At 38.9% G+C, this 111,898-nt stretch overlaps 5 protein-coding genes across 12 annotated transcripts; 2 read left to right on the top strand and 3 right to left on the bottom strand.

Annotated features, from left to right (window-relative positions):
- Positions 1–4,938: 4,938 nt before the first annotated feature.
- ap4m1 (adaptor related protein complex 4 subunit mu 1) lies at positions 4,939–31,539 on the bottom strand. Of its 5 annotated transcripts, none has more exons than XM_055017190.1 (17): positions 31,189–31,539; positions 30,474–30,535; positions 29,416–29,501; positions 29,191–29,297; positions 27,904–28,000; positions 25,979–26,089; positions 20,878–20,955; positions 20,707–20,769; positions 19,459–19,525; positions 19,326–19,379; positions 16,925–17,031; positions 16,587–16,678; positions 15,663–15,707; positions 14,391–14,441; positions 9,910–10,027; positions 6,576–6,727; positions 4,939–4,963 (listed from the first exon to the last, which is right to left on the bottom strand). In XM_055017190.1, exons 2-17 carry the CDS (start codon positions 30,529–30,531, stop codon positions 4,954–4,956), a joined length of 1,296 nt encoding a protein of 431 aa, XP_054873165.1. In that variant the 5' UTR covers positions 30,532–30,535; positions 31,189–31,539; the 3' UTR covers positions 4,939–4,953. The 5 variants fall into 5 exon arrangements, with proteins under 5 accessions (XP_054873165.1, XP_023135847.2, XP_054873164.1 ...); XM_023280079.3 differs by lacking the exon at positions 4,939–4,963 and adding an exon at positions 5,651–6,452; XM_055017189.1 differs by lacking the exon at positions 4,939–4,963 and adding an exon at positions 5,651–6,449.
- Positions 31,540–31,662: 123 nt separating this feature from the next.
- Positions 31,663–40,272, top strand: rbmx2 (RNA binding motif protein X-linked 2). The gene is made up of 6 exons (XM_023280080.3): positions 31,663–31,810; positions 34,783–34,898; positions 37,868–37,919; positions 37,997–38,126; positions 38,399–38,582; positions 39,611–40,272. Exons 1-6 carry the CDS (start codon positions 31,806–31,808, stop codon positions 39,973–39,975), a joined length of 852 nt encoding a protein of 283 aa, XP_023135848.1. The 5' UTR covers positions 31,663–31,805; the 3' UTR covers positions 39,976–40,272.
- A 208-nt stretch (positions 40,273–40,480) lies between these two features.
- siah2l (seven in absentia homolog 2 (Drosophila)-like) lies at positions 40,481–66,105 on the bottom strand. 3 transcript variants are annotated; one of them, XM_055017193.1, is made up of 4 exons: positions 57,553–59,081; positions 52,671–52,930; positions 44,928–45,107; positions 40,481–43,931 (listed from the first exon to the last, which is right to left on the bottom strand). In XM_055017193.1, exons 2-4 carry the CDS (start codon positions 52,908–52,910, stop codon positions 43,560–43,562), a joined length of 792 nt encoding a protein of 263 aa, XP_054873168.1. In that variant the 5' UTR covers positions 52,911–52,930; positions 57,553–59,081; the 3' UTR covers positions 40,481–43,559. The 3 variants fall into 3 exon arrangements, with proteins under 3 accessions (XP_054873168.1, XP_054873169.1, XP_054873167.1); XM_055017194.1 differs by having other exon boundaries at positions 57,617–59,081; XM_055017192.1 differs by lacking the exons at positions 52,671–52,930; positions 57,553–59,081 and adding an exon at positions 65,590–66,105.
- Positions 66,106–76,190: 10,085 nt separating this feature from the next.
- LOC111586718 (neuronal acetylcholine receptor subunit alpha-10-like) lies at positions 76,191–107,156 on the top strand. The gene is made up of 7 exons (XM_055017552.1): positions 76,191–76,326; positions 94,209–94,354; positions 95,013–95,167; positions 96,262–96,508; positions 96,808–97,093; positions 99,035–99,489; positions 101,624–107,156. The coding sequence occupies exons 1-7, from the start codon at positions 76,272–76,274 to the stop codon at positions 101,876–101,878; spliced, it is 1,599 nt and encodes a 532-aa protein (XP_054873527.1). The 5' UTR covers positions 76,191–76,271; the 3' UTR covers positions 101,879–107,156.
- Positions 107,157–109,355: 2,199 nt separating this feature from the next.
- LOC111586719 (E3 ubiquitin-protein ligase TRIM39-like) lies at positions 109,356–111,005 on the bottom strand. Of its 2 annotated transcripts, XM_055017516.1 has the most exons (2): positions 110,784–111,002; positions 109,356–110,753 (listed from the first exon to the last, which is right to left on the bottom strand). In XM_055017516.1, exons 1-2 carry the CDS (start codon positions 111,000–111,002, stop codon positions 109,377–109,379), a joined length of 1,596 nt encoding a protein of 531 aa, XP_054873491.1. In that variant the 3' UTR covers positions 109,356–109,376. The 2 variants fall into 2 exon arrangements, with proteins under 2 accessions (XP_054873491.1, XP_023152270.2); XM_023296502.3 differs by having other exon boundaries at positions 109,356–111,005.
- Positions 111,006–111,898: the final 893 nt, after the last annotated feature.

The raw sequence follows: 111,898 nt of genomic DNA, 5'->3' as shown, positions 1-111,898 counted from the left end.
ATGATGAACGGATGATGAACGCCACTCAACTCCAGGCACACAGTTTACATTCCACTGGATGCTAATGCTAGCACGGCGCTCTCTCTCCTGCTGAACGCCATAAATGAACAGCAGCGGGCCCACCCCGATGGCATTCACATTATAGCTGGAGACTTTAATAAGGCCAATCTAAAGACTGTACTCCCAAAGTTCCATCAGCATGTCAAATGTCCAACCAGAGGGGAAAACACTCTAGATCATGTTTATTCTAACATCAAGCACGGCTACAGAACGACACTCCTTCCCCACCTCGGACAGTCAGACCATCTCTCCCTGCTGCTCATCCCTGCATACACCCCACTGAGACGCAGATCCAGGCCCACCATAAAGACTGGAACAACTTGGCCTGAGAATGCACTCCTTAATCTACAGGACTGCCTCCAACACACAGACAGGGACCTTTTTGAACACCAGGACCTGGACACATTCACAGGGACAGTACTGGATTACATTAAGTTCTGTATGGGAACTGTGTCTGTGGACAAAGTCATCCGGGTTTTTCCAAACCAGAAACCCTGGATGACCAGCCAGGTCCGCTCACTCCTCAAGGTCCGCGATGCTGCTTTCAGGTCAGGTGACAGAGCTCTCTACAGTGCAGCTCCAGCTGACCTGAAAAAAGGAATCAAAGAAGCCAAAGCGGACTATAAGAGGAGGATAGAGTCCCACTTCACCAGCACCCCCCCACTCACTGTGGAGGAGCACGATGTGAGGCGTGTGCTCCTGGCAGTGAACCCAAGGAAGGCTGCTGATCCAGACGGAGTCCCTGGAAAGGTGCTCAGAGCATGTGCTTACCAGCTGGCTCACATCTTCTGCAGGATTTTCAACCTCTCCCTGGCCCAAGCAGTCATCCCCACCTGCCTGAAATCTGCCACAATCATCCCTATACCAAAAAAGTCACCCACAACCAGCCTCAGTGACTATCGCCCTGTTGCCCTCACACTGGTTATAATGAAGTGCTTTGAGAGACTGGTTCTCCGGCACATGAAAGACTGTCTCCCCCCCACACTCGACTCCCACCAGCTTGCATACTGAGCGAACAGATCCACAGAGGACGCCATCGCCATAGCTCTGCACACTGTGCTGACCCACCTGGAACAACCGCAGAGCTATGCCAGGATGCTCTTTGTGGATTACAGCTCAGCTTTCAACACAATCATACCAGACATCCTGATAAACAAACTGGACTCCCTGGGCCTCCCCCCTCTCACATGCAGCTGGATTAAGGACTTCTTAACCAACAGACCCCAGTCTGTAGGACTTGGTCCCCACCTTTCCTCCACTGGTACACCACAGGGCTGTGTGCTGAGCCCCCTCCTGTACTGTCTCTACACCTATGACTGCAGACCGGTCCACAGAAACAACATCATCGTCAAATATGCTGATGACACCACAGTGGTCGGTCTGATCTCCAAAGGTGACGAGACAGCCTACAGACAGGAGATCCAGAAACTCACAACCTCGTGTTCAGTAAACAACCTGACACTAAACACCTCAAAGACAAAGGAGATCATCATGGACTTCAGGAGGAACAGAACTGACCCGCCCCCCCTCTACATCAATGGCGAGTGTGTGGAGAGAGTCCACACATTCAGGTTCCTGGGAGTCCAGATCTCTGATAACCTCTCCTGGACAGACAACATCACGGCTGTCACAAAGAAGGATCAGCAGCGGCTACACTTCCTGAGAGTCCTCAGAAAAACAACCTGGACAGGAAGCTGCTGCTGACCTTCTACAGCTCATCCATAGAGAACCTGCTGACGTTCTATGTTTCCACCTGGTACAGGAGCTGCACTGAGGCAGACAGAGTGAGGCTTCAGAGGATTGTTGGCTGTCCTCTCCCCTCCTTCATGGACATTTACTCCACCCGGTGCCTCAGCAGAGCTCAGAACATCATCAAGGACAGTTCACATCCCAGTTCTCAGCTTTTTGATCTGTTGCCCTCTGGAAGGCGCTACAGATGCATTAAAGCGAGGACAAACAGACTTAAAAACAGCTTCTTTCTGAGAGCCATCACCACCCTGAACTCTCACAGGTCTCACACAAAGCCAACAACATAGTGCATCTGTGCAATATACACCACTGTCTCATTCACTGCTATTTATATTCACTCCGTTATTTATACTGTATATATGTAAATAGACTGTTTTTGCACTACCTTTAAGATTTCCTTGCACTGTAAATGAGAAGCTCTGCAATCTCATTATACATTGTATAATGACAATAAAGAATATTCTATTCTATTCTATTCTATTTAAGGGAAGTGAGAGGCACCCAAGAGTCACCATCCAGATTATAAGCCGCATCACTGCCAGAATCTAACCACAAAATGACGTAAAACAACCAAGATGCTAAACTACCACAAAGGGATATAAAACAGCAAAAATGAGGCACCAAATAAACTCATAAACATAAAATGACCAAAGTACGGCACAAAACAACCACAAAATGATGTAAAACAACCAAAATGGGATGCCAAATGAACTCATAAAGACATAAAATGACAAAAACTAGTGCTGTTCTCTGATGAAAGTCGATTCAGCAGAACTGACGGCCGCCAACGATGTTGGAGACGTCAAGGAGAGCCACTGTTGTCACCAGATGAGTCTTTGGTGGTGGGGGTGTTACAGTGTGGGCAGGTGTGTCTAGACAGTACAGGACCACCCAACACTTTGTGAATGGTCCGGTGACCAGAACATACTACCTGAATAACATCATTAGTCCAGTCATTGTGGCCCTGCATGAACAACACAGGCCTAGTTTCATCTCCATGGACCAGCTCATCGAGGTTACATCATTAGGGAACGGCTGCTGGAGACTGAGGTACCTCAGATGGAGTGGTCTTCTCCAGACCTGAACCCACAGAAAACCTCTGGGATCAGCTGAGTCCCCATGTAGAGGCTCGTACCTCTAAATCCCAGAACCTGAATGACCTGAGCGCGGCCCTTCAACAAGAGTAGATGCCTCAGCTGACATAAGACTGTTGAACAGCAGGAGACGTCGTTGTCGAGCTGTAGTTGATGCTGAAGGCCACATGACCAACACATGGCCACATATATATATATATATATATGTATATATATATATATACATACATATACACACAGGGCCGTGAAAAAGTATTTGCCCCCTTTTCAAATTCTTATTTTTTTTTGCATTTTCCCCATTTTAATATTTACGATCAAACAAATGTAAATATCAGACACAGATAATTACCAAAGTAAACACAAAATGCAGATTTTAAATGATGATTTTATTTATCCTAAGCTCCCTGGCCCTGTGTGAAAAAGTAATTACCCCTTAAACCTAATAGCTGGTTGGACCCTCAGCAGTGTTTTGTAAAACTGGCAGAGTCTTTCTCATCTCTGTGGAGATATTCTGGTCCACTCTCCTTTTCAGAATAGTTTTAATTCAGCAACACTGGAGGGTTTTTCAGCATCAACTTCCTTTTTAAGATCCTGCCAGCATTTCAATCAGATTCAGGTCCAGACTTTGACTTGGATGCTCCAGAACCTTCATTTAGTTTCTTAAGCCATTCAGAAGTCGACTTGCTGGAGTGTTTTGGATCGTTGTTCTGCTGCAGAACCCAAGTGAGCTTCAGCTGGAGGTCAGGAACTGATGGCTGAATGTTCTCCTTCAGGACGTTGTGGGAGAGATCAGAATTCATGGTTCCATCAATCACAGCAAGTCGTCCAGGTCCTTAGATCATCACACCTCCATCACCATGCTGGACTGTTGATGATGTTCTGTTTCTGAAATGCAGATGTAACGAGACACACACCTTCCAGAAAGTTCTACTTTGGTCTCATCAATCCGTAGAATATTCTCCCAGAAGTCTTGGGGAATGGGCTGCACGGTGGTGTAGTGGTTAGCACTTTCACCTTGCAGCTAGAAGATCCCCGGTTCACGTCCCGGCTTTCCCGGGATCTTTCTGCATGGAGTTTGCATGTTCTCCCTGTGCATGCGTGGGTTCTCTCCGGGTACTCCGGCTTCCTCCCACAGTCCAAAAATATGCTGAGGTTAATTGATCATTCTAAATTGCCCGTAGGTGTGAATGTGAGAGTGATTGTTTGTCTCTGTATGTAGCCCTGTGACAGACTGGTGACCTGTCTAGGGTGTCCCCTGCCTTCACCTGAGTCGGCTGGGATAGACTCCAGCCCCCCCATGACCCTAGTGAGGATTAAGTGGTGTATAGATAATGGATGGATGGATGGATGGAAGTCTTGGGGATCATTCAGATGTTTGTTTCCTTTATGTTCTTTTTGGTCAACAGTGGTTTTCTCCTTGGAACTCTGTCATGGATCCATTTCTGCCCAGTCTCTTCCTTATTGTTGAGTCATGAACTCTGACCTTAACTGAGGCAGGGAGGCCTGCAGGTCTTTAGATGTTCTCCTGGGTTCCTTTGTGACCTCCTGGATGAGTCGTCGCTGTGCTATTTGGTCATTGGTCCACTCTTGGGAAGGTTCTCCACTGTTTTATGTTCTCTCCATTTGTGGATGATGGTTCTCACCATGGTTCGCTGGAGTCCTAAAACTTTAGAAATGACTTTGTAATCCTTTCCAGACTAATAGATGCCAATTGTTCTGGAATTTCTTTGGATCATTTTGTTGCAGCTTCTTGAGATGTTCTGGCCGACTTCATTTAGTCAGCTGCCGTAAGCTGACTGCTGCGTACATGTGTTGATATCAACACATGTACGCAGCAGTCAGCTTACGGCAGCGCGCATTGATACGACGGGACAGGAAGTAGTGCCAAGTGATTACGTGGTGTGACTTTTTCGTGGAAATGGGTTTTGTGATGCAAATAAATCACTCTTTTGAACACATGCTGTTTTTAGAAGAAATACGTTTTATTTAAGTGACCCTGGAATCCTGCCGGACTACTTTCGCCGCGACCAGAACCGGACCAGAACTCGGCTCACGGGACACTGTCGGGGGTAAGACAGTGAGAGTGTACGTTACTAATGATAGGGATGCCATAGAGATTCATGTCAAAAATCCCGAACTATCCCTTCAAGAGATTTCTGGATTGAACAGGTCTGGAGGTCATCAGGTTTGGGTGTGGTCGGTAAGACTGAACTCGCTTTCCAAAAAATGTCATTAGCTACAGTTAATTCATGATTTAATGAGGGGGGCAATTACTTTTTCACACAGGACCAGGTAGGTTTGGACAGCTTTTTACCCTTAAAAAATTAATTTATCATTAAAAAACTGCATTTTGTGTTTACTTTTATTTAATGGTCTTAAACATTTAAATGGGGGATATATTTTAAAAAATACTAAGAATTTGATAATGTCCAAAATGACCAAAAAATGTCAATATGTTTGACTTGAAACTTGTCCAGAATGACTCAAATGTGTTCAAAATAATAATAAATGTGTTCAAAAGGACAAAAACTGGCCCCAGAGGACTCAGAACCTATCCTAAAGGACTCAAAACTTGTTCAAAATCACCAGACACTAATTGGAAATTATAAAAAATTACTTGAATCAACAAAAAAAGTCCAAAATGACTGGAAAGGTGTCCACGATTATTCAAAATTTGTTCAAAATGACAAAAAAGTCAACATGTTTGACTTGAAACTTGTCCAGAATGACTCACAAATGGTCCAAAATAATAATAAATGTGTCTTTTCAACAAATGTATTTATTAATTCATCTATTCACTGTCATAGCCCTTACATCAAACATGCCAACATATATATTACACATATACTTTTATTATTCCAGGTGTTTATCATTATTCCTTCACCTGTTTGTCTTTAAAATCACAGAATTAAAGGTTAACTTTGGTTCATTCAAATCTCATTTTTTTCATCTTTTCATGAGATTCTATCCTGCAACCAGGAACTCTCACTGATGAACCACATCTGGATTCATCCACCGCAGAAAACAGCCCAACAGAACACCGTTTACCCTGTTTGTTTTAAACTGAATTTATCAGTTTATCTTCATTCATTCATTCATTCATTCATTCATCCATCCATCCATCCATCCATCCATCATCATCATCATCCATCCATCCACCATCCATCCATCATCCATCCATCCATCATCATCATCATCATCCATCCATCCATCCACCATCCATCCATCATCCATCCATCCATCCATCCACCATCCATCCATCCATCATCATCATCATCCATCCATCCATCATCATCATCATCATCCATCCATCCATCCATCTATCCATCATCCAGTCGGTCTGCAGCTCAGAGGAACATCAGGTTTCCTAAACGTTGCAGTAAAAGGGAACTCTAACTTCACTTTTATCTCTTTAAACGTTGAAAACCACAAACCAACCTTCAGAACAGAGAAGTGGAAACGGATCAGTGAGTAAAACATCAAACCTTCTAGTTTCAGGAGAAGCTTCTCTCAGTGAAGATATTTAGATCTGTGATGTTTATGAAGCTGCTGGTGATCAAACACAGACATCACTTTATTTATTTATTTATTATTTCTTATTTATTTACAGCAGTATTTATTTATTTATGGGTTCATATCCGGATGGTGTAGGAGTCGGAGTGGGTGACGTACCGGACCCAGCGCTGAGACGGACCCGGTTGGACCGGAGACAGACGCAGGAAGCGGATCTGCAGCCCGGTGGCCGTTAGCTTGGGCAGCTCAAAGCTCAAACCCACCGGACCCACCTCCAGCAGGGAGGCAGAACTTAGACCAGGAACCTCCAGCTGGAACCACAAACACAACCACAAGTGGTCCAGAACCAGAACCAGAATGAGTCCAGAAAAAAGAGAGACCAGAGATCATCTGGAGATCAGCACTTTAGTGAATGTTGTTTACTGTAATTTACTGTTAGTAAATGTTATTAAATGTTATTAAAATATCATTAAAATATTATCAAATATTATTAAATGTTATCAAAATGTTATTAAGTACAACTAAATGTTATTAAATGTTTTTATATGTTAGGAAATATTATTAAATGATTTTACAAATGTTATTAAATATTAATACATGTTTTTAAAGTTATTAAATATTTTTAAAATTGTATTAAATGTTATTGAATGTCCTTAAATGTTCTTACATATTATTAAATGTTTTTAAATGGTATTAAAATATCAAGTATTAGTAAATGTTATTAAAATGTTATTAACTGTTCTTAAATGTTATGTAGTGCTATTGTACATGTATTAAATGTCATTAAACGTTATTTAAAATGTTATCAAATATCATTTAATGGTATTTAATGTTATTAAAAATTTTGAAATGTTATTAAATGTCAGTAAATATTGTTAAAAATGTTATTAAATATCAGTAAATGTTATTAAATGTTGCTAATATTATTGTTATTACCTTAATTTCCGGACTATAAGCCGCTACTTTTTTCTCATGCTTTGATCCCTGCGGCTTAAACAACGATGCAGCTAATGTATAGATTTTAACGTGTGAGCTTCATGCCATCAATACATTTAGCCTCGTCACATCAGACCAATAAAATCACAGAACAGGTCACAGTGGACCAATGAAACTGTTTGAATTAAACACACTCACAATAAGTTCTTCAAATCAGTCATTTTGCGCTTCATGCACACACCCTCATCATGGAAAACACACAAAGAAATGCATATGAAGCAGCTGTTGCAGGCCGAGTCTGCTCTCCTTTACCCTCGGTGTGTTGGTGTGTGTGTGTGTGTGTGTGTGTGTGTGTGTGTGTGTGTGTGTGTTGCAGAGATGAGTGTGGAAGTGGAGACATAGTGAGATGCACCATGATGATATATCCAGTCATAGAGGACCAGTGTGAGAAGCCAGTGTTCCCTGGATGAACTGTAAGTGTGGACAGTTTGCTGCTGGTTCAATAAAGTGCTTCGTTCTCCCCCTGCAAAGTTTGTCCGGACTTATATCTGGCTGTTACCATTAACGAGCCGTGCTAAGCTAAGCGGGCTAACACTACCTGAGGCTGCCCAGCCGCGGTTCGGCAGCAGAATCGTGTCGGTAACAGCTTTTAAGTTAAAGGCAACCGATCTGCCTGTGGAAGAAGGAAATAGAGCTGCTGTACGTCAGCTTGGTATCAATGAATCCATGGTGAGACGTTGGAGTCGGCAGCGTGAAGAACTGACTCAATATGTTTTACTGCCATGTTACAGGCACTGTTATGAAAAAAAATATGTATTTAATTAAAAGTTAAAAAAAATATCTTTCTGTGTGAATATCTCGTTACGTCTTTTTAAATTTAGTGGGTGCAGCTTATATTCAGGTGCGCTCAATAGTCTGGAAATTATGGTAAATGTTATTAAATGTTTTTCAATGTTATTTAAAATGTTATTAAATATCATCAAATGTTATTAAATGTTGTTAAATATTATTACATTTTATTTAATATTATTAATTGTTTTTAAATGTTGGTAAATGTTACTAAAAGTTATTTTATTGTTTGAAAAATGAAATGATCAGTCAGTTGTGGAAATAATAGTCGATTATTTTAAAAGTCAGTTAATTTAATTCTGACACAAACAACATTCATTATTTTACTTTAACTCTGAACTCTAAACAGAAGTTTTTCTTCACTGTTGATTCATTTTTAATCTAAAGTCCTGCAGCTCTATTCAACAGAACACCATGAAGAAAGAGAGAAAACTCAGAAAACTCAGAATGGCACAAATCAGAAAACAAAGGGGAAAAGTTGCTGTTAATTTTCTGGACTAGTTTCAAGTGAAAAACATCGAGTTTCTTAGTCATTTTAAACACATTTTGAATAACTGTGAACACATTTCAAGTCATTTTAGACTTGAAATGATTTTTGTAATTTCCAGTAAATGTCGGGTGATTTCGAACAAGTTTGAGTCCTTTAGGACAAATTCTGAGTCCTTTGGGTCCAGTTTTGTCCTTTTGAACACATCTGTTAGTATTTCGGACTATTTCTGAGTCATTCTGGACAAGTTTCAAGTCAAAAACTAGGATTTTTTTTAATCATTTTGAACAGATTTTGAGTCACTTTGGACAAGTTTGAAGTAACTCTGGATAATTTCAATGACATTTTTGGATGCATGTTTTAGATCTTAGAAAGGTTTTTATTATTTTGGACCATTTGTGAGTCATTCTGGATTAGTTTCAAGTGAAAAACTTTGTCATTTTTTGGTCATTTTGGGCATGTTTTGAGTAATTTTGACAAATTTCAAGTCATTTTGGACAAAAAAATACTATGGACAAATTTTTGCAACTTGAAAAAACTTGAAGTTCTTTCAGACACTTTTAAAGCCATTTTCAGGGACGTTTTTTGACTTTTTGTACAGCACAGAAGACATCTCTGAGCTCCCTCTCCTTCATGTTGTTCTGGTTCCACAGAGCTGCAGGACTTTAGATTAAAAATGAGACAGAAACAAACAAAAAAAAAAAAAAAAAAAAACACACCCAGAAGCTGCTCATAGAGTTAAAATCCAAGAAGAACTTCCATCACGGGATGATTTGGTTGGTTTATAATCGATATAAACATATTTGGAGCCTGTTTTATTCTGAATATGAGCCTCCAGTGAGGAAAAACCAAACAGGAGGAAATAAATGAACCAGTAGAAGGCTCACTGCTGATAAAGTTTGGAACTCAGGAGACGAATCGGATTAATATTCCATTGTTGCGTTCGTTTTTTGTAACCAAATCTCCCTGCTCAGTGTTTTTCTCTCCTGTTATTTTCTGTCAACACACTCTTAAATTAATGAACCATCAGACTAAATGATGTTCAGACTCCTCTGGTGGGTTAATGTGGAAATTAGAAGCGTTTTTTTATCGAGTCAGAGAATAAAAGGTGTTTGTGTTTATTTTTCTGACTCTGTGTGGAGATGTGAAGCTAACCATCGTCTAACGTGTCCTGATCCCTTCATTCTGCTAATGTGATGTGTTAAGTCGACCGGGAGTCACCTTGAACAGGGCTGAGAGCTGCATTCCTCCCGTGAACCGGGGGATCTTCCAGACCACAGCTCGGCTCTGAGGCTTCAGCTCGGCGCTCTGGTCCGGACTGCTGAGCTCCTGAGACAAACTGAGGAGCAGCAAACACAGAATCAGTTCAGTTCAGTTCAGATCAGATCAGTTCAGATCAGATCAGTTCAGATCAGGGGTCGTCGGGTCGACGGGTTCCTGCCGAGGTCAGAGCTACCGAGGTGGAAACGCTCTGAGAGGTGATTTGATAGATAATCCTGATGGAACCCGTCGCTCTGAACAAACAGCTTCGTGTCGGTAAACAGTGAAGGACTTCAACTCCACAGACTCTTCATTCCCCTGATTCTACGTACTAACCGGAAAGGGAATTCTACGTTCTGATCAGAACCAACAAGTCCCAGATATTCTGGTCCAAGTCTTTGTCTTCTGATCTTTTGTCTCCTGTAGATTCTCTAGTTGATAAAGATTATTTTTAATCTACTTCAGTCTCGTTGTTTTTGTATGTTTCTAATTAATGCTGGTCGACTCCATGACGACGACATCAGGACTCTAAACTAAATCTAAACTCAGGTATCAACTTGGTCTTATAGATGGTTCCAGAGTTTGGGAGGCGTTCTGGGACCTTTTCTGAGCTCACATTGGAGATTTTAGGCTTTTGACTGGTTTGGGACTTGATTTGGGACAGTTCTGGACTGGTTTTTGGTTTGGAATTAGACTTTGTATAGATGACCTGTGGACTTGGTTGGTGACTTGACTTTGGACTGCTTTTACACCAGTACTGGACTTGATTTTCGAGTGCTTTTTAACTTGGTTTAAGACTGATTTGGGCTCGGTGTTACTCTGTGTTTTAGACTGGTTTTGGATGTGACTTTAGAATGCTTCTGAACTGGGTTTAGTCTGGCTTGGACTGGTTTTAGATTGTCGTACTGCTTGGCATTGGTCTTCATTTAAACTGCTTCTAGACCACATCTGGACTTGGTTTTAGACTACTTTTAGACGTGCTTTGGACTGGGTTTAGATAGTCTTAGGACTTGATTTTGGACTGCTTTGGGACTTTAGGTTTTAGTCTGGTTTTTGGTCTTGGTATTGCACTTCACTTTAGACTGTTTTTGGACTGGTTTTAAATAGTCTTAGGACTAGATATTGGACTTTATTGTAGACCGCTTGTGGACTTGCTATTGGATTTCATTTTAGATTGCTTTCAGACCACATCTGGACTTGGTTTTAGTCTGGTATTGGATTGTTTTTGTTGTTAATTTGTTTTTTTACCTGGTTTTGGACTGGGTTTAGACCGTCCTAGGACTTAGTATTGGACTTTATGTTAAATTGCTTCCTGTTTTGGTACTGCACCCTGTTTTGATTTAGGTTTGATCTGGTTTTGGGCTTGGTTTGGACTGGGCTTAGGCTGCCTTAAGGCTCATTATTGGATGTAATAATAGACTGGTTTTGGACTGTTTCTGGGCTTCGTGGTGGGTTGCTTTTACATTGGTTTAGGACTGGATTTAGATAGCCTTAGGGCTTGGTTTTAGACTGGATTCAGACAGGTTTTGGATTGTTTTTGTACTGGATATTGGAATGGAGATAGATTGTCGTAGACCTAAACTTTATCTTAGACTGCTTCATGCTTTGTTTTGGACTACTTCTGGGCTTGGTTTTGGACTGGGTCTAGATTGCCTTACTGCTTTGCATTGGTCTTCATTTTAGACTGCTTTTAGACCACATCTGGACATGGTTTTAGTCTGGTATTGGATTGTTTGTTTGTTGTTTTATTACTTGGTTTTGGACTGGATATAGATTGTTTTTGTACTGGGTTTTGGACTGGGTTAAGATAGTCTTAGGACTTGGGTTTAAACTTTATCTTAGACTGCTTCCTGGCTTGTTATTGCACTTTGCTTTAGGCCATTTCTAGACTTGGTTTTGGACTGGGTTTGATCTAGTTTTGGACTGGTTTTGGGTTTGGTTTTGGACTGGGTTTAGGTTGTCTTAAGGCTTGTTATTGACTGTAGTTACAGAATGATTTTGGATTATTTTTAGACTACTTCTGGACTTGGTTGTGGACTGGTTTTAATTGTTTTAGACTACTTCTGGACTTGGCTCTAGACTGGGTTTGGATTGTTTTTAGACTACTTCTGGACTTGGTTTGGACTGTTTTTAGACTACTTTTGGACTTGGTATTGGACTGGTTTGGACTGTTTTTAGACTATTTTTGGACTTGGTTCTAGACTGAGTTTGGATTGTTTTTAGACTACTTCTGGACTTGGTTCTAGACTGGGTTTGGATTGTTTTTAGACTACTTCTGGTATAGGTTCTGGACTGAGTTTGGATTGTTTTTAGACTATTTCTGGACTTGGTTGTGGACTGGTTTGGACTGTTTTTAGGCTATTTTTGGACTTGGTTTTGGACTGGTTTGGATTGTTTTTAGACTACTTTTGGACTTGGTTCTGGACTGGTTTGGAATGTTTTTAGACTATTTTTGGACTTGGTTCTAGACTGGGTTTGGATTGCTTTTAGACTACTTCTGGACTTGGTTTTGGACTGGTTTGGGCTGTTTTTAGACTACTTCTGGACTTGGTTCTAGACTGGGTTTGGTTTGTTTTTAGACTACTTCTGGACTTGGTTCTAGACTGGGTTTGGATTGTTTTAGACTACTTCTGGACTTGGTTCTGGACTGGTTTGGACTGTTTTTAGACTACTTCTGGACTTGGTTCTAGACTGGGTTTGGATTGTTTTTAGACTACTTCTGGACTTGGTTCTGGACTGGTTTGGACTGTTTTTAGACTACTTCTGGACTTGGTTCTAAACTGGGTTTGGATTGCTTTTAGACTACTTCTGGACTTGGTTCTGGACTGGTTTGGACTGTTTTTAGACTACTTCTGGACTGCTTCTAGACTGGGTTTGGACTGTTTTTAGACTACTTCTGGACTTGGTTCTAGACTGGGTTTGGATTGTTTTTAGACTATTTTTGGACTTGGTTCTAGACTGGGTTTGGATTGTTTTTAGACTACTTCTGGACTTGGTTTTGGACTGGTTTGGACTGTTTTTAGACTACTTCTGGACTTGGTTCCAGACTAGGTTTGCATTGTTTTTAGACTACTTCTGGACTTGGTTCTGGACTGGTTTGGACTGTGTTTAGACTACTTCTGGACTTGGTTCTGGACTGGTTTGGACTGTGTTTAGACTACTTCTGGACTTGGTTCTGGACTGGTTTGGACTGTTTTTAGACTACTTCTGGAGTTGGTTCTAGACTGGGTTTGGTTTGTTTTTAGACTACTTCTGGACTTGGTTCTGGACTGGTTTGGACTGTGTTTAGACTACTTCTGGACTTGGTTCTAAACTGGGTTTGGATTGCTTTTAGACTACTTCTGGACTTGGTTCTGGACTGGTTTGGACTGTTTTTAGACTACTTCTGGACTGCTTCTAGACTGGGTTTGGACTGTTTTTAGACTACTTCTGGACTTGGTTCTAGACTGGGTTTGGATTGTTTTTAGACTATTTTTGGACTTGGTTCTAGACTGGGTTTGGATTGCTTTTAGACTACTTCTGGACTTGGTTCTAGACTGGGTTTGGATTGTTTTTAGACTACTTCTGGACTTGGTTTTGGACTGGTTTGGACTGTTTTTAGACTACTTCTGGACTTGGTTCCAGACTAGGTTTGGATTGTTTTTAGACTACTTCTGGACTTGGTTCTGGACTGGTTTGGACTGTGTTTAGACTACTTCTGGACTTGGTTCTGGACTGGTTTGGACTGTTTTTAGACTACTTCTGGACTTGGTTCTGGACTGGTTTGGACTGTTTTTAGACTACTTCTGGACCTGGTTCTAGACTGGGTTTGGTTTGTTTTTAGACTACTTCTGGACTTGGTTCTAGACTGGGTTTGGATTGTTTTTAGACTACTTCTGGACTTGGTTCTGGACTGGTTTGGACTGTTTTTAGACTACTTCTGGACTTGGTTCTGGACTGGTTTGGACTGTTTTTAGACTACTTCTGGACTTGGTTCTGGACTGGTTTGGACTGTTTTTAGACTACTTCTGGACTTGGTTCTAGACCGGTTTTTACTTCAGGCCTCTGGTAAACAGATTTGTTAAACATGAAGAAGTCAGTCTCTAACCAGACTGAAGTTTTGCTCAGACGGATGTTGGTCTCTCAGCAGTTGACGTTCTCAGAGCAGCACCTGGAGCTCCACCCGCCAACCACTTCACATTTCCATGACTTTACATAACAAATAAGAGTCGCTTCCTTGTGCTCATCAGTCATGCTTCCTGCTTTGCTCGTGTTGTTTTCTATTTAAAACGCAGAGTTTGATTTCCTCACAGAGATGAGGAACTCGTCAGACTTCCTCCGTCTGGGCTGGAGCTTCTGGTTGGACTCCAGAGAATAAAACAACACATTCAAAGTGAAGCTGAGCTGGTTTTACATACTCACCCATTTCCATAACAAGCTGCATTTGAATGGGAGCGTCTCACCTCAGCGAGCCTTTAGGGACAGGGATGGTGGCGGCCACGTTGATGGCGGCGCTGCACAAACAAAACAATGACATCATCACCATCATCATCAACATCAGCATGTACTAATCCTCAGTCTGTTAAACTCCACCATCACACTCCACTTGATGACACAAAACATTTTGACTTGAACACTTTTCATTTTTTCACATTTAGAGTTTCTTCAATAAACACTCTGAACTATTGTTTTTGTCAAAGAATAGTCCGAACTGCAACATTTATCAACCAGAAAACGTAAAAACAGAAAGAATCACCAGATTTTTTTGAATGATTCATGAACTGCTCATCTGGAATGTGCTGTTTGGTTTTGAGACTGGTTTTAGACAGATCTTAGACTGTTTTAGCTTGGTTCTAGACTGGTTTTAGACTGTTTTTTTAACTTGGTTTTAGACTGCTTTTTAAATAGATTTTAGACATGTTTTAGACTTGTTTTAGATTTGTTTTAGTTTTTTGGTAACTGGAAATCACTGCATTTTTTTTAATGATTCTTGAACCGATCCTCTGAAACACATTGTGTCTTCACAAGTTAACAAATGGAAAAACATGATATTTAAAAAAAAATATTTTGTTCTACGTCTCATTTAAAAATGTCCCCAAAAATAAACCTTTAACAAAAACCTCACACAGTAAAAAACTAGAAATTGTCCCTGTCCATCCTAAAGACGACACCATCAGTGATTCAGCTGCAACCAAGAGACACATGACAGAAAACCAGGAAGTTTTGGTTATTTTTTCCACGGAGCAGAGAGGAAACGGGTCAGGAAGTAAATTAAAAATGGAAATAGTAAAACATCTGTACTATGTGGAGATTCAGTTATTTTTCCAGTGTTCAGAACAGTTTTAATTTAGATTTTTATAAAACAAATAGTTAAAGAAATGTTTCTGTTTTCTAATTTCTGCCATTCCATTTTGTTCAATATGGGGGAAAAAATGTCAAAAATGATTAAAAAATTTGTGTAAAATGTCAAAACAATTGTCCAAAATGAAAAACACTAAAGTTAGTCAAGATTTGTTCAAAATGGCAAAAATGACTTGAAATTTGTTCACAATTAATCAAAATTTGATCTAAATCAAAGAATGTGTCCAACATGATTTAGAATTTGTCCAAAATGATTTTAAAAAATCCTCAAAAAAATGTTAAAAAATGGTCCACACAGCTTAAACATCATAGAACATGTAGTTTAGTTCTCAGAATGTGTTGAAGGAACGATGGCAGGTGAAATAAAAACTGACCTCTTTGGTGGCAGATCACAGCGAAGCTTCAGGTACATGAGCAGCCTGCAGAAACAAACACCACAAATCAACCTTTTCTGTTAATATTAAACCAATAATTAATCAATAACACAAAGTCACAACTGAATAACAAAAATGAAACAGTAAACTATGAAAACACGTTAGTTTTACGCTGTCAGTAGCCGTGATTTTTTTATTTGATAAATATTAAAAACTATAAATAAATAAATAAAAAAAATTGTTAAATAAAAATAATAGATGAATAAATATGAATGCTTAAAAATATTTTAAAACTATTTAAAAATCATTTAAAAATAATAATAATAATAATAATAATAATAATAATAATAACAACAATAATAATAATAATTATTAATGCACAAAACAGTTTTAAAAAATAAATAATAATAATAACAATAATAAACATTAATGCAGAAAACTGTTAAAAAATCATTAAATAATAATAAAAACAATAATAATGAATAAACATTAATGCAGAAAACTGTTACAAAACCTTAAATAATAATAATGATAATAAATAAATAAACAAACAAATAAACATTAATCCACAAAAGTGATTAAAGATAATAATAATAATAATAATAATAATAATAATAATAATAATAATAATAATAATAATAATAATAATAATAATAATAAACATTAGGGCACAAAATAGTTTAAAAAAATTTCCATCAATAAATTTTATTTGTAACACACTTTTCATTTAGGCAAAATCTCAAAGTGCTACACTGAAAATAGAACCTGTCATCCATAAATTTGCCAAAACTGTTCACTGAAGGGAAACTTGTACAAATGAAACGGCTGACGAATTCTATTTTTGGTTGTTTAACGCACAAACGTTTACCTCCTCATATATCTGACAGGTTTCTACCATCATGTTGAGATGTTTTATGGGTTTACCTTCCTCCGCTGTCTCTCTCGATGGTTGGAAACAATCTGAACGGAGGAGCTGAAGGAAGGTCGTCGCTCAGCTGATACTGCATCACCATTTGCTGCCAGAACAACCAGATGAAGAGTCAGAAATGATCAAAGCTGCAGCTAGAAATGAAGCTACACGTCCTCCTGAAGACCTACTGGAGCTTTAATCACAGACAGAAAGGTTCTAGGAGACAGTTTCAGAGGTTGAAGACCTACTGGAGCTTTGATTACAGACAGAAAGGTTCTAGGAGATAGTTTCAGAGGTTGAAGCTTCAACTTGTGACCAGCAGAAGTAAAACCAGAATAAAAATCGACTGAACCTCCCCCTGGCTTGGACACAGTCTCAGGATCCGGTGGCTGTCGAACTCGTCCAGTCGAACCATCTGATGGAAGCTGACCTCATCCACACGAACAGCAGCTCCATAACCTGGACAGAAGACCAGAACCAGGAGATCAAAACCTATAGACCAGAACCTGAGGAACCTGAAGGCCAGAACCTAAAGACCAGAACCAGGAGAACCTAAAGACCCGAACCTGAGGACCAGAACCTAAAGACCAGAACCTGAAGATCACAAAATGAAGACCAGAACCTGAAGATCAGAACCTGAAGATCAGAACCTAAAGACCAGAACTTGAAGACCAGAACCTGAAGACCAGAACCTGAAGATCAGAACCTAAAGACCAGAACCTGGAGATCCTCCAAACAAGACGGTTAAATCTGTCAGAGTCCAGGAAACATGGAGCTGCTCAGACTTTGTCCAGAGTTTAACCGTTCATTGTTCTGAGGATTTCCAAATTTGAGATTTATTTCTGTATTTTCACCCAAAACATTTTAAGGTTCTTTTGAGGCTCCAACATCAGCAAAATTTAATGTGTGGCCAGTTTGGTAAGACAAGGTTCTAATTGTTGGTCATTTTGAGTCATTCTGGACAAATTTTGTTTCATTTTGGATCTTTGATAAGTTGTTTTGTAGAATTTTTGACTAATTTTTGAGTCATTCACCAACATCTAGACCTCTATGAACATCTAGACCTCTATGAACATCTAGACCTCTATGAACACCAACATCTAGACCTCTATGAACATCTAGACCTCTATGAACACCGACATCCAAACCTCTATGAACTCCAGGTTCTGGTTCCTACCAATGTCCACATCAACATTTAGTCTAAACATCTAAAAATTTGAACCTTGTCTGGTCAAACTTAAACCCATCAGATTCTACTGATGTTAGAGCCTCAACAGTTGGTGAAATGTCGACCAAACACTGGATTTTAGTAGAAACATGGATCCATCTATATCACCATCACTGGAGAATTTTGCACTTTTTTCCATTTTCTAGAGCCAATAATTAAACTGTGTCATCTGTTGGATCCATTTAATCATTGTGATCTGATGAAACTATTCTGAGTCTTGAGGGAGTTTTATGTCTGGAGATATTGAACACTTAAGGACACTAGATGTCTTTTGAGGGCGCCCAGGTTTACAAAATCTTCTCAGAATAATTTACCAAATTTAGTTTTGGATCCTGGAAAACAAGCATCTGAACTTTGAAGTAAATCTGAACTATTTTACTGATACAAATAAATCTGTTCTATAAGATAATAAAACCATCACAACATCACAAAACAGAATGCATAGATGATGTCAATAAATACCAAAATAAAGACACTGATTTGATAAAACCTCTTAATATTAACCAGCAGCAGATTAAAGCTGAGCTGTTTCTCATGTTTGCCGTTTTTTCTCCTTTTTGTCATCTTGTGTCTCGTTTTTTTCATGTTGCTTCTCATTTTTGTCATGTTGTGTCTCGTTTTTGTCGTTTTGTGTCTCGTTTTATGTTTTGTTTTTGCCACTTTGTGTCTCGTTTCTGTCGTTTTGTGTCTCTTGTCGTTTTGTGTCTCATTTTTGTCGTTTTTGTCTTATTTTTGTTGTTTTCTTTCTCGTTTTTGTAATTTTGTCTTGTTTTTGTCATTTTGTGTCTCGTTTTTTGTCGTTTTGTGTCTCATTTTTGTCGTTTTGTGTCTCATTTTTGTTGTTTTCTTTCTCGTTTTTGGAATTTTATGTCTTGTTTTTGTCATTTTGTGTCTCGTTTTTTGTCGTTTTGTGTCTCATTTTTGTCGTTTTGTGTCTCATTTTTGTTGTTTTCTTTCTCGTTTTTGTAATTTTGTGTCGTTTTTGTCATTTTGTGTCTTTGTTGTTATGTGTCTTATTTTTGTTGTTTTCTTTCTCGTTTTTGTAATTTTGTGTCTTGTTTTTGTCATTTTGTCTCTCGTTTTTTGTCGTTTTGTGTCTCATTTTTGTCGTTTTGTGTCTCATTTTTGTTGTTTTCTTTCTCGTTTTTGTAATTTTGCGTCTTGTTTTTGTCATTTGTGTCTCGTTTTTGTCATTTTGTGTCTCGTTTTTGTTGTTTTGTGTCTTATTTTTGTTTTCTTTCTCGTTTTTGTAATTTTGTGTCTTGTTTTTTGTCATTTTGTGTCTCATTTTTGTCATTAGTGTGTCTTTTGTGTCGTTTTGTGTCTTGTCTCATTTTTGTCATGTTTCTCATTTTTGTCATTCTGTCTCGTTTTTGTCATTTGCGTCTCGTTTTTGTTCTTTCTTGTTTTTGTCATTTTGTGTCTCGTTCTCATTTTCTGATGACTTTCTCAGATTACAGTTGAGCTTTTTCAAATAAAAACAAGTTAAACTAAACTATTTCTCTGTAAATTCGTCCAGTTTTACCTCGGAGCTGCGACTTCCCGATGCTGAACTCCTCGTTCAGACCGATTCTCATCTCTGTGGAGGAAAAACACTGCATTGTTTCAGCTGAACGTCTGGTTTTAATGAGACTTCTATCATCTTGCTGTAAACTCACCTGAGCAGTTGGGCAGGTAACATTTCACTCTGATCTCTCCCTCCACATCGGCCTTCATCAACATTCCCTACAGCGGAGAAACAAACTCATTTCAGCTCTCAGTGTTTTCCTGCTTCGTCGTCTCAGACTCTTCATGAGCAGCTTTTAAACTGAAAACCTACATTACCTACAATGCACCTCCACTTCACCTCAATTCAGACACAATTTAGACAAAATTTTAGAAAAGTTCTCGTCATTTTGGACCACTTTTGGGTAATTGTTGACCAGATTTATGTCATTATGGACACATTTTGGGTCTAGCTTTGTGTATTTGCTGTGATGTGAGCAGCTAGAAGCAGAACAGAACACAAAGACGTTATTTTTGAACCTTCTCTCTTCTATTTGCATGTTTTGGACTAATTTTGGGTCATTCTGGACAGTTTTTTAGGCATTTTGGACAAGTTGTCATCATTTGAGACAGATTTCAACTAATTTTAGGACACATTCTGGACAGATTTTAGGAATTTTAGGTAAGTTTTAGCCATTTTGGACTAGTTTCGGTTATTCTTTTTGATGAAACTTGGATAATTTGGGCATTTTTTAGTAGTTTTGTTTATTTGTAGCGACGTGCACAGCTGAGAGAAGAACAGTAACAGGGAGGAATACCAGCATGATTTATGTGTTATTCTTTTTTGTAAAAGAAAAACAATTATTATAGTCAATTTGTACAAATTGTGAGTCATTGTTGACCAATTTTGAAATTTTAGACATATTTGGCCATTTTGGACTATTTTTACCACTAAAATTTGACAAAAAACAAGTAGAGTTTGGTTCAACTGTTTTTTTAGCCAATGTGGACCATTTTTGAGTCATTTTGGACGACTGTGGAGCCATTTTTGAGAAAGTTTTAGTCATTTTTAACGATTCTGGAGTCATTTTTGAAAAGGTTTTAGTCATTTTTAACGGTTCTGGAGTCATTTTTGAGAAGGTTTTAGTCATTTTTAACGGTTCTGGGGTAATTTCTGAGAAGGTTTTAGTCATTTTGGACAACTGTGGAGTCATTTTCTGACGCAGTCGTCTTGTCGAACTGGATCAAATCCTTACTCTTGAGCATTTTTCCTGCTTCTAACATCAACTTTGAGGACAAAATGTTCCCCTGCTGCCTGATAAGTCCAACCCACTATCAGGAGCCGTGATGAAGAGATAATCTGTGTTCTTCAGTGGTTAGAATGTTCTACCTGGTTTATATTTTCTGTTGATTTTACTCACGTTGGATCCGATGACGACGGACATCCTCTCGATCACGTCCACGAATATCTCACTTTTCCCTCCCTGGAAAAGAAACACACATAGAAACTGTTTCAGGAGGTCTGCAGCAGAGCTGAGATCAGACTATTTACTGGAACACTTGATGGTTCGTGTTCTGGTTCTGATGTTCACCTGCTCTCGGCTGGACTGGATCGGTCTGGTGGCTGCAGAACTCGGAGCCACTTTACTCTGCTGGGTCTCTGCTCCAAACTGTAAACAAATAAACAACAACAACAAAAACAGAGTGAATCCAGACTGACAGCAAACAGCACAAGTCTGCAGAAACACATTTAGATTCTTTATTAACATTAAATCTATGTGAAGACGTTAAATCCCACTAACAGATCCGTCTGTCTGGTTTCATTAAGCCGCCGTCATCCTGATAATTCACTGAGAAACTACAAAAAACTACACAAGTCTGGAAACCAAAATTAAAAATACGCCCGTATTTTTTTTTTTTTTTTTCCTTTTCATGATTTCTGGTAAACCTTAAGTAATTCTGGTCCATTTTTGAGTCATTTTACACAGATTTTGTGTGAACACCAACATCTAGACCTCTATGAACATCTAGACCTCTATGAACATCTAGACCTCTATGAACACCTAGACCTCTATGAACACCTAGACCTCTATGAACACCTAGACCTCTATGAACATCTAGACCTCTATGAACACCTAGACCTCTATGAACATCTAGACCTCTATGAACACCAACATCTAGACCTTTATGAACACCAACATCTAGACCTTTATGAACACCAACATCTAGACCCCTATGAACACCTAGACCTCTATGAACATCTAGACCTCTATGAACACCAACATCTAGACCCTTATGAACACCTAGACCTCTATGAACATCTAGACCTCTATGAACACCTAGACCTCTATGAACATCTAGACCTCTATGAACATCTAGACCTCTATGAACACCTAGACCTCTATGAACATCTAGACCTCTATGAACACCAACATCTAGACCTTTATGAACACCAACATCTCGACCTCTATGTCTGTGGATGTTCTCAGTCATCCAGGTCATGATAAGTCTCAAGCAAGCATAAGTTATGGCAACTGGACTAACCTCGTGTGAGTCGAAAACGTTTCACCTCTCATCCAAGAGGCTTCTTCAGTTCAGTGGCCACTCCCCGAGGCACTGGTTCAGATATGTGGATGACACATGGGTCACCATCAGGAAGGGTGAGGTCGAACCTTTCACAGAACACCTCAACTCGGTGGATAAAAACATCAAGTTCACAAGAGAGGATGTCCAAGACAACTGTCTGGCGTTTCTAGATTGCGTGGTACGCATTGAAACCAATGGGGAACTCAACATTGAGGTCTACAGAAAACCCACTCACACAGACCAGTACCTCCTGTTTGATTCACACCACCCACTAGAACACAAGTTGGGGGTGATCCGTACCTTAAAGCACAGAGCACAGAACATCCCATCAGAAGCGGATGGAAAAAGAAGGGAACACAAACATATTCACTCTGCTCTTCAAACTTGTGGCTATCCAAACTGGGCTTTTATCAAAACAGCAAAAAAGCGCAGGGAGGATAAGAAAGACGAGGACCACAAAAAGAGAAACAACATTGTCATCCCCTATGTGGCAGGAATTTCAGAGAAACTCAGGAGGATCTTTAACACCCACCAGATCCCAGTACACTTCAAGCCCAGCAACACTCTGAGGCAAAAGCTGGTCCATCCCAAGGACAAAATTCCAAGGGAGAAACAGAGCAATGTGGTGTACGCAGTGCAGTGCAATGAGGAATGCTCTGACCTGTACATTGGAGAGACTAAGCAGCCATTACACAAGCGCATGGCACAACACAGGAGGGCCACGACCACAGGCCAGGACTCAGCAGTCCACCTCCACCTCAAGGAGAAGGGGCACTCCTTTGATGACCACAAGGTGCGCATTCTAGCCAGAGAGGACAGATGGTTTGAGAGAGGGGTAAAAGAAGCCATTCATGTCAAACTAGAACGGCCATCTTTGAACAGAGGAGGGGGCCTCAGACACCACTTGTCTCCCACTTACAACGCCGTTCTTAGAGCCCTCCCAAGGAGGTGCAGCCATCTGTCCCACTTGCAGTCAGGTGACCCCCAACCACCCTCCTAGAGGGCTGGGAGGGGTAACGACCGCCCATCAAAGGCTAACGACTCACATTAACACCTAACGAGTCTGTTGGTTTCGGGTCTTTGTCCACTTGTTTTTGCCACCACCCTCCTGGTGGATAAATATCTGGTACTCCCCACCAGGCTTTCAGAACTGAAGAAGCCTCTTGGATGAGAGGTGAAACGTTTTCGACTCACACGAGGTTAGTCCAGTTGCCATAACTTATGCTTGCTTGAGACCTAGACCTCTATGAACATCTAGACCTCTATGAACACCAACATCTAGACCCTTATGAACACCTAGACCTCTATGAACATCTAGACCTCTATGAACACCTAGACCTCTATGAACACCTAGACCTCTATGAACACCAAGACCTCTATGAACATCTAGACCTCTATGAACACCTAGACCTCTATGAACATCTAGACCTCTATGAACACCAACATCTAGACCTTTATGAACACCAACATTTAGACCTTTATGAACACCAACATCTAGACCTCTATGAACACCAACATCTAGACCTCTATGAATACCTAGACCTCTATGAACATCTAGACCCCTATGAACACCAACATCTAGATCTCTATGAACACCTAGACCTCTATGAACACCTAGACCTCTATGAACACCTAGACCTCTAGAACATCAGGGTCATTCCATATGAAATCAACAGATTTTAAGAAAATTTCCCACCTGACCCCCTCAGATTTTTCTAAATTTGTACATACTTATAGAACATGATATATGATGGAAAAATCCAACATTTCAAGGCTTAATTGTAATGAGTTCCAAAGTTACGACCATTTGAAGTAGGTAGGGGTACCCTAAAATTGCAACCAAAATTAAGACGTGAAATTTTCAGCTATATTCAGGCTTCTATAACTTCTGAACAAAAAGAGCTAGAGCTCTGAAATGTTCAGGATCATTTCATAGGAATCCATAGTCCTAAGAAATGTGAAAATATTTACTTAAAATTTTTAATTGCATGTTACAGAGAATGACAAATTTGAGATTTTATCCATCGCAAACTTCTAAAATGCTACTTTTGGCCACCTGTTACACAAAAATTAATCATCCTATTCATTAGCAATTTTATGTGCTGTATCTTAGCTACCTAGGGAATGGATCTCTGTAAAATAAAGGTCCTATGTTATGTTATGTATGATATATGAACAGCTAAAAATCAAAAATATCTGTCCGACCATTGGATTCAAAGGTCAATATCAGCATGTGGGATAGGTAGTATCACAAAATAAAAGACACCACGTGAAAGTACATGAATTGCCCTAAATTTTGACACCAAGCACAACTTGCTTCTATAAATCCTTCTATGTTAAATGTTCAAATTAAATATGCATGTTTTCACCCATATTTTATCCATATATAACAGAAAATTTAGTGATTTTCAAGTGTTCAAATGTATGTATTGCAGAGTAAAGAAGATATTATTACAAACATTTCTTAGGACTATGGATTCCTATGAAACGATTGAGAAAATTTCAGACCTCTATCTCTTTTTGTTCAGAAGTTATAGAAGCCTGAAAATAGCCGAAAATTTCACGTCTTAATTTTGGTTGCAATTTTAGGGTACCCCCTACCTACTTCAAATGGTCGTAACTTTGGAACTCTTTACAATTAAGCCTTGAAATTTTGAATTTTCCCTCATATATAATGTTCTATAAGTATGTACAAATTTAGAAAAATCTGAGGGGGTCAGGTGGGGACCACTTGATGAACTGATATGTAATGACCCACCAACATCTAGACCTCTATAAACATCTAGACCACTTTGAACAGCTAGACCTCTGTGAACATCTAGACCTCTATGAACATCTAGACCTCTATGAACATCTAGACCTCTGTGAACATCTAGACCTCTGTGAACATCTAGACCTCTATGACCATCTAGACCTCTATGAACACCTAGACCTCTGTGAACATGTAGACCTCTTGAACATCTAGACCTCTATGAACACCTAGACCTCTATGAACACCTAGACCTCTGTGAACACCTAGACCTCTATGAACATCTCGACCTCTATGAACATCTAGACCTCTAGAACACCTAGACCTCTATGAACACCTAGACCTCTATGAACACCTAGACCTCTATGAACACCTAGACCTCTATGAACATCGAGACCTCTATGAACACCTAGACCTCTATGAACACCTAGACCTCTATGAACACCTAGACCTCTATGAACACCTAGACCTCTATGAACACCTAGACCTCTATGAACACCTAGACCTCTATGAACATCTAGACCTCTATGAACACCTAGACCTCTATGAACACCTAGACCTCTATGAACACCTAGACCTCTATGAGCATCTAGACCTCTATGAACATCTAGACCTCTATGAACACCTAGACCTCTATGAACACCTAGACCTCTATGAACACCTAGACCTCTGTGAACATCTAGACCTCTGTGAACATCTAGACCTCTGTGAACATCTAGACCTCTATGAACACCTAGACCTCTATGAACACCTAGACCTCTATGAACACCTAGACCTCTATGAACATCTAGACCTCTATGAACACCTAGACCTCTATGAACATCTAGACCTCTATGAACATCTAGACCTCTGTGAACATCTAGACCTCTGTGAACATCTAGACCTCTGTGAACACCTAGACCTCTGTGAACACCTAGACCTCTGTGAACACCTAGACCTCTGTGAACACCTAGACCTCTATGAACATCTAGACCTCTGTGAACATCTAGACCTCTGTGAACATCTAGACCTCTGTGAACACCAACATCATTGTTTTTTTTGTCATTTTGTGTCTCATTTTTATTATTTTCTGGCTTTTTTTTCCTGATTTTTGACATTTGTCTTATGTTTTGGTAATTTTTTGTGTTGTTTGTCCATTGTTTTGCCGCTTTGTAACTTTTTTTTTCTATTTTTTGTCTTTTTGTCTTGTTTCATGTTGTTTGTCTCATTTTTTGGTCATTTTGTTTCTTGTTGTTGCTTTCAGCGGCCTGTCAGCTGGAATATTATAATATTACTTTTGTTCTACAGAAAAACCTTTCAGACCAGCAGGAGGTTTTTATTCTGGGAAGAAGCAGATGAAGTGAAAGTTGTTTCTGTACCAGTCCGACGTTGCTGAGGTCAAACAGGCTGAATGGTCTGGAAGAAACGGCTTCAGTTTGGATGAAATTCTTCAGGACGTCAGAGGAGGTCGTCTGTATGTAGCCGTAGTCCTGGAAGGAAGAAGAAACCGAAGATAAACACACCAGGAAAAACTTACAGATTTATACTCTATAGATAAAGGATCTGTTGTGTTCCATATTTGTTTCATCTCATTGCATTTCAGAGGCATTTGAAGCCTTTTATGATTTGTTTTATTTTTTTTTATTCTGGAAAGTTTTTGAAATGTTTGGACAAGTTTGTGACTCAAGTTTTCTGATTTTCAAGTCATTTTTGGATGTGTTTTTGCCCTTTTACACTAATTATGAGAAATTTTTTTTACATTTCTTTGTCACTGAGCAGATTTTGACTTATACCGGAAAAAATTTTTAGCTTTAGACAAATTTGTGACTCATTTTGGACAATTTTTCAGATTTTCGACTAATTTTGAGTCATTTTGGACAGTTTTTGTCTTTTCACATAAATTTAGAATTTTTTTGCAGGTTTTTGTCACTTTGGGCAGGTTTTTGGCCAGATTTCATCATTTCTCAAACCTCGAGTCATTTCAGTGAAGTTTTAACTCATTTTAAACAATTTTTTTGAGTAAGTTTGGACAAATTTTAGTCATTTTGGGCAGATTTCGAAATATATTGAAGAAAGTTTTTAGTTTTGGACAAATTTTAAGTAGTTTTTGGACAATTTCTGTCATTTTATGCTAATTTTGTGAAATCTTTTACAGGTTTTGCCACTTTGGGCAGGTTTTTTTTTCCAGACTTTGTACTATATATTTACTGTGTGTGTGTGTGTGTGTGTGTGTGTGTGTGTGTGTGTGTGTGTGTGTGTGTGTGTGTGTGTGTGTGTATATATATATATACATATATACATACATACATATATATATATATATTTAGCATCGTTCAACAAAACAATGCAGAGAAGAGAAACTAAAGTCTTTTTTTTAATGATCTTCTCATTCCTGCTTAAACTATTATAACTTATTTGAATCTCCAGAGAAAACTTTTTGTAACCCTCCTGTTGTCCTCATTTACAGGCACCAAAAAATATTGTTTCCTTGTCTGAAAAAAAATCCAAAAATTCTGCAAAAAAATTCCCCAAATTTCTGAAAATTTGCAAAACCTTCAGGAAGAAAATTCCAATAATTCCTTAAAAGTTTTATTTTTGAAAATCCCCCAAATTTGGCAAGAAAATTCTTGTAAATCTTTTTTAAAAAAACGAGTAAAAATCTTCCAAAAAAATCTTAAAATATCTAAAGTGATTCCATACATATCAGTAAAATTTCTAATATTTTATCTAAGAACATTCACATAAAACTCAACCAAAATCCAGCAAAATTCGCTGGATTTTGGTTGATTTTTATGTGAATGTTCTTAAGAAAAAAATTTAATTTTTCCTTTTTTCCACCAAAAAATGTTCAAATATTTCCCAAAAATGTTGAAAATGTGGACATCAGAAGTTTCACTGTGAAAACATATTTATTTCCACATTTTCAAACTTTAAAACGGGTCAATTTGACCCCCATGATGACACGAGGGTTAAAAACGTGATTAAATGTTAGTTTGCTGTTTGAAAAGGAGCCGACTGAAGAAAAGAACAATAAAAGGAGCTTCGATGATGTAAATCTGACTCTTTATTCACTAAAACGGTTTCTGGACAAACAGAAAATGTTTTCTGAGTGTTTTCTAAACGTTCAGGTTATTAAATAAACAGCAGGTGATGCTGCCCCCTAATGGACAAACAGTATTTATTCAGTCAGTTTAAGAAGCTTTGGCTCCATTTGCAGGCTTTTCTTTGGTTTTCCAGTGAAAACAAACCTTCAGACTAGAAGAACCAAACCCAAAGATGAAGGAGATCCTGCAGGAAAACTCACCACGGCTTCGTCCAGCAGCTCGTAGATCAGAGCGAAGTTCATCTGAACCGACTTCTCCGACAAGCTGCCGCAGTAATCTTTGACCAGAGCAGACAACCTGAAACCAGAACAACAACAACTTTATTACATCCTGATGGGTTCTGGAACGTTTCTAAAACCTCTGGACACGTTAGGGACTCAAGCCTTCAGAGGCTGGACACATTTTTGTCCCGTTGAACAAGTTTTTGACTCATTCTGGACAAGTTTTCTGATTTTCAAGTCATTTTAGGACGTGTTTTTGATATTTTACACTGATTCTGAGTAGTTTTTTTTGCAGGTTTTTGTCACTTTGGGCAGATTTAATGATTTTTAACATATTTCAAGTCATTTCAGTCAAGAATTTTGTCTTTTCTACAAAGTTTTAACTTATTTTGAACCATTTTTTGAGTAAGTTTGGACACATTTTTGTCACTTTCAGCAGATTTTGAATTCTGTTGAAGAGAGTTTTTAGTTTTGGACAAATTCTGAGCAATAAGGAACAAATTTCAAGTATTTTTTGACATATTTTTGACAAGTCATTTCAGTCAAGTTTTCTTTCATTTCACAGTTTAAACTCACTTTCAACCATTTTTTGAGTAAGTTTGGACACATTTTTGTCGCTTTGGGCAGATTATGAATTACGTTGAAGAACATTTTTAGTTTTGGACAAATTTAAAGTCATTTTAGGCATATTTTTGTCCTTTTACACCAATTTCAAGTAAATTTTGCAGGTTTTTGTCACTTTGGTTCAGTTTTTGGTCAGATTTCATAATTTTTAACAAATTTTAAGTAATTTTAGTTAAGGTTTTTGTCATTTTTACAAAGTTTTAACTCATTTTGAACCATTTTTTGAGTAAGTTTGGACACATTTTGTCACTGAGCAGATTATGACTTAGATTGAAGAAAGTTTTTAGTTTTGAACAAATTTTGAGTCATTTTTGGATGTATTTTTGTCATTTTACACTAATTATGAGTAATTTTTTACAGGTTTTTTGTTGTACACATGTAGAATAAACTGATTTCATAGAATATCACCGTTTAAAGTCCAGATTCTGTGAGCTTTCCTGACAGAAGCTTCCGGTTGGTAAACAGCGTCGTTTGTAGATTTTTTTAAAGATAATTTTAAGGAGATGTTTGGGAATCAGAGGTATAAAATCATTCATGTTTATATATATTAATATCTTAGCTTGATTCTGTTGTTGAACCTAAAATGAACGTTAATACTAAATAAAATAATCTATCTATGTATAATAAAGCGATGATCTCAACCTGTTGAGGAACTCAATGATGGTGAACGGTGACGAGTCTGCCGTCGTCGTGGCGACCCAGTAGAGTCCGCCCTGTCTGACGTGGACGAAGTGGAGACCTTTGTGACTCTGCAGAGAAGAAACAGGACAGACGATGAGGTGAAAGTCCTGCTGGTCATAAATAAATCTCATTATTTAAAATAAAACCTTCTGATCATAACATCCATCACACACAGATCTGTGTTACCATGACGACCGGAGGCTGGTCCCCGGTCAGCGCCGTGACTTTCTCGTAGAAAACTCCAACAGCGTCGCCGCCTGATTCTCCACGGACTGAAGATCAGGTCAAGGTTCAGTTTTAAAAGACAAGCGGTGGTAAAAGAGCAGAAACATTATTGATTATTGAGTCAGATATTGATTATTATTGATGCTGTTTTCAGCCTGACTGACATTTTAAACAAATCTTCAGTGATTTCACACAAATTTTGATTTAATTTGGGCAAATTTTTTACTAATTGCTTCAAGTTGAGTAATTTACTTTTAATTACTGGAGACATTTTGAGTAACTACGAACAAATTTCACAAGTTTTTGATGAGTTTCAAGTCATTTCTGATTATTTTTCCCATTTGAACAAATCGTGACTCATTTCAGATCATCTTTTTCATTTTTGAGAAGTCTCGAGTCATTTTTTGACATGTTTTTGCCATTTTGATAAAATTTGAGTCATCTTTGACAGATTGTGAGAAAGTTTCAACTCATTTCTGACCAGTTTTTGACATTTTAAACAAATTTTATTCATCTATGACAAGTTTTCTTTGAGTTTTTGATGTGTTTCAAGTCCTTTCTGACATGTTTTTTTTCCCCCATTTTCAACAAATCTTGATTCATTTCTGAAAAGAACTTCTGTTTGAAGTCATTTTTGGACAGATTTTGAGTCATTTCAGTCAAAGTTTGTGTCACTTTGGACAGGTTTCAAGTCATTTCTGACGAGTTGAACCTATTTTAAACAGATTTTGAATCATTTTCTACAAATTTTGAGTAACTGTGAACAAATTTCACAAGTTTTTGATGAGTTTCAAGTCATTTCTGACATTTTGAACAGATTGTGGTTCACTGTTATTAGACAAAGATGCAAAGGACACACCACTGATTAACCTCCAGACACAGATTAAATTAAACGTTGCAGCTGCAGATAAAAACTGTGAATTAACAGAGTTACTGATGCTGTTTTCAGCTTGGCTGCCATTTGAAACAAATCTGCAGTCAATTCACACAAATTTATGGTTGGTGGATCAGAAGGATACAGTCTTTATAAATGAGGTGGTCACCCTTCGAGGACAAGATGAAGATCTGAGAGATCATCCTGCTGAGAAACAGATGAGAGAGTTAAAACAAACGTTTATGCCTCCAGATGCTCTACAATCTGCTGAGAAACAACTTTATTTATTTAATTAGTCCGTTTCTATTCATCTAACAACATACAGTTTAATCTATGTGTTGCTTTTGTGTTTAAAAAAGGAGCTAAAAGCTGATTTTTGAAGGTTAGAGATGCTCCCACCAAACTCCACTCAATATTCTGTTAATTTTAAATGTCACGGAAAACAAATCTACTTTATTTAATCAAAACCCCAGTCCTTCATAACATCCACAGTCATGTTACACAGTTAATCTAATAAATATGCAGCCTTAGATCACTAAAAACACACTTTATTTCTGGCTCAGGCTCCGGTTTTTACTAAAATGTTCCACCTGAGCTGAGGAATTTAGCATCAATTTAAAACCAGTTATTCACATGAAAGTCTGATTCTTCTTAAGCCGAATTTATTTTTAAATCCCGACGAGTCGAAGATTTATTTAAACATATCTTTAAAATATACATAGAATTACAAAACGAGTAAAAACACTTTCAATTGACTGAAATACGAAGCGAGTTCAGCCTGCAGCTATGAACGAGTAAAAACTACATTTAAACACTCGTTTTGTGAAGCTGATATTAATTCCAGTTACTGTTTTACTTACCTACAGGAGGAGTGCAGTGAAACGGAGATGAAACAGTACAAATATTAACAAATTATTTTAGTATTTTCCGATACTGCCATGAATGGCAGCTAAAGCTAATTTAGCACCGCTAACGTTAGATGGCTAACCCGGCTAACTTGATGAAGCCAAAGCAGCATATTTACTCTTCTAATAATTCTCCATCACGGCCGCCACTGGAGATAAATGCTCGGTAATGACAGAAATATACACATCAAATGCTAAAGTGGAGCATTAAAAGCTTAAATTAAATATCAACCACATGCTAATAAGTTAGCTTAGTAACCGACAGATCAGTGTTCTCAAACCGGGTCAGCAGTCACCATTTAGCTTCATGGCGCCTCCTGCTGGCCGGCGGTTTAAATGTTTAAAATGTAGAAAACATACGGAGCGCATATTTATCAAAGTAAATGTATAGTTTTATATTACAACGCATTTTAAAGACATACTTAGGATAATTTTAGCGTGTTTTTCACTAAATCGTAGCTTGCAGTTGAGACATCCGGCCAGCAGGCGGTAGCAGTGGCGGGAACCCAACCGGAAGAGCTCCATGTTAGCAACACTTTCACCGTAGCGTCGGTTTCTTGCCCTTGTTCATCATGAAGTGAGTAAACATTCTCCAATCAGTCGATTTATTTCGGATCGATATCTTCTTTTCGTTTTTTTTAATTTCCTTTAAACTTCTGTCGTTAGTTCTGGATGGACGTTAGCCTGCTAGCTGGTGCTAACAGCTAGCTGTTAGCGACTAACTCCTCATACAGGCTCACTGGCCAGACTCTGTTCAAAAAACTGACAGTTTAACCATTTATCTTCATCTGCAAGTCGATTTACTTCACCAAACATACATTAGAAGGGTTGCTGTCATGGTTTAGTGGTTCTTCTTAAATTCGGAAAACACCAAGCAGCTCATATTGTAATAAAATCAAAGTTTGGGGTATTAATATGGTGTATTTCGTTATGTTTAGGCCAAATTCTTATTAAAAAAGTAGATTATAGATGCTGTTTTTTAGCTTGACTGCCACTTTTAAACACATCTTGACTCATTTCAGACACGTTCTTATTTATTTTGGGCAAATTCTGAATATTTGTGAATAAATTTGAAGTCATTTTGACAATTTTCAAGTCAAAATAAATAATAATAATAATAATAATGTTTTGGCGTCTCCTAGGCCAGATTCTTTGTGGTATTCTAACCAAACAGATTTACTGACATTTAAAATGAACCTTTACTTTGCAGAAAATCAATCCCAAGTAATTTATAATAATTTCTGACCATTTTTTCCTATTTTGAACAAATCGTGACTCATTTCAGACTTTTTTTTTCATTTCTGAGAAGTGTCGAATCATTTTTTTTACATGTTTTTTTTGCCATTTTGATCAGTTTCGACTCATTTTGGAAATAATGTGAGTAACTATGAGAAGGTTTCAACTCATTTCTGACCAGTTTTTGCCATTTACAACAAATCTTGTGTTATTTCAGGCAAGTTTTATTCATTTATGACAAGTTTTCTACAAATTTGGACTAATTGTGAGCAAATTTCACAAATTTGTGATGAGTTTCAAGTAATTTCTGACACGTTTTTTTTTCCTATTTTGAACAAATACTGACTCATTTCTGATGAGTTTGAAGTCATTTTGGACACATTTTGAGTCATTTCAGTCAAGTTTGTGTCACTCTGGACAACTTTCAAGTCATTTAGAATCATTTCTGACCCTTTTTTTGCCATTTTTAACAAACTTTGTGTCATTTATGTGAGGTCACTGCTTAAAATGTCAGTCTGAGCAGAAAAAACTGAAGTGAAGAATAAAATCCCAAATGTGATGTTAAATGATTGTTATTAATAAATGAAGTGTGTTAATCAGTCCCTCCAGGAATTCGCGATGTTGCGATCGCGCAAATTCACGCAAATTCACGCAAATTCAACCAATCTCCATGAATTCTTTGTGACCTTGCAATTTTGTCCAATCACCGCAACTTTTCCGCAATTTTGGCCCGCCTCCCGTGAGTTTCACCAATCATAGCAGTCCCCAGCGCAAACGTAGTGCACATACGTCACCAGATTCACTTCATTGTTTTTGGTTTGAAGATGCAGACATGTCCCATCCTAATGTCTCTCATTTACCAACAAAAATTACTGCTAAAGACTGTGAAAAACAATTGATTCACTGATGTTCTTCACCAATACAGAAGTAAACTATTTTACACACGTGCAATATCGTGGTGGAATACAAAAAAAACCCCCAAAAAATCGACTGACAAACACTTTTCTACCACGGAACATATCAGGAGAACGTCTGAAAGGAGCGGAAACAGGCCAGACAAACCACTGTGATGGAAACTGTTGCATCCAGATCTGTTGGAGCTCTGAAAGAATGAAGGGAAGTTAGATTCATTATTCCACCAAGGAACATGGAGGAGTTATGTGACGATCGGCGAATCCTTCCTCTGTCAGAAACATTACTCAAAAATGGACTAACGGATTTGGATCAAATTTCCAGGGAAGGTCAGAAATGACACAAAGACCAAGTGATTAGATTTTGGCAGTGATGTGTCTTATAGTCTGGATCCACAGATTTGTTTAGTATTTCCCATTGAGATAGCAACACGGTAACCATGACAACAAGTGAACGCTACCTCGGTGACCTGCTGACGATCACGATTGTGATCCTACTACAAATCCACCACTGTGGACTTATCGGAAATGATCCAAGGAACAACTGATTAAATTATGGGGGTGTTTCTGAGTCCCATCAGTTCCTGCCGCCCGCTACATGTTTAGGTCACGTGATCTGGTATCGTACATAACGTACACATGCAGAACACACACCTGTACTCAAGTCAGGGTCTGAGAATGAACAGTCTTGGTGGTGTACTGCTCTCTGAACGCTTTTCTTCTTAATTGACATGGCAAGCCGTGAGCGTGTGTGTGTGAACACGTGTGTACCAGGAAGTGAAATTAACTCTTTCGGCCACTGACAGATATGTCCAGATATGATTCATTCAGTAGTAAATGATCATTTTGTGCCTTAAATCGACCAGCCACTTCATGTTAAACCAGTATCTGCCTGCTGCTAGTTTCCCACCGTGGTATGCCAGCTTCTATATAAATGAGTTGGAGCATTAAAGAATTAATTTCAGAATAAATATTGTCAATTACAACGTTGAAACATGTTCTAAAAGCTGAAAAAAATGCAACTTTTTAGCAATTGTAACTGTCTTCTGCAATTCCATCACAACAAATAAGCTTAAAACATCCTGGAAGGACTGGTTAAAGCTGCAGTAGGGCAGCATGTTTGATTCATAACATTAATAAACCCCAACATTAAAGAATAAACATGAATCACGAGATTCTGCTGCTGCTAGAGAAGCTTCCTAAACATAAACGCTACTTATTGCTGATCATTTATCTCCAGTTACTGAACCAAGTTGATGTCAGATCTTTTATAAAACAGTTTGTTTTGATGTCAGATCTTTTATAAAACAGTTTGTTTTGATGTCAGATCTTTTATAAAACAGTTTGTGTTGATGTCAGATCTTTTGTAAAACTCCATGCTGATCGTCTGGTTTGTTACCAGTCCGCTGACGAAGGTGAAGCTGATCAACGAGCTGAACGAACGTGAAGCCGACCTGGGAGTCAAAGAGTCGGTGTCGTGGCACAGCGAGTACAAAGACAGCGCCTGGATCTTTGTGGGTCTGTAGAACCACAAACACACAAGTTTAGTCCGAAAATACACAAAACTAACCTGGTTACTGTCTGAGGAATCTCAGCTTCAACTTTAAGTCAATTTCAAGTCATATTTGGACGAGTTTTTATCTTTTTCTACTCATTTTTTAGTCGTTTCAGGAAACTTTTATTCATTTATGATGAGATGACGTAGTTTAGGACAAATCTGGAGTCATTTCTGATCAGTTTGAAGTCATTTTTGGACGTGTTTTGTCAGGTTTGTGTCGCTTTGGACAACTTTCAAGACGTTTAGGACTCATTTTGCATTTTTTTTTCCATTTCTGAGAAGTTTCAAGTCATTTTTTGACATGTTTTTTTCCATTTTGGACAAATTTGAAGTCGTTTTCGACAAGCTTCAAGTTAATTTGGCCTCTTTTTTGTTTTGTTTGTCATTTTACCCCAATTTTTTTTGTCATTTCTGACAAGCGTTTCAATTCAATTCAATTTTAAAATAAATAAGTATTAATAAATATTTTAAAATAAGTATAGAGACCAGTCCATTATCTGACGCTATGAGAAGGTCATTAGTAACTTTCACCAGAGCTGTTTCTGTGCTATGATGCACTCTGAAGCCTGACTGAAACTCTTCAAACAAGCTATTCCTTTGTAAATGTTCACATAATTGATTTGCAACTGATCTTTCCAGAATTTTGGAGAGAAATGGGAGGTTGGAAATTGGTCTATAGTTGGCTAAAACATGTGGATCTAGAGTGGGCTTTTTAAGTAAAGGTTAGATTACAGCAACCTTAAAAGCCTGTGGTACATAGCCTGTTACTAGAGAGAGATTAATCAGATCTAACATTGAGGAATTAATTAAAGGTAAAGCCTCCTTGAACAGTCTAGTTGGGATCGGATCTAAAAGACATGTGGATGGTTTGGATGTAGAAACTATTGAAATGAGTTCAGAGAGATGTATGGGAGTGAAAAATTCTAAATATCCATCTGGTCTTACAGCCAATTCTAAAGTATCTGTACTCGATGATACATCTGTGACATTTGCAGGAAGGGCCAGATTAATTTTTTCTCTAATCGTAATAATTTTATTTGTAAAGAAGCTCATGAAGTTGTTACTGCTCAAAGCTAAAGGAATACAAGGTTCAACAGAGCTCTGACTCTTTGTCAGCCTGGCTACAGTGCTGAAGAGAAACCTGGGGTTGTTCTTGTTTTCCTCTATTAAAGATGAATAATATGTTGTCCTGGCATTACGAAGAGCTTTTTTATAAATTACTAGACTATTTTTCCAAGCTACATAAACTTCCTCTAAATTAGTGGAGTCCCACTTCCTTTCCAGCTTTCGGGACGCCTGCTTTAAAGTCCGCAGCTGGGAATTATACCAAGGAGCAGGTCCTCTCTGAGATAGTACTTTCTTTTTTACAGGTGCAACACTATCAAGTGTTGTACGCAGTGAGGCTGCAGCATTATTAACAATATAATCCACTTCTGTGGGGGTAAAATTATAATATTTCCCTTCCATTATATCAGTAAGTGGTGCTGGACTAAATAGAGAGGGTATTATTTCCTTAAATTTAGTCACCAAATTGTCAGACAGACATCTACTGTAATGATATTTATTCTTAACTCCTATACAATCTATTGTTGTAAATTGAAATGTTATCATAAAATGGTCAGAAAGAAGAGGATTCCGGGGAAATACTGTTAACTGTTTGATTTCTATGCCATAAGTCAGAACGAGGTCAAGGGTGTGATTAAAACTATGAGTTGGTTTATTTCCATGTTGAGAAAACCCAATTGAGTCTAATATTGAATTAAAAGCAGTCGTAAGGCTGTCACTGTCCACGTCAACATGAATGTTGAAGTCACCCACAATAATGACTTTATCTGAGCTGAGCACTAAATCAGATAAAAAGTCTGAGAATTGAGATAAAAACTCAGAGTAAGGAGCAGGAGGACGATATACAAAAACAAATAAAACTGGTTTCTGAGCTTTTAAATCTGGATGAGAGACACTGAGAGTAAGATTTTCAAATGAACTGTAACTAGGTTTAGGTCTCTGGTTCATTTTTAAGCTAGAGAGGTAAATTGCTGCCACTCCTCCTCCTCGGCCTGTGATTGGAGGAACATGACAGTTAGTATGACTAGTAAGAGTTGATTCATTTAGACTAACATATTCTTCCTGCTGCAACCAGGTTTCAGTCAAACAGAACAAATCAATCTGGTTATCAGTTATCAAATCATTTACTAACAGAGATTTAGACGAGAGAGATCTAATATTTAACAGACCACATTTAATTGTCCTGTTTCTTCGCTCAGTTGAAATCGTGGTATTAATTTTAATTAGATTTTTATGGTTACTATGTCTTTTGTTTATTTTTGAATTGTTTAATTTATTGAATTTTGGTGGTCGGGGGACAGACACAGTCTCAATAAAGCTAAGTGATTTACTGGAGGGTGACAGCTGAGAGGAAACTGCAGAGAGGTGTGGAAGACTACAACTCTGCATCCTGGTCTGAACTCTGGGTTGTCATGCTTTAGGAGTTCTAATAAAATCAGCCATATTTCTAGAAATGAGAGCTGCACCAGCCAAAGTGGGATGGATGCCGTCTCTCCTAATCAGACCAGGTTTTCCCCAGAAAGAGTTTCATATTTTGAACAAATTAAAAATTATTTTTGGACATTTTTTGTCATTTTCAACTCGTTTAGAGTCATTAATGTTGGGTTTTTGTCATTTTTAACACATTTTAAATCATTTTAGACAAATTTCAAGTCAACAGTTTTGACGTGTAGTTTTCTGGATGTTTCCTCCAACAGTTGAACCAAAGAACTCTGAATATTTGTTTTTTCACAGAATCAGGTTTTAGTAAATGGTTTGTTTCTAGAGAACTTTAACTGAGACACATAGAATGAATGTAGACACTGTAGAATATATATTTACTGTCACTTCCTGTCTGAAGTTGGTTTCTTATCTTCTCTTCCAGGAGGATTTCCGTACGAACTGACTGAAGGAGACCTGATCTGTGTCTTCTCTCAGTACGTACCTGCTCAGCTCACCTGTCCAGCTGTTACCACGGCAACAGAGGGTTCATTGCGTGTTTCTGGTCCTTCAGGTACGGAGAAATCGTCAACATCAACCTGGTTCGAGACAAGAAGACGGGAAAATCCAAAGGTTTCTGCTTCGTCTGCTACGAGGATCAACGCAGTACCATCCTGGCCGTGGACAACTTCAACGGCATCAAGGTACCCAGGAAGTACTTTATGAAGGATTTATTCAGTATAGAGTACTTCTAAATACTATAAAATACTTCTTAATACCATAGGGTACTTCTAAAAACTATAAAATACGTCTTAGTTCCATCTGTAGTTCTTATCAAACTGAACTCTGATGTCTTTTATCCACTGAGTCCAAATCATCACGTTTAAAATCCAGAACCATCAAATGTTTGACTGTTTTTTTCTGAGTTTTTCTGATTTGTTTTCTTTGTTTCTGAACTTCCTGTCTGTGTTTTCAGATTAAAGGTCGGACAATCCGAGTGGACCACGTTAAGGACTACCGTCCCCCCAAAGACTCAGAGGACATCGACGACATCACCAAACGTCTGAGGGAGGATGGCTGCGCTCCCAAAGCTCCACCATCGTCGTCGTCCTCCGAGGAAGACGACCTGTTCCATGTTCCTGTGAAGAAGCCTAAGAAAGGTCCAGAAAGTCCAACCCTGAACCCCACCCCTAACCTTAAACCCCACCCTAAACCCAACCCCAATCATAAACTCAACCCCACCCCTAACCCTAAACCCAACCAGTTCTTCTGATCCTAAGTCAGAACTTCAATCAGAACAAACTGGATCTTTGTTCAACAACATGTTCCACCATCAGTTTAGCCTTTAGCTTCTTTGGTTCTAAAACTAAAGCCTTTAGATTCTATATTACCTTTAGCTTCTTTGGTTTAGCCTTTAGCAAGCTAAACTGACACTTAGAATTATACAAGCTAAAGGCTAGCTCTAGCTAAAGGCTTTAGTTGTAGAGTTGCAGACACTAAAGACAAGCTAAAGGCTAGCTAAAGCTTTGGCTAACCTTTAGTGCCTTCAGTGCTACAACTACAGAAGCTAAAGGCTAACTAAATCTTTAGTGTCTTCGGTTCTAGATCTGAGGACACTAAAGGCTAGCTAAAGTCTTGGCTAGCCTTTAGCTTCTTCTCAACTTAGCAAACTAAACCTGAGCTTTAGGTAGCCTTCAGCGTGCCTGTAGCTTTTTCCATTGTGGACCTAAAGCTAATAGCCTCAGCTAGCCGTTAGCTTCTTCGGCTCAGCCTTTGACAGCTAGATGGCCTTTAGCTTGCATTTAGCTTCTTCATTTGTAGAACTGGAAAAGCTAAAGGCTAGCCAAGACTTTAGCTAACCTTTAGCTTCTTTAATTGTAAAACTCAAGCCTTTAGTTTCTATATTACCTTTAGCTTCTTTGGGTTAGCCTTTAGCAAGCTAAACTGAAGCTTAGAATTAAAGAAGCTAAAGGCTAGCTGTAGCTAAAGGCTTTAGTTCTAGACCTGAAGAAGCTAAAGGTTAGCTAAAGTCTTGGCTAGCTTTTAGCTTCTTTAATTCTAGAGCTGAAGCATCTTTGAAGGTGAAACGTCTTTGAGAACCTGAACCTCCAGTTTTACTCCTCTGGTTTTGTCTGATGTCGACCTGACAGAAGATTTTCATTCCTCCTCTCACTGTTTTCTGTCGCAGACAAGAAAGAGAAAAAGAAGAAGAAGAAAGAGAAGAAGGAGAAGAAGAACAGAGCAGCTTCCTCCTCCTCATCTCCTCCTGCTGTCAGAGTCAAACAGGAGAAAGAAGACGCCGCCTACGACAAATACAACCAGAGGGACAGAGGACAGCAGGACGGACAAGGAGAACGGAGGAGGAACCGAGAAGAAGAAGAAGAACGGAGGAGGAACCGAGAAGAAGAAGAACGGAGGAGGAAGCGAGAAGAAGAAGAACGGAGACGAAGAGATGATAGAAGAGAGACGGAACGAGACAAAGACGACAGAAGAAGAATCTCAGACAGAGACGAAGACAGAAGAAGAGAGAGACACAGAGACGACAGGAGATAGAAACATGAAGGAAGAGACTAAAGACTGGATCTTTATCAGTTTCCATGACGACGTCCTGTTGGTTTTTACTAAATTCAGGTTAAATCTGACAGAATAAAAACGCAAAGTAATTCAGGAGATAAAAGCTGAAATCAAATGATTCTATTTCTATTTACATTTCACCTTTAATTCATCCATTGTTTGTTGTTTGTTCACAGCATTTTTTATTTCATGTTTATTTTCCTCAAAATGTTGATCAGAGAATTTAAACGTTTAAATGAGTTTTCTAATAAAACAGAAACGTCCTCAGCTTCTTCATCAGTGTTTGTTTTAAAGTTTTATTCCACCAGAATTATTCCCTGAAGCTGCTGTTTTTCGTCCAAACCTCGAGAATTTTAGCTGTATGATCATGAAAAACCCGAAAATGAAAAAATATTCACCTTTAGACGATAACTTCTGGTGTTTTCAGACCATCTACTGATGGTAAAAAGCAGAAGTTATGGCAGAAAATAACAGAAAGCAGAGATCAGGTTAGACAAACCGCACCCGTTTATTACAGAAACATCACAGAACCGAGGACAAGAGAGAATTCAGATGCTTTGAGGTTCCCATAAACTTTCTCCTCAGTCCTGAAAATCTCCACAGAGTCGAGCAACAAACAAACAAAGAGCAGAATAAAAGCAGCAGTCTGTGTTTTTTTATAAAATATACCCTCGCTTTGAATCATCTACAGGTTGAAAGCATGTTGTAGAAAGTGTCGACATGGAGCTGATCATCGCTGAGAGTTTGGTCGTTTGCACAGTGAAGTCTGGTTCTGCATATTTAATATTTATACATATTTATACATATTCACACATTTAAAAACTTCATCTGAACGGATTTAAGCTGCAAAACCTTCATTTTATTCTTAAATATGAAAAATGAACTAAAACCGTCATCGTGCTGCAGCTTCTTCACCTCAACTTCAGTTAATAAAGGCACGGTGGTGGCAGTATCATGAGCCATGGTGGTGGCTCATGATACCGCCACCACCGTGCTTCACATCATGATGCTGCATGCTTAATGTAATGGAAAAACATTTGAACCCTCCGAATCCCAAAAACAAACAATTTCTTTTGAACAAATCACCAGAATGAGGTTATTTATCAGCAGGTCTCACCTCCTCTTTTGTTTTATTAGAGAAATAAATTATGAGCTTAAAATTTCTGATATTTCATAAAAATCTAAAACATCCAACACGATTCCACGTTTTTTCCCAATTTTTATTAAACAGTTTTTTAAAAAATACCAAAATGGCAGAATTTATGAGCCAGAAATGTAAAATATTAATAATAATCAGATTTTCAACTTTTTTTTTTAGCTACTCGTCTGTTTCTCAGGGTAAATTTTTACAAATCGGAGCTTAAAATTGTGAAAATATTAATTATTTATAAACGTTTCTTGATTTAAAATGAGCCAAAAACAAACAAAACTAATAATAAAAATATGGAAAATATTAAACATGATTTCAGAAGATTTCCCCAATTTCGGTTATTTTTTTAAAATCATCAAAATGACAATTTATGAAGCAGAAATGTAAAATAACAATAATGCCAATAATAATAATCAGATTTTCAATTTTTTTTAAATATTCATCTGTTTTTTGGGGGAGATTTTACAAATTTTGAGCTGAAATTCATGATATTTACAATAAAAATAAAAAAATATGGAAAATATTGGACATGTTGATTTCAGCTGTTTTCCCCAATTTTTGTTAAATATTTTTTTCAAAAATCACCAAAATGACAATGTATGAGCAGAGACTGTAAAATGTTTTGTTTTTTTTTTAAATAATAATGATCAGATTTTCTACTTTTTTCAAACTACTCGTCTGTTTTGTTGGGGAAATGTAACAAATTCTGGGCGTAAATATATACATTTATTTAATTTCTCTTTAATAATTCATAAATTAAACGTTTCAGAGACATGAAGCAAATCTGAGCTGAAAATCCTGACAATATTATTATTTAAACACGTTTCTGGATTAAAAATGAGCCAAAAACAAACAAGCAGACGCTGTAAAACAGTGTAATATGTTTAGAATCATTTCCTGAAGCTGCTGCTTTTACTCCAAACTTCTAGAATTTCAGTTTTAGAATCATGAAAACCAGGAAATGAGGAAATATTCACCTTTAGAAGATCATCTACTGACCAAAAACAGAAACTGAGCAGAATTTATGAAAGAAAACGTTAAAAAAAAAAAAACAAAAAGTTTAGAATTAAAGGTTTAAATCTGTATATTTTGGAGTTGAGTTGTGAATTCTTCATGTGGTCGTTTGGATTTCAGAAAGTTTCACTATTTTTGTTCAATAAAATCCTAAATAGAGATGTTTTTCTTCACGTTTAGAAAAATGAAGTGACAGAGAAGAAAAACAGAAAGTTTGGAGCTCAGAGGGTTCAGATGTTTTCATTCCTGTCTGTTTTAAACTTCAGGGTCTGAACTCTACATCCTCTGAGGGTCTTTGGGTTTTTATTGCAGCTTGGTTTCATCCAAGCATGTTCTCTGAAGGTTTCTTCTGCGTTGTCTGAATGTTTGTGTTCTGGGAGGTCTTCTGTGTGGATTAAGGCTCTGCAGGATTCTTTAATCTGAGGTTAACCAGGATCATCGGCTCTGAACGAGTCCAAATGTTTCCCAAACGTTTCTGTGAATCCACCGGCAGCTCCAGAGGATCTCAGAGAACTGATCGATCTGCAGATTATTCCTGATCAATAAAGTTCATTTACCATCACATTCATGTTCTCTGATCTGACTTTAAATGAATCAAATATTTAATCATCAACTCATTAGACGTCTAAAAAATAAAAATCTAACTCCTTTACATCAAACTTTATTTGGTGAAAATTTAAATCTCAGCACTAAAAGATAAAGTTTAAATGTAGATGAATGTTAACTGTGTGCTCAGATTTGAGGGTTTCTGTTTTTCTTTCTTCATAAGTCTTGCTCTTCACCACAACCGGCTCGTCTCTCAGCAGTTCCACTCTCTTGTAGCACTCAGTCTGTTCATCAGTGTCGTCAATCTGACCTTCAAGGCGCCTTTCCTCGTCTTCCTCTGCCACGATGGCCTCTGGTTTAGTGTTCACCTGTCATATCTGCTTTTGAAACTTGTCCATTTGATCCTTTTCTGGTTGATTAAAGTGAAAAATAATCTGCAGAAGGACAGAAACACAAACATCTGGAGGGAAACCATTCTCTGCTGGTGTCGATGGATCCAAGCTGTGAAGAGGAAACTGTCCTGATGAACGGGCGGCACCCAAACGCCTCCTGAACCAGCTGCCCCATGAGGCATTCACTGCCCTGCTAGGCGCAAGGTGTTTGTGCCATGCCAGGTATTTGATGCCCCGTGAGGCGTTCGATGCTCTGCAAGGAGTTCATTACCCCTGAGGCGTTCGATGCCCCTCGACAAGTTCGATCCCCTGCGAGGCGTTCTTTTCCCCGCAAGGAGTTTGCTGCACCCTAAGCGTTCGACGCCCCGCGAGGCGTTCGATGCCCCGCGAGGCGTTCGACGCCCCCGAGGCGTTTGATGCCCCGCGAGGCTTTCTTTTCCCCGCGAGGCGTTCGCTGCCCCTCAGCACATGGAGATGGTGACGTTGATTCCCAGGTTGCCGTTGTCGGCGAACAGGTGGGCCACGGACGTGTCGAACACCAGGCAGTCGCTGTTCATGATGGCGGCCGCCACGCCGTCGTGGATGGAGCGCGGTGTGGCCTCCCAGGTCAGACGGCGCCGGTTCCCGTTGAGCTCCAGCCGGTAGGCAAAGTTTTCAGCCTGCTTCCGGGTCCCGATGAGCAGCACGACGGCGAAGAACTGCTGGTGGCCCTCGTACTTCTCCTGCTTCTCCAGAACCAGCATGAAATGGTGGCTGAAGCACGACTGCATCATCACCCAGTCCACGGCGCCCGGAAGGTTGATGTCAGTCGCCAGGAACACTATGTCTTCACCCTGGAGGACCAAAGGAAAACCGTCAGGAAGTTCATGTGAGGTTCACAGGAAAGTGGTCTGAAGATGAACTGAAGGTCTGAAGCACCTCCTCAGTTTTTAGGTTCATGTTTTACAGAATGGTCTAACATCAGAAGCTCCACTGTAACGCCATGTTTGGGTTATTGTGGGTTAGAGCAGGCTGATCTGCAGGCAGTGTTTCCTCAGAGACACTGAGAGAATCAATAAATGAAAGCAGCAGAAACAGTGAACAGAGTTAAAGTAGTTGGAGATACATTTAGCATAGTGAAACATCTAGAAAACTACACCATCGTGTCAGTGGTTTTGACTTGAAACTTGTCCAGAATGATGAAAAATTATTCCAAAATGGCAAAAACCTGTGCAAAAAAAGACTTAAGTGTCTGAAATAACTCAGAACTCATCAAAAATGATTTGACGTGTCCACAATTACCCAAAATTTGTTCAAAATGACAAAAAGACTAACTTTTTGACTTAAAATTTGTCCAGAATGACTCAAAAATAGCCCAAAATAGTAAAAATGTGTCTAAAAATGACAAATTGTCCGAAGTGACTCAAAATTTGAGTCAAAAACATCAAAAATATTTGATATTTACCGGAAGTGACAGAACAGCCCAAGAAACTTAAAATGTGTCCATGATTACTGCACATCTGTTCAAAATGATTTTAAAAAGCCATATTATGACTTGAAACTCAAAATGTGTTTAAAATGACTTGACATGACATGAAACAACACAAAAGAGACAACATGACGACAAAGATATATAAACCCGGCTGTTGTGTATAGTTGTGTACCTGTAGCGTGGTGATGGACTTGTGTGTCTAGTTGTGTATATATTGTGTATAGTTGTGTACCTGCAGCGTGATGATGGACTTGTGTGTGTGTATACTTGTGTATATATTGTGTCTAGTTGTGTACCTGCAGCGTGGTGATGGACTTGTGTGTGTCTAGTTGTGTATATATTGTGTCTAGTTGTGTACCTGTAGCGTAGTGATGGACTTGTGGGCGTGCATCAGGTGCGGCATCACAGCCTCCAGAGATCCGTGCCATTTACAGGAAGCTCCAGGACAGGGACAGGTGTAGGGCCGGAACTCACACACCTCCTCATGGTCGGGTTTCTCACTGTGGTGGAGGGACAGCAGGCAGCCGGAGGACGAGTACTGAGGAGAAACAACGTACAAACAACGTTAACACAACCTCAACACAACGTTTAGTACAGGGACAGCAGGCAGCCGGAGGACAAGTACTGAGGAGAAACAACGTACAAACAACGTTAACACAACCTCAACACAACGTTTAGTACAGGGACAGCAGGCAGCCGGAGGACGAGTACTGAGGAGAAACAACGTACAAACAACGTTAACACAACCTCAACACAACGTTTAGTACAGGGACAGCAGGCAGCCGGAGGACGAGTACTGAGGAGAAACAACGTACAAACAACGTTAACACAACCTTAACACAACGTTTAGTACAGGGACAGCAGGCAGCCGGAGGACGAGTACTGAGGAGAAACAACGTACAAACAACGTTAACACAACCTCAACACAACGTTTAGTACAGGGACAGCAGGCAGCCGGAGGACGAGTACTGGAACAACGTAGAAATAATGTTAACACAATGTAGTAACAATGTTAACAAAACGTAGAAACAACGTAGGAACAGTGTTAACGCAACGTAGAAACACGATAACACAACATTAACGCAACGTAGGAACAGTGTTAACGCAACAAAGAAACACGATAACACAACGCTAACGCAACGTAGGAACAGTGTTAACGCAACGTAGAAACACGATAACACATTAACGCAACGTAGGAACAGTGTTAACACAACATAGAAACACGATAACACAACGCTAACGCAACATAGGAACAGTGTTAACGCAACGTAGAAACACGATAACACAATGTAGAAATAACGTTTTCAGAGACAGCAGGCAGTGGGAAGACGAGTACTGGAACAACGTAGATATAACGTTAACGCAATGCAGAAACAACGTTAACACAACGTTTAATACAGGGAGAGCAGGCAGCTGGCTGACAAGTACTGGAACAATGTAGAAACAACGTTAATACAATGCTAATACAACATTTAGTACGGGACAGCAGGCAGCCAGCCAACGAGTACTGGAACAATGTAAACACAACGTTAATACAACGTTAACGCAACGTAGGAACAACGTAGAAACAACGGTAACACAACGTAAAAACCACATATAATACTGAGACAGCAGGCAGCCAGCCGAAGAGTACTGGGGAGAAACAATGTTAGCACGACGTTAGCACGATGCTAGCACAACGTTTACACAATGTTTAATACAACATTAGCATGACGATAACACAATGTTAGCACAACGATAACACAATGCTAGCATGACGTTAGCACGATGTTTAATACAACATTAGCACGGCAATAACACAACGTTAGCACGGTGTTAGCAGGACGTAAACACAATATTAACACGACATTAACACATTAGCACAATGTTAGCACAAGGTTAGCACGACATTAGCATGACATTAGCACAACGTAGAAACATTATCACGACGTTAACACAACATTAGCACGGTGTTAGCACGACATTAGCATGACGTTAACAACATTAGCACGACGTTAACACAACATTAACACGACGTTAACACAACATTAGCACGATATTAGCATGATGTTAGCACATCGTAGAAACAATATTAGCACGACGTTAGTGAAAATCAGATTTGGTTCATTCACTAGCTTGTGTCAATTTGTGGTGATTTTCTTTGTGTCATACCTATAATGTGTGTTTTGTGGTTATTTTGTGTGTCTTTATGGGTGTTTTTCTTCCATTTTAGTCATTCTGTGTCACATTTGGGACATGTGTGTCTTTTTAGTCTTTTTGCGTGTCTTTACAGCAGATAAACTGACTAACCGTCTGAACTACGACGGTTAGTCTAAACTTTAATTTTTTATTTCACAGAAATTGAAAATAATGGAGTCAGCGTGTCCAATACTGGAAAATAAACGATAAAAAACATTTTTTTTTGCAGAATTTTGATGAAATTTACATTTGAAAGCTTAGATTTGCTTATTCTTTCCAATGAATTCAAATTTTCAGTGTTTGGATGTAAAATGATGATTATGAATTCATCTGTAGCTCTGCAGAGAAAACAACATGTAGAGGCAGGAAAAGACGATAAATGGTGATGGTGTTTTTATGTCTTCCCCCTCATGTTTATGGATGGATCCTCCATCTCTGGAGCTGCTTTTTTGTTGGAGATAAAAAAGGCTGAGGCATGGCGGAGGCATCATCATTGACCTTCACAGGTTCAAGGAGAAAATCTGAGCGGATTTATTCACGGGAAACCTTCAGGGAACCCGAATCAAACCAACCTTTGTAGCTTCAGAGGCTAAGCTAACGTTGTCGTGGACGTAGCTTCAGAGGCTAAGCTGATGTCACCGTGGGCGTAGCTTCAGAGGCTAAGCTAACGTCGTCGTGGGCGTAGCTTCACAGGCTAAGCTAATGTCGTCGAGGGCGTAGCTTCACAGGCTAAGCTGATGTCGTCGAGGATGTAGCTTCAGAGGCTAAGCTGATGTCATCGTGGGTGTAGCTTCAGAGGCTAAGCTATGGTCGTCGTCGATGTAGCTTCAGAGGCTAAGCTTACATCGTCCTGGACGTAGCTTCAGAGGCTAAGCTAACTTTAAAACGTGGGTAAATTTCACACAAAAACGGTAAAAAATAAAAATAAAAAAAGGATTCTAATGCAACAGAAAAGCAAAGTGTTGATACAAAGACAGAAATAAATCCACTTCTACTGGAACATTTTTAACTAAATCCTACAGAAACACATGAAATACGTCATTTTATGTCTATTTTGAGTCTCATATTGTTCATTTTGTACATATTTTGTGGGGGGGTTTTTTGTTCCAATTTGTTAGTTTTTTTTTGTCTGATTTTGCATCTCTTTTGTGTCTCTAATTGTTCATTTTATGTTTCTTTATGCATTTTTTGTTCCATTTTGGTAGATTTGCGTCTGATTTTGGGGATTTTGCATTTCTTTGTCATTTTCTGTCGCTTTTTAGTCATTTTGTGCCTCATATCTATAATTTTGTGTTTGATTTTACGGATTTTGTGTCTCCATTTTTCCATTTTGTCATTTTGTGGTTATTTATGTCCCATTTTTTGTTATTTTTTTTGTCTCATATCAATAATTTTGTCTCTTTATGGCTATTTTTGTCCAGTTTTGGTCATTTTGTGTCTCATATCTATAATTTTGTGTGTTTTTTTTTTTTGGTAATTTAGCATCTCTTTTGTCTCATATTGTATATTTTGTGTTTCTTTATGGGTTTTTAGTTCCATTTTGGTAGTTTTTTGTCTGATTTTGCATCTCTTTTGTGTCTCTAATTGTTCATTTTATGTTTCTTTATGCATTTTTTGTTCCATTTTGGTAGATTTGTGTCTGATTTTGGTGATTTTGCATTTCTTTGTTGTCATTTTCTGTCTCTTTTTGGACATTTTGTGTCTCATATCTATGATTTTGTGTGTGATTTTATGGATTTTGTGTCTCCATGTTTCTATTTTGTCATTTTGTGGGTTTTTTTTGTCCTATTTTTGGTCATTTTCTCTCCCATATCTATAATTTTGCGTGTCTTTGTGATCTTTTTGTCAGTCATATTGTTCATTGAGTCTCATATTGTATATTTTGTGCTTCTGTCCAGGTTTTTTGTTCCATTTTGGTAGATTTGTGCCCGATTCTCGGGATTTTTTTTTGTCTCTTTTTTTCCCATTTTGTGTCTTTGTGATTATCTTCTGTCCAATTTTTGGTGAATTTGTGTCTTGTGTTACTAATTTTGTGTGTTTTGTGGCAGTTGTGCATGCTTTTACAATTGTTTTGGCTCCATGTGGGTCAAATTTGGGACATTTTGTTTGATTTTGCATCTCTTCTCTGCTCCATTTTACTCGCTTAGTGACTGAAAAAGAAAAAAGTGAATCAAGATGTCCAACATTTTTAACTGGAAAATAAAACAGTGAGTAATATTAAACATATTTAATCTTTTTAACTAGTTTTCATACACTGCCTGCAGTTCATCTGAAACCTCTGAATCAGTCGTGGCTTCATGTTTTTTGGGGTTTTTTTTGTTTTTTTAAAGAATCCGGTTCGTGAAATCTGCTTATTTTTGCAGAATTTTAATGAAATATCACAATTTTAAGCTTAGATTTGGTTATTTTAGCAACAAACAACACAAATGATACGTTCAAGGGCCGTCAGAAAGTGGTGGTTTTGTGTGTTTTTACGATTTGTAGCTGATAAATGGTGTAATTCTGATAATTTTTAAAAATATGACTTGCTTTTCACAGCTTTTGGTGGATTTGGGGGTTAAAATGGAGTTTGAAAAGAACATAAAAACAAATAAATGCAGCTGCTGTGTTGGTCCTGTAATTAGAAAAAGTGTGTTGTATGGATTTAATAATGAAATGTTGATAAAAGCTGATATTAAGAAGAGCTGGATTACAAAATGGTGCCTTGTTCAATCAGGTTTGGCTAAAATTCCCACAATCACTTATCGAAAAAACAGATGTTAAATGATTGTACTGTAGAGAGAATCTTAGTGCTAGTTTGATTTTAGTGTTGAACTATCAGTAGTTTACGGTATGAATGTAATCTTTGACTCTCAGACATCAGCTTCTCTGTGATACGATGCAAAACAATGTCTAAAGTAGTAATCTACAGTAAAAATCATCCTAATCGTGACACTTTAATGCCAACAGACACAAATAAACTCCAGGTGCTCAGCTCGTAGAAAGGATTTAATAAACGGATTACCTACAGGATTCAGCAGAAACACCTCCAGTCATGAATTTATAACTTTAACCTCCTTTTCTACACAGATCTGGTGACACATCTCTTATTTACAGCAGCAGACTGACTGGATTAAACCACAAAACGACAACCGGGGACTAAAAAAAACTGCAGAACGAGACACAAATCCACTGGATGTTCGTCGTCTTTATGAGTGGATTCTCATCATAAACGGATTTTAATGCAGATAATAAAGAAGAAAGTGAATCCTGGTCAGTTTTTTTAGGACTAAAATCATTAAATATTCATCAGTTCTACTCAATAAAACCAAACAGCTGTTTATGGTTTCAGGTGATCAATGGAAAATCAGATCATTTTTTGTCCCTCATATATATAATTTTGTGTGTCTGCTTTGGTGATATTGCGTTTCCTCGTTGCCATTTTGTGGTTGTTTATCTCATTTTGGTGATTTTGTGTGTCGTACATATAATTTTGTGTGTTGTTTTGCATGTCTTTATGCTTTTTTTGTTCCATTTTGGTAGATCTGGTCATTTTGCGTCTCTTTGTTGTCATTTTATGCCTTTGTCATTTTTTTTTCTCTCCCTGTTTGGTTCATTTTGTGTCCAATTTTGTGTCTCCGTGATTCCATTTTGTGATTATTTTTTGTCTAATTTTGGGTCATTTGTGGTCTCTTTGTGTCTTTTTGGCCATTTTTGTCCAGTTTTGGTCATTTTGTGTCTGATTTTGGTGATTTTGTGTCATATCTATAATTTTGTGTGTTTTTGTAATATTTTTGCATCTCTTATGTGTCTCACAATGTTCATTTAGTGTTTTTTTTGTGGGGTTTTTTGTTCCATTTTGGTGATTTTGCGTCTTCTCGTTGCCATTTTGTGGTTATTTTCTGTCTCTTTTTAGTCATTTTGTGTCTGATTTTATGGATTTTGCGTCGCCCTATTTCTATTTTGTCATTTATTGTTTTTTTGGATTTTTCGTCCCATTTTTCCTTAATTTTTTGTCTCATCTATATTTTGGCGTGTCTTCATGGCCGTTTTTGTCTAGTTTTGGTCAATATTTGTCCGATATCTATAATTTTGTAAAAACTGCTGTTGGTGGTTTCAGGTGATTGATAGAAAATCATCGTAATTATAAGAAAACCTCCCACTGTTGACTTAATTTTTTAAAAATCCAACATAATATCTGATTAATCACAACCTTCTCCGACAGAAACACACGAGTGGAAAACTCCAGATGAAACCAGATTGATCTCTGCACATCTGAGTTTATTTGTTGATGTTTTTCTACAAAATCAGAAGAAAAGGTGGAATTTTTGAGGAAAACTGGAAATCAGGTGGAATAAATCTAATTCTGTTAATAAAGAGAAAGAAAACGTGTTCAGTTAAATTTCTATGCAGCATTTGAAACCAGCTGAAAACCAGAGTCAATAAAAGGCCTGAAACCTGCAATATGAAGCTTCAGATCCATCAGGGGAAAGAGCAGCGCAGCAGGAAAACCTCTGCAACACGATCAATAGCAATCAGGCTAAAAGTACCGAGAGGCTGCGAGGGTAAACCAGTTAGAGATAACCTCCATAACACCCAGCTCAGCCCAGCCACCGTGGAATTCATTTAAACACTGAATTCAGACAAACAGGAAGGCAGTTCATTTATTTTACCAGTAGCTCAACGGAGCTATTTTCTGTTTGTTTTACGTCTTTTAACACAAGAAAACATCTAATTCATAATGAGGAAGGAAACATAAACACATTTAGACTGAAAGTGAAAGAAGTCGCTGCTGTTGAGAAAATAAAATCAATCCTGTAAATGTGAAGGTTCATCAGACGCCAAAACAGCAAACAGACGTTTGAAACGCTCAGAAACAGAATCAGCAATGTCTTTGTTTGACAAATAAATCATTAAATCTGGACTAGAGTTCACCAGAAGACAAATAAAGACTCTGAAGTCATCTGGAAGAAGGTTCTGAAGAGACCAGAATCAGACGAAACGCTAAGCACGGTGGTGGCAGCATCATGATGTGAAGCACGGTGGTGGCAGCATCATGATGTGAAGCACGGTGGTGGCATCATCATGATGTGAAGCATGGTGGTGGCAGCATCATGATGTGAAGCACGGTGGTGGCAGCATCATGATGTGAAGCACGGTGGTGGCAGCATCATGATGTGAAGCACGGTGGTGGCATCATCATGATGTGAAGCATAGTGGTGGCAGCATCATGATGTGAAGCACGGTGGTGGCAGCATCATGGTGTGAAGCACGGTGGTGGCAGCATCATGGTGTGAAGCATGGTGGTGGCAGCATCATGATGTAAAGCACGGTGGTGGCAGCATCATGGTGTGAAGCACGGTGGTGGCAGCATCATGATGTTAAGCATGGTGGTGGCAGCATCAAGATGTGAAGCACGGTGGTGGCAGCATCATGATGTGAAGCACGGTGGTGGCAGCATCATGATGTTAAGCACGGTGGTGGCAGCATCAAGATGTGAAGCACGGTGGTGGCAGCATCATGATGTAAAGCACGGTGGTGGCAGCATCATGATGTGAAGCATGGTGGTGGCAGCATCATGATGTGAAGCATGGTGGTGGCAGCATCATGATGTGAAGCACGGTGGTGGCAGCATCGTGATGTGAAGCACGGTGATGGCGGCATCATGATGTAAAGCACGGTGGTGGCAGCATCATGATGTGAAGCATGGTGGTGGCGGCATCATGTGAAGCATGGTGGTGGCAGCATCATGATGTAAAGCACGGTGGTGGTAGCATCATGACGTCAATCATCTTTAGAATTAACTTACATTACTTTGTAGAAATGAAAGAGCATCTTTTTGTTTTTGAGTTGTTTTTGAGTTTCAAACTGAGAACCAAATTTGGTGTTTATTCAAACCGGCAGCTCCAGGTGTCGTTGGTGTTTCCACCTGTCCAGGACTCACCTGACTGCCCGGTAGCGGTTTGGTTCGTCCGACGGGTCGCCGGGTTCTGAGCTCTGACCCCTGCTGCTGCTGTCCGGTGCTAGCGGTTAGCTCTGCAACGCTAGTGGTTAGCCCTGCGGCGCTAGCGGTTAGCCCTGCGGCGCTAGCGGAGGCGACCCCATGTTGGCGATGCCAGCCCAGCAGGCAGCGCCACTGAGCCAACTCCCTGAGGAGAGGCAGGCAGGAGGCGGGACACAACATGGAGCAGCCGACGTCCAGCTCTTAGCAACAAAACACACAAACCTCTGGTTCAGCTGCAACACTTCCTTTTAATAAACTAAAGACAACGGAGGTTTGGACTTTTGTTTGAACTAAAATAAACACAAACAATCGTCATGGAAACGACACGATCAGGAAGAAAAAGAACTGCACACGTTGAAAAAATTCTGTTTTTACAGTTTGTACCTTTAATTTTCTGAATAATTGACTGATATTTCACATTTTTTGTCCTGTTTGATTAAATTACAGACAACATCCGATACGATGACTCAAAATAATATTAATCTTGAAGTGAAGCACGGTGGTGGCAGTATCATGATGTGAAGCACGTTAACTGTAAGGAAACAGCCAATCAGGCCACTAAATTACACCATATTTACTGTATTTAAATCAGCAAAATATGATTTCTAATATGCTTGTCATTATTTAAAGATAAATAAATCATACTAAGGATTAAAAAATAACAGAATTATTCTAAATGATTCTACAGATGTTCCCTGATTTGTTACATTTCAGATATTTAGTAAAAATCACAGGAAAAAGTATTAATTGGCATGTTAACATAAAAAACTATAAATCATTCTTTTACTGTATTTAAATCAGTTAAAATATTGTTAATTATTCTACAGATATTTGACAGTTAAAAAATATGAATTATGTATAAATACGTGATTTTAAAAAATGGTAAATAATGTTTTTAACTGTTATTTTACAGACTTTCCCTATTTAGGTAATTTACTACTAATATGTAGTAAAATCATAGTTAAAAGTACTACCATTGACTGTAAATTTATTGAGTCTAATTCTACTTAATCTGACAAAAGTCTCATTATTCTACAGATATTTGCTGCCAACATTCCAGTTTTTCCCCTGGTTTCAAGGAATGTTTTCTGTCATACTCACTGCCAGATTTTCTAATTTTCAAACATTTTTTTCAGCGTTTTAACTGCAGTGTCGCGATATTTACATAAGAAGCTGCTCATCTTTAAATAGTCTGTAAAATAAAACTGATTTACCAGAGCAGCTGATCTAATCTGCATTAAAGCCGTGACACAAAAATTGACTGAAGTATCAAAGCCAAACAAAACAAACGTTAAAATGACTGATGAATGAGTGATTAGAAGTAAAAATCACTGATTCTCAGCATTCAGAGGCTCAAACTTCAACTCTTTTGTCCTTTTTGACTTTCTGTCCAGCAGCAGATGGACCTGTAGCTGTTCAGCCACGTGGAGATCAGATAACAGACTTAAAATCTGCAGCAATAACTAGTTTAGTTTCTGCAAGAAATCAGTGATTTACCTCCAAAAATTAAACCTTTTCAGTTCAGTTTATTCCTCAGACTGACTCCAGGAGAGTTAAAACTGAAAATGACTTAAAATGTGTCCACAGTTACCCAAACTTAGTTCAAAATGACAATAGACAAAGTTTTCGACTTGAAACTTGTCCAGAATGACTCAAAAACAGCCCAAAATAGTAAAAAATAGTGCAAAAATTATGAAATTTGTCCAAAATAACTCAAAATTTGAGTCAAAATCACTTGAAAATTACCAGAAATGACAAAAATGGTCCAAAATAACTTAAAACATGTCCACAATTACTGCACATTTCTACAAAATGACAAAAAGCCAATGTTTTTGATTTAAAACATGTCCACAATGACTCGAAAATAGCCCAAAATAGTTTTAAAAATTGTCCAAAAATACCTCAAAATTTGAGTCAAAATCAGTCCAAAAATAACTTAAAATGTGTCCACAATTACTGCACATTTCTTGCAGTCTATTGCTCAGGAGGTCAAACTTATAAAATATTAACAGGATGAGACCTAAAAACACTCAATACGTGAAGGAAACGCTGCATAATTCTGATATAATCCAATAATTTCTGTAAACTCTGGTTCTGCCAGCGCGGTGCATTCAAGGGCAGCTGGGAAAAATCCCCTCCATCATACAGAAGCACCAGTTTTGGATTACTTTCATTTCCGATCATTTCTATGGATTAAATGACAGAAATTAATAAAAAATATTAACATCCGTCACAGATCGTCTCGTTTAAACGTCCGACCAAAAGTCCAAACCCCAAAAATCTCACAGTTTCCATGGAAACGAAGCAGAGAAAAGCAGCGAAACATCCAGAAATAATCCGTTATCAGAACACATCTGGAGCTACAAGAAAAACCTCAATCAGCCAAATTATTTCACGCATTTTTAAAGTCTTTATTTTAATATTTGAGAAACAAAATGCAGTTATTTTACAGATCTTTATTAAATTACAGAAAGTAAAACCACAAAAGTTCATTATTGTTGATGTAAATGTTAACGTTAAATCAAAACGGTCAAAATTAAAAGATTGAATTCACATTATTTTTACTGGATTTAAATCAGCAAAACATTTTTATATTCAGATATCTGTGCATATCAGCTACAAATATCCTTATTTTACTGTTATTTGCTGTTATTCTCAGTTTTTTGACCATATTTTTTTGCAAAATATTTGCATGATTTTTCTCTCGCAGTGTCCAGACGTGTTTTCTATTTAAAGTCTGGAGTTTTATCTATTTCTATCTAAAGCAGCTGCTGTCTGCAGCTTTTAATCACATAAACGGCAGCAAACGGAGCATTCACTGGCTCTATTTTTAGTGGTGGATTAATCTACATCTGACGCTGAGTGTTTGTGATGATGAAGAACAACATTTAGGGGTTTTAACGGTTTCTGATCAATATATCACTCTGATTGGCTTCATTTTACCTTTAAAATCAGCTCCTTTCAGAGTATTTACCACTTTAGCGGTTAAATGCATACAAATGTTGTCATTTTTTGACACCAAGTGACAGACATGTTCATTTCCAGCAGATAGGATGGATATATAGCACTATATTTGTTCAGCTGAGAATTCAATTTAATTAACCCTCTGAACCACGAGCATGAAAAGCATGTCGTCTTCAAAAAAGAAGAATCACCAAAATGTTGTTTATCAGCCAGAAACTGTAAAAACCGGGAGAATTTTCCAGTTTTCTACTTTCCGTCTGTCCTTGAAGTAATAATATGCGGCTACAGGTTCAGATAATTTACATATTCAATAAAGTCACTTCATTCTACACGTCTTGTTTAGAAACTTTGCAAAAAATAAACCATCTACAACCTGCTAATATGCTCAAAACCCACTGGCAGGTTAGAAAAAATACATTATCTGTAAAGAATAATGTAAAATGTGTCCTTCAAAATGATTTTTAAAAAGTCCATATTTTGCTATGAAACTTGTCCAGAAGTACTCAAAAATAGGTCAAAATAGTAAAGAATTGTCCAAAAATGAGTAAAATTGTCTAAAATAACTTGAAATTTGAGTCAAAAACATTCAAAATCCCTTGACATTTACCAGACAAGTTTCATTTCATTTCAAACATTTTAAGTTTCTTGGACAAAAAATTGTCCAAGAAACTTAAAATGTGTTCACAATTACTCCACATTTCTTCAAAATGATTAACAAGTGCATATTTTGACTTGACATTTGTCCAAAATGACTCAAAATGTGCTCCAAATGACCACAACTACACCAAAATGTTTGGCATTTGCCGGAAATGACAAGAAATTGTCCAAAGTAATTTAAAATTTGTCCATAATTACTGCACATTTCTTCAAAATGATTAAAAAGGTTCATATTTTGACTTGAAACTTATCCAAAATGACTCACAAATGCCTGAAATAGTAAAAATTTGGCGAAAAATGACTAAAACTGTACAAAATAACTCAAAATTTCAGTCAAAAACGAGTTTAACAAGTGACAAAAACATTCAAAATGATTTGACATTTACCAGAAATGTAAAAAAAAAGCCCAATAAACTTAAAATGTGTCAAAGAATACTGCACATTTCTTTAATAGGATTTTTAAAATGTCCATATTATTAGAATATATATATAATAAATATTAAAGATGATAAAAATACAGTCTATAAGGTCTTCAGACTAAACTGTGATTTTAAATATTTATTAAATCCGTTTAGATGTTCCTGATAACCGATCATTAGATTCATTAATCAATCATTTCAGATACGGATCAATAAAAAGACGAGCTGCTTTCCTCTGTTTCACTTCACTGATGATCAATCAGCTAATTATTTCCATCATCGATCGATCGATTCAGGTCAAAAACAAACAGAAAATGATGAAAACATTATAAATCCTGAACATGACGGCTTCAAATGTCTTTTCTTAAATCAGTCCAATGCTGAAAATTCATGATTTAATTCTATTCATGTTGTATTTTTATTAATTTTCTGTTTTATTTCACCTTTTCTGTCTTTTTTCATTCATTATTATTATTTTAATGATTTTATTATTTATTTCCCAACATTTTTAGAGGATTTCTCATGAGCTTTGGTCTGAAAATCCCAAATAAAGAACAGAATCTCTAGAATAAAAGGACTAATCAGCTGATCTGGATCTGACATCTGAAGGCGTCATTTTCAGGAATTAAACCAAAAACAAGCAGATTAATCAATAATGAAACCAGCTAATCAATCAATCTGATCGACAGACGGTTCTGATCATCCAGCTGCAGTCGTTGATTCTGATGGATCAAACGTCTGCAGATTCCAACAAATAACAACAACAAACAATAACAACAAACCTCCCGACGCCTCACAAACGGTCCATCAAAGCAATCAATAATCAATAATCAATCAGCCACGAACCGGCGGCTTCGGTCGCTGGAAGAGACGCAGCAGAGATGCAGCTGCAGCCTCAATCTGAGATCTGAGAGACTGAAAGACTGCAGCAGCAGCAGAAGAAGAAAAAAAAACAAAAACGGTTCTTCTTCTTCGGTGGTAGAATAAAAAACACAGACTCTCTCTCTCTGCTCTATCTGGATGTCGCTTGACCTCGACTGAATGAGCTGCAGAAAAACATGCGAGACGCTGCAGCACTCACACACACACACACACACACACACACAAGAACTACACACACACAAGAACTACACACACACTAATTACACACACGCACGTTAACTACACACACACGTTAACTACACACACACGTTAACTACACACACACGTTAACTACACACACACGTTAACTACACACACACACACACATTGGGGGTGGGGACAGAAATCTGATCGAGGCAGAATAAAGAGAATCAACATCCTCACAGCATCTGTTAATTATACACTAAGGGGTTGTCCAACACGCGTCCCGTGGACCAAAACCGGTCCTCCAGAGGGTCCAATCCGGCCTTCCAAGAGTAAAAATTCCAGAGAAGACATTAACTGCAGATTGTAAATTAGTAAAACTATAAATTTAAAATAATTTCTAGACCATGACAAGTTGTTTGGATCATAAAGTAAAATACTAGGTTGTTCATTGTTCTTTTGTCGTTTTGGGTCTCATTTTTTTTGTCTTTTTTTTGTCTGACTTTTGTCGTTTCTCATTTGTTAATTTACGTCTCGTTTTTGTTGTTTTTTTGTCTCATTTTGGTCATTTTGTTTTTGTCATTTGTCTCATTTTTTGCTTTGTTTCTCGTTTTTGTCATTTTTTGTTGTTTTGTGCTTTTTCATCTCGCTTGTGTTGTTAGTCCATTTTTTTGTCCTTTTGTTTCTTTTTGTGTCATTTTTTGTCTTGTTTTTGTCGCTTTGTAACTTTTTTAATCAAATTATTTGTCTCTTTCTTGCTTTGACCCAAAACGACAAAAAAAAAATGAGACAAACAACACCAAATATCCTGTCATTGGTCTCATTTTTTTGTCGTTTTGTGTCTCATTTTTGTCACTTTATGTTTCTTTTTCCTCATTTTGTGTCTTGTTTTTGTAATATTTTGTCTTGTTTTTGTTGTTTTTTTGTCTTTTTGCCTGACTTTTGTCGTTCGTCTAATTTTTTTGTCATTTTGTTTCCTCTTTGTCTCACTTGTGTTTTTGTCTCATTTTTGTAATATTTTTGTTATTTTTTGTCTGACTTTTAGCATTTTTCTCGTGTTTTTGTCATTTTGTTTCTCCTTTTTGTTTTGTGTTTCCTTTTTGTCTCACTTGTGTTTTTTGTGTTATTTTTGTCATGTTGTGTTTTGCTTTATTTGTTGTTTTGTGTCTTTTTTGTCTTGTTTCACAATTTTCTTGCCATTTTGTAACTTTTTGTGTAATTCTTTGTCTTTTTTGTTTTGTTTCATGTTGTTTGGGGTTTTGGGCTCATTTTTGCCATTTTGTGTTTTTCTTATTTTTGTTGTTATTTGTCTGACTTTTGTGGTTTTGATCCTCAAGTAAATGCTCTCTGGTTCAGTTCCAGGTGACTAAATGTTGTGTTCCTTTGTAGACACTCTGTGATCTGGAAGTTGTAATGTGGAAATGATAAACTGAGGCTGAATGTTGCTGAAATTGCATTTATTTTCCTTCATAAATTTCAGGTTGTTGATGTTTAGTAAAAAGAAAACTCCTTAAACATGAACATTTCTGCACTAAAACAAAGGAATCATTAGGAGTTGTGGTTATTTATCGGTTATTATGCTGTGGTTTTACTGGTCACTGGAGATCAGACTGGTTTGCATGTGGCCCCTGAACTAAAATGTGTTTGACTCTCTGATCTACCAGCTACTACCTTCCTTCATTTAAACATTTAAGTTCATCACATGTAAATCCCTTTAGTTTCTGGTTGAATCCCAGATGAATGAATGTAACTATAACAAACACCAGCAGAATGATCAAGTGTCTCATCTGTAAACTACCAGCAGCATAAACAGACCAGAACCAGAGATGAAAACACATTATGGGATGTCTGCATCACTGACTGAACACCTGCAGGTTCCCTCAGACACACAACAAACAGTAAAAACAGCTTCAGCTGTTCACGGATCAACAGATTCAACCACAAAGAGACACAATCCGAGACTAAAGTCTGAACACAACCTGATGTGGACCGGGTCAGGACCACAGGTTACCATGGAGATATAGCTGTGCATCATCGGTTACCATGGAGATACAGCTGTGCATCATCAGTAACCATGGAGATCTAACTGTGTAGCATCAGTTACCATGGAGATGTGGCTGTGCAGCATCAGTAACCATGGAGATATAGCTGTGTATCATCAGTTACCATGGAGATGTAGCTGTGCAGCATCAGTTACCATGGAGATGTGGCTGTGCATCATCAGTTACCATGGAGATGTGGCTGTGCAGCATCAGTTACCATGGAGATGTAGCTGTGTATCATCAGTTACCATGGAGATGTGACTGTGTAGCATCAGTTACCATGGAGATATAACTGTGTAGCATTGGTTACCATGGAAATCCATCATTTATATAATATTCAGTCCTTTTTTGCATCTCGGAGCAACTTTTACCATAAAAACTGGACAGATTGATACGTTTGTTGACATTTTCTTCACTTAAACTAAACTTTGGTTCAACCCAGTCTGATTTATAAACTAGAAGAGTTTAGATAAAATTATTTTTGAAAGGGACGTTTCAGACAAACAGCAAATACGACTTTAAAGGAGCTGCAGTCGGTTTAAATGTTAATCATCCTCAATATGCAGGTCTGATGTGTTCGAGTGCTCCTCTGGAATCAGGTTTTCTGACCTCCCGACCTGTTCCCTTCTAAAGACCAAGAATCAACTTTCAGTCTGAAACTCAATTCAATTTTAATGAGACAAAAAGAATCACTGAGAAACAGGACAGCACCACAGACTGTCCTACAGTTATTACAGACGGTGAACGCACCACAGACTCTCCTACAGTTATTACAGTGAACGCACCACAGACTGTCCTACAGTTATTACAGAGAGTGAACGCACCACAGACTGTCCTACAGTTATTACAGAGGGTGAATGCACCACAGACTGTCCTACAGTTATTACAGACGTTGAACGCACCACAGACTGTCCTACAGTTATTACAAACAGTGAACGCACCACAGACTGTCCCACAGTTATTACAGACGGTGAACGCACCACAGACTCTCCTACAGTTATTACAGTGAACGCACCACAGACTGTCCTACAGTTATTACAGAGGGTGAACGCACCACAGACTGTCCTACAGTTATTACAGAGGGTGAATGCACCACAGACTGTCCTACAGTTATTACAGACGTTGAACGCACCACAGACTGTCCTACAGTTATTACAAACAGTGAACGCACCACAGACTGTCCCACAGTTATTACAGAGGGTGAACGCACCACAGACTGTCCTACAGTTGTTACAGACGTTGAACGCACCACGGACTGTCCTACAGTTATTACAGACGGTGAACGCACCACAGACTGTCCTACAGTTATTACAGTGAACGCACCACAGACTGTCCTACAGTTATTACAGACGGTGAACGCACCACAGACTGTCCTACAGTTATTACAAACGGTGAACGCACCACAGACTGTCCTACAGTTATTACAGAGGGTGAACGCACCACAGACTGTCCTACAGTTATTACAGAGGGTGAACGCACCACAGACTGTCCTACAGTTATTACAGAGGGTGAACGCACCACAGACTGTCCTACAGTTATTACAGACGTTGAACGCACCACAGACTGTCCTACAGTTATTACAAACAGTGAACGCACCACAGACTGTCCCACAGTTATTACAGAGGGTGAACGCACCACAGACTGTCCTACAGTTGTTACAGACGTTGAACGCACCACGGACTGTCCTACAGTTATTACAAACGGTGAACGCACCACAGACTGTCCTACAGTTATTACAGTGAACGCACCACAGACTGTCCTACAGTTGTTACAGACATTGAACGCACCACAGACTGTCCTACAGTTATTACAGAGGGTGAACGCACCACAGACTGTCCTACAGTTATTACAGAGGGTGAACGCACCACAGACTGTCCTACAGTTATTACAGACGTTGAACGCACCACAGACTGTCCTACAGTTATTACAAACAGTGAACGCACCACAGACTGTCCCACAGTTATTACAGAGGGTGAACGCACCACAGACTGTCCTACAGTTGTTACAGACGTTGAACGCACCACGGACTGTCCTACAGTTATTACAGACGGTGAACGCACCACAGACTGTCCTACAGTTATTACAGTGAACGCACCACAGACTGTCCTACAGTTATTACAGACGGTGAACGCACCACAGACTGTCCTACAGTTATTACAAACGGTGAACACACCACAGACTGTCCTACAGTTATTACAGAGGGTGAACGCACCACAGACTGTCCTACAGTTATTACAGATGGTGAACGCACCACAGACTGTCCTACAGTTATTACAGAGGGTGAATGCACCACAGACTGTCCTACAGTTATTACAAACAGTGAATGCACCACAGACTGTCCTACAGTTATTACAGACTGTGAACGCACCACAGACTGTCCTACAGTTATTACAGACAGTGAACACACCACAGACTCTCCTACAGTTATTACAGAGGGTGAAGGCACCACAGACTGTCCTACAGTTATTACAGACGGTGAACGCACCGCAGACTGTCCTACAGTTATTACAGAGGGTGAATGCACCACAGACTGTCCTATAGTTATTACAGTGAACGCACCACAGACTGTCCTACAGTTATTACAGACGGTGAACGCATCACAGACTCTCCTACAGTTATTACATTGAACGCACCACAGACTGTCCTACAGTTATTACAGATGGTGAACGCACCACAGACTGTCCTACAGTTATTACAGACAGTGAACACACCACAGACTCTCCTACAGTTATTACAGTGAACGCACCAGACTGTCCTACAGTTATTACAGAGGGTGAACGCACCACAGACTGTCCTACAGTTATTACAGATGGTGAACGCACCACAGACTGTCCTACAGTTATTACAGAGGGTGAAGGCACCACAGACTGTCCTACAGTTATTACAGACGGTGAACGCACCGCAGACTGTCCTACAGTTATTACAGAGGGTGAATGCACCACAGACTGTCCTATAGTTATTACAGTGAACACACCACAGACTGTCCTACAGTTATTACAGACGGTGAACGCATCACAGACTCTCCTACAGTTATTACAGTGAACGCACCACAGACTGTCCTACAGTTATTACAGATGGTGAATGCACCACAGACTGTCCTACAGTTATTACAGACATTGAACGCACCACAGACTGTCCTATAGTTATTACAGAGGGTGAACGCACCACAGACTGTCCTACAGTTATTACAAACGGTGAACGCACCACAGACTGTCCTACAATTATTACAGACAGTGAACGCACCACAGACTGTCCTACAGTTATTACAGTGAACGCACCACAGACTGTCCTACAGTTATTACAGTGAACGCACCACAGACTGTCCTACAGTTGTTACAGACGTTGAACGCACCACAGACTGTCCTACAGTTAGTACAGACGGTGAACACACCACAGACTGTCCTACTGTTATTACAGACAGTGAACGCACCACAGACTGTCCTACAGTTATTACAGTGAACGCACCACAGACTGTCCTACAGTTATTACAAATGGTGAACGCACCACAGACTGTCCTACAGTTATTACAAGCGGTGAACGCACCAGACTGTCCTACAGTTATTATAGACGGTGAACGCACCACAGACTGTCCAACAGTTGTTACAGACAGTGAACGCACCACAGACTGTCCTACAGTTATTACAGACGTTGAACGCACCACAGACTGTCCTACAGTTATTACAGACAGTGAACGCACCACAGACTGTCCTACAGTTATTACAGTGAACGCACCACAGACTGTCCTACAGTTATTACAGACGTTGAACGCACCACAGACTGTCCTACAGTTATTACAGACAGTGAACGCACCACAGACTGTCCTACAGTTATTACAGTGAACGCACCACAGACTGTCCTACAGTTATTACAGTGAACGCACCACAGACTGTCCTACAGTTGTTACAGACGTTGAACGCACCACGGACTGTCCTACAGTTAGTACAGATGGTGAACGCACCACAGACTGTCCTACTGTTATTACAGACGGTGAACGCACCACAGACTGTCCTACAGTTATTACAGTGAACGCACCACAGACTGTCCTACAGTTATTACAAATGGTGAACGCACCACAGACTCTCCTACAGTTATTACAGTGAACGCACCACAGACTGTCCTACAGTTATTACAAACGGTGAACGCACCAGACTGTCCTACTGTTATTACAGACGGTGAACGCACCACAGACTGTCCTACAGTTATTACAGTGAACGCACCACAGACTGTCCTACAGTTATTACAAATGGTGAACGCACCACAGACTCTCCTACAGTTATTACAGTGAACGCACCACAGACTGTCCTACAGTTATTACAAACGGTGAACGCACCAGACTGTCCTACAGTTATTACAGACGGTGAACGCACCACAGACTGTCCTACAGTTATTACAGAGGGTGAATGCACCACAGACTGTCCTACAGTTATTACAGACGGTGAACGCACCACAGACTGTCCTACAGTTATTACAGTGAACGCACCACAGACTGTCCTACAGTTATTACAGACGTTGAATGCACCACAGACTGTCCTACAGTTATTACAGATGGTGAACGCAACACAGACTGTCCTACAGTTATTACAGACGGTGAACGCACCACAGACTCTCCTACAGTTATTACAGTGAACGCACCACAGACTGTCCTACAGTTATTACAGACAGTGAACGCACCACAGACTTTGTTTAATATTAATCAGTATTTTTGATGATTTCCAAGTCATTTATTTCTGCTCCAAGTCTATTTTAAATGTCAGCTGGACGTTAAATGAGTTTTTTGTTCTTCAGGATCAGAACCTGGTTTTACTTTTTAAGTTTCCTGAAACAGAGATGAGTCTGACGTTACCTTTAGAGGAGGTGGAGACCAAACACGGAGCTAACAGAGAGCTGATATCAGACACAAACTTCAGTCCAAACTAATGGGAACAAGAACAGCTTCAAAGATTCAGCTGAAACCAGATGCTATGAAGATCTATTAGTGAAAATTAAAACAATCCATCCTCTGTTTAATAGAATAAATTTCATTAATGACTGATTTTAAGTTTGTCTACAAAGTGACAAAGTCCTCGAACGCATCACAGAAACTCAATAAAATCTTCAAACTTTTTCTTTTGGTTTGTTTTGAGCTGAAGCCCCCATGACATCACACACACACACACACACACCTGAGGAAGAGTGTGTGTGTGTTTCTGTAGTGTGTGTGTATGTATAATGTGTGTTTATGTAGTGTGTGTGTAGTTGGTGTTGTGTATAGTGTGTACAGTGTGTGTACAGTGTGTGTATAGTGTCTGTGTTTATGTAGTGTGTGTGTGAGTGTGTGTGTGTGTGTGTGTGTGTGTGTGTGTGTGTGTGTGTGTGTGTGTGTGTGTGTGTGTGTGTGTGTGTGTATACAGTGTGTATATATCCCTTACCTTGCAGGGGAACGGTAGGGTGGTATAGTGTGTATAGAGTGTGTTTATGTAGTGTATATAGTGTGTATATAGCGTGTATAGTGTGTATAACGTGTGTATAGTATGTGTCTCTTACCTTACAGGGGAAGGGCGGGGTGGTATAGTGTATGTAGTGTTTATGTAGTGTGTATATAGTGTGTTTATATAGTGTCTATAGTGTGTATATAGTGTGTGTTATGTCTCCTACCTTACAGGGGAAGGGCAGGGTGGTATAGTGTGTATATAGTGTGTATAGTGTGTATATAGTGTGTGTTATGTCTCCTACCTTACAGGGGAAGGGCAGGGTGGACGCCACCTTCTCCATGGCCAGGTTCCGGATGCTGGGGCTCAGCGGGCCCCGGCAGGTCGGACAGCAGCTCAGCTTCTGCCGGCACTGGTTACACACCAGGTGACCCGCCTGGCACTGCAGGATGGGCGGCAGCACGTAGTCAAAGCACACCGGACACTCGAACAGCGCCGTGAGCTCCGGGGGCTGGCCGGGCAGACCGGCTGGGGGCAGGGACACGACGGAGGCAGGAGCGGCGGACCCGGACCCGAACCCGGACCCGGAGCTCACCCCGGCGGCTGCGGCGGCGGCAGCGGTGCCCCCAGAACCCCCGTGCTTTCCGCCGCCTGCTTTCCCGGCCCCGAGTCCTCCTCCTACGGCTCCGGCTGAGGACGGGCGGCTCATGGCTTCCAGCTACGGTCCGTTCCGCTGAGCTGAGCCCCGGTACCGTCAGCTACTGCTTACTACCGGACGTCCCTCCGGGGCTCGCAGACACAACATGGCGGCTGCTAGTTTGTATCGCCTGCCGCTCGCTGCCATTGGTCCACACGTCTCAGACTGACAGGCTGCTCAGCCAATCAGAGAGAGGCCTCGTGTCATTATATAGTCACCGGCAGAAAGCGGAAATAGGAAGCTCCGTTTATTATTATATTATATTATATTATATTATATTATATTATATTATATTATATGATATTATATTATATTATATTATATTATATTATATTATATTATATTATATTATATTATATTATATTATATTATATTATATTATATTATATTATATTATATTATATTATGCACAATTTACAAATCGATCAGTTAATTTAAATTATTGACCAGTTTTTTAAATATACATTCATCATTTATTTTTTAAACAAAAATTGTAAATAATCTGCAGTTTCATGTTTTCAAAAGAGAAAATGTGAGAATATTTTTTCTGATGTAATAATAATAAATAATAATTAATTATTTGCACGACACCAGTACAGTTAATTATTATTATTATTATTATCATAAAATTAAATATTTATTAAATAGCTATTAATTGCAGCTCTAATTCAGTCGATCCCCACAATTAATCTGACTTACTTTGAAAGGGGAATACTGAATTACACATTAGACACTGACTTTATTGACATATTTCTGATATTTTTCAAAATTATTTTTTTTTGTATTATTAAATTTCACGTGCACAGGATATTTTAAATCAAAGTACATTTATTATTAATTATAAGATTGATAAAATACAGATATGCTAAATTCTTCAGTACCTTCTGGTTCCACTGCAGTACTCTGTATTACTACTTCAGCTGTTGTACTCGTATGTTTTTAACAAGCTAAACATGAATATTTGTCCTTGTTTGAATCACATGAATGAGCTGAAACTGTGCTGCCTCCCAGTGGACGTTCAGCTGATCGTCCTCCATCATGATGAACTTCCAGCAGCTCCTCATCAAACTGGATATACTCACTTCAGACGCTTCAGTTTCAGGCAGATGTTAATAAACAAACCAGCTTCTCATATTCAGTGTAACTGTCTGATTATCAAATCCTGCCAAAATATTGGCAAAAATGACACAATTTGTTGGCCAGAAGCTTTAAAAACAGAAAGAATCATTAGAATTTCTACTTTCTCGCTGTGATTTAATCTGTTCTGGACAGTTTCATCAGGAAAAATCTGAGCTGAAGATCCCGATTTTTCATGAAAATCATTATTTTACATGTCTCATCTTAAAAAAACCACCCAAAATAAACAGTTTGCACCAGATCCTGTAGAAAACTAAACCTTCCTCCTGGTTCTGGTTCTACAGGACCGACAGGAATTTGTAGATATTCTGAAAGTGTAAACTGGTGGGAGGAGCTCAGGGTTGATGGTGGGCATACAGTCTATAGTAAATGTTTGAGCTCTACTTGTAGTTGATGTGCGAAATACAGCAAAACACAATATTTTACTACTTATACATCTGTTTTGTTCGTTAAAATCTGAATTATTAGTAGATATTCTGGAAGCTTGAATTGGCAGGAGGAGCTCGGGGTTGATGGTGGGCGTGCGGTTTAATCTAAATTAATTACTTCAGCTGTACTTATATTTACTGTTGGTTGTTTTAAGTGGCAAAAAATCACAATATTTTATGATCGCTACATCTATTTTATTAGGTAAAATCTGAATTTGTAGATATCTTGAAAATGTAAGCTGGCAGGAGGAGGTCGAGGTTGATGCTGGGTATATAATCTACAGTAATGGTTTCAGCTCTACTTGTATTTGGTTTTTGGAAGTTTAAAATACACCAAAACGCAATATTTAGGACATATGCACCTGTGTTGTTTGTTAAAATCTGAATTATTAGTAGATATTTGTTGAAACCCTGGAAGTGTAACTTGGCAGGAGGAGCTCGGGGTTGATGGTGGATGTACAGTCTACATTATTTGAGCGTTACTTGTATTTCCTTTAGGGGAGTTTGACTACAACAAAATGATATCATCTCTACATCTGTATCATTTGGGGGAAAGTGAATTTGTTGATACCCTGGAGGTGTAACTTGGCAGGAGGAGCTTGGGGTTGATGGTGGGTATACAGTCTACAGTAATTATTTTAGCTGTACTTGTATTTGATTTCTGCAGGTTTAAGATACAGCAAAACACAATATTTTAGTATGTATACACTTGTTTTGTTTCGTAAAATCAGAATTATCAGTAGATATTCTGGAAGCTTGAGCTGGCAAGAGGAGCTTGGGGTTGATGGTGGACGTACAATCTAACTCAAACAAATCATTTCAGCTCTAGTTACATTTACTGTTGGGTATTTTAAGCTGCAGTAAAACACAATATTTTATGATCTCTACATCTGTTTTGTTAATTAAAATCTGAGTTTATGGACATTGATTTGGCAGGAGGAGTTCAGGGTGGATGGTGGGTTTATAAAACAAAGTACTGAGATACCAGGAATTATTTTTCACATCCAGACTTCCTTTAATAGTTTAGTGATCCGTATGTGGGTCCAGGTCTCCATAGGGGATGAAATGTCACATAAATAACTAAATTCAAGTCTTTACAAACATTATTGGGCCTTTTTTTATTGTTTTTTGTATTTTTTTTTTTTTAAAGCATTCTGATCATGTAAAAGGTGTTTTATGTACTTGCTAACCGCTAGAGAACCTAGTTTCACATATTTGGTAAAAACGTGGCCTCTGAATATGATTTCAGTGAGATTTACAGCGTAGAATGGGGTTTCAGGACTTCAGAGGGCTGAAAATCACACCGTAGTGAAACCTGGACCTTCCTCAGACCAGAACATCTGCTCCTTTGTTGGAGTCTGGCTCCATAGCTGGGTTCAGTCCGGTCCACCTAAAGCCTCTTACTTTTATTTCCAGGAGGAATTCTAAGACCCGTCCGACGGCGGCGTCTCGGTTCAATTAACCTTCAGACGCCTTCAGGTTCAGAAAGCCTGCTGGGAATTCGGAGCTTTAAAACACACATTTCATCTGCTGCTTCTTCTTCCACTAGAAGCTGCTTTCAGTTTCCAAGTCTGAGATCTTCTAAACCAGGGGTGTCCAACATGAGGCCCGCGGGCCAAAAGTGGTCCTCCAGAGGGTCCAATCCGGTCCCCCAGAGGGTCCAATCCGGTCCCACAGAGGGTCCAATCCGGTCCCACAGAGGGTCCAATCCGGTCCCCCAGAGGGTCCAATCCGGTCCCCCAGAGGGTCCAATCCGGTCCCACAGAGGGTCCAATCCGGTCCCCCAGAGGGTCCAATCCGGTCCCCCAGAGGGTCCAATCCGGTCCCCCAGAGGGTCCAATCCGGTCCCCCAGAGGGTCCAATCCGGTCCCCCAGAGGGTCCAATCCGGCCCTCCAGAGGGTCCAATCCAGTCTTCAAAGTGTAAAAATTCCAGAGAAGACATTAACTGCAGATTGTAAATTAGTAAAACTGTAAATTTAAAATAATTTCTAGACCATAACAAGTTGTTTTGATCATAAAGTAAAATACTAGATTGTTCATTGTTCTTTTGTTTTGTGTCTTGTTTTTGTCGTTTTGTTTCTCGTTTTTGTTGTTTTGTTTTTGGCGTTTGTGTCTTGTTCTTCTCATTTTGTGTCTTTTTCTTGCTTTTTGTCTCGTGTTTGTGATTTTGTGTCTCATTTTTCTCGCTTTTTGTCTCGTTTTTGTCATTTTGTGTCTTGTTTTTGTCATTTTGTGTCTCATTTTGTCATTTTGTGCCTCGTTTTTGTCATTTTGTGTCTCATTATTGTGTCGCTTGTGTTGCTACTCTACTTTTATGTTGTTTTATTTCCCCCTTTTGTCATTCTTGGCCTTGTTTGTGTCATTTGTGTAATTTTTTTGTCTCATTTTTGTCTGTTCATTTTTTGTCGCTTTATAACTTTTTTGTCTAATTTTTTTGTCTCTTTTTTGTTTTATTTCGTGTCATTTCTGTCGTTTTGCGTCTGATGTTTGTAATAATTGATCTTGTTTTTGTTGTTTTTTGGTCTTTTTTGTCTTGTTTTTGTCATTTTGTCATTTTTTGTCCCGTTTCTATCTTTTCTTATCTTCTGTAAAGACTTTATGAAGTCCTCTTGATCAGAGTCAAGGTTTTCTTCCTCCTATCTGTGCTGAAACGCTGCTTCAGACGGTTTTTCTTCTCTCCTCGCTGAAATCTTCTGCCATATCTGAGAGTTTCGCAGTAAATGTAAAACCAAGCAGCTCACAGAGGAAAATGAAATCCCATTAAAAGAGACCACGGATGCTCCTGTTTGGATTGTGACCCTCTGACTTCATCAGAAAGCTAATTTACTTCCTGCTAATCCGCTAATCTCCCTCCTACATTCTCGCTTCTCCCCAACTTTATTATTTATTATTTATCTCTGTCTTTGTTCAGGTCAGTAAATTAAAGAAAGAACAACAAGGCGTCCACTTTCTCATACCTGTAGAGTCCACAAAAAATACTTTACCAGTACTTGTAGTTTAAATGTTTATTAATGGAAAACTACCAATATCTGTCCAACTGCTGACAGCTTTAAAGGTTTATTTCTGCTTTTTACCCAACTACTTCTAGTTCTGAAAGTTTATTTCTCCCAAAATACTGGTTTCTAACAGGTTGTAGGTTTAAAAGTTCAGTCCACCCAACATACTACTTTCTCTCAAAGTATTTATGGTTTTAAGCATTTTTTCTCTCAAAATACATATGTTATGTCAAACTCTTTACAGTTTTAAACGTTTTATCCACCTTAAATACTGGCTTCTGACAAACAAGTTATGTTTTTATAGGTTTATTCCATCTAGAAGACTATTTTCTAATGAACAGGTTCCGATTTTAAAGGTTTAGTCCATCCAAAATACTACTTTATGTAGAAGTACTTATAGTTTTAAGCATTTGTTTCTCCCAAACTACTTATTTCTGTCGAAGTGTTTGTAGTTGTAAAGGTTTTTTTCCACCTAAAATACAGTTTTCTAACTAACAGTTTATGGGTTTAAAGGTTTATTCCACCCAAACTGCGAGTTTCTGTGCAGCTATTTATAGTTTTAAGAGTTTGTTACTGCAGTCTATCAAAGTATGCAACGTTTTAAAGGTTTAATCCACCACATAGTATTTCATAACCAACTTCTTTTAAAGCTTTATTCCACCCAAGTAGAATTTTTTAACTAACAATCTATTGGTTTAAATTTTTTTTCCATCCAAAATACTAATTTCTATAAAAATACGTATACAGTTAAAGGTTTGTTCAACACAAATAGTCATTTCTAAATAACAAGTTACAGCTTTAAAGTTTTAGTCCATTAATTTATGTACAAATATTTATAATTTTAAGCATTTATTTTCCCCAAACTATTTGTTTTTGTCAATCTGTTTGCAGTTTTAAAGGTTCAGTCCAGCTAAAATATTACTTTCTGCCCAAATATGTAAAGTTTTAAAGGTTTACTTCACCCATGTAGTATTTACATACTACTTTCTAAGTAAAATTGTGGATGGCTTACAATTTTTTGCATTTCAATGAGCATAAAACTGAGGTTTTGCTGTTTTCTCCCAGTGACTCCACTCCGGTGGTCAAAGCTGAGCTCGGCTCTTTAACCCAAGCTGTGAGCCCTGTTGTGGCGAATCTGGGTGTAAAGATGGACTCTGTTTTTAAATTAGATACCCAGATCAGTGCTGTTGTGAAATCAAGTTTTTATCATTTGAGGCAACTTGCCAAAGTGAAGCCTTTTTTATCTCGTCACAACTTTGAAATTTTGATCCATGCTTTTATTACCACTCGTTTAGATTATTGCAATGCGCTTTACTCAGGACTCAGCAAATCCTCACTGTCGAGACTTCAACTGGTTCAGAACGCTGCCGCTCGCCTTTTAACGGGGTCACGTAAATATAACCGCATAACTCCCATCCTCCAATCCCTCCACTGGCTCCCCGTGCACCTCCGTATTGATTTCAAACTTCTTTTATTTGTTTTTAAATGCCTTCATGGTTTGGCCCCCTTGTACCAGTGTGATCTGCTGGTTCCCTACAACCCTTCTGGCTCACTGAGGTCAGCAGATCAAGCTCTAGTGGTGGCGCCTATGACCAAAAAGAAACTGGGAGGTGATCGTGCTTTTTCTGTGGCTGCTCCTAAACTGTGGAATGAGTTCCCACTAAATATCAGACAGGCTGATTCCCTCCCTATTTTTAAATCTCTTTTAAAAACACATTTTTTTAACTTGGCGTATGGCTCAGCTTAGAGCTGACTTTTACTCTACAACCTGTGTCTTATGTCTGATTTTTATACTGGCATTATTTTATTTGTATTTTTATTTGGTTGTTTATTCTTTTATTCTCTTAATCTCTTATTTAATGTGTACAGCACTTTGGTCAACAGTGTTGTTTTAAAGTGCTTTAGAAATAAACTTGGATTGGATTGGACTTTCTGGACAAGTACTTACAGCTTTAAACATTTATTTTTTCCAAAATACCCATTTCTGTCCAATTTTATATAGTTTTAAATTTTTACTCCATCCGTTGTATTTTATAAGTAACAATCTCTTGTTTTAAAGGTTTGTTCTATTTGAAATCCAAGTTTTTAACTAACAGGTTATGGTTTAACCTTTTTTATTCCCATCCAAAGTCCATATTTCTGTCACAGTACGCCTCGTTTTAAAGGTCTGTTCCACCCAAATGTAATCTGAGTTAAATCCAAACCTCTGCTTCATCACAGTGTTGTTATTTAAAATCTCCTTTAGTCATTTTTATGAGCAAAACAAACCAAACACTGACCGTTTCCAGCTGCTGAAATGTGACGGTTTTAGTTTTTCTTTGTCATCTATAAGATTTTTCTTGTGTCTTTTTAGACAAAACTAAACATCTGAAGATGTCTTCTGTAACTGGAGACTGTTTCTTTCATTGTTTTTAACATTTTATAGGCAATACAATTGATGTTAATCGATCTAAATGAGCTGAACATGGATAAATCAGCTTCTTCTACTTCGTCGTTTTCCTCTGTTTATACAAATGCAATCGTTGCTCCAACAGTTTAACCAACAAACTTCCAAAGTTCCAACGTTTAATCTCCGTTAAATTCACTTTGTGGCGTCACAACGGGAGGAAACTTGGAAATTCTGCCTTTCTTTTTGCCACTTTTATTGACATTTGGTTGAATTTGTGTTGGACTGGGATGGAAAACAGGCTGAAGACGTTAAAAGGACGTGACCAGCTGATCTGCTTTAATGTTAATTCATGAGCTCATTTGTTGAAACTGAAAACAACACGGCTGAAGGGGAGTTAAGTAGTCGTCAGCCGAGGTGTTGCAGGTACAAGCAACTTTCACGTCCTGTTAGTAAAGAATCATCCAAGTGGCTTCAGCTAGACTTTAATTATTAATGGAAGGAGCTTTGAGCTGACGGTTGGACCGACGGTCGGACAGACATTTGGACCAACGGTTGGACCGACGTTTGGACCGATGGTTGGACCGACGTTTGGACCGACGGTTGGACCGACGTTTGGACCGACGGTTGGACAGACATTTGGACCAACGGTTGGACCGACGTTTGGACCGACGGTCGGACCGACGTTTGGACCAACGGTTGGACAGACATTTGGACCAACGGTTGGACCGACGTTTGGACTGATGGCAGTTGAACCGACGTTTGGACCAACGGTTGGACCGACGTTTGGACCGACGGTCGGACCGACGTTTGGACTGATGGCAGTTGAACCGACGTTTGGACCGATGGTTGGACTGACGTTTGGACCGAAGGTTGGACCGACGTTTGGACCGACGGTTGGACTGACGTTTGGACCGAAGGTTGGACCGACGTTTGGACCGATGGTTGGACCGACGTTTGGACCGATGGTTGGACCGACGGTTGGACCGACGGTTGGACCGACGGTTGGACCGACGGTTGGACCGACGGTTGGACCGACATTTGGACTGATGGCGGTTGAACCGACGTTTGGACCGACGGTTGAACCGACATTTGGACTGACGGTCGGACTGACGTTTGGACCGACGGTCGGACTGACGTTTGGACCGACGGTTGGACTGACATTTGGACTGATGGCGGTTGAACCGACGTTTGGACCGATGGTTGGACTGACGTGCTGCTATCTGGCAATGATACAGAAATCTTTAACAAATCTGTGGATCCACGCCATAAGCTGCATCACTGCCAAAATCTAATCACTTGGTCCTTGTGTCATTTCTGACCTTCCCTGAAAATTTCATCCAAATCCATTTGTGAGTTTTTGAGTAATGTTGCTAACAGACAGACAGACAGACAGACAGACAGACAGACATACTCTGATCGTCACATAACTCTGCTACGTTCCTTGGCAGAGTAATAATGTTTGGACTAAAACTAGCTTTGGCATCAAAAAAATGGGAATTCAAATTCTCTTAACACTAAATATATACAGGAGATCCTTGACTTATGTCAGAATTCCATTCCTACGGTGCGACATAATGGGATTTTCATCTTTAGTCGGAACTCACATCTGTACATAAGTACCTACGTCAGGCACCTACGCTGACACAGAGAGAGCTACCATCAGAAGAGTCACTTATGGGAACCATAATGAAGAGCAAAAAGTTTTCAAAAGAACAACACAAAAGAAAGAAAGTGAATGTAGCTCAATCCAAGGTGGCGTACAACCGGAGAACGGAAACAAAGCCGACAACATATTTATCCATTCCTCTCGCCAACTAGGCCCACGTGAAATTTGTTTTAAACTAAGACTTTCTGAATAAATGTATCGGAGGAAAGGAAACGCCGTAGGCCGAGCACGTCGTAAACCAAGGACCTGCTGTGCTTATATATAGATTTGTACATGAGATATTTCCACTTTTCAGCCAGCAGGGGGCGACTCCTCAACAATTCAGTTGTATTTAGGAGAAAATGAGTTGACTTCTCTCTTGATTTATGACCTCAGTAAATATTTTCCTGAAGAGTTTATGGTTCTGTTGGCTAACTTCAAGTCTCCTTTAATAGAAAATGAGACAAACGACAAAAGTCAGACAAAAAACAACTAAAACAAGACAAAATATTACAAAAATGAGACACAAAATGACAAAATCAAGACACAAAGCGACAAAAAATGGACAAAAACAAGGCAAAAAATGACAAAGAAACAAAATGAAAAACTTCACAAACAACACAAGCGGGACAAAAAAACACAAAACAACACAAAAGATAAACAAAATGATGAATAAAGCGAAACAAAACAACAAAAATAAGACAAAAAACACAAGTGAGACAAAAAGGAAACACAAAACGGTGAAAACGAGAAACAAAATGACAAAAATGACACACAAAGCGATAAATAAATGGACAAATGACGCAATGTTTCATGTCGGTTGTCTGAAAATTTACAAAGCGACAAAAAATGTACAAAAATAAGACAAAAAATTGCACAAATGACACAAGCGAGACAAAAAATGACAAAAAAAGACACAAAACGACAAGGCGAGGATTAAACCAGCAACCTTCCAGTTACAAGACGGCCACTCTACCCACTGAGCCATGCCACCCATGAAACAATACAAAATATTACAAAAATGAGACACAAAACGACAAAAACGAGAAACAAAACAACAAAAACGGGACAGAAAATGACAAAAAAAGAGACGACACAAAACATTGTGTCGTTTGTCTCAGTTATTTGTCGTTTTGTGTCTCGTTTTGGGTCAAAGCAAAAAAGAGACAAATCATTTTATAAAAAGAGTTTTCTTTTATCCCAGTAACTGTAGAGATTTTTTAATTTGTCATTTTTTAATCCAACAAATTTGCGTGGAACTTGTAGCAATCAGCAGCGGTTTGAATTTGAACAGTCAAAAAACCTAATTTTAGTCATATTTTAGTTAAAAAAGTGCCTCTGACTGGAACCAAACTCTACTTTTATAAAACTTCTCTTGGTGCTGGTTACAGGGAAAAACAATCATCCTGTTAAATCATGTTTAATTGTAGTAATGAGTTGTTAAAAAGCAGCTTTGTTTAATTTAAAGTGTGAATAATCTCTCAACACAGCAGCTTTAATGTAGCGTAGCTGTGGCACTAACAACCCTTCATACTGCAGAGACTACTGAGGTATGAGGGGTTACTTGTGCCACACTAATCTCAGCGACCTGCATCCTCCTGCTCCTCTCAGTCCGCTTCATCCTCTCGTCTCAGCTGCCTGATGTGTCGTCGTATCGATTCCTGTTTCCCGATCAATAATTATCGGAACAGGGATGAAGCTCTGCAGTGGATCGATGGCGACTCTCCTGATCATCTGCTTCACGCCAGGTAAAGACATTTTCTCTTTCCTCTGGAACGTTTAACGTGAACAAATATGGAACTAAAATAACAAAAACAACAGACAGGCTTGAAGAGTTCCTGTTTTAGGTTTTCAGGTGTTTATCTGTGAAATGAAAGTGATTTTTTTCTTGACAGATGAAGGATTATTTTAGCAGCTATCAGCGATGAAGAACAAAATATAAACTGAGGATTCGTTTAATCAATCTGTGTGCTTCACTTTCATTCCTGTCAAAAATTATCTCACCGATAAAAAGCTTAACAAGTTTAACAAAACAAATATCTCTTTAGACTGAATCTGATTTTAGTTCAATAAATGCCAAAAAATACCCTAAAATAGTTCTAAAATCTAAAGAGAAGCATTAAAACTGCTCCAAAAGACAAAGATTCTTATGAATATTTATCAGGAATCCGAAATAATAAAGCTTTAAATCTGTTGCCTTTTTCAGTAGAGTTCACGTGTTTGTCCTTTAGAGGCATTTATTCATCGGTCAGGACTCTTTGTTTCTGGCGATAAGGACAAAAACACAGAGCTGGAGGTTAAACAGGACATGGATATGGGGTCAAAGCCATGCTTTTATTGTGAAGGAATGAAACGTAAAAGTCTGTTTTATTTATATTTACCCACTTTAAGCTTTGATTACTGATAATTTGGATGTTTCTGTGTTTTTTGGAAGATGTAAAAAAAACACACACAGGCATCATCAATTGTTTTTATTTATTTTTAAATGTCTCAGTCGATCAGTCTTTAATTTAACCCTCCTGTTGTCTTCATTTACGAGCACCAAAAAATATTGTTTCCTTGTCTGAAAAAAATCCAAAAAGTCAGCAAAAAAATTCCCCAAATTTCTGAAAATTTGCCAAACCTTCAGGAAGAAAATTTCAATAATTCCTGAAAAGTTTCCCTTAAAAGTTTTATTTAAAAAAAAAAAAAAAAAAAAACTAACAAAAAAACAAATTTGGCAAGAAAATTCTTGTAAATATTTTCAAAAAATGAGTAAAAATCTTCCAAAAAATTCCTAAAAATATCTAAAATGATTCCATATATATCAGTAAAACTTATATTTTCTTTAAGAACATTCACATAAAACTCTACCAAAATCCAGCCAAATTTGCTGAATTTTGGTTGATTTTTGTGTGAATGTTCTTCAGAAACATTTTTAATATTTCTTTTTTTCCCACCAAAAAAAATGTTCAAAGATTTCCCAAAAATGTTGAAAATGTGGACATCAGAAGTTCACTGTGGAAATATATTTTTCCCACATTTTCAAACTTTAAAATGAGTCAGTTTTGACCTGCAGGACGACACAAGGGTTAAAAAAATCTTACATTTATTGTCATTTGTAACCTTGAACCTGCATTCTGTCTGACTCTTCTGGTAGCAAAAAATAAGAAAATATTCCGACTTCTCTCTTGATTTATTCCCTCAGTAAACATTTTCCTCATGAGTTTTTGGTCTTATTTGCTCATTTCAGGTCTCCTTTAATACAAAATAGTGTTTATTTTGAAACAAAAGCTCAGATTTCTCTGGTGGATAATCCTTCACAGAACAGTTCTGTTTGCATTTAGATGCCCCTTCTAGGGAGAACATTTTGGTTTTAGAAACATTTTGAGAAAGCTACACAACATACTTACTTAGAACATCCTTCTGATGTTATCGCGTCACATTATCGGAACGTTTTCTAGAACTTTCTTCTCAGCGACATCCTCAGAACATCAAAAAGATCTTGAAGACATGTTTTAAATATTGGTTCTTCTTTTGTTGTCATGGAACCTAATCTGACGATGTCCTCTGACTGTTAAAACGTTCCGTCTTTGTTTCCTTTTAGCCTCTTTGGAACATTACTTTAAATGATGAATATCCTTAAAACGTTCTTTGAACTTCAGATCTAAATATTTTCTTTAGAACATGATTAGAACATGTTGGTAATGTTGTTGGTTCCTTTCTTGTTGGGATATCGCTTCTTTTTAGAGCAGAACATTTTATAACGTTCATAAACTTGATGTATTAAAGATGGAACATTTTGCCTTTTGATTGAGGGAACAATTACAGAACGTTCTTCCACAATGATAACAAAGGAAGAATGTTCTCAATGCAACGCTCAAAAAATACACTTTCAAGATGTTCTGGAGGCCTCAGATGACAGAACGTTCTAGATGTTCCTGTACTGTGATGTATTAACAAAGGTGGAACACCCTGGTGTTAATGTTCTGAGGATGCTTTGGGGATGTTATTTACAGAACATATTATAGAATCTATAAAACATTCCCACAATGTTCCATGGCGTTACATGATCACAAAAGAAGAACGTTCTCAGTACAGCGTTTAGAGAACGTCTAACAATGTTATCATCAAACATTCATGAAACCACCTTTAGTCATTCTGCCTTTGAGAAGAACATTCTGGGAAGCAGAAAAAAAAACTTCTCTGTGAGAACACAAGCAGAACCTTGCAGAACCTTGTGAGAACATTTTTCCAGCTGTTGTCTGAGATGAATGTAGGCCAGCTGAGATCCTCTGAGTGGTTGCTGAACGAGGATTAGTGACCTCCACAGATAATCCATTAAAGGCCTCCACTGAAGAACCACAGCAGGAACCTTCAACGGTTTTATCTGAAGGGATCGTTTTGTTCTGAGAACTGAGGAGAACCAGGCGTCCAGAATCAGGTTCATGTCTTTTATACACAACAGAAACAGATTTTAATCAGGATTTATTCAACAATTTATTGTTATTTTACAGGTTTTCCTTGCTTAGTCAGATTTCATAAGATGCAATAAAATCACAATAAAATATTTATTTACACCTTAACTGTATTTTTTTTAAGAATACAGGCCAAAATTGTAAATACTTTAAATTAAATATTTATTTTTGGAAGCTACAGTTCATTCTTTTACAACATTTGATAAAAAATTTCACCATTTCTACTCTAAATCGTTTTTAAAAATTACTGTTGTTTTACAGATTTGTCATGTTTAGTCAAATTATAAAACACTAGAACACAATAAAATATTTATTTACACTTTAACTGTAAATATTTTTTAAAAAAACAGGATAAAACTGTTCATAATGTAAATAAAAATACATTTTAAAATGACCCAATTTCTACACTAAATTGTTTAAAAAATAATAAAAATTGCAGATATTTTACAGATTTTTCCTGTTTTGCTAAACAACAGATAATATGTAGGAAAATACAAAAAAATTATTTTTCTTTATATCCAAACTATAAATAATACCTACATCACAATCAGTATTTTCATGAATGATGGTTTGTTCTTTTTCCATGTTTGACTGGAAAATTAGACAATTTTTACTATAAATCCTTAAAAAAGTTTCCTTTACAGTCACTCAGACTACAGTTCATGTTCAAGCAGAGAGGATTGTGGGAGTTTAGCTAACGGGCACCATGGCAAAGACTAATGAGGAGATTAATGACCTCCAACCAGAGTTCCTGTTAAAAATAAATTGGGTTTATTACAGACAGTGTTTTTAGTTTCTTTGTCTTTGCGACCTAAATTGTGGAATCTGTCATACAGGAGGTCCTCGGTTTACGACGTCCTCGACCTACAGCGTTTCATCATTATGTCAGAACTGGTTACGTGGAACTAGTTAGTGAGTGGAGCGGATGAATACGTCATCACATGGTGCTATCAGACGGCTTTGTTTCTATTCTCTGGTTGTACGTCACCTTGGACTGTGCTACATTCACTAACCTTTTGTCCTTCATTATGGCTCCCAGCGTAAGTCAGACTCTTCTGATGCTTGGAAGAAAAGGAAAGCCATCTCCATGGAAGTGAAATTAGATAAAATAAAACGCTGGGAACAGGAAGAAACACCGACCAACATGGGTCACATTGTAAAAACAGGTCAACATGTTCTGGTATCTTCTAGTAAAATGGTTCATTCATGAATGAAAGTCGTTGGTATTCAGGACTTTATGAAGAACTGATTGATAGCACAGAAAGACTTTGTTTACATTTTTGCCAAAGTTCAAACTTATGGTGAAAATGGACTTACATCGATCCATAGGAACGGAACTCCAATGTAAGTCGAGGACCTCCTGTACTTGTCTTTTATTTTGGTTGATCATCAGCAGCTTCCAGTGCTGAATATTTTTGGGAAACAGTTTTACTTGTTGTCTCCAGTTAATTTGATGCTGTTGGATCAACTTAATTCACTTGGGTTGGATGAACTTTATTCACAAGAACATTAAGTTGGACCAAAATAAATGGAAGATAAAAATCTGAATCTGATTGTTCCACATCGTCAACGTTCCCTCACCCACCACCAAATGGAGGGATACCACTTCTATTTAATGCAGAACGTTTTATAACATTTCTGAAATTTGATGTATTAAATTAATTAAGTTCCACAAATTTCCAGTAACTGAATGGTGGACTTAAAACGTCCTTCTGTTGTTATCACGCCACATTGTGGGAACGTTTTCTAGAACGTTCTCCACAGCGACATCCTTAGAACATCAAAAAGATCTTGAAGACATGTTTTAAATATTGGTTCTTCTTTTGTTATGGTAGAACCTAATCTGACGATTAAAACGTTTTGTCTGCGTTACCTTTTAGTCTCTTTGGAACATTACTTGAAATAATGAATATCCCTAAAATGTTCTTTAGATCAAAATATTATCTTTAGAACATGTTGGTAATGTTGTTGGTTCCTGCTTGTTGGGATACCACTTCTGTTTAGAGCAGAACACTTTTATAATGTTCCTGTAATGTGATAAATTAAAAGTGGAACATTTTGCCTTTTGGTTGAGGGAACAATCATAGAATGTTCTTCCACAATGATGACAAAGCAAGAACGTTCTCAGTGCAACACAGAATACGCTTTCAAGATGTTATCAAGGCCTCAGATGACAGAACGTGCTAGATGTTCTTGTACTGCGATGTACTAACAAAGGTGGAACACTCTGGTGTCAACGTTCTAAAGACGTTTTAGGGATGTTGTTGACAGAACATATTATAGAATTCTCTTTTTTTGTAAAACCTTTAATGTTCTACAACATTCCATGATAACAAAGAAACAACACTGTCAAACCAACACTTAGAACATGTTAACATTCTGAGGATGTCGTTGATGGAACATAAAATAGAATCTATGCAACGTTCCTACAACATTCCACAGTGTTACATGATGACAAAGGAAGAACGTTCACAATGCAAAGCTCAAAAAATACACTTTCAAGATGTTATCAAGACTGTCGATGACAGAATGTTCTAGACATTCCTGTACTGTGATGTATTAACAAAGGAGGAGAATGTTTTGGGAATGTTGTTGACAGAAGATATTATCGAGCACTCTTTTTTATAGAACCTTCAATGTTCCACAACGTTCCATGATAACAAAGGAAGAACACTGTCAAATCAACATTTAGAACATGTTTTCCAGATGTTCTCTAGGCCTCAGATGATAGTTTAACAAAGGTGGAACATTCTAGCATCAACGTTCTGAGGATTATGTCGACTCAATACAAGTATGAGTTTGACCAAAATAAATGGAAGATGAGGATCTGAATCCGATTCTTCCACGCCACCATCTACTGGTGGGTGAGGGAACGTTGATGGCGTGGAACAATGGGAGGTAAACATATTTAACAGAACATTAGGTTTCAATAACGTCTACAAGTAGAACACTGGTGGCTGCTATGGTCCCTGAGCTTAACTCCAGAGTGGACGATGAGATCTCGTGGGAACCAGGAAGAGGAACAGCTTAGATCATGTTGACTTAATGTGCTTTCTGACCATCTGTCCACTCAGAATGTATGGTTGCCATGGCAACAGTCAGCCACAGTGTAGGTCATTAGGGGTGAGGATGTTGTCAGTACGTATACTTCATCCCTCACGCGGTGGAGAACCGACTTTCTTTTGAAGAATCAGGTTCTCTTGAGGTAAATCATGGAACTTCAGAGTGAAAACTTGAGTCTGCAGAGAAAGCAGGTGAGCCTCAGAATGGTCGTCTGGAGTGATGGAAACACGATTCGGTGCCAGCTGGCTGGCGTTCAGAGCCGCCAACACTTTAACTCCTCCGGGACAAGCTGCTGAGTCATGAACTCAGCGGACCGTGAGGACATTTGTAGAATAAAGGGTGGTGATAAGAGCTGCAGATCTATGGACAGGAAACCAGCTGCATTTCTGGGTTTGGCTTCAGCCTCGTCTCATTATCTCTGAGCTTAATGCAGCGTGGAGATCAGTCCTGCTTCTAACAGGTGATCGTAAAAAAGTATCATCATCTCCACGTAGCGTCAGCAGTTAAAGATGGGCAGTAAAACATGTCCTGGGACTGTCTGAGGGGCTGGAAGATGACGAGGAACCACAGAAAACAACGTTCTCTCATCTCTGAGTTTCAGTGAAATGTCAAAACTAATGTCTCAAGTTTAGAGCTGCTTTAGGTGTTCCTCAGAACCACTGAGGAGGTTCTAGATGTGTTTCAGGTAGTTTTTGCAGCTATTTAGGAGGTTCTAGTCATTGTTCATTCTGGAGGTTCTGGATGTCTTATGTGGTTTTTGTAGCCATTTCACTTTTCTCTACCATCATGGTTTTGTAGGAGTCCATTTAAGGTGGTTCTTGTGGCCATTATGAAGGTTCTTGTGGCCATTACGAAGGTTCTAGAAGTCTGAGGGAGTTCTTGTAGAAACTATGAACATTCTCAGTGTCCTTCAGTTGGTTCTTGTTGCCTATGAGAAAACTCTTTTTTGAGAAATGTACCAGACAACACTTTGCTCCAGCATCATGGTCTTATGAGAGTCCATTTTTAGCTGGTTCTTGTGGTGAATGGGGTTCTAGTTATCATTGAGGAAGTCCTGGTGGTCATTAAGGAGGTTCTTGTAGCAGTTGTAGATGTTCTACATGTCCTTCAGGGAGTTTTCGCAGCCAATAAATTTGGAGACATCTTTCCTTCACCATCATGGTCTTGTGGGAGTCCATTTTAGGTGGTTCTTTCAGCCATGTAGGAGGTTCTAGTGGCCATTACGTGTTTTTTTTTGTAGGAACTTTGGTTGTTTTGGGTAAAATTTAGGTGTTTTTTTATAGACAATGAGAACATTTTTGTGGTCATTGAGGAGGTTCTAGAAGTCCTAAGGTGTGCTTCAGTCATCAAAGAGGTTCTAATGGTCATTGAGAAGGTACAAGAAGTCTTCGGGAGTTCTCGTAGGGGTTCTTTAGGTGGTTTCTGTAACTATTTAGGAGGTTCTTCTATCAGTGAGGAATTCAAGTGTTTTTTGTGGCCACTGAGAAATTGTTGTATTTTGAAGAAAAATTGTTTTAGACAGCACTTTTTTTTCATGATCTGAGGTTCTTGTGATCTTTAAGGATGTTCTGCTCATCATTGAGGTAGAAGTCTTCGAGGGTTTGTCACAATTTCAGAGGTTCTGGGTTTCCTTAAGATGGATGTTGTGATCATTGATGAAGTTCTTGGTGTCACTGAGGAGGTTCTAGAAGTGTTGGAGGTTCACATCACCAGTGAGAAGGCTCTAGATGTGTTTGAGATGGTTATTGTAACCAGTTAGATGTTCTTGTCTTGAACGAGGAGCTCAGAGGGTTCTTCAGGTGGTTGTTGTATCAGTAATGGAGGTTCTAATCATTGGTAAGGATTTCCAAAGGAGTTTTGGTGGTTCTTGGTGCATTAGGGCGTTTAGAGTCCTGTAGGTTCTTTACTATGTGGAACTCGGTCGGTAGGACTCTTTGGGAGTCCATTTTAGGTGGTTCTTTCTGCCAGGAAGGAGGTTCTAGTGGAACTAAGAAGTTCTTTAATAACAGCCAATAATGATTTGTATAGCTCAGTTCATACAGCAGCTCAAAGTGCTTTCATAAAAAATAAGCAAATAGACAAAGAGATATAAAAATAACACCCAATGATAAAACGTAAGACCATAAATTACAAAAAATCCTAATAAAATAAACAGTTTTTTAAGGTTTCATTAGAAGTTTTCTACTGTAGTGACATGATTCTGCATAAATGTTTATAAAAGAGAATTCTGGTGTCTTTTTATTCTCATTATCAACAACTCCCATAAAATGTTTTGTCCAATAACTGCAGCTCCTGAAGTCTAATCTGTTAAAACACGTCCAGGTTTAATCACCAGATTTAGACTTGAATACAACACGAGACATAAAAGCATTCTGGCTGCCAGACTTTTAAAACCATATTTTCAGCAGGAATGTTCTGAGAGGCAAGATGGCAACACACTGTTTTAAAAATACATGTGTTTCTGATGTTCTGTTGGATTAGAAAGGTTCCGCAGTGACAACAGTCTGCTTGTTTCTGAGTCCGACACCTTCAGCCGGGAACGAGATCCAAACAAGCCCGGCAGCGTTTCCATTAATCCTGACACTGTATACACCAGCTGCTGATGAATGGAACTAAAATCTGACTGAATGTTTCTCCGTAAGACTCCGAGGGCAAAGATCGTCTCCACATGTGGAACTCTGCTGGACAGATCAACGCTGTGGTTCCACAAAATGTTCCCTTATTTGGGGTTTTAAAGCAGCTGGAGGAAAACAATCAACCCTCAGCTGTTCAACACAGTGAAGAACCCCCAGAATGTCTTTAAAGCCCTCTAGAACCATATACTGAACCTCACTAGAACCTTCAGGGATGAGAATTTTCCGCGGATCCGCGGAATTCCGAGTTTTTTTCCGCCAAAAGTATAGTTTTTGTGAATCGTGTAAATCCGTTGAGAAAATTGTAGGGGGGTAGGCAAGCGGCCGGCCGGCCGACGCGTCGCGAGCCGAGGCTTGTGATGGCCGCCCGCCGTGATGGCCATCCCGCCGCCGACATCTTTCGGCAACGCGCATTGCAACGCGCTTTGCAACGCGCATTGCAACGCGCATTGCAACAGGGGGGGCAGACATTTTCCGAGTTTTTTTCCATTTGTCATTCTCATCCCTGAACCTTGTCACTGATCATTCAAACCTAGAAGCTCCTAAAAGACTCTGATGTTGGAGAACAATGTTTCTTCAAAGATAACCGACCGAGTTCCACATAGTAAAGAACCTACAGGACTCTAAATGCCCTAATGCACCAAGAACCACCAAAACTCCTTTGGAAATCCTTACCAATGATTAGAACCTCCATTACTGATACAACAACCACCTGAAGAACCCTCTGAGCTCCTCGTTCAAGACAAGAACATCTAACTGGTTACAATAACCATCTCAAACACATCTAGAGCCTTCTCACTGGTGATGTGAACCTCCAACACTTCTAGAACCTCCTCAGTGACACCAAGAACTTCATCAATGATCACAACATCCACCTTAAGGAAACCCAGAACCTCTGAAATTGTGACAAACCCTCGAAGACTTCTACCTCAATGATGAGCAGAACATCCATAAAGATCACAAGAACCTCAGATCATGAAAAAAAGTGCTGTCTAAAACAATTTTTCTTCAAAATAAAACAATTTCTCAGTGGCCACAAAAAACACTTGAATTCCTCACTGATAGAAGAACCTCCTAAATAGTTACAGAAACCACCTAAAGAACCCCTACGAGAACTCCCGAAGACTTCTTGTACCTTCTCAATGACCATTAGAACCTCTTTGATGACTGAAGCACACCTTAGGACTTCTAGAACCTCCTCAATGACCACAAAAATGTTCTCATTGTCTATAAAAAAACACCTAAATTTTACCCAAAACATCCAAAGTTCCTACAAAAAAAACACGTAATGGCCACTAGAACCTCCTACATGGCTGAAAGAACCACCTAAAATGGACTCCCACAAGACCATGATGGTGAAGAAAACGTGTCTCCAAATTTATTGGCTGCGAAAACTCCCTGAAGGACATGTAGAACATCTACAACTGCTACAAGAACCTCCTTAATGACCACCAGGACTTCCTCAATGATAACTAGAACCCCATTCACCACAAGAACCAGCTAAAAATGGACTCTCATAAGACCATGATGCTGGAGCAAAGTGTTGTCTGGTACATTTCTCAAAAAAGAGTTTTCTCATAGGCAACAAGAACCACCTGAAGGACACTGAGAATGTTCATAGTTTCTAGAAGAACTCCCTCAGACTTCTAGAACCTTCGTAATGGCCACAAGAACCACCATAATGACAACTAGAACCTTCGTAATGACCACAAAAACCACCATAATGACATCTAGAACCTTCTTAATGACCACAAGAACCACCATAATGACAACTAGAACCTTCGTAATGACCACAAGAACCACCATAATGACAACTAGAACCTTCTTAATGACCGCAAGAACCACCTTAAATGGACTCCTACAAAACCATGATGGTAGAGTGAAGTGTTGTTGAGCACATTATTCCAAAAATAAATTTCTCATTTTCTACAAGAACCACCTGAAGAACACCTAGAACCTCCTCAATGGCTACGAAAACCACATAAGACATCCAGAACCTCCAGACTGAGCTCTAGAACCTCTTAATTGGCTACAACTAAAACCTTAGGGACCCTTTGAACTGCGACAATGACTCCTAAATAGCTGAAAGAACTACCTAAAAAACATCTAGAACCTCCTCAGTGGTTCTGAGGAACATCAAAAGCAGCTTTCCGTACTACAAATGTCTCTTAGATTTAGTTTACAAATTAAGTTTTTTTTTTTTTGTACATACAAACACATGAACAGGTTTAAAACGTTTCCTTGCAGAACGGCCAAACAGTTCATGTTTCGGCTTTTTAAATGTGAATATTAACAGATTTCTCCTCTTGTTCTAACTTATTGTTGAAACTACTCAGGGCTGGAACGTGTTCTGACGTTCTCTGAATGTTTTCATGCTGGAGGTTCTACTTGTTCCACAGTATTTTAAGGCTCAGAATTCTTCTTCCTCCACATCAAAAGTTTACAGACGTTTTATTTTGGCAGCTGAAGTTTAGACTCCATGAGGAGATTGATCAGGGAAACGTTGGAACCTTCTGAAGGCCTCGGTAACGTTGGAACCTTCTGAAGGCCTCGGTAACGTTGGAACCTTCTGAAGGCCTCGGTAACGTTGGAGCAGCTCTGAGGTTCATATCAGATCAGGACAAAGCAGCACAAACACTCAGTGACCATATAAGTAAAGAGGAAATGGACCTAAAACCTCCACAGACTCATATCAGCTGCAGTCTTCAGCTGTGGAATGAAGTTTTCGCGCCAAGGAAACGTCCTGTTGGGTCGCTGGGAGACACTTTGTTGGCCGTCGCCTTTTAGCCACAACCTGCTGCCAGTTCTCGATTCTGAGAGCCTCGTATGGTTGATTTATCAGACGTTCTCATTGTTCTCACGCATTTTTCACTAGATTTTCTTTATTTTAGACCCACAAACCATTTAAGAGACACAAACAGGAGATAAAAGACAGAACTACCTGCTGATTAGTTATTAATAAACAGTTTGTTCATCACAGATTTCCTGTAAACGACCTTTAAAAGGGGCTGCACAGTGGCGTAGTGGTTAGCACTTTCGCCTTGCAGCAAGAAGGTCCCTGGTTCGCGTCCCGGCTTTCCCGGGATCTTTCTGCATGGAGTTTGCATGTTCTCCCTGTGCATGCGTGGGTTCTCTCCGGGTACTCCGGCTTCCTCCCACAGTCCAAAAATATGCTGAGGTTAATTGATTATTCTAAACTGCCCGTAGGTGTGAATGTGAGAGTGATTGTTTGTCTCTGTATGTAGCCCTGTGACAGACTGGTGACCTGTCTAGGGTGTCCCCTGCCTTCACCTGAGTCAGCTGGGATAGACTCCAGCCCCCCCATGACCCTAGTGAGGATTACGCGGTGTATAGATAATGGATGGAAACGACCTTTAAAAGAGAAAACGGTGATCCATCAACGTTCTGCTGCAGATCAAACCAAAGATCGAATCTTCCTCCTTTGGTCGGACTTCGGTTCATCCCTCGACTGCTTGGGTTCCTCAAATATTCTAAAGTCCAAATGACAAGGAAAAATTTTTTAAAAGTTTTGTTTGCCCATCTGAACACTTCAGAGTAGCTTCATGCGAAAACCACCATCTTCTAAAATGTTCTGAGAAAGTTCTGTAAAGTTCTTCTAATGTTTTCAGCTTTAGTTTTTTTTTTTTTTTAAATTCCAGAATGTTCTTCTTGAAGGCAGGAGAACAATTTTTGAACGTTGCTTTGAGAACGTTCTTTCTTTGTTGTCATAGAACATGAACTGACAGAGTTCTCCAGGCATCCTCTGAACGCTCCGTCTTAGTACACTTTTAACCTCACAGGAACATTGTGGAAATGTTTCTAAAATGTTCTGAGAATGTTCTGCGGAGTTCTCATACTTTCAGCAGATTTTTTTATTTATTTTCCAGAATGTTATTCTCAGTTCTCTGAAGACGTTCTAAAAATGTTTGGTGATAGTGTTATTAGACGGTTGTGCCAAGTCTCTTTTTGGACAAATGTTCTAGACAGCATGTTCCTACACCATTGTGGTCTTGTGGGAGTCCATTTTTGGTGGTTCTTTCAGCCATTTAGGAGGTTCTAGTGGTTATTAAGGGTTTTTTTTGGAGCAACTGTAGATGTTCTAGGTGTACTTTAGGTGGTTGTTAGGCAGTTAGGACATTTTTATGGTCATTGAGGAGGTTCTAGAAGTCCTAAGGTGTTCTGCAGTCATCGAAGTGGTTCTAATGGTCACTGACAAGGTACAAGAAGTCTTAAGGGGTTCTTGTAGAGGTTCTTTGGGTGGTTTCTGTAACTATTTAGGCGGTTCTACTATCAGTGAGGAGTTCAGGTGGTTTTTGTAGCCACTGAGAAATTGTTTTTTGAAGAAGAATTGTTTTAGACAGCACTTTCTTTCATGATCTTAGGTTCTTGTGATCTTTAAGGATGTTCTGCTTATCATTGAGGTAGAAGTCTTCGAGGGTTTGTCACAATTTCAGAGGTTCTGGGTTTCCTTAAGGTGGATGTTGTGGCCATTGATGAAGTTCTTGGTGTCACTGAGAAGGTTCTACAGGTGTGGGGGTTCACATCACCAGTGAGAAGGTTCTAGGTGTGTTTAAGATGGTCATTGTAGCCAGTTAGATGTTCTTGTCTTCAACAAGGAGTGCAGAGGGTTCTTCAGGTGGTGGTTGTACCAATGATGGAGGTTCTAATCATCGATAAGGATTTCAAAAGGAGTTTTGGTGGTTCTTGGTGGTTCTTGGTGTCATTAGGGAGTTCGGGGTCCTGTAGGAGCCTTGATAACATCTGGAGAACATCTTTTTAACGTTCTTACTTTGTTCTTGTGGAACATAATCAGACAGACTTTAACCTCACAGGAACATTATCTGACAGCCTTGAAATGTTCTTTGTAGAATGAGAGTAGAACTTAAAAATATGACTAGAACTCGTAGATTGATTCTGATCAGTGATAGAAGAAGAAACATTAAATATGATCTAAATAATATCAGCCTGACTCTATAAACACAGAACCACAGAAACAGAAAAAACTTTATGTTTGAAGCTTCAGGACTTATTATGAATATTTCAAGTACAGTAAGTTTACAGTACAATACCAGAGTATTTCCAGTGTGGTATTAGTACTTCTAGTACTTCTACACTGCATGTATGACAGATACCTAAAATAATCACGTTACTGTTTCATTTTTATCACTTTATATCTTATTATTATCATTTATCTTTCATTTTTATCATTTTGCCTCATTCAGTCTCATTTTTGTGTCTTGTTTTAAAATTTTGTGTCTTGTTTGAGTCTTATTTTGATCGCTTTGTGTCTAATTTCAAAGTTTTGTCTTGTTTGTCATTTTGTGTCTCATTTTTATCATTTTGTTTCATGTTTTTATCATTTTTTGTCTAGCTTTTGAAGTTTTGTGTCTTGTCTTTGACATTTTGTCTCATTTGTGTCATTTTGTGTCTCATTTTACAGTTTTGTCTCATTTAGTCTCATTTTTATGTCTTATTTTTATCATTTTGTGTCTAGTTTTTAAAATTTTGTGTCATTTTGTCTAATATGCATTATATTTGTGTTTTGTTTTTGTTGTTTTGTCTTATTTTTATCATTTTGTCTCTTTTTTAGCATTTTGTGTCTCATTTTTATCATTTATTGTCTAGTTTTTATAATTTTGCATTATTTATTTTAAGTTTTGTGTCATTTTGTCTCATTTGCGTTATTTTTGTGTTTTGTTTTTGTCGTTTTGTGTCTCTTTTCGACACCCTCTCCGGTCCTTTCCTCTCTGCTCATTTCACCATGGATGGATCTCCAGCTGCTGTGTTTGAAGCTTCAGGACCATCAGATGAAGACATTAAAAACAAACAGTAGAAGCTCTGCACTAAAAAGGAAAACAGGAGACCAGCGACGGTTTAATGACCTTCAGATAACGAGGAAATGATATATTAAGAGGAGAGGGAGTGTTGATGTTCTCTGGACAAATTTGGAAATGTGGAGGTGATGCAGGAATGAAAACATTCGGCTCAGTTCATCCTGGACTCCACTAACATCTGATTATTTTAGATGTTTGTCATACATGTAGAAGTACTCGAAGTATTAATGCCACACTGGAAATACTCTGGTACTGTACTGTAGACTTGAAGTATTAATAATAAAAGTACTCAAAGCAGGAAAAGACTGACGTGTTCCACGTTAACAGATGATTAGATTAGATATTTAAATCAGATCATCATCAGCATAGAGACGGATTTTACTGTTAGTCATTGAAACATCATCTGGATGAGTTTCTGTTTGTTTTCTTTGTCTTTGGGACAGTTTTTATTTGTTTGTTGTTTTAATCATTTTGTTTCTCTCTTTTGACATTTAGTGTTGTGTTTTTGGCATTTTGTGTCTTATTTTTTTTCTTCTTTTTTGTGACTTTGTGTTATGTTTTGTTTGTTTTGTGTCTAGATTTGTACAGTTTTTGTCTTGACTTTCTTGTTGTGTGTCTCGTTTTTGGTGTTTTAGCCCCTTGGTTTTTCTCTCTTATGACATTCAGTGTCTTGTTTGGTGCATTTTATGTCTTATTTTTTGTGATTTTGGTCCTCTTTGTGGTGCTTTTGGTGCTTTTTGTGGTGATTTTGGTCCTTTTGTGGTGATTTGGTCTTTTCTGTAGTGATTTGGCATGTTTTGCTGGTATATTCGAATCTTTCAAGGTAATTTTGACTCGTTTTGGGGTGGTTTTGTGTTGTTTTGTGATTTTGTCTGATGTTTTGCTTGTTTTGTGTCTAGATTTGTACAATTTCTGTCTTGACTTTCTTGTTGTGTATCTCGTTTTTGGCATTTATCGTCTTGGCTTTTCTTGTTTTGTGTGATTTTACATCATTTGTGTTGTTTTGTTTGTCTTTGAGACATTTTTTTCTCACTGTTTGTTGTTTTTGGCAATTTGCGTCTCTATTGACATTTTCTGTCGTGTTTTTCTTGTTTCATATTTCTATTATTTTGTGTGATTTTGTCTCATTTCTTTCTTGTTTCGTATCATTTTGTGTTGTATTTTTCTTGTTTTGTGTTGAGATTTGGACATTTTTGTCTCGTTTTGATGGTTTTATGTGTCTTTTGGACAGTTTTTTCTCTTTGTGACATGAAACTATGATACATCCCATAATACTGATGCTCAGAGTTGACTATAGAGAAAATGATGAAAACACTGATTCAGTGTTTAGACTGGGAAAACGTGAAACTGATCTTGTGTCAGTTTTTATCAGAACTCAGATGTGTTTTTCCTCCTAAATGTCATGGTTCTATCTGCTGGACTGATGAAGTTCTGAGGATCAGAAATGATGGAAAAAGTCAATTAAAAAGTGATAAATCTGGACCTACCTCTATGGACTTTAAGGAAAATATTCCCAGTATGAAGGTAGAACTCTGATCATTAAGAAAGCTACTGGAGATGAAGAACCAGATGAGTTTTTGTGGTGAGTTTAGTATTTTTTTTGAGGATTTTAGTATTTTTTGTTTGTGATTTTCCATGTTTTTGCTGGCATATTTGAACGTTTCAGGGTAATTCTGACTCTTTTTGGGGTCATTTTGCAAGTCTTTTGTGCCAAATTTGAGTTTTTCTCGCCATTTCACTTCTTTTGTAGTAATTTTGGTATTTTTGCAGTGATTTTGGTCCTTTTTTGTGGTGATTTTGGTCCTTTTTGTGGTAATTGTGTTCATTTTTGTCGTGATTTTCTTTATTTTTGAACTGTTCAAGGTAGTTTCGTCTCTTTTTGGGATGGTTTTGTGTGTTTTTGTGGTAATTTTGGTCCTTTTTGTAGTAGTTTTGGTATTTTTTGAGGTGATTTTGGTACTTTTTGTGGTACTTTTGATCCTTTTTGTGGTAATTTTCCATGTTTTTGCTGGCATATTTGAACATTTCATGGTAATTTTGATTCTTTTTGGGGTCATTTTGCGAGTTTTTTGTGCCAAATTAGAATTTTTGTTACTATTTCACTTATTTTGTGGTGATTTTGATCCTTTTTATGGTAATTTGGTACCTTTTGTGATCATTTGGGTGATTTTCCTGGCATATTTGAACCTTTCAGGGTAGTTTTTGCTCTTTTTTGTTGTGGTTTTGTGTCTTTTTGTGGTCATTTTGGCCATTTTGTGGTTAATTTGGATGGATTTTTTGGGCCAAATTTTAGTTTTTCTTGCAATTTCACCTGTTTTGTGGCAGTTTTGGTCCTTTTCATGGTAAATTTGGCACTTTTTTGGTCAATTTCCATGTTTTTGCTGGCGTGTTTGAACGTTTCAGGGTAATATTTTAAATTTATTAATCAGCTTTGGTTTATTTCATTTACATTTTAGAGGTTGGGTTAAAAAAAATTTTCAGTGTTCTGCCATCAAGGAGCAGAAATCATCAAAGGAGCTGCACCATATAAAGAGGATTGAAAGGAATTACCAGGAGAGCTGAGGTGATTCCAGGTTAACTGAAGAGGGAGATGTGGTCTGGATGTGTTGATACGAGACGTTTCAGGATTAACGGCAGAGAAAAGGACTTAATGTGAGCTTAAAGCCTCCTAATATTCAGTTTATTAAACACTGGAGACGTGAGGAAAAGGTTGGAGAGATTAAATAAGATCTGGACTGGAGGATTGTCCTTATAGAAGAGGTTTAACAACAAAACAATTCTGAGGTTAAAAACTGACTTCAGATCAGCAAAGAAAAAACATGTCTCTGAAGAAATAATGAACATTTTTTGACAGAAACTGATATTTTATGAGATTTTATTGGAGGTTATTTTTTGTTTAGTTTTTGTTATTTTTGAGCTTGTTTTTTAAGTTTTGTCTTGTTTGTGTTATTTTGTCTCATTTTTATCATTTTATGTCTCACTTTTTATCATTTTTTGTCAAATTTTTATCATTTTATATCTCATTTTTATCATTTTGTTTTTCATTTTTACAATTCTGTCTCTTTTTATCCTTTTATGTCTTATTTTTACAATTTTGTCTCATTTTTATCTTTTTGTGTCTCATTTTTTACAATTTCATCTCATTTTTATTGTCTCATTTTTATCCTTTTATGTCTCATTTTTATTATTTTGTGTCTAGTTTTTTTAAGTTTCGTGTCTTTTTTGTCTCATTTGTCTTATTTTTGTGTCTCATTTTTATCATTTTATGTCTCATTTGTATCATTTTGCCTTGTTTTTTTAAAAAAAATCATTTTATGTATGAACCACAGATTACACACGACTGGTTCAAAGACTGTTGGAAAGTTTAAAATTAGATGATTGTTTCTGGTTTTCTGGTTTCTGGTGGATCAAAGGTGTAGTTTTAGGGTTCAGTGGATTAAAAGTAGATGAGCAGTGGAGGTAAAACTGTCCAGAAACTGCTGGTTTGTAGGTTCCTCCTGGTTTATCTCCTCTAACCTTTATTCTGCTGGTTTGTACTTTCCTCCTGGTTTATCTCCTCCATCCTCTGCTCTGACCTCTAGTCTGTTGATGGTTTGTAGTTTCCTCCTGGTTTTTTGACTCCTCTATCTGTTCTGACCTCCAGTTTGCTTGGCGGCTCACGGTCGCTTCGCCCAGAAGCTTCTGACCGACTTGTTCTCCAACTACACCAATGCCCTGCGTCCGGTGGAGGACACCGACTACATCATCAACGTCACGCTGCAGATCACGCTGTCTCAGATCATCGACATGGTAACCAAACCTCCAGGTCCAGATGTTGGTGGTGTCCATGACGTCCTGTATGTGCTGTTGTTCTGTATCACTTTGTTTTATGTTTTATGCATTTTGTGTGTCATTTTTGTTGTTTAATGTCTGGTTTTGGTTGTTTTGTGTCTCATTTTTGCTGTTTTGTTGTCTCATTTTTATTGTTTTGTCTATCATTTTTGTTGTTTTTTGTCTCATTTTTGTTGTTTTCTGTCTCATTTTTCTCATTTTGTGTGTTATTATTGTAACTTTGCATCTTATTTTTATTGTTTTGCGTCTTGTTTTTGTTGTTTTGCGTCTCATTTGTGTTGTTTTGCATCTTGTTTTGGTTGTTTTGTGTCTTGTTCGTGTCATTTTGTGTCTCATTTGTGTTGTTTTGCATCTCCTTTGTGTTGTTTTGCATCTTGTTTGTGTTGTTTTGTGTCTCGTTCGTGTCATTTTGTGTCTCATTTGTGTTGTTTTGCATCTCCTTTGTGTTGATTTGCATCTTGTTTGTGTTGTTTTGTGTCTCCTTTGTGTTGTTTTGTGTCGTTCTGCAGTTCAACCTAAAACTCTTTGTATTTTTACCTGGTAACCAAACCTCTAGGTCCAGATGTTGACGGTCCTCGTGGTTGTGTCCATGACTTCCTGTCCTTCTGTCCAACAGGATGAGAGGAACCAGATCCTGACCACCTACCTGTGGATCCGCCAGGTGTGGATGGACGCCTACCTGACCTGGAGGAAGGAGGACTACGACGGCCTGGACACCATCCGGATCCCCAGCAGCTACGTGTGGAGGCCGGACATCGTCCTGTACAACAGGTGAGTGCAGCTTCCTGTCCGGTGGGACTGGTTGTCCTCCCCGTCCTCACCGGTCTCCTTCCCATCCTCCCTGTCTTCACTGTTTCTCCTCACTGGTCTCCTCCCCATCCTCACTGGTCTCCTCTCCGTCCTTCCTGTCCTCACTGGTCTCCTCCCTGTCCTCACTGGTTCTCCTCACTGGTCTCCTTCCCGTCATCGCTGGTCTCTTCCCCGTCCTCCCCGTCCTCACTGGTCTCCTAGGCGTCCTCACTGGTTCTCCTCCCCGTCCTCCCCGTCCTCACTGGTCTCCTCCCCATCCTCACTGGTTCTCCTCACTGGTCTCCTTCCCGTCATCGCTGGTCTCTTCCCCGTCCTCCCCGTCCTCACTGGTCTCCTCCCCGTCCTCACTGGTTCTCCTCCCCGTCCTCCCCGTCCTCACTGGTTCTCCTCCCTGTCCTCACTGGTTCTCCTCCCCGTCCTCCCTGTCCTCACTGGTTCTCCTCCCTGTCCTCACTGGTTCTCCTCCCCGTCCTCCCCGTCCTCACTGGTTCTCCTCCCCGTCCTCCCCATCCTCACTGGTCTCCTCCCCGTCGTCACTGGTTCTCCTCACCGGTCTCCTTCCCATCCTCACTGGTCTCCTCTCCGTCCTTCCTGTCCTCACTGGTTCTCCTCCCCGTCCTCACTGGTTCTCCTCACTGTTCTCCTTCCTGTCCTCATTGGTCTCCTCCCCGTCCTCACTGGTTCTCCTCCCCGTCCTCACTGGTTCTCCTCCCTGTCCTCACCAGTCTCCTCCTCCCCGTCCTCACTGGTTCTCCTCCCCGTCCTCACTGGTTCTCCTCCCCGTCCTCCCCATCCTCACTGGTCTCCTCCCCGTCGTCACTGGTTCTCCTCACCGGTCTCCTTCCCATCCTCCCTGTCTTCACTGTTTCTCCTCACTGGTCTCCTTCCCATCCTCACTGGTCTCCTCTCCGTCCTTCCTGTCCTCACTGGTCTCCTCCCCGTCCTCAGTGGTTCTCCTCACCGGTCTCCTCCCTGTCCTCCCTGTCCTCACCAGTCTCCTCCTCCCCGTCCTCACTGGTTCTCCTCCCCGTCCTCACCGTTCTCCTCCTCCACAGTGCAGACGACGAGTTCTCCAGCTCCATGGAGACCAACGTGGTCCTGCGTAACGACGGCCAGGTGATGTGGGACCAGCCGGCCATCACTAAGAGCTCCTGTTCCGTGGACGTGGCCTTCTTCCCCTTCGACGTTCAGCAGTGTCACCTGACCTTCGGCTCCTGGACCCACAACGGCAACCAGATGGACCTGATCAACGCCCTGGACAGCGCCGACCTGGCCGACTTCGTCCCCAACGTGGAGTGGGAGGTGAGTTTTTATGGTGATTTTGTAGTCATTGTGGTAGTTTTTGTGGTAATTTTGGTAGATTTTGTGGTGATTTTGGTTCTTTTTCTGGTGGTTTTGGTGTTTTTTGTGGTGATTTTGGTATTTTTTGTGGCAATTTTGGTATTTTTTGTGGTGATTTTGGTCCTTTTTATGGTAATTTTGGTACTTTTTGTGGTGATTTTGTTTCTTTTTGTGGTGAGCGGTGAGCTTGTTTATGAGCTCAGAAACAAATTCTCCTCTGTGATTTAACTTTTGGTAAAATAAACTCGTCATCCGTCCAGGTTCTGGGCATGCCGGCCAAGAAGAACGTCATCCTGTACGGCTGCTGCTCGGACCCGTACCCGGACATCACCTTCACCCTCCACCTGAAGAGACGCGCCTCCTTCTACATCTTCAACCTCCTCATCCCCTGCATGATGATCTCCTTCCTGGCTCCGCTGGGCTTCTACCTGCCGGCCGACTCTGGCGAGAAGGTTTCTCTGGGCGTCACGGTGCTGCTGGCGCTGACGGTGTTCCAGCTGCTGGTGGCTGAAAGCATGCCGCCGTCTGAGAGCGTCCCGCTGATCGGTGACTTTACTGGAAAATATTTTACTGCACTCATGTTTTCTGTCTCCTTATTGTTGTTTTGTGTCTCATTTGTGTCATTTTGTGTGTCATTTCTGGCATTTTGTCTCATTTTTGTCATTTTGTCCCTCATTTTTGTTTTGTGTCTCATTTGTGTTGTTTTGTGCCTCGTTTTACTCATTTTGAGTCATTTTTATTGTAATTTATGATTCCAGATCTTTTTCTGGAATTGTCCCAACATACAGTAGAATTAAACCTCCAGGTATTTTTATTATGCTGTATACTGGGACCAGTCCAGATCTTTTTCTGGTTTACTATGTGGTGTACTGGAACACACAATGCTATTTTTGCCAGGCATTTTTATTTTCTGCATCTTTATCACTAAGAATCAGGTGTGGAATCAGCATTGCAGGTTGTTTTTATTTTACCATGGAAGTGTAGCGGGGCAACATCGCTAGCTTGACTCACTTAAAATCAAAGATCAGAAAACAGAAACAACTGTTCTTGATTTTTATGATCTTTATGGTGCTCATATGTGTCGCATCTTTTATTTCTGACCACCATCTGATAACGTTTCAAGATCTTCTCAAACCACTGCTTCTGTTTTCTAAGTGGTTCTGAATCTAAAGTGAACATTAGTGTGGGACAGAAAGACTCAAAGTTCAGGGAAAGTTCTACAAACTCACTGAGAACGTTCCTCCTTCTACTGATAGTTTACATGGAGCCACTTTAAAGACATGAAACTGGAGCTACCATCGGAGAAACACTGAATACCGTTATAAAGAGCAGGAAGCTGCCGGTCAGCAGGTTGTTGTTGTTGTTGTTGTTTACAGGAAATGAAGCCTTTTCTGTTTGTTGTCTGTAATGAGGCTCCATAAAACCAGTTGATTTAAAATATTCAGAGCCGGGAATCGATGATGTCGGTGCCTTCAGAGCTCCAGCAGCAGTTTGTTCATTAAATCTTCACACTTCAGCTGAAAACAGCTCAGAACAACTTCACAACTTCTAAACCACAGTGTGATCACTTTCTCTTTCATTATTTCTTTGTGTTTGTTTTTGTCATTTTGTGTCTCATTTGTGTAGTTTTGTGTCTCCATTTGTTAACTGCATCTCATCTTTTTTGTTTTGTGTCTCATTCTGTCATTTATGTAATTTTGTGTCTTGTTTCTGATGTTTTGTGTCTGGCTTATGTCGTTTTTTTTGTCTTTATCACTTTGCATCTCGTTTTTGTTGTTTTACATCTTATTTTTGTCATTTTGTATCTCGTTTGTGTCATTTTGTGTCTCATTTGTGTCTCATTTTTGTCACTTTGTGTTTCATTTTTGTCATTTTGTGTCTCTATGTTTTTTTGTGTCTCGTTTGTGTCATTTTGTGTCTCATTTGTGTCATTTTGTGTCTCATTTTTGTCACTTTGTGCCTCATTTGTGTCATTTTGTGTCTCCTTTTTTTATTTTGTGTCTCATTTATGTCATTTTGTCTTACTATTCACGTTTTGTGTCATTTGTGTGATTTTGTGGCTTTTTGATGTTTTGCGTCTGGCTTATGTCATTTTTTTGTCTTTGTCACTCTGTCTCGTTTGTGTCATTTTTTGTCTCATTTGTGTCATTTTGTGTCTTGTTTATGTCATTTTGTGTCTCATTTTTGTCATTTTGTGTCTCATTTGTGTCATTTTGTGTCTTGTTTATGTCATTTTGTGTCTCATTTTTGTCATTTTGTGTCTCATTTATGTCATTTTGTCTTACTATTCATGTTTTGTGTCATTTTGTGTGATTTTGTGTCTTCTGTTTGATATTTTTTGTCTGGCTTATATCATTTTTTTGTCTTTTTCACTTTGCATCTCATTTTTGTCATTTTGTGTGTTTTTTTTGTCTCATTTGTGTGTTATTGTCTCATCTGTGTCACTTTGTATCTTGTTTTTACCGTTTCATGTCTGGCTTTCAACAGGAAAGTACTACATCGCCACCATGACGATGGTCACTGCATCGACGGCTCTCACCATCTTCATCATGAACATTCACCACTGCGGTCCAGAGGCGCGTCCCGTCCCTGAATGGGCCGAGCGCTTCATCTTGAACCACCTCGCTCGCATCTGCTTCGTCAGCGAGGTCGGCAACAGCTGCTTGGGCGGCCGGTCGTCCCGGAAACAGCCGCTGTCCCAGGAGGAGTCGGACGCTCCGTCGGCCAACGGTGGCAGCAGAGGGACCAACTGGGACGTCAACGGACAGGTGTGGGGTGGGCGGGGCGAGGAGCAGGAGGCGGGGCCAGAGGCGACCAATCAGACGGACTGGAAGGAGGACCTGTTCATCACTGTTGACCACTCGGAGGATAAAGGAGCCGCTGGAGGAGAAGAGCAAGTCGAGGAGGAGTGGAGCAGCAACGGGGAGCTGGTGGAGAAGAAGGTCTCATTTTGTCTCATTTTTGTCATTTTGTGTCTCGTTTTTGTCATTTTGTGTCTCGTTTTTGTCATTTTGTGTCTCGTTTTTTCGTTTCGTGTCTCATTTTGTGTCTCGTTTGTGCCATTTGTGTCTCGTTTTTGTCATTTTGTGTCTCATTTTTGTCATTTTGTATCTCATTTTTGTCGTTTTGTGTCTTGCTTTTGTCGTTTTGTGTCTTGTTTTTGTCATTTTATGTCTTGTTTTTGCAGTTTTGTGTGTTGTTTTTATCTTTTTGTCTCATTTGTGCCATTTTGTGTCTTGTTTTTGTTATTTTATGTCTCGTTTCTTTCATTGTGTCTCGTTTTTGTCATTTTGTGTCTTGTTTTTGTCATTTTGTGTCTCATTTTTGTCATTTTATGTCTTGTTTTTGCAGTTTTGTGGGTTGTTTTTATCTTTTTATGTCTCATTTGTGTGGTTTTGTGTCTCATTTGTGCCATTTTGTGTCTTGTTTTTGTCGTTTTGTGTCTCGTTTTTGTTATTTTATGTCTCGTTTCTTTCATTGTGTCTCGTTTTTGTCATTTTGTGTCTTGTTTTTGTCATTTTGTGTCTCATTTTTGTCATTTTATGTCTTGTTTTTTCAGTTTTGTGGGTTGTTTTTATCTTTTTATGTCTCATTTGTGTGGTTTTGTGTCTCATTTGTGCCATTTTGTGTCTTGTTTTTGTCGTTTTGTGTCTCGTTTTTGTCATTTTATGTCTTGTTTTTGCAGTTTTGTGTTTTTATCTTTTTATGTCTCATTTGTGTGGTTTTGTGTCTCGTGCCATTTTGTGTCTTGTTTTTGTCATTTTATGTCTCGTTTGTTTTCATTTGTGTCTCGTTTTTGTCATTTTGTGTCTTGCTTTTGTCATTTTGTGTCTTGTTTTTGTCATTTTATGTCTTGTTTTTGCAGTTTTGTGTGTTATTTTTATCTTTTTATTAGGGCTGGGACTTTAACGCGTTAATTTCGATTAATTAATTGCAGCGAAAATAACGTGTTAAACTGATGACACGATTAATTGCACCCTCCTCAGTTCCCTCATTTCTGGTAACTCTGATGAACACTTCAGCCCAGTAGGTGGCGGTAATGAACCTAAAGTCTGTTTGTAGCCATGAAGAAGAAGCACAGAAAGTACTGAGTGAAGTCAGGCTCTGGTGAACAGTGAAGGAAGATGAGATTGAGCTTGTTGGACAGAAAGTTTCCTTTTAAAAATCTTCCTGATGGCAGCTTGGATAAAAGCCTGGTTGTGTGTAAATTGTACAACAAAGAGTTTTCTGATCACTGCGTCACTTCAAGCTGACGGTATCACCTCAATGTAAAACATGTTGCTGTTAGCACCAGAGCTAACGTTAGCTACGAGTCATGCTAACGGCTAACGGTGTAGCCATCCCATAATAGACCACTTTTCTAGACAGTGCTTGAGTTTACAGAAAGTCTTAAAATGTTGAATAAAATCGCTATAATTGCACTTAGATTTGCAATAATCTGTGAATGTAGCAGACAGATGAAAAATGCAGATAAATAGAAATGAATCATTTTTGTGGTTTAAGTTTTTACTCCGTCGAGGCTCTGCCTCCTTGGAGGAGGAATAACCTAAACAACAAAAATATCTCTTTAATAACTTAATTATAAAATTTTTGTTTATAAAAAAATTACATAAATAAAAATTGATATTCCTATAAAAAGAACCATCAAAATTACACCATTTATCAGACCCAGAAAAGATGAAAACAGAATGAATCTCTGGATTTTCAACTTTCTGAAGCTCCTTGAACTACTTATGCTGATTTTATGTGCCATACAGTGGAAAAAACAACTAAATTCAGGCTTTGAGTCATCAAAATCACTTTTTTCTATATGTCCCATTTTCCTTTTTTTAAATAAATTTTAAATTATAAACACATATATGTCTATTCATTGATTCAACTGTCAACCACAATTTTATTTGAATTGAAAAACTTCACTTATTGTGTCAAATATTACTGTTTGACACAACTGCAAGTAATTGCGATTAATTAATTACAAAGCCTGTAATTAATTAGATTAATTTTTAAAAAATCGCATCCCACCACTACTTTTTATGTCTCATTTGTATCATTTTTTGCCTCGTTTTCGTCATGAAGGGCGTGGGAGGTGAAGGAGGAGGAGGAGGAGCTGAGAGGAAGGAGATCCTGATGAAGACCCGTTGTGTCTGCCAGCATCATGGACTGAGGAAGAACGTGGAGTATATCGCCAGCTCCTACCAGGACCAGAAGACCGCTCAGCTACGCATCGGAGAGTGGAGGAAGGTCGCCAAGGTCATGGATCGCTTCTTCATGTGGCTCTTCTTCATCATGGTCTTCTTCATGAGCATCCTCATCCTGGGAAAAGCCATCTGAGTTGACGCCAGCTGTCGGTTGAGCTCCATTAGGCATGAAGTCAGAGTTTGGTTTTCCTGAAACAAGTGAAGGTTTGATAGGATTAAAGGTCCGACCCAACATTTTAACCTGCTGTCTCTGAGACAGTTTGTAGGAGAATGTTCTGATAAAAGCATCACTGATTTTAGGAAACCTTTGAATCAGCTCCAGTCAAGACGATTTGATCGGTTTAAAGAAATACGAACCAGTCTTTAATGAGGTGCAGTCAGACCATTCTGCATCAGGAACTTACTTTGAAAATGTCTCATAAAACATGAACAGATTAGGATTAATTAACTCCATCCTTGGATCTTTAAACTGCAGATTCTGAAGACACTTTTATCTAAATTTAACCCTCCAACTAATTTCAGTATCGCCCAAAATTTCAATAGATTAATCGTTTACTTTTCCTTTTAAGCAGGTTCATGACGTTACAGTAAACATGTGACTTTGATCTTAGAGAAAATTTTAACTTTTTCCACGAATTCCAACTTCATTCTCAGATAATATTCACCTTCCGCCTTGGAAATTTGCAACTTTAACGTCAGAGATGATCTGAGTTTTTCTTATACAATCATGGACTAAAGTATGGACACCCCTGGAATTTTTCCAGAAAATACAACATTTCACTCAGAAATTGTTGCAATTACAGATGTTGTTGGTAAACATGTTTATTTCCTTGATGTACATTGGAAAAGCACAAAAAAACAGAAGAAAAAAGCCAAAATTCACATAATTTTACACAAAACTCAAAAAAACGGGCCGGACAAAATTGTTGGCACCCTCAACTCAATATTTGGTTGCCACTCTTTAGAAGAAATAACGGAAACCAGTCGCTTCCTGTAACCATCAACAAACTTCTTACACCTCTCACATGGAATTTTGGACCACTCTTCTTTTGAAAACTGCTCCAGGTCTCTCAGATTTGAAGGGTGTTTCCTTGCAACAGCAGGTTTGAGATCTCTCCATAGGTGTTCAATGGGATCTAGATCTGGACTCATTACTGGCCACTTCAGAACTCTCCAGAACTTTGTCTCCAACCATTTCTTGGTGCTATTTGAGGTATGTTTCAGGTCATTATTCTGCTGGAACAGCCGTGACCTCTGCTTTCTGACACTAGGCCCTACAATGTGGCCCAAAATATCTTGATAGTCTCCAGATTTCATGATTCCTGGCACTTTCTGAGGACTTAAGAAGCAAAATTGTGTAAAAATATGAACAATCTCAAGGTTATAAGACCATCTCCAGAGATGCTGAAGTTCCTTTGTCCACTGTGCGTAATACAACCAAGAAGTTTATAACCCATGGAACTGTGGCTGATCTCCCTGGACGGGATGGAAAAGCAAAACTGACCAAAGATTGCAACACAGGATAGTTTGAATGGTGGATAAACATCCTCAGCCAACTTCCACACAGATCCAGGCTGTCCTGCAGACTCAGGGTGTAAAGTGCCAGCTGGGACCATACATCGTCATCTGAATGAGAAGAGGCGCTATGGCAGGAGACCAAGGAGAACCCCACTGCTGACAAAGAGACAGACAAAAAAGCCAGACTGGAGTTTGCAAAGATGTATCTGAGTAAGCCTCAGTCCTTCTGGGAGAACGTTTAGTGGACAGATGAGACTAAAGGCCTCTACACAGTGTTCAATTTCCAGCCGTCCCAGATGAAAGATAGCAATTGTGAGAGAGTCGTGGCTCTAAATCAGTGGTCGCACTGTGAGACAGGTTCAAGGACGGCTGTTTTCATGGTGACCAAAGACAAGCTGCCATAAAATTCTGACTGTCAGAAATCTGGGGTGATCATCTCACAGTGTGATGCTGCTGTGACCTACAACTAACTAACCAATAGAAATGCAGGATGAAATGACGTACTGATCAGTGCCACACTGGAGATAAACCCAAACTAAGCTAAACCCAACAAAGGAGACAGCCTGGTAGAGTTGTGGCAGCAGAAGCCTTTTAGATGTGTCCTCCAGCTCAAACCACAACCAGACAAAAAAGGACGAACCATGGAAGGATGTAGCGGCTCCCAGGTTAGTAACATAACATCAGCAGCTAGCTAACACACCGCTGTAAATAGTGGCCACAGCACTCAGTTTATGTTATTAAATTAATAAAAATTAAATCCGTTCATGTTTGGCTAGTTTCCCTGTGATTGTCGGAGCTCCATTTATGCTTCGGTTGTTTATTTTTCATGGATGGACGACGCATGCTTATTGCGCATTCACGTCAACTTACGTACATCATAGGCTGAGATTCAACTGCGTTTTCATCGTTCAGTCTGCACACAGCAAACTTCACGTCGTGGCCAAAGATGATTAGATTCATGTCATACAGTGGAGCAAGATGTGGACTTATAAGATTATTAAAATCACACAGTGTGTAGAGGAATTAAGGTAGAGCTTTTTGGAAAAGCACGTCATTCTACTGTTTACAGAAAATGGAATGAGGCCTCCAAAGAAAAGAACACAGAACCTACAGTCAGACATGTTGGAGGTTCAGAGATGTTCTGGGGTTGTTCTGCTGCCTCTGGCACTGGGTGCCTTGACAGTGTGAAGGAATCATGAAATCTAGAGACTATCTAAATATTTTGGGCTGTAATGTAGGGCCTATTGTCAGAAAGCTGGGTCAGAGATCATGGGTATTCCAGCAGGACAATGACCCCAAACATACCTCAGGTAGCACCAAGAAATGGTTGGAGACAAAGTTCTGGAGAGTTCTGAAGTGGCAGCAATGAGTCTGGATCTAAATCCCATTGAACACCTATGGAGAGATCTCAAAGCTGCTGTTGAAAGAAGGAACCCTTCAAATCTGAGAGAGCTGGAGCATTTTTTAAAAAAGAGTGGTCCAAAGTTCCATCTGAGAGGTGGAAGAAGCTTGTTGATGGTTACAGAAAGTGATTGGTTTCAGTTGTTTCTTCCAAAGGATGTGCAACCAGATATTGAGCTGAGGGTGCCGACAACTTTGTCCAACCCATTTTTTGAATTTTGTGTAAAATTATGTCAACGCTGTCTTTTTTCTTGTTTTTTTTTTTTGTGTTTTTCCAATGCACGTCAATGAAATAAACACATGTATACCAAAACATTTGTATCGGCAACAATTTCTGGGAGAAATGATGTATTTTCTGGAAAACTTCCAGGGGTGTCCATACTTTCATCCATGACTGTAAATCTACAGTTTTAGTATCAGAGAATTTCAGAGTTTCTTTCCCACAGATTTTTCTCTTTAACTTCAGAGAACATCCAAATTTTGTTCTCATAAATCTACGCCTTTATTTTCAGGAAGTTGTTTCTTGGAAATATTCACACAGAACGATGGCACTGCCTTCAAATGGAGCTCATATTTACGTGACATTAAAGGAAATTCTCCAGTAAAAATGCTTACAGAACACCTTTTGCCAAATCCTGTCGGTGTTAAAACTTCTCCAGACTGAAGTGAGTCAAACTTTTCACTTGTTTTAAAGGAAAGCCTGATTTTAAAGATGAAAACGTGGCTGGTTAAAGTTGTCCAGAGATAAAAACCGAGCTTCACTTCATTCAGCAGCTTCCATCTGTATTTAAAGTTTACGTTTGCAGCACTTTTTTATATTTATGAGTGATCTTTACTATTGGAACAAACCACTGACTCCAAGTTCTGTTCTCTCTTAGTGGATTTTATTCCATTTATTTATCTTTCACTCCAGTACAGACATTTAAAAACGTCCATATTTACATCAAACTTTCTATCATCAATGGTTTCCTGCAGAATCCATGAATGAAATGAAATATTTCAGGTTTGAATTCTACATTTTTTTTAAATTCACCCGATGTGTCAGAGGTAGTTTGGGAAACTGTGAAGCTGATTGTTTTGGTGAAATGAAGTTATAAATGATAATTCATCATCCTGCACTGTTTTTTCTCACTTTAACACGAGTTTATTTAGTGTGACCACATCTGCACAGAAATAAATGTGATAATCACGGTGACAAACGGAGATAAGAGGACGTTGTGATCCAGAACCTCGTTAGAAGACTGGACCTGATTGGATTTTCGTTCTCCAGAAAACAAAACGACAAACTAACAATCTAATTATCGGATCAGACGGAGAACGACTAAAATAATAAATAAAATAAAACCACAGAGCTGGGGAGGGAACTAGTTTGGAAATATATATCATTTTGTCTAATTTTTGTCATTTTGTCTTATTTGGAACTAGTTTCTTTTTGAGAATGAATTTGGAAATATATGCGATAAAACGTCTGAACAAAAATTTAAATTTGTGAGAAACAAACTCAGAATCATTTTTTCATTGCTTTTTTTCCCTGAAACATTCGACGTTATTTTCAGAGGATATTTGTGTTTTTCTTCTGTGACTTTCTTTGTGGTAAATTTACATCTTTAATCTGAATTTTCTTCTCTGAAATTCATGACTTAAATCTCAATTCTGTTCTTGTAATTTTGCAACTTTGATCCGAGAGAAAATCCATGTTCTTTCTCATGAACTTCCGACTTAATTCTAAAAGATTAGTAAAGTTTTCTTCTAAGAAGTTTTCCATGTCAATCTCAGAAAAAAATGTTTGTTTTATCAGGTACATTTACAGCTTTATTCTAAGAGAATATCCACATTTTGCTTTCCTTATAATATCTTCAAGATTCTTTCTACAGTTTTAATCTCAAAGAAAATCAAAGTTTTCTCTTTAGAAATTTACCACTATCCAAGTTTTTTCTCATAAATGTGCCACTTTGATTTCAGAGACTGTACAAGTTTCTCTTGTAAATTTACCACTTTAACCTTTAATGAAAATTCTTTGTGACAATAAAACCATAAATGTACAAGAAAAAACTCAGAATGTATTTGTAATTATGAAGCCATATAGTTATGAGAACAAATATGTTTTTTGTTTTTTAATTTACTACTTTAATCTCAGATAATGTCCTATTATTTTCTCATGAATTTACAACTTTAATTCCTGAATTCTGAGTTGTTTCTTTCAGAGGATTGCCTCCCCTCCCAAGGTTCCATCACCGTTGTCCAATAAAGTTTTCATCAAGCGATAAAAACTAAACTTCGCAGAGACCAGTTGAATATTTAAGCCTGCAATTAAAAGGTTTGTCATCTTCACATTGCAAACATAAGAAAAGCCAAACTACTTGCTGTAACTCACAGTTATATCCTATTTGTGTGGTGTTAAAGTTACACACTGTCAATGCCATGAATTACATTAAACTTTTCTTATTAAAACAACTTGGGTCACTGACCGTCTTTTGGATTTTAAACACTGATTCAGTTCTCGACCTCTTCATTCATGTCATCTTTTTTCAACAGGATGCATTGTTTGGAGTGCATTGTTTTGATGTCGCTCCTTCAAATGCATGGCCAAAGCATCAGTGATATGACCTCTGAGGATGGTGAAACATAGCGGACATACAGTCGTGCCAACTTCCCTCTTGCTAATTACTGAAGAGAAACCTCTAGGAAGTGGTTCGTTTTTCTTCTCAATCATTCTAGGAGCAGGAAGCTTGACAAGAGGAGGAACATGATTCTGAACAGGTGCAGAATGATTATCTAACCAGTATCGCTCCACTTCCTGCACCAGCTCAGGTTCCTTCCCTGCAAGTGAGGTGATGTTCCATGTCTCCAAAGCTAGTCTACGCCACCAGGGGGCAGTGCGCCTAGACGCCCACTCCTGCCTACTGACTGGTTGACATAGCACCTGACCCTGATTTCCTGCTCGGTGGGTGGTGGGCCCACCAGGCGGCGACCCCGTGTTACTTTTTCGGGCCGTACCCAACCGAGCCCCACGTGGCCCCAAGGCCACCAAGTGCTCTCTGAAGAGCCCCTAACCCCCCAGACCTGGCTCCAGGGAGAGGCCCCGGTTTCCCTGGTCTGGGCGAGGTGGCGGGAGGTTCCTTCATGTTCAAAATGAGAATAGCAAGCTGAGTGTTACTGGACTTACCTTGTTTAGTGGTGAGATCAAAGGTTAAAAGTCATGTGCCTGGAAGTCCAACAAACTCATTAGGGTGGGTACAGGTCTGGTGTGTCATCACTCCCTGTCCAATCAGTGGCCTGCACTCTGTAGACGTCAAATTATCAGCTCGACTCAGCTCGCTTGGAACCCTGGCCGAGTAGGTACTAAAATAGTACCCTGGTACCAGGTGCTACGTCCTAATGGAAAACCTCAAAAACTGAGTAGAGTCGAGCCGAGTAGGTGCTGGTGGAAAAGCACCACATATGACCTATTACCATCTCCGAAGATTGTCTGGTTTATTCACTCAAACAAAGCGAGACCAATTAAACGAGCAATCCACTGCTCATTATGGACTGAAAACTAGATTTATCCCTGAGCACTTCAAAGTCTCTAATACACTATATACAAACCAGAGAATCTTACAATACTTCCCCTTCTGATCCTGTATTTGTTACAAAGACTGGTCAGATCATGACCTTATCCTGATTCCTCCTCATCTGTGAACAAGTCTGGATTCCCAGCATGTTCTCTGGCCTTTTCTTCTGTATTAATGCAGTCTCCAGCCAAGGAGATCTGCACCACCAAATCAAAGCCTTTAGCATAGCAGGTTTTCATCCGCTACAATCCTCAAGACCAACACTAGGCCCAATTTTTGTTTCATTCTTATGAGAGGATGTTTTTTATGGGTCTACAGGCCCGAGACCCTCTGATGATCCCTGACTATCCCCCACCACAAAGACTCAGCTCAGTTATCACCAACATAGCGCTCATCTGCATTAAAAACACAATCAGCTCCAAACTGATGGTGTGGTCCTGCTGGAAGTGGGTCAACTGGTAATTTGTGTTCAACAGACATCTACAACATTTATGCAGCAGACACATTAAAGTCTGAATAAGCTGCACTGTGGAGTCACAGCAGAGAGACTGGTGTTCAGGTTGTTCATTCTTTAGCTCTTTTGCTCCATCTGTTGTTTGATTTTCATTCCTGCAGTATTAACGTTCCTGTTGAGGCAGCGAGGGAAAACTACACCTGATACACTTGATATTACTCTTTATGTTCTGTGTGTGTGTTCATGTAATTTATTCATTTTAATCTTGTGTGTTGTTGGTTTCAATCACAGTCCATTTCTTTGCACAAAACAACAAATTTTATTTTTGTTTTTGTTACAGTTTTTTAAACATACAGTCAGGTCAGTCATTTCATATTTAAAGCATAGAAAAGGGAAAACATTCATTAAAACATTTTTTTAGACTCCACCGTCGTTTGTTTAATGGATAATTCTGATTCAAAGTTGATTCCTAAAGACATAAAGATCTTATTAGTATTCATTAAAACTGTGATTTTTTAGATTATTTGACTCACTTGGAGACACAAACTGATCTTTTGAACCAGATGAACCAGTACGATGAAGCTGGTGTGTCTCAGCAGAAAAACATGAATCAGAATCTACAGTTGATCAAACATGTAGATTTATTACATTTACAACTAGAATGGGTCATTCCTGGAGAAATTTCTTCTTCTATTATTCTTCTACTAACTATTCTGCTGCTCAGTGTGACTGACTGTAGTGATGATCAGAGGAACCTTTTTATCACTATGAGGATTGAGGAATGGATAGAGTGGTTCAGTGAAAGAGCAGCCTCTAAAAGAGTAGATGTGATCTGCATTATCAGCATCATAGAAGGAGACCAGACCCTCCTCATGATCCACAAATACTCCCACCTTCTCGTACGGTGACTGAACAGAGAGACGGACATAAGGATCAGCAGAAGCTCTGTATACTTGGTCCATCAAACCGATCTTCCAGTAACCACACTGAGGACTCAATGAGCCTCGACCCTTCCTGTTGACTGACTCTCTGGCCACTCCTACCCACCATCCAGCCTTCTCTTTAACCTGAACCTCAAAGTAAAATCTGCCTGAAGAACAACTCTGCTTTCCTAAAACATTGGTCCACCAAGTAAATCTCTCTGGATTGTTTGGAAGATTCTTCATCACATCAGCATGACTCACTTGTTTCCCGTCATCAGACAGGATGAGGTCATTTCTTGCTGTATCAGGATCCAGAGTCACATCCACTGCAAACCTCTTGATTAGTTTCAGTTTGGCCTTCTTCATGACTTCTGTCAGTGTCTCCTCTATCTGAGCTACAGCTCTCACCACAGTCCCCTCATACGATGGAGGACGGATGTTGACCTCCACCAAGTCCTTGGTGGGTGCAGCAGCTTTCAGGGCCCTGAAGCTTTGGAGGAGGTGGGGGTGGTCTTCAGAGCCTGAGAGCTGCTTCATCTCAGAGCTCCTCTTCATCAGCTCAGAGATTTGCTGCTCCAGATGTTTGATGGAGTCTTTAGCCTGTTCCTCTGCTGCTTTCTGTTGGTCTTCCACCTCCTCTATGAGCTGCTTCAGGCGTCTCTCAACCATCTCCCTCAGAGCAGTGAAGACCTGAACACCTTCTGCTTTCTGTCTGTCTGCAGCATCATTACTGATCCTCAGAGACTCTCGCATCTCAGAAATCTTCAGGCGTCTCTTCTGGATCATCTGCTGAACTTGAGCATCCATCTTCAGCAGCTCTGCCTTCTGTTCCTCATATTCTTCCATCAGAAGAACAAAACGGTGAGTCTTGTGGTCTAAAACAGAGCAGAGCAGGCAGATACATGTGTGGTCGGTCCGACAGAACAGTTCCAGAGGTTTGTCATGCTCCGGACACATCCTGTCTTCCAGGTCCTCCACAGGCTCCACCAGCTGATGTCTCTTCAGGCCTGACTTGGTCAGATGAAGCTCCAGGTGAGTCTCACAGTAGGAGAGCAGACACACCAGGCAGGACTTCAGGGCCTTCAGCTTGGTTCCAGTGCAGACGTCACAGAAAACTTCTCCTGGTTCAGCAGCTTGTTGCTCTGAGCTGCTGGTTTCCTCTTGAGCTTCACGTCTGAACAGAGCCACCATCTCAGAGATAAAAGTGTTGATGTCAAGTTCAGGTCTCGTCTTAAACTCCTTTTTACAGGTGGGACACTGGCAGATGTTGCTAATGTTCCAGTGATCAGTGATGCAGTTTTTGCAGAAGTTGTGTCCACATGGTGTGGTGACGGGATCAGTAAACACATCCAGACAGATGGAGCACAGGAACTGATCCTCCGTCAGCACTTTGTGGGCAGCAGACATGTCTGTACTCTGAACAGAAGAGGAAAAACACATTAGATATTACTGAACTGCAGTAACAAATACAAACACTATTTAAATCTATGATTTAATCCACTCAAGATGTGCAAATGAAAATGAGTCTGAAAAAATCATATTTTCTTTTAATGCCAGGAAACAGCTTGTTGCTGCCACCTTCCAGCCTGTACTTGATTATGGAGATATTGTTTACATGAATGCCTCGACCCACTCTCTCAGACTGTTGGATGCTGTTTATCATGGAGCTCTTAGATTTATAACGGACTGTAAACCTCTCACTGCACTTTGTACTCCTTGGTTAACTGGTCATCACTGTCCATGCATAGACTTCTCCACTGGGATCATTTCACTCACTATCCATTCTTGGTCTGCTGCCCACATATTTATTTACCATCCTACATGTCACATAACAGTTCAGCTATAGTCTACGTTATCAGGACTTCATTACTTTCGCCGTCCCCTCAGTCCACACAGAGCTCAGCAAAACAGCTTTTTCTTACTCAGCTGCCTTAATGTGGAACTCAAGTTAGAAGAATCTGAAGATGTCCAACGTGATTCTCCTGGGGGACTTCAAACATCTCTTAAATACTATGAAATATCATCTCTTAGGACTTGTTCTTGTTGATAGGATTTATTTTTTATTAAATGTGTTGATTTACATATTGCTCTAATGTGCTAAATAAAAGAGTTGCACTGATCTGTACTGAATAAATAAGAGAGACTCAAGCATCTATCACAGGCTCCGAAGGACAGAATAAATGAAGATTACACCAGATCAGATACAAATGAATGCAGCTGCTGACAAACATTGAGGAATCACGGGGACACCATGGTTGAACAAAGTTGTTGTGTTCAACAGTGATAACAACTCATGACAGGAG

The sequence above is a fragment of the Amphiprion ocellaris genome, chromosome 14 (genome assembly GCF_022539595.1).
Source record: "Amphiprion ocellaris isolate individual 3 ecotype Okinawa chromosome 14, ASM2253959v1, whole genome shotgun sequence".
Taxonomy (NCBI): domain Eukaryota; kingdom Metazoa; phylum Chordata; class Actinopteri; family Pomacentridae; genus Amphiprion; species Amphiprion ocellaris.
This window is presented reverse-complemented; position numbering and strand designations above follow the sequence as displayed.

Bases quoted from the DNA above. Each gene is read 5' to 3' on its own strand.
- ap4m1 (XM_023280079.3), bottom strand. From the start codon at position 30,531: ATGATCTCTCAGATCTTCATCTTGTCCTCGAAGGGTGACCACCTCATT. The intron at 10,028-14,390 runs GTGAGACGCTCC...GCTGCTCCTCAG, and splicing joins GTCCCTAAAGGCTCGCTGAG to TTTGTCTCAGGAGCTCAGCA. The intron at 6,728-9,909 runs GTGACTCCCGGT...TTGTGGTTCCAG, and splicing joins AGCTCTCAGCCCTGTTCAAG to CTGGAGGTTCCTGGTCTAAG.
- rbmx2 (XM_023280080.3), top strand. The intron at 38,127-38,398 runs GTACCCAGGAAG...CTGTGTTTTCAG, and splicing joins ACAACTTCAACGGCATCAAG to ATTAAAGGTCGGACAATCCG. The intron at 38,583-39,610 runs GTCCAGAAAGTC...TTTCTGTCGCAG, and splicing joins TGTGAAGAAGCCTAAGAAAG to ACAAGAAAGAGAAAAAGAAG.
- siah2l (XM_055017192.1), bottom strand. From the start codon at position 65,994: ATGAGCCGCCCGTCCTCAGCCGGAGCCGTAGGAGGAGGACTCGGGGCC. The intron at 45,108-65,589 runs GTAGGAGACATA...GTTTCTCCTCAG, and splicing joins CCCTGCCCTTCCCCTGTAAG to TACTCGTCCTCCGGCTGCCT. The intron at 43,932-44,927 runs GTACACAACTAG...TTGGTCCTCCAG, and splicing joins AGTCCATCACTACGCTACAG to GGTGAAGACATAGTGTTCCT.
- LOC111586718 (XM_055017552.1), top strand. From the start codon at position 76,272: ATGAAGCTCTGCAGTGGATCGATGGCGACTCTCCTGATCATCTGCTTC. The intron at 97,094-99,034 runs GTGACTTTACTG...GGCTTTCAACAG, and splicing joins TGAGAGCGTCCCGCTGATCG to GAAAGTACTACATCGCCACC. The intron at 99,490-101,623 runs GTCTCATTTTGT...TTCGTCATGAAG, and splicing joins GGGAGCTGGTGGAGAAGAAG to GGCGTGGGAGGTGAAGGAGG.
- LOC111586719 (XM_023296502.3), bottom strand. From the start codon at position 111,002: ATGTCTGCTGCCCACAAAGTGCTGACGGAGGATCAGTTCCTGTGCTCC.